Source organism: Piliocolobus tephrosceles, chromosome 10, assembly GCF_002776525.5.
Source record: "Piliocolobus tephrosceles isolate RC106 chromosome 10, ASM277652v3, whole genome shotgun sequence".
Classification (NCBI taxonomy): domain Eukaryota; kingdom Metazoa; phylum Chordata; class Mammalia; order Primates; family Cercopithecidae; genus Piliocolobus; species Piliocolobus tephrosceles.
In genome coordinates, this window is record NC_045443.1 from 9,442,698 (window position 1) to 9,586,876 (window position 144,179).

The following is a 144,179-nucleotide window of genomic DNA, read 5'->3' on the forward strand; positions in this document are numbered from 1 at the left end:
TGAAGTCACCTGTAAAGAGCTGTCACTTCCTCCCTATCTTCTATTAACCTCAGTGCCCAGAATAATTATAGTAACTGACAGATTAGAGAAACGGCCCTAACATTTTATTATGTAACCAATATCTCCTGATAATTTGGGGGCCTATTGCTATTATTACTTTTTCTGTTTTTCTTCTAACTGCATGGAAATATCAATGAATTCTTCATCAACCACACGTAATTCTTTCCCCCAAATTATGACTCCCTAGGGAAAGGCTACTAGCTAATTATAAAATGATTCTTAAGAGACTCAGTGGTTTAGTTTATTGTCCAATAAATAACTCCAAGAGAATACAGGATTACCTTGTTCTTTGCTATATAGCTCACGACATAATCTGGTGGCTATTGTTTGCAGTGTGGTGGAGAGGTTTCTGATCTTGTTGGAGCTGTTCATGTTACTCATCAGTTGTAGAGACACATTTCTCTGAAGCTCTTCATTTATGTTTTGTAGTTTGTTCATTTTTTTCATTGCTGTCTTCAAAGTAATGTGAACTCCACATTAAAAAAATGACAAAAAATTGTAAACTCTCAATAGAGCCATTCATCCTTTATCATTTGCAGAAGTAGCATAAAGATTAAAATGATAGGGAAAGCAATTACTCTATAAGAGTAGGGAAAGAGACTAAGTTCCACATTGTAAGTCCCCCTTGTGGGCCTATCACCCATCATTATTATAAATCTTCTACTCAAGGAATAAACTTTTGTTGTTAAATATTTGAAATTCTAGATACTTTCTCTTTTGACCAAAACAGGGGCAGTACATACACATGCTTCCCAAGACTCCCAATCCAATGAGCATCAGAAGGCACAGAAGAGTCAGAAACAAGGCTGCTGGACGCCATACATGAGAGGGAGCTGGAGGTGCTGTGGAAAGCAAAATTAACAGAGAGGCCTAAAAATGGTATACACTTTCATTTGAATTATTTGCTCATTCATTCATTCATTCATTTTACCTTTATTTCCTAATATGCCTATTGGAAAGAAATGGATTTGCTAGCCATTCAAGAATATTCAAAAAATGTTTTTGAAGAATATGTCAAGAATAAATCAAGGGCCGGGCGCGGTGGCTCAAGCCTGTAATCCCAGCACTTTGGGAGGCCGAGACGGGCGGATCACGAGGTCAGGAGATCGAGACCCTCCTGGCTAACACGGTGAAACCCCGTCTCTACTAAAAATACAAAAAATTAGCCGGGCGAGGTGGTGGGCGCCTGTGGTCCCAGCCACTCGGGAGGCTGAGGCAGGAGAATGGCGTGAACCCAGGAGGCAGAGGTTGCGGTGAGCTGAGATCCGGCCACTGCACTCTAGCCTGGGCGACAGAGCAAGACTCCGTCTCAAAAAAAAAAAAAAAAAAAAAAAAAAAGAATAAATCAAAATCACTTAATTGTTTTATATGTAAATTGATTCTGGCAGGAGAAGCTGTTAACTGGTAGACTGATTTAAAAAATCAGAGGAGCAAAAACAGAATTTATTTTATTTTTATTTTTTTTCTTTTTTTTATTATTATTATACTTTAAATTCTAGGGTACATGTGCATAACGTGCAGGTTTGTTACATATGTATACTTGTGCCATGTTGGTGTGCTGCACCCATCAACTCGTCAGCACCCATCAACTCGTTATTTACATCAGTATAACTCCCAATGCAATCCCTCCCCCTTCCCCCCTCCCCGTGATAGGCCCCCGTGTGTGATGTTCCCCTTCCCGAGTCCAAGTGACCTCATTGTTCAGTTCCCACCTATGAGTGAGAACATGCGGTGTTTGGTTTTCCAAAAACAGAATTTATAATAGAGAATGGAGAAAACCAGTCAACCTAGGTATGTTGTATTTTGTTTATACAAATTTGGGAAAAGTCAGTAGTTGGAAATTAACAGAGAAGCCAATAGGAGTAGTCTTTGCTTGAGCAGACAATTGTGGCATGTCAAGAAAAACACTTTCAGTTGTTTATGTATCCCCGCTGCCAGGTAATTATGAGAATTTAGCTTCAGAACAAACAAAATAGGCTGTCTCTTTGTAATGTCTTTGGGTATCCTTCCATTAACTTTTGATCTTAGTCAGTCCAGATCTACACCATTTTTATTGTAATTTTTCAAAAATTTTTTCATACTTTTTTGCAAGAAATTTTTATTGAATACTTCCTTTTTAGGGAATAGTGAATCCCAGAATAGATCACTTCTCTATTTAAAAAAACAGAAATTATAAACTTTATAATATGAGTAAATTATTATTGTGACTATGTTATTTAAATAATCACGTATAAAGGTATTACAAATTAGGTAAAGACTAGCCAGGTATTTCAAGAAAATACAATTCTGGGATACTATAATAATCTTACTATACTTCTGAGCTATGTCTTACATCTCACAGTTGATGGTGCAATAATATTGTGAAATTCAGAGATAATTACTAATAAAAAGTAAAACTTAACTTCTATAGACTTTAGAAAATAGTTACTACTGAAAGGACTACATGTTCAAGATTTTTATCTAAGATTAGAATTATAAATTCAAGCACTCTTTCTTAAAATTATTTTCTTATTTATATATGTATTCAATTATTCAAAAGTTTATTTATTCAATGAACTTATTTGATTATTAAAAAGTTTAATTATTTGAAGTTATCTTTTGAGTGCCTTGTATTTATTAGACATTATCCTGGGTGCTAAAATATCAAAGTGAGCAAGATGTACAAGTTCCTGTTTTCATAGAAATAAATTTTAATTGTAGGAAGAAATAGATAGATACATAAGTGAGACAGGAAGAAAGGGAAAGAAAGGAAGAAAATATCTCAAATTTGGCTATGTTGTGCAGAGATTTGAAATTAAGCTGTTATAAAGAGCAGGCAGTTCAAATCTTATGAACAATAGGAACCAGCATGCAAAATCAGTAGGAAGAACATTACAGGTAGCAATTACATGAAGTTCAAAGACAACAATTTAAGGAAAAGATTTCTATTTGAAAAACAGGATATATTCAGAGGGGCAGAAGAAGAATGGCCAATGTGAAAAATTACTTTAAAGAAGGTTTTATTTGTTTTCTTTTGTTTTGTTTTTAAAATAACAAGGAGAAAACATTATTTGCAGCCTTTTCTAGCCAGAGTAAGTTAGATTTTTGGGGAAACCACTGGAAGAATTTAATCTAGGATGGCAAAACAACAGAGTTGCTTTATCAGTAAGAAATCTGTTACAATATGACATGGAAAGAGAACAGTAGTTTGATTAGCTAGCACTAGGGAATTTGATGACCCATGGATAAATTAAGTATACATTTTTAAGCTAAAATCTATGGCACAAATTTATGAAATTTTTCTTTAGAGAAAGTTGGTAGATATGCACATTTGTAGGCAGTATCTCATAGTGATAAAAAGCAAAATGCCATCTTTAGGGTTAGCGTGTGTATTAGTCCATTTTCACATTGCTAATAAGACATACCCAAGACTGGCCAATTTATAAGGAAAAAGAGGTTTAATGAACTCACAGTTTCACATGGCTGGGGGTGCCTCACAATCATGGTGGAAGGTGAAAGGCACGTCTCACATGGTGGCAGACAAGAGAAGAGAGAACTTGTGCAGGGAAACACCACTTTATAAAACCATCAGATTGGCCAGGCGCGGTGGCTCAAGCCTGTAATCCCAGCACGTTGGGAGGCCGAGACGGGCGGATCACGAGGTCAGGAGATCGAGACCATCCTGGCTAACACGGTGAAACCCCGTCTCTACTAAAAATACAAAAAACTAGCCAGGCGAGGTGGCGGGCGCCTGTAGTCCCAGCTACTCCGGAGGCTGAGGCAGGAGAATGGCGTAAACCCGGGAGGCAGAGCTTGCAGTGAGCTGAGATCCGGCCACAGCACTCCAGCCCGGGCGACAGAGCCAGACTCCGTCTCAAAAAAAAAAAAAAAAAAAAAAAAAAAAAAAAAAAAAAAAAAAAAAACCATCAGATCTCATGACACTTATTCACTATTACAAGAACAGCATGGAAAAGACCCCACCACATGATTCAATTACCTCCCACCAGGTTCCTCCAACAACACGTGGAAATTGTGGGAGCTATAATTCAAGATGAGATTTGGGTGGAGACACAGCCAAACCACATCATTCCACCCCTGACCTCTCCCAAATCTCATGTCCTCACATTTCAAAACCAGTCATGCCTTCCCAACAGTCCCCAAAAGTCTTAACTCATTTCAACATTAACTCAAAAGTCCACAGTCTATCTTAAAAAAGGCAAGTCCCTTCCACCTATGAGCCAGTAAATTCAAAAGCAAGTTAGTTACTTCCTATATACAATGAGGGTACAGGCATTGGATAAACACAGTCATTCCAAATGGGAGAAATTGGCTGAGACAAAGGGTTTTTGCAAGTCCAAAATTCAGCAAGGGCATCAAATCTTGAATCTCCAAAATCATCTCCTTTAGTTCCATGTCTCACATCTGGTCATGGTGATGCAAGAGGTAGGCCCCCATATCTTTGGGCAGCTCTGCTCCTGTGGCTTTACAGTCTCCCCGCTGGCTGCTTTCATGGGCTGATATTGAGTGTCTGCAGCTTTTCCAGGTGGACAGTGCATGCTGTCAGTGGATCTACCATTCTGAGGGCTGAAGGATGGTGGTCGACTTCTCACTGCTCCACTAGAAAGTACCCCAGTGGGGACTCTGTGTGGGGCTTCTGACCTCACATTTCCCTTCTGCACTCTCCTAGCAGAGGTTATCCATGAGCACCTCATGCCTGTTGCACACTTCTGCCTGGACATCCAGGTGTTTCCATACATCCTCTGAAATCTAGACAGGTTCCCAAAACCCACTTCTTGACTTCTATGCACCTCAAAGGCTCAACACCACATGGAAGCTACCAAGGTTTGGGGCTTGCACGCTCTGAAGCCATGGCCTGAGCTGTACCTTAGCCTCTTTTAGTCATGGCTGGAGCAGCTGGGATGCAGGGCACCAAGTTCCTAGACTGCACACAGCAAAGGGACCCTGGGCTCAGTCCCTAAAACCATTTATTCCTCCTAGGCCTCTGGGCATGTGATGGGAGGGGCTGCTGTGAAGACCTCTGATATGTCCTGGAGTCATTTTCCCCATTGCCTTGGTGATTATCATTTGGCTCCTCATTACTTTAGAAATTTCTTCAGCTGGTTTGAATTTCTCCTCAAAAAAATGGGATTTCCTTTTCTTTATCATTGTCAAGCCACAAATTTTCTGAACTTTTATGCTCTGCTTCCCTTATAAAAGTGAATGCTTTTAACAGCACCCAAATCACATCTTTAATGCTTCACTGCTTAGAAATTTCTTCTGCCAGATATGCTAAATCATCTCTCTCAAGTTCAAAGTTCCACAAATTTCTAGGGCAGGAGTAAACTGCTACCAGTCACTTTGCTAAAACATAACAAGAGTCACCTTTGCTCCAGTTCCCAACAAATTCCTCATCTCCATCTGAGACCACCTCAGCCTTATCACCATTTTTGTCAAAGTCATTCAAGAAGTCTCTAGGAAGTGCCAAACTGTCCCACATTTTTCTGTTTTCTTCTGAACCCTCCAAAGTATTCCAACCTCTGCTTGTTACCCAGTCCCAAAGTCTCTTTCACATGTTTGGGTATCTTTACAGCAGTGCCCTACTCTACTGGTACCAATTTACTGCATTAGTTCGTTTTCACACTGCTGATAAAGACATACCCACAATTGGGCAATTTATAAGTAAAAAGAGGTTTAATGGACTCATGGTTCCATGTGGCTGGAGAGGCCTCAAACTCATGGTGGAAGGTGAAAGGCACATCTCACATGGCAGCAGACAAGAGAAGAGAGAACTTGTGCAGGGAAACTCCTCTTTATAAAACCATCAGATCTCATGAGACTTATTCACTATCACAAGAACCTCATGGGAAACACCCGCCCCCATGATTCAATTACCTCCCACCATGTCCCTCCTACAACATGTGGGACATATGGGAGCTGCAATTCAAGATGAGATTTGGGTGGGGACACAGTCAAACCATATCAGCGTGTTTTGGTTTGAATTCTGGTTCTGCTGCTTATTGCTTGTGAAACCATGGGAAAGTTATTTAACATCTTTTAACATCTATGTGTCTAAGTTTCAGTATTGTTAAAGAAAGGGAGAGAGAAAGACTGCAAAATATCGGACACTAAATGGTTTAATATTTGTAATGCAATTAGAACAGAACTGGCACAGAGGTGAGGCTGTCTGGAGAGAGAGACAATTTTAGAAGAAAAATAAGTATTACCATTTTTGACCTTTAAGTTTAAAATGAGATTAGAACTCTTTATGGAAATGTGAAAAGGGCACTTGTATTTTCTAGTCTTGAGATCCAGGGAAAGGTCATACAGAGATATCTGGGAGTCCCTGTATTTAAAGTCAAACAACTGAACAAGGTAGATTGGATGAGTGTATTGAATGATGCAATAAAAGGGGACACAGGACACGGCTCCAAAGTATTCCATCTTGTAGAGTTTTATCTAGGAGGAAGAGTCAACAAAGACTTAGGAGAGGCAGGCATGGTGACAGGAGAGGCCATGAGGATGTGTCAGGAAGGATGTGCAAAGAAAGCCTTTAGAGGACTGTTCAACTTTTTGAATGCTGCAGGGAAGTGAAGTAATGGAAGAGACATGTGACTACTGGGATGAAACAGGCAGGACATCAGTGACCTAAAGCTCAGTCTCCAGTGCACCAAGGGGGCAGAAGCCTAATAGAGTTGGTTGAGAACAGAATGAGAGGTGAAGAACTGAGAGTCAGTGGCCAAAGAAAATGCTTTCAAAAGTTGAGCTGTGAAAGGAAACAAATAAGTTACATAATAATGGAAAGGCTTAACTGGTCAAGCAAGGACTGTGTTTTGTTATGATATGAATATGTTGGTGAGTAGTAGAGTATGTTAGTGCACTAAAAAGGAAAAGCAGAGAAGGAAGAGAGAATAATGACACAGGAGAGAAAGGAAAAAATTACAAAAGTCTGTCTTTGAAAAGGACACATGGACTGAAATTCAGAGCAAAATGGGGAGCTGTCCTTTCATAAGTACATACTTATCATAAATACTATCTGGAAGGAAGGCAGAGTATCAGTAAAGACATGGTAGGATAGAAATTTAAATAACAAAAATAAAAAGTGTAGGTTGATGCTTTTTTCTCACCAGAGGAAAGGTAAGAGTAACTGGAGTTGAAAATTTGTGTGTTTTTCACCAGCAATATTCAACTCTGGGGCAGACTGGGTAGATATTTGGGTTTAACCAGAACTGGAGTTGTTTTTATTTGTTGGTTTTTGGGTTTTTCATTTTGTTTTGTTTTGACTTGTTTGAGGCAAGATCTTGCTGTGTCACCTAGACTGAAGTACAGTCACCTGATCATAGCTTACTCTGCACAGCCTCCAGTTCCTGGGCTCGAGTAATCCTCTTTCCTCAGCCTCCCAAGCAGCCGAGACTATGGGTGCCCAGTTAATTTTTTAAAAAAAAAATTTTTATAGACATGGCATCTCTCTACCTTCCCCAGGCTGGTCTCAAACTCCTGGCCTCAAATATTCCTCCCATCTGGGCCTCTCACAGTGCTGGGACTATGGGTATAAGCCACTGCCCCTAACCAGAACTGAAGTTTTTAAGGAAAAATTAACATACATTGAAAAGGAGAAATGTAAGAGACTAAGAGTAGACATTACATAATACAATGTTGTATTACATAATGTGGATTCTAAGCTGGATAATGAGAAAATTAGATGAGATTAAGAACATGAAGAAGACATGGATTCAATATTTGCATGAATTCAGAGAATTCTTGTGGTGGGAACTTAAGGTGGATTGGCAGGAAAAGAGGTGGGAAAGGATGTGAGGGGACAAGCAAAGGCCAATTGTTGGTAATACTAAGCTCATGATATGCCCATTCTCTTCGGCATATAAAAGAAGAAGTACAAACAAGGAAATAAAGACAGAAAATATTGTAAAATCCGTAGACCCTTCTTCTTTCTAAAAAAATTTCAGTATTAAAAAAGAAGCCCACAGAATTAATCTGCTGTCCTTTCTCAAGATTTACAATGCTCATGATAAATGGATTCAAGATGTAACAGTGAAATTTCTGTTTATAGCAATGCTAGAATATTAAAGATGTTATATTCTGTGTGGGGAGAGGGAAGGGGACAACCAGTTAAATAATATATGAGAATTTTGGCACTCTTCTCTGCTTATTTCTCTGTTTCTATCATCCTTCTTTGTGTTCTCCGTTATCACTGTTTAAGTTATTTTTTAACTCAAATACACTGGTTTAAACTATGGTTTCACTAGGGCAGATTTCACTCCAAAAGGCTAGGAGCCAGAAGGTAAGAACCATACATAATAGGAAAGCTACAAGATTCTGAGTAAGAAAAAGAGTAGTTTTGATTAAGTGAAAGTCAACACAGATGGTCCACTTATTTCATGATTTTAATTTGAATTGAAAAATACAAAGCTTCCTGATATAATGTGGTTTTGAATATTATGAATACGTTATGTCTTCTGATATTTCTTTACTTCCTTTATTCCTTAATTATTCATTTCATTGAACTTAACATATTTTATTTTTTAGTAAGTTATTAAAAACATCTCCAAAAGAAGTAGGAGAAATTTTAGGGTGATATATGCCTAGTTTAGGGTGATATATGCCTAGATAGTCAAATGAAATCCTTTAAAGATCTCTCTGACTCTTTGTCTGTCTCTCCTTCTTTTCTGCATGCGTACCCAAAGCATTTTCTTATTAAAAAAACACACACACACCGATGTGAAATCATGACTTTCCTGAACATGTTGCTTTTTCCACGGCTTCATCTCATAAACAAATAAAATCTTCACACAACCCAATCATTTGAAAAATTCTGTCCCAATTATATTGAATGTGATAATAAAAAATTTCAAAAATGTAAAAGATTGAGTCTTCAATGCACGGATAAGTGTTTTTACAGAACCCTTTTTTCCTAATCATTTTGTTTATATACTTTTGGTTCCTTTGCTTAAACATAAGAGGCTTAATTGAAAATTTAAGTTGAATAATAACTATATTACTAATACTGAAGATGCAAGGCCGTAACCACTTCTATTACACAAACTTACGACACATCCATAACTCAAAATCTTACCTTTTTCCCCAAATTTGCCAATTTCTTGGATTTTTTCTGTCTCACTGGAGTTCTGGAATTTAAGATCTGCATAAGTAACTTCTTCAGACATTGGTGAATATGTAAAGAAATCTTGACAAAGTGTAAAAACACAAAAAGGTGAGAGTGAGTTAACAGAGCTGAATATTAAACAGGACCTATAATTTTAAACTTCTGTTTATAAACGGAAGCTTAAGCTTACAAGTTTAAACTTCTGTTCATAAACTTACTGTACCAATCACCCATATGTCTGCAAATGAGCCATGTCTCATCTGTGGTTAAGAACATTGAACTGTTGCAACAGGCAGTATCTTTCTTCCTCATATTTCTTCCTTTTTCTCAATTTCTGTATATTTACCAACTACAGAAAGTAGTTTTTGAAATTGTGTTTGGATAATATTACTAGTGTCATGCAAGAGAACAGAAATAACTAGCACTATATGGTGCAGACATAGTGCAGGATTTATTGGTGGAAAACTTTCAAGCACAAAAATAACAGAAAAGATACAGTTCTCAGACACTCACTGATCTGCAGCTGTGGCCTGGCATAGATATTCCTTTTGTATCATGATGAAGGTCCTGATAGAAGGGTTCTCTTCACTGGGAGACTGAACATGCAGAGAGCACTCCCTGTCTCTAATGAGACAGTTAGTGTCATTCCATTGCCATGTTACGTAGCTATAGGTTTGCCTAAGAGAGGTAGGGAATGCCTAGTTTCTCTAAATAACAAGATATAGGTTGGTGCAAAAGTAATTGTGGTTTTTGCCATTAAAAGCAAAAGTAATTGTGGTTTTTGCCTTTAAATGTGTACAAAATTACTTTAGTGCCAACCTATATATTAAGGGATCTGAGGCCCAGAAACCACACCAGGGAGTATGTATACTGATGACCAAGGTCTGTATACTGAGGGCTCTGGAAACAGCTTTGCAGGCCAGGAAAACTATAATCAGCCTTGCTCTCTCTCTCTACAGACTGACTCAATCCATTTGATCGCCTCCTCAGCTAAGCTACCAAAAGTGGGAAGGAAATGAGTCTCTAAAGTCCACATTTGTGTCTTATTAGTTTGACTCAATAGTCTTAGTATTTCTGATCTCATGTCTTGATCAAGTATGCAAGTGGAAGTGAGGGGTGGAGAGGACTGTTTTTGAGTATGTTTTCTAATATTCGTTAGTACATCTTACTGTAAAATTCTTCTTGACATTGCCACATGTAAATCATAAAATGGTTAGGCATTATTATTATACATCTAAAAGAGAATGCACAAAGATTTTAAAAAATCAATTAAAAATGAATTGCTTTATTATGTTGGGATAGACAGGAAAAATAAAAGGTTCCCTTTATAAGAGCTACTAAAAATAAATAGGAAAATATTACAGATAGAAATTAACTAGACATTTGCACAACCAATATGAACAAAAAAATTTTAAAACTATTGAAGAAAAGAAAAAAATAGAAAAACATGCTGTGGGATTAGAAGCATCAATACTGTATAAAAAGAAACTAAATTCTCCTAAATGTATCAAAAGATTCAATGTCGATTTAATTAAAATAATAGTAGATTTTCTCCTGATGCTTAAAGAAAAAGCTATTAAAATACAGTTGAAAATATTACCATGAAAATATTGGCAGCCAAATTTAAGGGAAAATATATTCAAAACATGATTACTTCATCCTAAGTACTTTATTAATGTTGATTTTATCTTTACAACTCTCTAAACCAGGTATTATTATCACCCTTATTTTACAGATGGGGAAGTGAGTTGCGAAGTGGTTAAGTTTGTATCCAACATCACACAATTGGTGAGTGGTAGAGTTGAGACTGGACCAAAGTCTCTGGTTACCTTGTTCAAATACGTGCACAGGCTATAATGCCTCCCCTGGTGGGAAAGACTAGCCCTCTATTTTTCCTAGGTGGATCAATTATTTGTATATAAATATTTGTTTATAAATATCTCTTTGTTTGTGAAAGGATGGAAACCGGCCACCACACAGTCAGAGTCTTGTTCTGTGTTATATTGCTCTGTTGTTTCATGTGGAAGATTGTTTCATCAATCAACACTAGAAGATGAAGAGTATATGATGAATTGTAAGAGGAAACAAATGAAAAATCTCAAAGTCCTGTTTGCAAGGTACTCTATTTTGTTGAAAATGTTTGAATAACTATTACTTCATACAAAATCCTTGGGTTAGAGCCAGCTAAAACATTTATGTGCACATGAATAAGCTGAGATGTGAGATGATTTAATGGTTTGCCCTTCACAACCTATATCAGTTTTTCTTAAATTTTGTTATTGATATACAATAGTTGTACATATTTTAGAGGTACATGTGATATTTTGAAACCTGTATACAATGTATGATGACCAAATCAGGGTAATAAGAATATTCATTCCCTCAAACACTTACCTTTTCCTTCTGTTGGGAATACTACAATTCTTCTCTTTTAGCTATATTGAAATATACAATAAATTATTGTTAAATATAGTTTTCCCACTGTTCTATTAAATACTAGAATTTGTTCCTTCTGTCTAATTTTGTTTTTGTACCCAACCAACTTATCTTTATCCCCCACCACCCCTTTCCAAGCATCTGGTAACCACAATTCTACTCTCTGCCTCCATGAGATTCATTCTTTTAGCTCTCACATATGAGTGGGAACGTGTGATATTTGTCTTTCTGTGCATGGCTTATTTCAGTTAACATAATGACCTTCAGTTCCACTCATGTTTCTGCAAATGACAGGAATTTATTTCTTTTTTATGGTCGAATAATATTCCATTGTGCATATATACTACAGACACCTGCACTCCCATGTTTATTACAGCATTATTTGCAATAGACGAGATATGAAATCAACTATATCAATTTTATTCCAGTTGAATACTAAGAGACAATCTGCAAATATAATTACAAATGTCTTCCAATATTAAACATAAGTGATACATTATCCATTACCTAAATTATATATTTTTTGTGGGTTGTTATAACGGAAAAAAGAGAAAGAAATGAAGATAGGTGAAGAAAAGTGCACAGGGATAAAAAGTTGGAGACACACACCTTCAGAGTCACATCATTTAAAAGGTGAGAGACCATAGTGACAGTGATATACTCAGGTACAAAAAGGAAACACACACTTGGGATCCAAAAACCAAAAAACAGGTTATACATTGAAAGGAAAATTTAAGAAGATAAAATAACAAGACAACTTACAAGACGTAGATAAGACCAAAGGAAACCAATGAGGGATAGTGAAATACCCCAGGGCTAGCTACTGCGAGAAGCCATTACTACCATTATGCCTGAGAGAACAATGCTGGTAGCAATTAACTGAAGCAGCAGAAAGTACAGCTGATGAAGGCTGCCTCCCTGGAGGTACACTCAGTGAGAACAACTCCATATCCATTTCCTAGTGCTGTAGGGAAGGATTCTCCCACCTTTAAATCTTTGCCTATTCTTCCTACTAGCACAAACATATCTAGAGCTTCAGGACACTAGTGTCCAGGGATATTACACATAAGAGTCAGCATCCTAGGGCACTGCAAAGGGATTAGAATGGTGAATAGTAGATCTACTGAGATCATTATCTGAACCATATGTAGGTCAGTTTTTATCATTTGACTTGTCAATTGGTGTTTTGATATTGAGTTCTTTTTCTTTTTAGGTTGTCTCATAATTTTTAATTAAATGACAGGCTTTATGTATTAAAAACAGAGATTTTAAATGATCTTCCTACCAAAAAGTTTTGTTTCTTTTTTTTCTGGCGGTCACATAGAATATAAGCAGTAAACCTTGATTAATTGGAGCCCCTCAAATTCTGCTCTCTCAGTTGTTTTATATGTTTTATCTAAATTTTATAATTTTTTTTGTAGGTTTCTTTCATCTGATACAAACTGCAGTGCTATGACTAGAATTGGCTTTATTCTGGGTTTGTTCACCAACAAACTAAAATTGGGAGGTTATTCAGTGAGGAAAGAATGTAGCTATGTGCAGGCAGAAATGTAGCTGTGTTGGGGAGGTAAACCAAAAATGAAATTTTAAGACCCCCAGCCATCGGAATGGACTTCCTCTTCAACTAGGGCTCTTTGAAAATTTAACCTGAGAGACGGGTTCAGGCCATGACAGGAAGTGGGTGTCGAACATGCTTCATTATAGCTCTCAGGTATCAATACTTACAGTCTATTCTCTCTCAAGTCTGCTATCTGGAGGCTTCATTTGCATGATAAAACCTTGACTTCTACAACCTGTTATCACAACCCAGACATTTCCTTTCTATTGATTCCAGGTCTTTAGATAAACTCAACCAATTGCCAATCAGTAAATGTTTATAGTTGATTAAGTCTCATGTCTCCCTCAAATGTTCGAAACCAGTGTGTACCTGAACCACCTTGGGCGCATGTTCGCAGGGCCTCCTGAGGGCTGTGTCATGGGCATAGTCTCTCATTTTTGGCTCCGAGTAAATCTCTTAAAATATTTTACAAAGTTTGACGCTACGTGGACGGGGGAAAATCGAAATTAGGCAGAGGTAAGGAAAAAATCATGCTGACTGAAGGATCTGTAGTCTCATTTTCTGGGTATGATACTCTGATGAGTTTCAGTTCCTTGCCTGAAAGTCGGGTTCCTGAGCAAGAAACTCAGGAAAGCAAATAAGTTTTGTTTGTTTTTGTTTTGTTTTTTTTTGGTTTTTGTTTTTGTTTTTGTTTTTGGTACGGAGTCTCGCTCTGTCGGCCAGGCTGGAGTGCACTGACAAGATCTCGGCTCACTGCAAGCTCCGCCTCCCGGGTTCACGCCATTCTCCTGCCTCAGCGTCCGGAGTAGCTGGGACTATCAGACAGGGTCCATTTCTATGTTACAAAACAAACGAACAAACAAACAAAAGCCCACCTGTAAATATTTGCTCTAGGAGTTCTATGAGTTCTGTGAGACAACAGGGCCGGTTTCAGTCTCTTTTCTATTTATCACTTCCTCAATCATGGAGAATCTGGTCGCTGATCCTTCTGGCTGCTTCATGCTGAGGAGGGGTGAGGTGCAATAATGATAAGGAATGGAAATGTGGCACTATAATCAGAAGTACTCATGAGTACCGGGTCAGCATCTGGCTTGTTGGAGCACTATGATCAGGGTACTTTGATTTTAGTTTTAGAACCACATTTGAGGCCACATTGAACCAGGATGATAAATAATATAGATAAACCAATTTTAAAATACCAGAGAATTTGGAGTGAATCCCATGGGGAGTCCAAGAGAACAATCCTAAGTCTACCAAAAAGTGTTCCTGATTCATTATATCTTATATGTGAAAAGCTGTGGTTTTAAAGAGAATAATAACAACCTGAAAAGTGCATGTTCCTTTTACAGTTTCTTATCTAGGATCTTTGGTTGGGCTTTGAATTATTAACTTAAAACCATGTGTAGGTTCACAAGAGCATGACTGTTTCCCCTGGAGAGATCCCAGAGTGACTAGTTTTACTGAGTATGTTGAATTCATGGTTTAACACTGGCTAACTTGGTAGACAAGTGGGTGGTCAGCAGCACCTCGAAAAGACCGACCTATTGTGGTTGCAGCTAGTCTTCAGCCTGGTGTGATTTCCAGGTCTTTGGTATGATTTGATTCCCTGGTTTCAAACAGAGAAGAGGCACGTCCATACAGAAATGAAGCCTGTTGGAGAGACTAGTTAATATGTTCCCTAATTGTTTCATGTATGACCTAGCTTCCTAAAATGCCATGGACCAGTACTGACCCATGGCCCGGGGGTTGCAGCCCCCTGCCCTAGATAATTTATTGATTCGTGGAGATACCCCCTCCCCACACATCTGGTGTAGGAGGTGAAATACTAAGAGTGTCATGAGAAGAAAACAATACCCCCGCCCCCATATATATACTTGCTTCTAATAGGGAGAGGTTGATCTTATCTCTAATGACTTGGTTGAATTTAATCTAAGCCAATCATACTGTTTCTATTCCTCTTGAAAGTTATCATCTTAAGAAGGAACATATGGTCTGTCAAGGTATATGAAAAATGAGAGAAATCTTCTGGTTGAATTCTAGGAACTATTTTCCACTCATTTAAGAAGATAGAAGCAGAGACTGGCGTGGTGCAACTTCATGGTAAGGATCACTAGGGATTGCCAGCAGCTACCAGAAGCTGGAAGAGAGGTGTGAGGCAGATTCTTCCTTAGAGCCTCTTTATTCCAGACTTCTGGCCTCCAGGACTGCAAGAGGCCGCATTTCTACCATTTATAGCTTTGAAATCTGTGCTAATTAATTACTGAAGTCACAAGAATACATTACATAAATAAGTATAAATAATTCTTATGTATAGAATAAGGTCTATACACATGCAATATACGCTTATACATGCATATGTGTTTGCTTGTATATGTGTTTGTGTGTGTGTGTGTATATCTATATCTCCAGGCTGGAGTGCAATGGCACCATCTCAGCTCACTACAACCTCCGCCTCCCGGGTTCAAGCGATTCCCCTGCCTCAGTCTCCTGAGTAGCTGGGATTAAAGGCAACTGCCATCATGCCCGGCTAATTTTTATATTTTTAGTAGAGACGGGTTTTGCCATGTTGGCCAAACTGCTTTCAAACTCCTTGACCTTAGGTGATCCACCTGCCTCAGCCTCCCAATGTGCTGGGATTACAGGCATGAGTCACCGTGCCCTGCCGTATATGTATATTTTAAAGAGAATGTCTGTGGGGAGTAGGGTGTGTGTATACACTTTAGTTTGCATGGTTCTAATATGCATAAACTTCACTTTCCACAGTTTAATTAAATAACCCCTCAACAGCACAGTTTAATTCTTTAAGCATACTTATCTATATTTGTATTATATTTACTGTAAGTAATTGTATAAAGTAGAAACTTCCATGCTAGTTTTTCAGCTCACAAATCACTATATACGTAAGAGGTTTGTATTGTGAATAACGACCAATCATGTCACTTTTTTCCAAGTCTGTCAATGATTGATCGGTCACCTTGCATCTTTTATCAGTTAATACAGAATAACTCTCCATGTTATTCTGTATTATTTTATAAATGTCACACGGATTTGTCACCATGTGACAAATTTCAGAGGAACTTTGACACAGGAAGACAAGAAGAGGAAGATAAGCGAAACAGGAAATTGCTTAGTGACACAAAGTAGAGCAAAAAAATGATGATGTTGGAAGGGAAAAGCAAATAGAGGAGAAATGAAGTTAGAGAAGCAATAGCTGTTGATAGGGTTATTAATACTTCACCTTTTGAAGAGTCTCTAGATAATGCAACCAGAGGAATTTAGTGAAGGCACACTCATTGACAAAACTAAGGTAAGTAGTTGTGAGGAAGAGAATTAAGAAGTCCCAGAGGAAGCTATACGAGCTAGAGTGTTCACATCAAATGAACTCTCAGAATGTTTCCTAACATTTCAAGTGCAAAGAATAGTATATTGGAAGTCTATCCAAATTTAGGAATGAAAAAGCTTGAGAAGGCGTCAAAAAGATGCTGGCTCCATATTGTAAGCGACACAACAAGAGCACGTGCTCAATTCACACTACTCGTTCTTTTTTTTTTTTTTAAGCAAAACACTTGAAACTCAATATTTCTAATGTTTTAATTACTACATACTTTAAAAATATTAATTTTATTGTTGTTCACATTTCCCTATACATTTATAAGTAAGAGTAAGATAATTTTCAATCAGGAAGAGAAGATAAAGGAAAAATCATAATTTTCCCTATTAATTATGAAAATAGCTTGGTGTGATTTCGGCTTGTGCAGTAATTTTTATTATCATACACTACAGTGCAAAATGAAAACTGTCTGTATAGGAAACAGGCTTTCATTAGTTCCTATGAAAACATGTAAAAACAATGGCTTTGTTTTCCCACATTTTACTAAACACTCCACAGATACACTTAGAACACAGTGGTTAAAAATATAGAACAGAAAAAAGTTATTAAAAACAAGAAAATGGGGGCAGATCCACCTCATGGCGTGAGAGAATGTGTGCACTTTCCAGTGCAGGCAATTTATGTTATATACCTGTGTCCGATCTGAGATCTTTAGGGAGACAATATAAAGAAGCCCGAAAGGGAGGGTATGGGACTCCCCATTCTCTGCTCTGTGTAGCAAGCAGGTGGGAGGTGAGGTGCCTATTAGGTTGGATTCTCAGTTATCGCTGCGCTCCGGCCAATTGTGGGCTGCGGAAATCACGGCTGTGGAGTCATCGCTGCCGGGGCAGAGGCACCGTTGGTGCATACCTGGCTGCTGTTACTGCCCCTGCCTCATACAAAGGTCAGAGAAGGCACATGACACGCCCCTGGGGGCCATCTGGCCGAAGTCCAGTCTGTGGGGCTGAGTGGAGGAGGCCAGGTTGCTGCGCTGTTTCTCCTACAGTCTTGCTGCTACACCACCCCTCAGAAAAACCGGGTCCTCACTTTCCTGCGGTTTGCACTCACCAAATATAATTAGCAATTTGCATTTCTCCCGCAGGATTATTCCAGCCTCTGTGATCACACACGGAAAGAAGAGCCTTCTTCGTGAGGGTTGGAGATGGAGGGAGAAGGGATCGAGAAAAAGGATGGGAGGGAAGTTGTGGAGCAGAAAACCAACACGCCAGGTGGGGGAGGTTGTGTAATTATTCTAGCATCTTTTCTTGATCCCAGCTTGCACCCTTTTAGCATTGGGAGGAAAGGGCAGGGTGGGTAATGGCAAAGATAATACAGATCTTAAATAAAAGCAGTTTTCATTAATAAAACAAAGACTTCAATAATAATAATTGGCGATTCCAGCCTTCTCCATCATATTGGAAAAGACAATAGTTCATTAAAAATATTTGGAATTTTCCCTTAGAAAAGGCAGTATTTCATTAAAAGACCCTACGAGGAAACCGTTGGTTTTCTGTTCTGGAAGCAGGGCGGAAGAATTAGTAACACAGTTCTCCCAAATAGCACAGGAAAGTGGAGCCAAAGCACCTTCGAGGCCCCTGATGTTCAACTGCTAGGTCTTAGTTTCCTTTCTTATTTTTCTAATATATTAATTGCTGAATTGTGAACAGTAGAACACACAGAAGATAGAGAAAAGAGATAAACATGATGGGTTTTTTGTTGCTTTGCTTGTTTTTTTTCTCTCTGTAACATAATGACATCTATTTCTCTTTGGAAGATAATGAAATGTGTTTCTCTTTGGTATAATAGAAAGGAAAATAATGATCATCTCAATTTTTACATGTGGAGGCATTGCTTTTCTTCTATGGGGGATTTTAGGATTTCCCAGAAAATGTAAGTGAACAATTTCTGCTAAAATTATTAACTTAATGATTAAAATTATTGTATTATTGTTTCAGCTGGATACCAATAACTAGCCTTTCCTTCCTTAATACAGAAGAATTTAGAGGAAAAAGCAGTTTCGAAGACAGTGCATCTAATTGCTCTTCAAACTTAGTCACCTGCTTCACCTTCTAGAATAATCATAACCTTTTAGTAAATATGTATCAAGCTTCAGGCACAGTGCAACATGCGGATGATACAATGAAAACAATGGTATTTCTTGCCTGAAAGTAATTTACCTTTAACTGAATAAAGAAGCATGTAAGCAAGCAACTGTAACACAAAAGAAATAATTATGAAATAGAACTATGTTCAATTAGAAGCAGGAGAGGAGGTTATAAGTTAGCTGCTTGTAGTCAAGGCTTTAATGAAGGGAGAAATATTTGTGCTGAATCTTAAAAGTCAAGTAGGCATTTATCAAGGGTCATCTTAGAAAGAACATACATGTCAACGAATCACAGCAGGTGTAATTATGATGGAGTTACAAAGAAGTAGGGTGAGGAACTGGCAATTGTATTACATTTCCCTAGTGCATTGACTCTCTCACTGCCATTCATTAGTAATTTATACCTTCTCCTTCATCTTCATTCTCTTCATCCTCATTCTCATGTCTATACCCTTGCTTCCAACTTGTTCTAATTTTAACAATTTGTAGGAAACTTCCAAATTCTCCCATCACCACACCTCCTTACTTACTCCATCTCTGCCGCTACACTCTGCCTAGACTCCTGGCACTGTAGATGCAGTATTCATGCTCTACAATAGATGCTGTATTCTTTCACTGGGTCAGTAATATCACCCTAGTAATTCTCCACTCTCCTACATCATCCTTTTTTCATCCTCAACTGAAACATTTCCATCAGCAAATATGACACACTGGTATCTATACCAATCTTGAATAAATAAACAACAAAAACAACAAAATTTATTAGACCCCGCTTATCCTTTAGCAAGCCATTTATTGTTTTTCTCCTTGGTGCAGCAACCTCCTTAAAAATTTCCTTTGACTGCTTTTTAAAATAGTTTTTATCTTTCCATTTTCTGTTATATCCACTTGGATCAAGCTTCCACTCTGCTTTTTCCACCAAACTTGTCTTTCAAGTTCACCAATAACTTCCATATTGCTAAATCCACTGGTCCATTCTCCCTCCTCGCTTTACTATGTAACCTGTCTGCAGCCTTTGGCACTCCCCTTTTCTGAAAAAAAATTCATTTGACTTACATGATGCCATACCTTGTGGTTTGCTTCCTAATCTTTTTACCAACAACCCTGATTCCCTGATTCCCCCTGATTCCCCTTCACTCCAATCTATTTTATGACAAACTATATAATTTCAGATGTGTAAGTCCCATAAGAGTAGGTATTTCTGTATGTTATGTACACTATTCATAGAGCTACAAAAATGTCTGGCATGTAGTAGGTGCTCAATTGGTAGTTGTTGACTGCATAGATGAAAGAATGAATTAATTAGTAAATGAATGAGAAAACTGAGTTTCTGGTGACCCAAGTTTTGAATTAAGTACTTGGGTTTTATATTGGTTATTGATTTGAGTTTGACATTTTAAAATAATTTTGAACATGACTCTTTCATATAACTTTGATAACTTGATTTTTCACTTCAGTCTTACACGAGGTCTCAACTACATAGAACCATATTGCTAGTCGATCCTTCCCATTGGGGATCTTCCCACTCACAGATTTGAAGATGAACCAGTTATTTATTTCAGCTGTGGGTAGGAGGTGCTCTCAGAGCTTATTTCTTTCAGGATTATACCTTAACAAGTAACTTCCTTTATCTAGTGCAGTGACTCAAGGAGTAAAAAGTGGAGAGTTCAAAGGGAAATTTTAGCATTCTTTTCTCTCGTTTCTTGTTTCATAAAGGACAAGGAAACAGCGCTACCTTCTGGAGAAATGCTGTCTTTGAAAGACAATATAGTCTCAAGTCGATGATAGGAGCCAACTCACTGAAGTTACGAATATAGAAAAAATTGTTTATTGATACTGCAACTTGTTCTAGAGAGCATAGTAAATTTTAGGAAAGGAATGGATGAATAAAGAAAATTCATGTAGTCTAAAAAAGAAGAAGGGAAAATGACTGGAAGGTACTGAATTTCTGGAGGTTTGTTATTGAGTTTTAAAATTTTTCATAGATCTCGTTCTCCAGTGTTTTTTCATGTTCTGTTCTTGATATTCAATATTTTTGAGTTGATGTTTAAAGTTAAGTAATTCAAATTGAATATGTAAGTAAAACACATTTTATTAGTCTGAGCTATATAATAATATTTTACTCTGAAACTCACTCTTTCTTTCTCTGATACTTTCTTTATTCTTTTTCTCTATTACCTGGTAATTTCAGGTGGAATTCCAAGGCACCTTGGAAATAAGACATGCCTAGAAAATTTAACCATATGTCCACAAGGCTGGAACTGAATCAATAATAATTGCTTCTTTCAGTCTGAACATGAAACAACTTGGATCAATGGCTGAGAAAACTGCAAAAGTTATTATGGATCTCTGGCCAGGCTCAACTCTCAGAATGAAATGGTTTGATTTCTCCTTTGCAATGTTAATCTCATTTAATAGCTACTAAAAGACAGGCACTCTGCTAGGGTGTGATACATTAGCAAACCAAAGAGTCAAAGATCTTTGCCCTTGTGGAGTTTACATCCTGGGGGAAGAGATAAGCAATGAAAAATTATCTTATGAAATATGTAAGTTATATATTGTGTTAGAAGCTGGAAAGTTTTATGCAAAAAAAAATACAAATTAAGGGATATAATGAGTTCTCCAAGTGGGTTTACTGCAGGTAAGCTTATATCCCAATAAGATGGTGACATTTTAGCAAGGATGTGAAGCAGGTAAGGGACTATCTGGAAGTGATCTTTCCAAGAAAGGAAAATGGCTGGAGCGTGTGTCTTAAGGCCAGTGAATGTCTGGAATATTCAAGGAACAGAAAAGAAGCAGCCAGTCAATGTATCTCAAATGAGGGAGCGAGTGAAGAATGTGGATCATTAGGGTCTTGCAGGCTAAATGTAAAGAGTTTACTTTTTGCTCCAGGCAAAATAGGGAGATATTGCCAAATTATAGGGGAAAATGTAATAGGATCTGACTTAAGTTTTAAAAGAATCGTAATCTTTGCTGTGATGAGACTGGCTACTGAGTGGCAAATATAAAAGGAGGGAATCATGTTATAAGGCCTTTGCAGTAACCATGAAAGATAATAATGGATTTAAACAGGGACAGTGGCACTGGAGGGGAGTGAGAATGAGAAAACTAGGAGAGATCTATGACAGCACTCTGTATTTTGCAAAAGGAATCTTTGATGCATTATCGGGGCCCTCTTTATATTGGTTTGAACTGAGCAAGAACGATGCAAACAAAACGTGGATGTGGGCAGATGGAGCTACGTTCAGCAATGGGTAAGCCTTACTAGCATGTATTTACTATTAAATGTGTAAAGTGTGGTAAAGATTCTGAGTCTATAATTGGCTTCCTCCATAGAGTCCTCCACATCATCCCACCAAAAGGTCCTCAAAAAATAGATACCGAAGAGAATATGTAGACAAAGTTATGGTTTTTAGCGAGGGTTTGACATCACATACCAATATTTATGTATATATGTTGAATTGGTATATACCACATGTGAGTCACAAAAGTTCCCTTTATCCTAAACCGGATACAAGTTTAAGCATTTTGATCCTTTCCTCTTTCGACCTGGGACCTTGCCTTTTTTTTTCTTTTCTTTTTTTTTTTTTTTTTTTTTTTGTCGTTCCTTTGGCCTTTCATTGATGGGAGAGCATTAGAGAGTGTACTGAAGCCTACACTTTCCGCACCCACCAGTGGCCTGACATGGAAGAGATTAAGTTAAGAAGAGAACATGTTTGCCTCAGTTTACCTTTGTTTAAAACTCAAGAACTTCTTTATATTCCATAGCTTGAAAGACTCATCATACACTTAGAATCTTGTTTGTTCTTAAAACACTTAAAATTTTCTCCAATGTCAGGGTGGAGAAATTCATATAAAGGATATTGAGTTCTCAATATTCTTTGGTGAACTTAAGGTGACCACTAGCTACCATTTATTGACTGCCCACTTTGTAATAATACTGATTCTGTAGCACTCCATGCTAGACATTACATGTTGTATATAATAAAATTAGTAGCAGAAGTTTCTAAATTTGAGAAAATTATCTTATGATTATTGTATTCACATTCAATTTGGGGTGAAAATGCACAATGATTTGAGAGTGATAATATACCCCATATTATATTTTTATCTTTGAGAAATGTAAAAAAAAATGACATAGATTAAACTTTCTGACTATAAAATGTAATATGATATTTTCTTGAAAGAAAATATTCACAGCTTAATGTGGCATTACATATTATAAATAGGCTGATCAAAAAATGAGACAGGAGTTAATATTGGTGTATTAATTTGCTAGGACTGCTGTAATAAATGCCACTGAATGGGTGGCTTAAAGAGCTCTGGAGGCCATTAAGTCCAGGTTAAAGGTGTTAGTAGGGTTGGTTTCTTTTGAGGCCTTTCTTCTTGGCTTGCAGATGACTGTCTTCTCACTTTGTCTCCATGTGGCCTTCCTTCTGTACACACTCAGGTCTGTGTCTAACTTATTTCTTCTTATAGGGACATCAGTCATATTTGATCAGGGTGCACCCTAAAGACCTTTTCTTACCTCAATCACTTCTTTAAAAAAAAAAACAAATACTTTATCTCCCAATCTGTCACATTCTCAGGTACTGGGAGTTAGGTATTTAATGTATGAAATTTGGGGGCTGATAATTCAGCCCATAACAGTTGTTTAGTTGGCACTGTGGATTGGATAACCATAAAAATACACATATATTTTGGGAATGGGCAGGATAAAAATTTGAAGTGACCCTAGAAGTTAAGAAAGTGTATACCAGCAGTGTGAAGTTCTCCCAAATGATTACAGTATAATTATGTATTATAGAAATGTCTCTAGAAATATATCCAGAAATGTATCATGATTCGCCATTCTATTTTCCCCCATTTAGAATTTCATCTTTATATGTATGGCATAAAATATGAATCGAGGGAATCTTTTCTATAGATTTTATTTATGTTTACTTCTGTGTATCGCAATCTATTGAGTAAAGAATACTTGTTTCACTATAGTGATAGTGGTAAAGAGTGGCCAAATGAATATTTATTTCAGCATTAATAGACCAATTTTGTAATATATGAAAGGTATGTTCAATGAAATGTCAGTTACACTCCCCCTCTTTATAATTTCTAAATGGCTAAATATATTGATACATTAATGTTTATTCTACAGTATAAAGGGAAGAATCCAATCCCTCACAAAATGATTTACAATGTTTACTATAGTATCAACAGCATAAATTTCCAGGACTGTGTTGTTAGGCACTGAAGTCACATGGTGTCCTTTTCTTCCTACCATCAGGGTCCTGAGGTAAAGTTTGGAGAAAGATATGAGGAGAGCAACAGCTTGTTCTACTCCTTCCACACTGCACATGTTTTAGAAACAGGGCTATGGGAGGCCGAGGCGGGCGGATCATGAGGTCAGGAGATCGAGACCATCCTGGCTAACACTGTGAAACCCTGTCTCTACTAAAAATACTAAAAATTAGCCCAGCTACTTAGGAGGCTGAGGCAGGAAAATGGCATGAACCTGGGAGGCGGAGCTTACAGTGAGCAGAGATTGCGCCACCGCACTCCAGCCTGGGCGACAGAGCAAGACTCCGTCTCAAAAAAAAAAAACAAAAAAAAGAAACCAGGCTAATGAAATTTACATTCTATTTTCGAGGCTGTGTTCAGTTATTTCTCAGGAGGTCCAGTAAACAAAGAATTAATCTCTTTGTTTTGTTCCAGGTTCAGTACTGAAGAAAGTGGTGATTGTGCCTTCATACATAAGACAGGCATAAGTAGTGCCAATTGTAATAATACAAAAAAAAAAAAAATATGTTTGCAGCAGAAAAAGCTACTGTTCTTAGATAAAGAGTTCTCCCATACAGGAAATAAAATAATTAACAAAAACCCATCCTTTTTATGTATTATAAATGAATATAGATGCCTTTCTCTGCTTGTGAAACATGTTTTAAGTTGATTGATGAGAATTTAAATAATACTCATCTTCATTTAAATGATTATCACGAAACCTAGAAATTAAAATGAATTTTTACATGGTGCTGTTAGACTACATAAATTGTTGCATCTAAACCCATGGGCATAATGGTGATCTCGGTCAGAACCGATGTATCAGCACTTCCTCGGTGGAAAAAATTGAAAGGTAAAAGGAAGGGAGTGAAAGATACCTCCACTTGAGCAAAATTCTATTAAATCTGACTAAAAGAGATAAAAAGATACATAAAATTTGGTGAGGATCCAGTGCTTCACTCATCTTAGAGGTATGTCACTCATTTAAACAGAACTACCATTCGACCCAGCAATCCCATTACTGGGCTTATACCCAAAGGGATATAAGTCACTCTACCATAAAAACATATACGTGAGTATGTGCATTGCAGCACTATTCAAAATAGCAAAGACATGGAATCAACTTAGATGCCCATCAACAGTAGACGGGATAAGGAAAATATGGTACATCTACACCATGAAATACTACCCAGCTCTAAAAAAGAATGAGATCATGTGCTTTGCAGCAACGTGGATGGAACTGGAGGTCGTTCTATGAAATGAACTAATGGAGGAACAGAAAACCAAATACCACGTGTTCTCATGTATAAGTGGGAGCTAAATATTGAGTACACATGGACACAAGGGAACAAAAGGCATCAGGGCCTACTTGAGGGTAGAGCGTGGGAGGAAGGTGAGGAATGAAAATCTATCTGTCAGGTACCATGCTTATCACCCGAGTGATGAAATAATTTGTACTCCAAACCTCCACGACCTATATAACATGACCATTTACCTATATAACAAACCTGTACATATACTACTGAAACTAAAATAAAAGTTAAAAGATAAAATTTGGAAAGAAGGTCCATGGGAGAAATATTCAGTTGTTGGTTTGGGTCTCTGACCTTGCATCACCATCAGAGACCAAATTCCCTGGAAATACTGAGCCACGTACAACTTCCCATGATTCCCTAGGTCTTTAGTCAAGTTATGAAACTAGCGAATTATTTACATTAAGTGGATTTGTTGTTCCTGTTGTTGCTGAAACTAGTGAAAGAGTCGAGTTTTGTGCTATGAGTCATGGGAGCAAAATGTGAGTATTTAGAGATGGAGAGGACCACGAAGAAGGAAGCCCTGGTGACTTGAAGAAATCATGGAGAGTTCCCTGGATTCCCACAAAGCTATGGGGTTTAGATTCCAGGTAATACTTACACAGGTCTCAGAGGGACAGAGGGCAAGGGTTAACATCTGACTGTCATTAAAAGTCTCTGCACCTCTTAATATTCTACTTTGGCCTAGTTTTCTTTTCTTCACTTTTACATTTCCTAATGAGTAATTCTCTTTTGAGTATTAACTTGTACCATGAACTATGCCAAATACTTTTATCTCTCAATGATGAATAATTTTTATCATTTTTTGCTTAAATAAGTGAGCAAATGAAAGATTTTTATCTGGGATTATAGGAAATGGTGGAACCACATTTTAAATTCAGCTGGGTCTCACACACATCACAGACATTCAAACAATATGGAAAATAATATTGAAAAAATAGATGGTATGTTTAGCATCATCAAAAGCAAATTTTGTCAGCATCTTCTCATTCTCCATGGGGCTGGAATTTAATAGTGTGTAAATTGTGTTAGCAGGTTAAATGCAGGGGTTGTTAAATTATAATTTACACGCTGTACAAGAACAAAAATAATTCTAAAATTTTCAGATTATTGTGCTACAAAAAATGACCATCGTCAGCAAAAGGTGGATGTGGAATGAGACTTATGCATTTTTAAGGTCATTAAATATCTCCAACAGCCATCTCTGGAGTGGCGACTGTCACATTAGAAGGGGACCGCTTTGCATCTCCTAATGATGAAATTTCTATCAAGCTGTATTGAAACAGAAATAATGTTAAAAAGAGTCAGAGTGCCCAGTGGTGAAAATTTGACAGGTAAAGAAGAAAAAGAGAAAGGAACGAATAATGGGCTACGGGTTGAATTTTATGAACATGAGGAACAGAAGTTTGAACATTTTTAAGCATACTTACTCAGGCTAGGTGAATGGATTTCATCCCCTTCCAACTTATTCTGAGGACAGTATCCAGAGTGAACATATTAAATGTAGGTCAGATCACACTACTATTCTGCTCAAAATAATTTTCCATCTTCCCATTTCGCTTAGAATATTAGCCACAGGCCTCAGAATGGCAAAAACAGAATTACCCTGTTGGTACTTAGCTGAACTCTTCTCTCACTGTTCTTCTCCTCCAGACACAGCTGGCTTCCTCACTCTTTCTGGAATATGCCAAGCATACACCTGCCCTAGGATCTTCACACAATTCCACCAGGATGATGGTATCCACATGGCACTTTCCCTCCTCAAAGTTCATTTACATTTCACCACCTCAGTGATAGTTACCCTGACTACCCTATTAAAATTGCAGCTAACACTCCTCGACCTTGACATTACAAATCAATTTTAACCTGGCCTATCTTTTGCTTTTAGTGGAACTTATTACATACTGAAATACCATACCATTTGTTTACTATCTTTAGTCTTTATGTTTAAACTTCCTGGAATGGAAACAGTAGTACAAATTCTCATAAAACTAGAAAAGCCCTCTAAGCCCTAATATCCTTGGATCTTACAAAAAGACTGAGTTTTCATTCTTCTTCTCTTTATTCTCTAAATTAAACACAAAATAGTTTATTATTCAGTACTTTTCTGACTGCGTAGCCAAAGCTTTAAAATGAAGATAAGAATAATTTAATAAAATGAATTAGACGCATATCAACCCTAGGGGGAATCTTCAAGGTGGTCTGCTCCTTTGAAAAGCTTTATACAGGAAAGCTTTTATTTAAAGAATGGGCCAGGCATGGTGGCTCACACCTGTAATCCCAGCACTTTGGGAGGCCGTGGTGGGCAGATCACCTGAGGTTGAGAGTTCGAGACCAGCTGGACCAACATGGAGAAACCCTGTCTCTACTAAAAATACAAAATGACTCTGGTATGGTGGCACATGCCTGTAATCCCAGCTACTCAGGAGGCTGAGGCAGAATCGTTTGAACCCAGGAGGTGGAGGTTGTGGTGAGCCGAGATTGCGCCATTGCACTCCAGCCTGGGCAAAAAGAGAAAAAAACTCCATCTCAAAAAAAGAAAGAAAGAAAGGAACTGTGTTTCCTGGAATAACCTAATTATTACCAGAGGAAGGAATTCATATCTATGCCATACAAGAGCATTCACCTTTTAGAAATGTTTTACTGAAGGTCACACATACACACACACACAGACGCTGATCAAGTTGGGGAATTCCCTGAAGCATACAGGTAATGGCATTTATTCTGGCAAGAACTGTGCAAATTGTTACAAGAAAGTTAAGGGATGGCAAGTATGAACAATTTTATTTCAACAGATGCAGGAAGCAGTTGAAATATGGCTTCCCAACATCTGGGGCTTGCATACTTGGTCATCTGGAAACCAGATTGGATCAGTTACACATGGAAAGGAATAACTTATTGCCAGACCACATTTCTATATTAAAAGAAGTCTCCATTACTAGGTTCTTTTTCAAAAGACACCAAATAGACCAGGGAGTTACTAAAAAATGCAAGGGGGTTGTGAGAAAGCAAGTCATACTATGAATAGGACCTCACCTTATGAGTTGCCTCTCTAGCAAAATCAACTGCAGAAAGGAAAGACACTATCTGTTAAATGAAAGGTAATAAATGGAATTCTCGGGAGGACACAAATACCTCCTGAAATCCTGTAACTCAGCAGGGTACAGATGAGACACGCCCTCTGTAGATACAGCGAGCAACTACCAGTGTGACTCTGAGTGTCTGTTTCCTGTCTCTGCATTGAAGCACCAAAAGCAAAGACTGATTCCAGGCTGAAGCAAATACGTTGTTTTATCTGTTAATGAAAACAGGGAGCTCAAACTAGGGAAAGGTATAAAAAGGGCCCTTTGAATTTCCTGACTAATCCCTGCAGGTACATGAAAACATGTTTAAATAAACAGGATTATTTCCGTTTATAATACAAGGAGGCCAGTTGGTTGAGAGTATTACATAGGTAATTGACGAGGATTTGGTTAGCCAATGGATGTAATGTGGCTAACATGGAGTAAACAGACAGTACCCAGTGCCTATACCTGAACACATTGGGAAACATGCGGTATTTATTATTTGAGCAAAGACCTCTAGCAGGCTTAAACTCTTTGGACAAAAAGCTAATGTCAAATACTGAACAAAGGTGGCTCACGCCTGTAATCCCAGCACTTTGGGAGGCCGAGGCGGGTGGATCACGAGGTCAGGAGATCCAGACCATCCTGGCGAACACGGTGAAACCCCGTCTCTACTAAAAATACAAAAAATTAGCCGGACATGGTGGCGGGTGCCTGTAGTCCCAGCTACTCCGGAGGCTGAGGCAGGAGAATGGCGTGAACCCGGGAGGCGGAGCTTGCAGTGAGCTGAGATCCGGCCACTGCACTCCAGGCTGGGCGACAGAGCGAGACTCCGTATCAAAAAAAAGACAAAAAAACAAAAAAGCAAACAAACAAAAAAACAAATACTGAACAAAGGAAGTTGCTAGAGGAGTGTCTTACTCATTTATTCTGAAAATCCTTGTAGGATTTTTGGGATCTCACTTTAGTACTTCCTATCTTCTGTAATTTGGTGTGAAAACTTCAATTTCCACATCTACACATATAAGCACTCACATAGACACATTTACTGAAATATAGACGCCTGTATTCATATATTCTAGAACACACAAATACCTGCCTATTTATACACTCTAAATACACATATACACATATATGCATATGCCACATATTTAGACATATATAAACATACATTAATATATTTACATGTATATGCACATACATGTGCATATAAAATACATATATAGTGTCTTTACATAGTAAATATATAGTATATTTATATAGTAAATATATACAGTATATTTACTATATAAAATATATATAGTAAAAAACTGGAGTGGCTATATCTACTAGAAGATAAAGTAGACTTCCATAGAAGGCACATTACTATGGATAAAGAAGCACATTTCATAATGATAAATAGATCAATTCATCAAGAGAACATAATGATAATTGTGTGTGCATCTAGTAAGAGAGATTTAAAATACAAGAAACAAAAACTGAATTGAAAGGAGAGGTAGACAAACACAATTATAATTGGGAATTTCAACCACCTTCTGCCAGTTATTAATAGAATAATTAGAGAGTAAGTTATAGAAGAAGGCTGAACAACACTATTAACCAAACTTTCATTAGATACTTATGAAACAGCCATCCAACAATAGCAGAGTTTACTTCTTTTATCAAGTTCATGCAAAAAATTCAAGACAGACCATACCTGGGTCGCAAAAAAGATTAAATAAGTGTCGAAGAATTTAAAAAATGAAAGTATTCCTTTAATCACAACAGAATCAAACTAGGAACTGGTAACCCACATTGTATCTGGAAAATCCCCACATATTTAGAATATAAAAACAGACCCCAAATTAATGCATAGGAAAAAGAAGAAATTACAAGGAAAATTATGAAATATTTTGAACTGAATGTAAATGTGAACACAACCTTGTTTTGTGGGATGAAGCTAAAAGAGCGCATAGGAGGAAATGGAGAACAATGCAATGCTAATATTAGAAATGAAGAAAAGCCTTAAGTTAATCTAGGCTTCTATATTTAAAAAGAAAAACAAGAGAGAACTAAATCTAATGTAAAAAAGAGTGAAGTGAAAACAATGAAATAAAAATGAGAAAACTGAAAGAGAAAATTAATGGAAACAATACCTGGTGTTTTGGAAAGATCAGCTTTTATCCAGTTCAAAGCTGGATAAACATCTAGCCAGATCAGTAAACTAAGGATAGAAGGAAACTTTCTCAAGCTGATAAACAGCATCTTCAAAACCCTACACCTAGCATACCTTACAGACAAGATAATGGTTTTCTAGAACTAAGACTGGAGACATTGCAGGAATAGGAAATCTTCCCCTTTTATTCCACATTTATGCTGGTGCTAGAGGTAAAATAAGGCAAGAAAAAGAAAGAAAAGAAATACTTATTAGAAAAGAAGTAAAATGGCCTTTATTCACCGTGGCGTAAACACCTCTGCAGGAAATCCTAAGGAATCTAAGAAACAGATAATAGAACAAATAAGTGAATAGTTCAGCAAAGTCTGAAGATGCAAAGTCAATAAACAAAAGTAAATTACATTCATACATCCTAACAACAGACAATTGGAATTGTTTTTTTTTGAGATGGAGTCTCGCTCTGTTACCCAGGCTGGAGTGGCACGATCTCGGTTCTCTGCAACCTCCTCCTCCCGGTTTCACACCATTCTCCTGCCTCAGCCTCCGGAGTAGCTGGGACTACAGGTGCCCACCACCACACCGGGCTAATTTTTTTTATTTTTGTAGTAGAGACGGGGTTTCGTCATGTTAGCCAGGATGGTCTTGATCTCCTGACTTCGTGAACCGCCCACTTTGGCCTCTGAAAGTGCTGGGATTACAGGCATGAGTCAGTGTGTCTAGCCAGACAACTGAAAATTTAAGTTCAGTCTGGGAACTTAATTCAATTTCTGGGAATTTATCCAAGAGAAAACTTGCCCATACAAAAGTGCTTGTTTACAGCAGTTTCATACGTAATAGTCACACCCTAGAAGCAAAAGTCCATCAACTAGTGATGGAACAGATAATTTCTGTTATAACATACAATAGGAATACTACTAGGAAATAAAAGGGAATGAACTATTTACCTGCCCAACAACTTGAGTGAATCTCAAAAGCATTATAAATGAAATAAGCCAGAGACAAGACACCACATATTATATAATATAGTGTAAATATCTATAAAATTCCATGAAAGGGGCTGGCCGTGGTGGCTCACACCTGTAATCCCAGGACTTTGGGTGATGGAAGTCAGAGGATCACTTAAGCCCAGGAGTTCGAGACAAGTCTGGACAATATAATGAGACCTAGTCTCTACAAAAAATAAAATTAGCAGGGCATGATGGTGCTCAACTTGTAGTCCCAGCTATTTGGGTGGCTAGGGCAGGAGGATTGCTTGAGCCAAGGAGGTCAAGGTTGCAGTGGGCCAAGTTTTCCCCACTGTACTCCAGCCTGGGCAACACAGTGAGACCCTGTCTCCAAAAAAAAAAATTGTCATGAAAGGAAAAACTATGTTGGTATAAAGCAAATTAATGCTTGCCAGGATCCAGGGTCAGGAAAGATAGTGATTACAAAAGGAAAAAAAGAAAGATGATGGAAACGTTCCATAGCATGGTTGTTGCGGTGTTTACGTGATTGACTTTATGATCCTTTTGTTAAGAATGAGTTAATTTTTAAATTCCTTCCCTAAACTAACAAGTCTGCCTACTTTTATCTTTGATCTAGAATCAGTACTAATTTTTTCCATTTGGATTGGGCAAGAGCCTCTTTTGACTGAAGCTTGCTCAGCACCTAAGTAAGTGATGTACATAAAAGACCTTTTAGTCCTCTCCTGCTGATCTCCATCAGTTAGCACCTCCCCATGATTAATCCAGAGCTGCGGTATGGCAGACCTGATGGCTTCATACGTCGGACAAGTAAGTTTTACAGAGTGAATGAGAACGAAGTAAAGGAAAGATAAAACAAAATACAGGACAGCTTAAAAATGTGAACTCTTTACTTACGGTGAAAGTCTACTAAAGTGAGGCATGGGGAAGCACTTTTGGAGGATTGTGGAAGCCTCCTAGGGCATGTAGAGTTTTATGTCTGCAAGAGAGGGTATAAGCTTGTGTGTAGGAAGGTTTTGGGGGAGAATTGTATGGTACGTGTATTATATCTCAATAAGGATGTTTTTAAAATGTACTTTCACAGGAAAAAAATTGCTTAACACTTTTATACAGAATAAAAAGCAAATGCTTCACTCTGGAAGGAGGCTTGACGATTGTGACTTAATGAGACTGAAAAGAACTTTTCAAAAAGTGTAAGATTCAGCTAAGGCTAACAATGGAGTTGGTTTTCAGTGGATTGAAACATAAACAAACCAATAAATAAAAACAAGGTACACATACAAACACCCTCCATTCACAATAGTTCAGAGGGTTTATGTTAAAGAAAACAAATGAATTGTATGCCAAATGGCTGGAATAGGAAGCCTGCCAAAACTTTAAGATAAAGACAGTGAAGAGATAAAAAGTAAAATCTTGAAATCGGTTACGGACTCCAGCTGAAACCTCTGTTAAAGTTTACTGGTATGAATTCCCAGGACAACTGGGATAATTCTCTTAATAATAATAATAAGTAAGCGTGATACTCTTAAAGTTTGAAGACATCTCAGTAGCTACCTAATAAAATTTTTCATTTACCGTGCCATTTCTAGCTATAGCATTTCTGGCAGCCTATACTAGAATGTTTTTAGTGATAACATCTCTCAGTCTTAGAAGACTTTCCATTTTAATTTAGGGACGTTCTAATTAGAAGTTTCTTTAGGGTAAGGTTAAATTTACCTCCTTGTATATTCTAACTATCGGTCATAGTTACAAACTCTTGATCTATGCAAACTTTATGATAAATTTTTAAAAAATTATCCTAAATTTTATACAACTGGACATTAGTATTACAAAAAGAAATAAGATTCCATTCCTTTATCCAAATAAATTAGTCAGGCTTGTCTGGGTAACAGATTTAAGAGTTTAGAGAGTATAAAGTGGAAGAAAATTTGTCTCATTGCATAATGAAAAGAGGCAAAATATGAAGTACTGTGAAGAATTTACTGAAAGATTATGAGAAAACCAGTCTGCAGGAATCATTAGAACATCTATTCTGAGAATTTAATTAAAGCATAATAAAAATGTTCCAAAAGAAAAGAAATAAAATGAAGAAGAGCCAAGAATGCAATAAAAACCAAGTGAAAATAATAGTTATAGAAATATAATCTTTGAAATAAGGAACATTTTGAGGAGTTAATTAGTAGAATGGATGCTGATTAAGAATGAATAAGACCTAGGAAATGCTATTATAAACATGACAGAAAAGAAAACAGTTAGAAAATATAAAATAAAAGCTGAGAGATATGAAAAATAGAAGTAGAAATGCTACCTTCTAGATAACAAGAATCTGAAATGGAGAGAGAGAGAAAAAGAATAGTGGGTAGGAAATATTTGAAGAAATAATATTCCAACTTCTAAAATTAATAAAAGCCAAACACCTCAGATTGAAACTTCAGAAGTGTGCAAACAAATAGATAAGAAAAAACATGTATCTTGGCACAATAGAGTGAAATAAAAATATACAAAATAAAAAATAGAGGTAACAGGAGATGTTAATGAAAAAGAGAAGAAATGAGAAGGATAACAAATCAAATGGTGGCTATTAGAAAAGACTACAGAACAAGATGTCTAAAAGTTTGCAGAAGAAGATACATTAAACAAAATGTCAAAAAAGTACAAATAATCACAAAAACCACAAATACTATAATTTAATAAAACATTATGGAAGTAATTCATCAATCATTATGGGGCAAACTCTGTTCTCTTAAAAATTCATATATTGAAGCTCTAACCCCCTCTACCTCAGAATGTGACCTGGTTTGGTGATAGTGTCTCTACCACGTTAAAATTAGGTCGATAGGGTGGGCCCTAATTTAATATTACTGGTGTTCTCATAAAAAAGGAAAATTTAGAGACAGACCCATTTACAGGGAGAATGCCATCTTCAAGCCGAGGAGAACAGCCTGGAACAGATTCTTTCCTTACAGGACTCATAAGGAACCCATCCTACCAGCATCTTAATTTCAGACTTCTTGTCTCCAGAACTGTATGACAATGCATTCCTTTTAATTTTAGCCGCCCAGTTTGTGACAACGTATTAGGGCAGACCTAGCAAACTAAAACATTAATGCATTTATAAATATAAGAAAAAGAACAGGGAGGTCTAAAAAATATAAAATACCAAAATGCAATGAGAATAAATAATTATAGAACTACAGAAATTAAAAATAAATAAATTTAAAAGGCAACTAAAATAGAGTAATCTACTGATCTTTCAAGAAATGGCTAATTTTTGTATTGGACATCTTGCTTCAAAAAATAGCAAAATGAGAAATTTACCCCAATTTAATAGACTTTTTGATTTCCAAACAAGGTCAGAACAAGACAATAAGAAACAGACTCATCTTCTTATGAAATTAGAAATAGAAATCCCAAGAAAATATTTATTTACTATATACAACAAAGCAGTTAAAAATTCATATTTAAGTGGCTTTATCTTAGGAGTGCTTTGATATCAGAACAGCAGTGCAAGCTACCCCATTAAAAATTTTTGAAAGTCCACACGATTATTCAATAAGTATATTTGATAACAACAAGAAAACATTTGACAGCATTCAATGTGTGAGATAAGTTCCTCTTAAGAAACTAGGAATAGAAAAATTCTTTGTTAAATTGCTAATGTTGTATGTTAAATTTATACAGCATTTTTACAGTGCTTAATAATGAAAATTTAAACATTCCGTTTAAGATTAAAAACAAGAAAAAATGTTCACTGTAACTACTACCGTTTAGCAATAGTGTAGTATAATGCTAAAGGTAGCCAGGGATACAAGAAAACAAAGGGAATTATAAGGAAAAGGATTGCAATGGAAGAGTTGTATCTGCAATATTTTCAAATAATTTGATTATATAAAAATAAATACCAACAGAATCAACTAGAAAATTATTAGAAATAATACCAGGGTTCAACAAGGTTACTTAAAAGTGCACATTTAACAAATCAATACTATTTCGGTATACTAGAAGTGTTGTTTTTATTTAGTTTTTTTTCAGCTTTTTTTTGCTGTCACTGTGAGAATGGTAGGGATGACTTCCAATCTATTGCAAATATCGCACGCCAGAGCAGGAATGAAGGACATGTATTTTAATTAAAAATAAAAACTGCTAAAGAGTTTTCCAAAACACTTATACATTTTTGTACTTCAACCAGTGGTATATGTGTTTTGGGTGGTCTATATCCTGCTAACACTTGATACTGTCAGTCTTTTTCATTTTAACAGTACAAGTGACAAGTAGTCATATTCCACTGTAGTTTTATTTTGCATTTTGCTTGTGACTAATAATATGGAACATCTTTTATGTCCTTATTGGTCACTTGCGTGTATTCTTTTGTAAGTATTTGTTCAATACTTTGGTTCATTTTTTTAATCAATTTGTTTGTACTATATCTCTAAATTACAGACCTTTTAATATTGTCGATACTAGTCTTTCTAGTTGCATACATGTATTGCAACTATTTTCTCCCAGTCTGTAACTTGCATATTTATATTCACAACAGTGTCTTGTATTTTAAAATGGGCAATTTTAAATTTCTTTCTTTCTTTTCTTTTTTTTTTTTTAAGACAGAACCTCACTCTGTTGCCCAGGCTGGAGTGCAGTAGCACATTTCTGATCACTGCAGCCTCTGCCTCCTGGGTTCAAGTATTCTCTTGCCTCAACCTCCCAAGTAGCTGGGATTACAGGTGCCTGCCTCCTTGCCTGGCTAATTTTTTGTATTTTTAGTAGAGAAGGGGTCTCACCATGTTGGCCAGGCTGGTCTCAAATTCTTGACCTCAGGTGATCCACCCACCTTGGCCTCCCAAAGTGCTGGGATTACAGGCATGAGCCACTGTGCCCTGCACTTAAATTTCAATTAAATTCAATTTATTATTTTCTTTTAATTTTACACTGTACTTTCTCTTCTCTCTCTAAGACATCTTTACTAATTCTCATGGTCACAAACAATTTATTTTATGTGTTTTAGAAATGTTATGGTTTCAAGTTTTGTGTTCAGGTCAACGATATGTCTTAAATACATTTTGTAAAATGATCTTGTAGTACAGTAAAGTCTTTTTTTCTCAGTTGTTTCAGTACCATTTGTGTAAGACGTGGCTTTGCCCATAAATTACTCTTTTGAGTGTCTGAAATTTGTGCATTGATTTTTGTCTTTTCCTCTTCCTTGTTCTTCATTTCTCCCTAATCTTGAAAAAAAAAAAAAAAAAACACACACATTTTGTATTTTCTATCTTTAGCTATTGTTTCTCTTGATATAAGATAAATTACCAAACTCTTCTTCTTATCAAACATTCTCTTTGTAAACATCTTAGAATCTGGCTTCTCTCAATCTCTTCTTGAAATTACTTTGTTGCACATTATCTGTAGTCTGGTGATCATGAAAACTAATAACTTAGTTTTCATTCAGTAAGGCTGCTTTAAGCTCTGAAGAAAGAGAGAAAGCTTATGACTTCTTTTTAAATTTTTCTTTCTTCGAGTCCTGTTTTCTAATACTTAAACATAGGTTTGTATATGTACATGTATATATACATACATATAAAGCATATAAAGCATATATATGCATATAGGCATGCATACATATATGTATATATAATCTGTGTTTATGCACATATGTACTATATGCACATATAGTCATGCACCGCAGAACAATGTTTTGGTCAATGACAGATTGCATAATGACAATCGTCCCATGAGATTACAGTGAAGCTGCCCTGTAAAGATGTACCATTTTTGATCTCTTATATGGTATTTTCAGTGTACCTTTTCTGTGTTCAGATGCAAGTATTTAGCATTGTGTTATAATTGTCTGCAGTAATTAGTACAAGAACATGCTATCCAGGTTTGTAGTCTAGGAGCAACAGTCTGTAATATATAGCCTAGGTGTTAGTAGGCTATACTGTCTAAGTTTGTGTAAGTACATTCTATGATGTTCCCACAATGACACAATCACCTACAGGCACATTTCTCAAAATATCTCTCCATTGTTAAGCTATGCATGACTGTACACACACACACATACACACACACACACATTCTTCCTAGATTGTTTCTACATCTACTAATGATATATCAGCTACAATTACTTTATCATTAATAGAATTATTATTTGTTCTTAACCTCACAGCATTTCCATGAGTGTCAAATCCTGAGTCCTCTCTAATTTTTTTTGCTTACCACAAATAAATAAATTACTACTTTTATCTTGAATATTCTCTTGCTGAAACACATTGTTTCTTTCCTCCATGGCTTAAAGAATAAAGAAAAAATATATCTCTCATTTAAGGTCTTCTGTCATGACCTTATGACTCCTTTCTTTCCTGTCTTCAATTCTACTGCCTTATATATCTGTTATAAACATTTGTTCTAATCATGGACCTTTTGATGATCTTTATGCTTTTTCATTACAATCCCCCATTCAAACTATTTCTACCTTTTGAGTAATCTTTCCTTTCTTTCCTCATTCCCGCAAGACTAAGTGATTCCTCCACTCACCACTCTCTCCAGCTGAACAGCTATAGCAATCATTTTTTGGTACTTATCTTCCTTGTACTTTGTGATGGTTTGCTATCCTTTGTTATTTTGAGATGTATATACTTGATTGAGGGTTTCCCGATTAACAATTATAGGAGAGGAATACACTAGTAATAATATCCAGTGCTTATTCAGAAATTTTATAATATGTGTTGATTTAATTTGCAGTTTGCAACTTTAAACCAAACTGGAAGATTTGCCTTTGTGTGTGCTTCGTGATTATTATTATTTTTGCAGCTTGCATTATTATGATAGGTGAGTGGTTTAATTCATACATTTTCTGTGGTTCTTCACACCTGACAGGTCCATGTATATCTCAAGTTTAACTCCAAATCTCCCAGATCTAGAGTGACTAAAGAGTTTTGTAGACACCTGTCCTCAAGTTTTTACCAGTTCAACAGTTTTTACCATAATCCTTGCCTCTCCCCAAAACACTCTCAGTTTTATGATAGAATTATGTTCTTGACTTTATAGTCCTTGATGCTTAAGAAAACTAATCTTAAAATCTTAGATGACCACCAGATGGCAACAGCAATAGCTATGTTACTGAAATGCCAGGGGTTCCGTCTAGGTCCCATTGCTCATGGCACAGAAAGCCAATCCCGGAGACAATGACTATTGCCAGGGAAATAGAATTTTTGAGTGGTGTCAACAGGGAGAATGGGAGATCAGTCTCAAATTCGCCTACCCAACTGACTAAAATTAGGGGTTCATATAGCAGGAAAGAAAGGTAACTATTTGTGAGAAAACAAGAATTAGGGAAAGATAACGAGGATGTTAGGCCTGATCAACAGGAATTAGGGAGGGATAGGGAAGAAGAGTCGGTCAACAGGGAACAGGTGGTCGGTGAGGCAATCACGATGGTGGAGTCCGTGGTCCGGAAGTGGTGATCTGGTGACTTTCAGTTTCCTGTTACTATCTGGGAGGCCTAAAGGTCAGATGCCCAAAGAAGGAACTCAAATAAGACAAATTTAAGTTTCAAGTTTTAAAACTAGGAGGATCAATGTCTATATTTATTAAAAAACAAACAAACAAACAAAAAACCCCACATAAACATCAGTTCTATGGGCTTGTTACAGATAATTTTCTTTTTAAGAGTTTGTGAATTAGTGAGCTAATGTTAAATATACTATACTCTGTTTTTTTGTGTTTAATCCTCATTAGGCTACGATACAGGTACCGGAAAATCCACTTACAGACAAAAAATATACAGGATACAATAAGTAAGTTGCTTCTCACAAATTACATTCCAGACCTAGGATCAAAAACCTTGGCTGTATAACTCTAATGCTTGATAAATTTTAAAAATCATGCAGCTCGACCTTCATAATTGTAGCATTCCTTTAATTTCTTTTTAATCAAGAGTAAGTTATGTCACTAATTGTTTGTTCTATAAAACATTTATTTATTTCTATTAGCTGGGAGGCAAAATTTTACCTCTACCCTCTCAGGGTTTTTCTGCTGGGCCTGAGAATGAAATTGGTGCAAAACACATCAACTTGAGCAAAGCACATGTGTTTAGTTAATACAGGTTTGACGTGACATGCATGTCTTCCTTATGGAAGCCTAAGATGCAGGTAGAGTTGAACACTTATATATTGAATTCAACAAATGGTAATAAATTATTAAAATGTGGCAACACAGGGGCTTGATCTAGGGTAATTACTTGGGTGGAAAAGTGACCAGAAAGACAAATGTTAAATTAACAAATGTTGTTTGTACATATTTCCTTTGGCCTCAACTACCTATCCTTGATTATAAGAATGTTACTTTCCCTCTGGCATAGAGAGGACATCTTTCACATAGGTATTTTATCTCCTGCTTATAAGAAAAAGAAGGAAGTTCAGAGTGTTTTCTCTTGCATCTGCTGTTTTAAAAGTGCCTTTAACTCAAAAGAGTCTATATGCCAGAGTCTATATGCCAGAGTGACATATTTTGGGGCATCATGTTCTGAACTCCTTCACTATCATATTAAGTTAAATGAAAAAAAATTAAGAAATAATGGCATATGTGACCTGTTGGCAAGACTGTCTCATTGGAGTTGCAATATTTGTAAAAATGAAGTTAAATTTCCTCGGTTCTATGGGTTTATTTGGTGAAAAAGATCCAAAGGTAGAATTTAAGTCCTGAGCCATGGCCAAATAGTCCCCAGCACTTGATTTTTCATATGCATCGTTTGCTTAATTTAGCACTTAAATTTTGCTAAGTAGCACTGCTGTTTGTTTTGCTTTGTTTGCTTTGTTTTGTTTTCCTTTGGTTTGGTTTGATGTGGATGGGTTTGGTTTTAGTCATTCTCAAAAACGCTGATTGTCTTGTTTATAGTCTCTTCTGTCAGTGTAGTCTTAGAGCTTAATGTTATTGCTGTTTAAACATCTGGAAGTTAAATGTAGACAAAAGTTTCTACAAGGAGTTTTTATATTCATTTAATCATTGATTAAAAAGAGCAGAAAGACAAAAGAAGACATTTATGTGTCCAGTAAACATATGAAAAAAAAGCTCATCATCACTGGTCAGTAGAGAAGTGCAAATCAAAACCACATGAGATACCAACTCAGGCCAGTTAGAATGGCGATCATTAAAAAGTCAGGAAACAACAGATGCTGGCAAGGCTGTGGAGAAATAGGAACACGTTTACACTGTTGGTGGGACTGTAAATTAGTTCAACTATCGTGGAAGACTGTGTGGCAACTCCTCAAGGATCTAGAATCAGAAACACAATTGATCCACCAATCCCATTACTGGGTATATACCCAAAGGTTTATAAATCATTCTACTACAAAGACACATGCACACATATGTCTACTGCAGCACAATTTACAATGGCAAAGACTTGGAACCAAGTCAAATGCACATCAATGATAGACTGAATAAAGAAAATGTGGCAAATAAACACCATGGAACACTTTGCAGCCATTAAAAAGAATGAGTTCATGTCCTATGCAGGGACATGGATGAAACCAGAAGCCATCATCTTCAGCAAACTAATACAGGAACAGAAAACCAAAAACTGCATGTTCTCACTCATAAGTGGGAGTTGAACAATAAGAACCCATAGACGCAGGGATGGGAGTCTCACACACTGACACCTGTCAGGGCCTGACAGAATGAGTAAGTTGTCTCTGACAAATGCTGCATTCCAGACCTAGGATCAAAAAACTTGTCTGTATAACTCTAATGCTTGATAAATTTTAAAAACCATGCAGCTCGACCTCCATAATTGTAGCATTCCTTTAATTTCTTTTTAATCAAGAGTAAAGTTATGTCACTAATAGTTATTCTATAACATTTATTTATTAATTAGCATCTGGAGGCAAAATTTTACCTGTACCCTCTCAGGGTTTTTTGTTTTTGTTTTTGTTTTTGTTTTTGTTTTTGTTTTTGCTGGGCCTGAGGATGAAACTGGCACAAGACACATCAACTTGAGCAAAGCGCATGCATTTATTTAATGTAAGTTTGATATGACATGTATGTCTTCCTTATGAAAGCCGAAAGATGCAGTAAGAGTTGAACACTTATATACTGATTTAAACAAAGGGTAATGAATTGTGAAAACGTGACAAGTCAAAGGGGCTAGATCTAGGGTAGTTAATTAGGTGGAAAAGTGACCAGAAGGATAAATGTTAAATTAACAAATGCTGTTTGTACACATTTTCTTTGGCCTCAACTACCAATCCTTCATTATAAGAATGTTACTTTCCTTCTGGTGTAAAGAGGATATTTTCATGTAGGTCGTATTTCATGTCCTGCTTATAAGAAAGAGAAGGAAGTCTAGAGTGTTTTGTCTTGCATCTGCTGTTTTAAAAGTGCCTTTAACTCCAGAGTCTGTATGCCAGAATGACATATTTCAGTTCTGAAATCCTTTACTATCATATTAAGTTTCGTGAAAAAAACAATGAAATAATGGCATATGTGACCTGTTGCAAGACCGTCTCATGAAAGTTGCAATATGTGTAAAAATGAAGTTGTTACATTTCCTCTGGCTACAATGGGTTTATTTTGTGAAAAGCATCCAAAGGTAGAATTTAATTCCTGAGCCATGTCCAAAGAGTCCCCAGCACTTGATTTTCCATATGCATGCTATACTTAATTTAGCACTTACATTTGGCTAAGTAGCACTGCTGTTTGTTTTGTTTTCATTAGGTTTGATTTGGTTTGGTTTGGTTTGATGTGGATGGGTTTGGTTTTGGTCATTCTCAACAATACTGATTGTCTTCTTGTTTACGGTCTCTTCTGTCAGTAGTCTTAGAGCTTAATGTTATTGCTGTCTAAACATCTGAAAGTTAAATACAGACAAGAGTATCTACAAGAAGTTTTTATATTCATTTTTTTATTGATTAAAAAGAGCAAACAGACAAAAGAAGGTATTTATGCGCCCAGTAAACATATGAAAAAAGCTCATCATCACTGGTCAGTAGAAAAGAGCAATTCAAAACCACATAGATACCATCTCAGGCCAGTCAGAATGGTGATTATTTACAAGTCAGGAAACAAGAGATGCTGGCAAGGCAGTGGAGAAACAGGAACACTTTTACACTGCTGGTGGGACTGTAAATGAGTTCAACCATTGTGGAAGACAGTGTGGCGATTCCTAAAGGATCAAGGACCAGAAACACCATTTGACCCAGCAATCCCATTACTAGGTATATATCCAAAGGTTTATAAATCATTCTACTATATAGACACACACACACGTATGTTTACTGCAGCAGTATTTACAATAGCAAAGTCTTGAAACCAAGTCAAATGCACATCAATGATAGACTGGATAAAGAAAATGTGGCATATACACAACACGGAACACTATGCAGCCATAAAAGAGAATGAGTTCATGTCCTTTGTAGGGACATGGATGAAACTGGAAGCCATCATCTTTAGCAAACTAACACAGGAACAGAAAACCAAACACCACATGTTCTCACTCATAAATTGGAATTGAGCAGTGAGAATACGTGGACATAGGGAGGGGAACATCCACACCAGGGCCTTTCGGAGCCTGACAGAATGATTAAGTTGCCACTCACAAATAATTCATTCCAGATCTAGAACAGAAAAGCTTCTCTGTGTAACTTTAATGCTTGAAAAATTTTAAAAACCATGCAGCTCTACCTCCATAATTGTAGCATTCCTTTAATTTCTTCTTAATCAAGAGTAAGTTATGTCACTTAGAGTTATTCTATGAAACATTTATTTATTTCTATTACTTGGGAGGCAGAATTTTACCTCTACCCTCTGAGGGTTTTTCTACTGGGCCTGAGAATGAAATTAGCACAAGACACATCAACTAGAGCAAAGCACGTGTGTTTACTAAATATAAGTTTGATGAGACATGTATATCTTCCTTATAAAAGCCTAAAGATGCAGTTAGAGTTGAACACTTATATACTGAATTAAACAAAGGGTAATAAATTATGAAAATGTGGCAAGATAAAGGGACTTGATCTAGGGTAAATAATTGGGTGGAAAAGTGACCAGAAAGATAAATGCTAAATTAACAAATGTTATCTGTACACATTTCCTTTGACCTCAGTTACCTATCCTTGATTATAAGAAAGTTACTTTCCTTCTGGTATAGAAAGGACATCCTCCGTGTAGTTATTTTATCTCCTGCTTATAAGAAAAAGAAGGAAGTTCAGAGTGTTTTCTCTTGCATCTGCTGTTTTAAAAGTGCCTTTAACTCCAAAGAGTTTATATGCCAGAGTGACAGATTTCAGTTCTGAAATCCTTTGGTGTCGTATTGTTTCATGAAAAACAATGAATTAATGTCATATGTGACCTGTTGCCAGACTGTCTAGTTAAAGTTGCAATATGCGTAAACATGAAGTTGTTACATTTCCTCTAGCTACTATGGATTTCTTTTGTAAAAAGGATCTAAAGGTAGAATTTAATTCCTGAGCCATGGCCAAATAGTCTCCAGCACTTAATTTTCCATGTGCATGGTATGCTTAATTTAGCACTTAAATTTGGCTAGGTAGCACTGTTTGTTTTGTTATGTTTTGGTTTGGTGTGGTTGGTTTTGTTTGATGTGGATGGGTCTGGTTTCGGTCATTCTCAAGAATACTTAGTTTTCTTGTTTATAGTCTTTTCTGTCAGTGTATTCTTAAAGGTTAATGTTATTGCTGTCTATGGAAGTTAAATATAGACAAGAGTTTCTACAAGAAGTTTTTATATCATTTATTCACTGATTAAAAAGAGCAGAAAGACAAAAGAAGACATTTGTGTGTCCAGTAAACATATGAAAACAAGCTCATCATCACTGGTCAGTAGAGAAGTGCAAATCAAATCCACATGAGATACCATCTCAGACTAGTCAGAATGGTGATTTTTAACAAGTCAGGAAACAACAGATGCTGGCAAGACAGTGGAGAAATAAGAACACTTTTACACTGTTGGTGGGACTGTAAATTAGTTCAACCATCGTGGAAGACAGTGTGGTGATTCCTCAAGGTTATAGAACCAGAAATACCATTTGACCCGGCAATCCCATTACTGGGTATATATCCAAAGGATTATAAATCATTCTGCTACAAAGACACACACACACATATGTTTACTGCAGCAGTATTTACAATAGCAAAGACATGGAACCTAGTCAAATGCGCATCAATGATAGACTGGATAAAGAAAATGTGGCATATATACACCATGGAACACTATGCAGCCATAAAAGAGAATGAGTTCATGTCCTTTGCAGGGACATGGATGAAGCTGGAAGCCATCATCTTCAGCAAACTAACACAGGAACAGGAAACCAAACACCGCATGTTCTCACTCATAAGTGGGAGTTGGACAATGAGAATTCATGGACACAGGGAGGGGAGCATCACACACTGGGGCCTGTCAGGGGGTAGGGGGCAAGGAGAGCTAGATCATTAGGACAAATATCTAATGCATGTGGGGCTTAAAACCTAGATGACGGGTTGATAGGTGCAGCAAACCACCATGGCACATGTATATCTATGTAACAAACCTGCACATTATTCATATTTATCCCAGAACTTAAAGTTTAAATTAAAAAAAAAAAAAAGAGCAGAGAGAGGTAGAGGGAGTTGAAACACATTATATTGCATATGCTGTGTAATAGCATGTATCCACTTCTGAGCACTACAATAAACAATAATAATAACTCATGATGAAGTAGGGAGTGCAGCCTTTGGAGTCTGCCCTAAATTTGAGCATTTACTTGACTCTTTACTACTTACATTAATTTATTCAAACATGTGGAATGCATGGACTTGTCTTATTCTAAATATTTAGCACCTAAATAAAACCATGAGACGGTAAATCTCCAACCAATGTGCTTTTCATTATTGTTCCATATTCTTCAGCACTGGATGTTAATGAAATGAAACAAATGTTTCACTCATTCTCATGTTTCACTTATGTGTTGTCCGTTATGGCAAATTTCACTTTCCTAGCTTGGGTGTTTTCATAGGTAAAGGAAAGCCTCCATTTCTTATCCTAACCTTTGAAGCATAAATTACATGCAGACCTCCAATCTACCTTGATTGCGTAACTTATAGCTAAATTCTGTGCATTGTTTTTGCCAGGATGTCAGTACAGATTATGAGAAGCTAGTGGTTCCATTTCTCAAAATAGAAGGCAGGAAAATAGATAAAATATGTATTGCTTGATCACTAAATGATCTTGCTTACAGACGGAGTAAATTAATTCATCCTCATTCTAGGGGTGAAGCTAACTTACAGGCCTCAAACCACGGGAGCAAAAAGTAAAATTAATACACAGAAGGAGTAGAAACACTTTTTAACTTGTGCTTTATCTGATCATTTCTTTCTTTTTTTCAGTCAAATGGCCAAAATGTGATAAACGTGTGGCATGTTCAGGGGACTGGCTTGCAGTGAGAAAGAAGTGTTTCTACTTTTCTGATGATACCAGAAATTGGACAGCCAGTAAAATATTTTGCAGTTTGCAGAAATCAGAACTTGCTCAGATTGATACACAAAAAGATATGGTAAGAAAATAGAAAAGTCTTCAGTAATTTCAGAGATTGTTTGTATAAAGACAAAATAAAAACAATAAGAGCTAATACTATTATACAATTTATCCTTGAACAACATAGATTTGAATGGTGTGGGTTCACTTATGCATGGATTTTCTTCCCTCTCCCACCCTTGAGAGGACAGCCAGAGCAACCACTCCTCTTCTTCCCCCTCTTCAGCCTACTCAATATGAAAACGAGGATGAAGACGTTTATGATGCCTCACCTCCACTTAACGAATAGTAAATATGTTTTCTCTTTCTTACGATTTTCTTTTTTTCTTTTCTTTTTTTTTTTTTGAGATGGGGTCTCGCTCTGCCGCCCAGGCTGGAGTACAGTGGTGGGATCTTGGCTTACTGCAAGCTCCGCCTCCCGGGTTCACGCCATTCTCCTGCCTCAGCCTCCCGAGTAGCTGGGACTACAGGCACCTGCCACCTCGCCCGGTTAATTTTTTGTATTTTTAGTAGAGACGAGGTTTCACCGGGTTAGCCAGGATGGTCTCGATCTCCTGACCTTGTGATCCTCCCGCCTCGGCCTCCCAAAGTGCTGGGATTACAGGCGTGAGCCACCGCGCCCGGCCCAATTTTCTTAATAACATCTTCTTTTCTCTAGATACCTTTATGGTAAGAGTACAGTACATAATTCAAATAACATAAAAATATGTGTTAATTTACTTTTATGTTATCAGTAAGACTTCCAGTCAACAGTAGGCTACTAGTGGCTAAGTTTTCTGTTTTTGTTTTTTGCTTGTTTGTTTTTAAGACAGGGTTCTCATTCTGTCGTCTAGGCTGGAGTGCAGTGATACAATCTCAGCTCACTGCAGTCTTGAACTCCTCGGCTCAAGCAATCCTCCCACCTCAGCCTCCTGAGTAGCTAGGACTACAGGTGCACACCACCTTGCCTGGCTAATTTTGTTTATTTTTTGTAGAGATGAGGTCTCACTGTGTTGCCCAGGCTGGTCTCAAACTGGGATCAAGCAATCCTACTGCTTCAGCTTCCCAAAGTGCTAGAATTAGCATGAGCTACTGTTGCCCAGCGTGGTTAACTTTTGAGGAGTCAAAAGTTATATACAGTCTTTTGATGGTACAGGGAGTCAGTGCCCCTAACTGCCACATTGAATCAACTGTATATGACAATAGGTGCTAAACAGTGTTCTAAGCACTGAAACTATAAAAACTCATGTAATCTACTAACACCCATGAAGGAGTTATATAACTCTTCCTGCTTTAAAGATGAGGAAAGTTAGTCACAGAAATGTTATATAACCCAGTCAACGATACAGCCATAAGTTTTTGAACTGGGATTTGAACCCAGGCAAGATGACTAGTAATGCCATGTCCTTTACCACAATGCATGCTGTTTATGTATCTAAATGTCTTCATTAAATGTTCTTAGATTATTAAGTCGATTATTTTTTAACGCTTTTCAATTTGCATTCTACCAAGCATAGACAGAAAAAATTAAAATAAAAAAATACAGCTCTTGGAATTTAGAGACAAAGATATGAAGAAAATATGTGCCCTTTGAAGAAGCAAGTGAATTAATGGAAGTAAAGAGGGCAAAGAGGGAGACATGTGGACTCTCGGGACATAGAATAAGAAAATATATTAGTTTTTAAAGAAAAGCTGGGGGTTGGGGACTGGCCAAGATGGCCAACTAGAAGTAGCTGGTGTGTCACATCGGGGCCTATCATGGGGAGGGGGGAGGGGGGAGGGATTGCATTGGGAGTTATACCTGATATAAATGACGAATTGATGGGTGCTGACGAGTTGATGGGTGCAGCACACCAACATGGCACAAGTATACATATGTAACAAACCTGCACGTTATGCACATGTACCCTAGAACTTAAAGTATAATAATAAATAAATAAATGAATAAATAATAAATAAAAGAGGAAGTAGCTGGTGTGCAAGGCTTTCGCAGAGAGGAACTGAAGGTGTGAGTAAATACAGAACTTTGAACTGAAACATCCAGGGTACACGCAATGGAACTAATCAAGGAAACAACTTAATCCATGGACAATGGAGAAAAGCAAGGCAGGTCGATGGCCAACCTGGGAGTGACATGGAGTCAGGGGAACCTCCCCTTGCCCAGGGAAGTTGTGAGTGAATGTGCAACCCCTGGAACCCATGCTGCTCCCATGGATCTTTGCAACCCTCAGGTTGGGAGATCCCCTTGTGAACCAACTCCACCAGGGCCTTCAGTCTGACACACGGAGCTAAGCAGAGCCTCAGGAGAGCAACTGCTCAGGCACATACAGAGACCAGGGAGCCTTAGATAGCCAGGCCTTCCAGGCTTCCCAGCAAAAGTAGTTGCAACTCCAGCAAAGAGGGAGGTCAGACCCCCATACACGTCCCTAGCAAAGGGGCTGAATCCAGGGGGCTCAGCAGTGACATTCTGTAGGACCCTCTTCCATGGCAACTCACAGGATAGGACCTGCTGGCTTGGAGTTCTAGTCAGCCATCAATAACAGCATTGCACCTCCCTGAAACAGCTCCTAGAGGGAGATGTGGGCCACTATCTTTGCTCTTTAGGTGACTTAGCCATCCAGCCTTCAGGGTTTGGAGAGTCCAAGTTGACCAGGGGCGGAAGTGGCACCCCGGCACAGCACAGCTGCTCTACAAAAAAGTGGCCAGACTGCTCTTGTAAGTGGGTACCCAATCCCATTCCTCCTCACTTTACAGGATCTCCAACCAGAGTCTTTAGCCGCCTCCTACAGGTATGTTTGGGCCAGTAATAGGTGTGTACCTCCCTGACACAGAGCTCACAGAGGGAGGGGCAGGCCACCCTCTTTGGTGTTTTGCCGGCTTCACTGTTAGTACCTACAGGGATCAGAAAATCTGAGGTGAATAGGGACTGTAGATGGCCGCCAGCATACCACGGCAGGCGTGTGATAAAGTGGCCAGACCGTTACATGGGTGCCCATCTCCTTGTCTCCTCACCAGGAGGGTCCTCCAGGCCTAGGCCTCCAGCCCCACCTCGCAAGAGCTACTGAGCCAGTAGCAGCTCTGGAATGTCCTAGACAGAGCCTCCAGAGGCAACTGAAAACCTCTCTGCCACTGCCTAAGCACTGGAACTGCCCTTGCTGCCCTCAGACTAATGAAGGAGCCAAGACCCTAAGTCTCTCATCCACATCTCCAACAAGTTGCAGGAGAGGAGGCCAGTCCATCTCCACAGGCTCTGACTGCCCACTTTGCTCATCACCAGACATGAAACCCCCAGCTTGGGCCCACAGCACAGACCCTCCATCCTAGGCTGATTGCACTGAATGATTGCTTAGTTGCATCTCTCTGGAGTGAAGCTCCAGGAGAAAAGCAAAAGACCATTGGCCTTAACCACTACTAAGGTCTCTTCCATTGCTGCCTCCAAGTTGGGGAAGAAACAGACACTTTGATAACCCAAGAGCTGCAGTGGGCAGCCTAAGAGTGCTAAGCCGCAATCTACAGCCAGCACTCAAGAGGGAGAGAAACCCACATTTTCAGGACATTGAGAGAGAACAGAGCTGCAACTGTGAGGAAACATAAGGGAGCCACACAATCCAACAAGAGTCTCCCAACTGACAAATATGTCCAAGCGCCACCTACTGGATCACACCTCAAAGCTTCAACACCAAAAATGTCTCACTAACATAATCCCCTCTAAAACCAAAGACAAGAAATCACCTTCAAATAAAGACCCTGCCCAAAGTTTCAGCCCTATGAAAACATACAGAAAAGAGGTCTATTGACTGTACTAAATATACACTGCAGGTAAAGTAACACCCACATGCAGTGATGACGGAGAATTAATGCAAGAACTCCAGTAACTGAAATAGCCAAAGTGTCATATGTTCTCCAAACAACTGCACCAGTTCTCCAACAAGAGTTCTTAACCAGGCTGAACTGGCTGGAATGACAGAAATCCAATGCTATTCCTATCAAACTACCAATGACATTCTTCACATAACTAGAAAGAAAAAACTATTTTAAAATTCATATGGAATCATTAAAGAACCCAAATAGCCAAGGCTAAGCAAAAAGAATAAAGCTAGAAGCATCATGTTAACTGACTGCAAACTATACTGCAGGGCTACAGTAACCAAAACAGCATGGTACTGGTTACAAAAACAGGTAGTGGTACACATAGACCAATGGAACAGAGTAGAGAGCCCAGAAATAAGGCCACACACCTATGACCATCTGATCTTTGACAAAGCTGACAAAAAGAAGCAATAGGAAAAGAACTCCATATTTAATCAATTGTGCTGGAATAACTGGCTAGCTATATGCAAAAGATTGAAGCAAGACTCCTTCCTTATATCATATACAAAAGTCAACTCAGGATGGATTAAAGACCTAAATGTAAAACCCCAAACTATGAAAAGTTTAGAAGAAAACCTAGGCCATACCATCCTGGACATTGAACCAGGCAAATTTCATGACAAAGACAACAAAAGCATTGGTAAAAAAAAATGCAAAACTTGACAAATGGTATCTAATTAAACTTAAGAGTTTCTGCACAGCAAAAGAAACTATTAACACAGTAAACAGGGGCAAACTACAGAATGTGCAAGCTCGGCATCTGCTGAAAGTCTAATATCGACATCTATAAGGAACTTACACAAATTTACAAGAGAAAAACAACCCTACTAAAATTGGTCAAAGGACATAAACAGACACTTTTTAAAAGAAGACATACATGCCACCAACAAACATATGAAAAAAAGCTCAACATCACAACAAGATATCATCTCACACCAGTCAGAATGGATATTATTACAAAGTCCCAAACTATAGATGCTAGCGAGGTTACAGAGAAAAGAGAACACTTATACACTGCTGGTGTGAGTGAAAATAAGTTCTGCCATTGTGGAAAGCAGTGTGGCAATTCCTCAAAGAGCTAAAAGCAGAACTACAGTGGTTGCAGTGGTGTTTACATGATTGATTTATGATTCTTTTGTTATGGATGAGTTAATTTTTAAATGTCTTTTCTAAACTAATCAGTCTGTCTACTTTTATATTTGATCTAAAGTTAGTACTGACAGTTTCTATTTGGATTGGGTAAGACTCGCTTTTAATTAGTAAATTGTTCGTTTAAGACAGAAGTTTGTTCAGTGCCTATGTAAATGATGTACATAAAAAACTTTCCAGTTCTCTCCTATTGATCTCAATTAGCATACTGCCATAAATAACCCAGAACCATGTGATGGCAGATACGGCAGATATAACTATTGGTTAAGGGGCTTAATACTTGAGTGATGAAATAATCTGTAAAACAAACCTTCATGACACAAGTCTACCTGTGTAACAAACCTTCACATATACCCCTAAAGTAAAAGTTAAAAGAATAAAAAACTAATGAAAAGGTTTGTCACTTAATAGCAAAAATCCAATAGAGGAGTGACTAAACCCATCATTTAATAGATTTCATTGCAGTAACTTATATTCATATAGAAGTTAGTGTTATCTCTGATTATATAAAAAAATACAGTATCAGTGGCATTCATACTGTAGTATCTAATCAAATCACCAGATTTTCCTATTCTCATAGTACTTATACTTTCCATTAAACTACTGCCCCTGCTTCCCTTTTTTATGATTTTAGGAAAGGTGCCTGTGCACACAAAAAATATATATGAGCATTAGTTCTCTGTCATCCTTGAAGATGATGCTGTATCAGATCTCATAGAACCTGCTTAGGTCCTATATTGTCATCTAGGCAAATTTAACATCAAATTAATTTATAGCCTATGTCATTCACTCTGTGACTAGAACATATGAATGGTTTAGGAATTTGAACTTGAAGGAAATAAAGTTAAATATGATTTTTTCATTAATTTCTCTCTTGAGACATGGAAGTTACCTTTAAAGATAATCAGAGTGTAGCTCAGAGTGTCAATGACTTGATTGTAGCCCAACTATTTGGAGATACTTAAGATGCAAAAAAGCAAAATGAAAATCATTCTGATAAAACTAACCCAAATATCAACATCTGTGTGTGCCGTTTGTTGTTATAGAAGCATCAGGGAAGACAAATTAGAATGTGAATCCTAAAAGATAGAATAATTGGGGTGGGAAGCATGTTCAGCAATGTGCTGTAACATATTAAGTAATCGCTGATTCCCTTTGCTTTGTGAAAGGAATTTTTGAAGAGGTATGCAGGAACTGATATGCACTGGATTGGACTAAGCAGGAAACAAGGAGATTCTTGGAAATGGACAAATGGCACCACATTCAATGATTGGTGAGTTTCCAATGTATTAGGAATGTTCTTATTCTGGTGTCTCTTATGAAAAATTTTAAAGCATTTTGAGTTGTATTATTATGAACAAATCTTTCTATTTTCTATGTGTAATTAACTTTTCAGTCTCCAATCTATGACGTATGCCCGATCACATTGAAGCACACCCTAGAGCAACCCGTTTCCTTCTCACCTTGTTAAATAACACACAGTGAAATTTTCCATTTTTATTTTTATTTGTTATTTTATCTTTATTGTCAAGCTCTTGCTTGATAATTAGTGCTCTTTGGCTAATTCAAATTTAATTATTCTGCAAATTTTAAGTCAAAACTCATGTGTTACTTGTACTTCTTTCCAACTAAAGTTTCTGTAAGATTTCTTTGTCTTTAAAGAGTTAAAGACTTTATAGTTGTCTTTAACATTTCAAATGCCCACCACAATGAATACTATTTATTTTTATTTATTTATTGCTTATTTTATTTATTTTTATTTCTGTTAGCATTTCCTGGGTGGGTTAAAATTGTTAAAAGTATTTCTTGGATTAAAGTGGTTGAGGATTGTGTAGTTGTCTTTCGCTTTCCAAATGTTCATCATGAGCAATATTATATTTATTTTTTAAGTTTTTGTTTATTATTTTAGTTTAAATTTTTATTTATATAACTGTTTCTTTGATACATATGTATCTCTGCCTTATTATTTTAGTAAAGAGATAGATTTAAAAAAGCAACCAATAAAACAAATATTGAAATATGCAAGACAGGACAAATTATAAATAAGGAAAGATTTGGTTATCAACAAGGAAAATTAATAAAAAATATGTATATTTTTTATTTTACTGTAAGTTCCGGAATACAAGTGCAGAATGTGTAGGTTTGTTACATAGGTATGTGTGTGCCATGGTGGATTATTGCACCTATCAATCCATCACCTAGGTTTGAAGCTCCACGTGCATTAGCTATTTGTCCTAATGCTCTTCCTCCCCTTTCCCCCACCCCCTTCTGCCCCCAGTGTGTGTTGTTCCCCTTTTTGTGTCCATGTGTTCTCACTGTTCAACTACCACTTATGAGTGAAAATATTCAGTGTTTGGTTTCCTGTTCCTGTGTTAGTTTGCTGAGGATGATGGTTTCCAGATTCATCCATGTCCCTGCAAAGGTCATGAACTCATTCTTTTTTTATGGCTGAATAGTATTCCATGGTGTATATGTACCATATTTTTTTAAACCAGTCTATCTTTGATTTCCATTTGGGTTGATTCCATGTTTTTGCTATTGTAAATAGTGCTGCAATAAACATATGTGTGCATATGTGTTTATAATAGAATGATTTATATTCCTTTGGGTATATATCCAGTAATGGGATTGCTGGTTTAAATGGTATTTCTGGTTCTAGATCCTTGAGGAATCACCACACTGTCTTCTACAATGGTTGAATTAATTTACATTCCCACCAGCAGTGTGTAAGCATTCTTATCTCTCCACAGCCTCACCAGCATCTATAGTTTTTTGAGTTTGTAATAATTGCCATTCTGACTGGCATGAGATGGTATCTCATTGTGGTTTTGATTTACATTTCTCTAATGGTCAGTGATGTTGAGCTTTTTATTTTGTATGTTTGTTGGCTGCATAAATGTCTTATTTTGGGATTTGGGGAACTGTCTGTTCATATCCTTTGCCTACTTTTTGATATTTATTTTTTCTTATAAATCTATTTAAGTTCCATGTAGATTCTGGATATTAGACTTTTGTCAGATGGGTAGATTGCAAAGATTTTATCCCATCCTGTTAGTTGCTTGTTTACTCTGATGATGGTTTCTTTTGCTGTGCAGAAGCTCTTTAGTTTAATTAGATCCCATTTGTCAATTTTGGCTTTTGTTGCTTTTGACATTTTCATCATGAAGTCTTTGCCCATGCATATGTCCTGAACGATATTGCCTAGGTTTTTTTCTAGGGGTTTTATGGTTTTGGGTTTTACATTTAAGTCTTTAATCCATCTTGAGTTAATTTTTGTATAAGGTGTAAGGAAGGGGTCCAGTTTTAGTTTTCTGTGTATGGATAGCCAGTTTTCCCAGCACCCTTTATTAAAAAGGGAATCCTTTCCCCATTGCTTGTTTTTGTCAGGTTTGTCAAAGTACAGATGGCTGTAGATGTATGGCATTATTTCTGAGGTCTCTGTTCTGTTCCATTGGTCTATATGTCTGTCTTGGCACCAGTACCATGTTGTTTTGGTTACTGCAGCCTTGTAGCATGGTTTGAAGTCAGGTAGCATGATGCCTCCAGCTTTGTTCTTTTTGTTGAGGATTGTCTTGGCTATACAGGCTCTTTTTTGGTTTCATATGAAATTTAAAGTAGTTTTTTTCTAATTCTGTGGAGAACGCCAAAGGTAGTTTGATGGGAATTGCATTGAATCTATAAATTACTTTGGGCAGTATGGCCATTTTCACAATATTGATTCTTTCCATGAGGATGAAATGTAAAAAACAATATTGTCAGCAGTCTCTTAGGTTTCTATTGCAGTGAGTTTCAAAAGTACCAAGCAAATATGAATCTTATTTTTACTCTTTGAAAAAGTACATTTACTAAAATTATGCCAGAAAACTGATATCTTAAAATTCAGGAAGCTTTGAATTTGGCAAACGCTCTCTTTCTTTGCATATAGATAGAAAGAAGAAAGGAAGAAAGGAAGGAAGAACAGAAGCAAGCAAGGAAGGAAGAATAGAAGGAAAGAAGGGTCTTACCTCTGTCTTTGTGTATCTATATGTGTCTATCTGCCTATCTACAAGTTGTTCTAAGTAGGGTTACAGATTTTAACTCCAACAACACTTACGTCCAGTCTTACTTCCCTTAATATGCCAGATATTTTAATGTAGCATATGGTGATGGGTGGGTATATTTTCTGGGAGCTCAGTATTTGGTATAATATATTTAAAATCACTCTATTCTTAATTGTCTTTTTGATTACAACTGTAAGTGGTTCCCAGACTGATTTAGAGTGTTCTTTTTCAGGTTTGAAATTATAGGGAACAGATCCTTTGCTTTCTTGAGTGCTGATGGAGTCCATAGTTCCAGAGGATTTATTGATATCAAGTGGATTTGCAGCAAATCTCAATATTCTTTATAGAGCAGAAAAAACTTGAAAATGACCATCACACTTCAAGATTGAAAGAAGAGCTAACAATGCAAAAGTGGTTTTCTCACTCTATTATAGAATACAGAACCTTTGAGTAATAAACAAAAGAACCAAACATGACTGAATACATGAAGGATTATAGACAGAACTTTATAAATTCAAGATACATATCTGCTCCAATATGTGCAAAAATCAGAAAAATCCTGATTCTACTAAGAATTCAGAGCAAATAAAATAACAATAAACAATTAGGTGACCTGTGGCTACAATGATGGTTTTAATAAGTCAAATTAAAGGGATCTATATTGATAGGCCAGCCAAGAAGTACAGTTTAGGAACACTTTTACACTGTTGGTGGGACTGTAAACTAGTTCAACCAGAAGGGTCAATTTCTATGTCAACTTTATATAGAATTTCATTTAGAAAACCAAAGTAGTTGGATTAAATATGTTTGATAAAAGGGTATAGCCACATGGCATGTTCCTTCAAATAGTCATTTTATGCTTACAGCATTTTAGTACTTTATAGCCAGCTGTAAGTTTGATTTCTTTTTAATGAAAATTGAGAACACTTAATTTGGAGGAAATGCCAGTGAAAGAAATGGCATAACTAGAGCCATGTGCCGGATCTATTTTCCACCAAATGCTTAGAAGGAGTTAAAATCCAAGGAATAGAAAACACATATGATAGATGCAGTAGGCAGATAAGGGCGGATCCCCAGAGAATCTCTGACCCACCCAAAAGTGTTTACATCAGATGCTTTTGTGTGGATGAGGGAACCTACCCAGGGCCTTGTCTGGTCATGCCCACGATGGACTGGGGACCTGCTTGCACACTGGGAGAATGTGGTAGAGCTCCTGAGAATTCAAAGCTTATGCGGGCAGGAGGAGCCTGGCCTCTTCAGCTTGTGTGTGTGATCGCGTGGTATTCAATCTGTGAGGTGGCACTGTTGGCAGGATGCCTCCCCTCGCATTTTTTTTTTTTTTAACACTGAGTGCTTTCTTTTGATAAATTCTGCTCTCCTCACTTTTCAACGTGTCCACGTGCCTAATTTTTCCTAGTCATGTGACAAGAACTTGGATTTTAACTGAACTAAGGAGCAAAAGATCCTGCATCACATACACAGAAAAAGAGGCAGAATTAGATTAAATTTAACTTTTTTAATATACTGAAAAAATAAGTCTTTGTGTTTTTCTGTTAAAAATAAAACCCAGAGAAACAGAGAATAGCATGCTAATTTCCAGGGGATAGATGGAAAGGGAAATGGGAAATTGCTGCTCGAAGCACAGAAAGTTTCATTTATGCAAGATGAATAAGTTCTAGAGATTTCCTCTACAACATAGTGCCTACTATTAACAATTTAGTAATGTGCACTTTAAAATAATTGAGAGGCTGGACATGGTGGCTCATGCCTGTAATCCCAGCACTTTGGGAGGCCGAGGCGGGCAGATCACTTGAGGTCAGGAGTTGGAGACCAGCCTGGCCAACATGGTGAAATATAGTCTTTATTAAAAATACAAAATTTAGCTGGGCATGGTGGTGCATGCCTGTAATCCCAGCTACTCAGGAGGCTGAGGCATAAGTATCACTTAAACTTGGGATGCGGAGATTGCAGTGAGCGAAGATTGTGCCATTACACTCCAGCCTGGGCAACAGAACGAGACTCCATCTCGAAAAAAAAAAAAAAAAAAAATTAAGAGACTATATCTCATGTTGTGTTCTTGTAAAAATAACAGCAGATAGGCAGAAAAGAACATAAGGACATATTTGGAGGTGATGGATACGTTTAGTACCTTAGCTGTGGTGATGGCATCTCAGGTATATACAAACTCACCAGAAAGTATACATTAAGTATGTGCAATATTTTGTATATCAGTTTGACCTCAATAAAGCTTTAAAGAATAAAGACGTGTATTAAAAATAAAAACAAGTTATTGTAGTTTTTTCATTTAGAAGCATTACATTAAAATTTTATATTTGGATAGAAAAAGAAATAAATTTGTATTTCACTAAAGAAAAAGATAGGCACTGTTAACATCCATACACATTTCTTTCAATTCTTAATTTACATGCACAGATTTGCTTTTATTCTTTTGGTTTTGAATATTTGGCCACATGACTTTTTTTTTTATTTGTATATGTTTAAACGGTACAAGTATAATTTTGTTACATGAATCAGAGTGGAGAAGTCTGAGCTATTAGTTTATCCATCCCCTAAATATTGTACATTATACCTATTAGGTAATTTCTCATTACCCACTCCCCACCAAACACTTCAGGCTGTGATACACAAATGAAAAATTCAGAATTCCATGCTTCAAATATTATATCTGTACATATACTGCTTCTTTCTTTCCAATCTACCGCATAGTACATATAGCTAAATAACATTCCTTTAAATTTGTTTTATTCTATGCTATTTTAATTGCAAAAGATATCAAACTATTAAATAACTATTAAAATAATTACTTTTTATTTAGCTTTCATTATCAATGCCATGGAAAAGACAAACCAGAAATCCAAGTATGGAGTAAAAGTTCTGTTCAGAAGTTGTCTTTGTGATCGATTTAGGATAAAATACTTTTCTCCTATTTAGATGATGTCTGTTAGCAGAAACTTTCTGTTACAAACTTTACCTAAAAAACCCAAGTCTTTAAAATCTGGCTCTGCTTTAACGTGCAAAGTATTTCTACATTTTGTTGTACATTTACACAACATTGGTTCTGTTGCGCGTCAAGATCGCATCTCTCTGGCAAATTCCCTTAAATGTGGAACTACAGTCTTCAGAATACACCCACTTCCCTGTGATAACAGCACAGCTCCTGTCATCAGTTGGTCCAATCACTGAAAACCTAAGAGATAAAGGACAGATTTTTGAGCATCTATCTTAAAATGATGGTAGTATCTCTTGAAGTTTTATCCAGCCAAACTTTTATAGATAATTCTTCAGCAACCAAAGTTTTGCAGAGGTTCTAGAATGGAATTTTCATTGCTAATACAGCTTCTTCTCCTCTTTCCTATCTTAGTAACAACACATGCAAGCTCAAGCTAGACTAGAAGACATTCCAGCTTCTTCCTTACCTCTCAAACCTCTCATTATATATACCTGCAAGACCCGAGTATTCTATTTCCAGATTATCTCTTCTATCCATTCACTTCTCCCAGCTTCTCAATTTAGACTCAAGCTACCATTATCTCTCCCTTATCTCTAGCCATAGCCTTCAAACTGACCTCCATAATTTCAATTTTGTTTCCCATCTATTAATTTTCCACATAGCAGCATAAATAATTTTTTATAAGGTAGGTAGATGCCAAAATGAAAATTTTTAATAGAAATTACACAGTGATAGGTATGCTATAACAATGTGAGTTGGGAGGCATTTGCCCAGGATTTTGTTTAAGTCAGAGTAAAAACTATTAAATGACCTTAAATTCCTCATATAACTTCCACAGTATAAGGTTAGGATGATGCACAATATATAAATGGAATGCCTTTGAAGATAGCTATTTCATAAACTAGTCTTTCTAGTTACTAATGATTATTTAAGAAAATACAGACTAAACACTGTTATAACCACCTGCATGTCTGTCATTTTCCTTAAATGATAAGATAAAAGCTTTTAAAAGGGATATTTTACCTTTATAGTAATGCTGGTTTCCAAAAAAAGTAAAAAAAATTATAATAAAAATTAGTAAGAAATCTTACTTTTTTTTTTCTCAAAGATTGCATTAAAAGCAGGTCCAGGAAATGGACACTACTTCATCCTTTAGTTTTATGTTCATGAAGGATGATAATAAATGTAGAATAGATGTACCCAGGTGTGGATAAATATCTAAACTGAAATGAACTATCACTCCATGGCCTTTGCTCCAAACTTAACCACATCTCAAGTGTTTTGGTAGTATGACTAGAAAGCACAGAAGAAAATATCTAAATGGGACACTTCAGAATTTTAAAGCACTCTTACATGCAATACCTCATGTTGTTCACATTAGAACAATGTGAAGAAAGTATCATGAATCTTTTTATACAGATAAAGAAGCAGGTATCAGGCTGGGAGTGGCGGCTCACACCTGTAATCTCAGCACTTTAGGAGGCTGAGGTGGGTGATAGTTTGAACTCAGGAGTCGGAGACAAGCCTGAGCAACATGGCAAAACTCTGTCTCTACAAAGCATACAAAAAATCAGCCAGGTGTAATGGCACCACACCTGTAGTTCTAGCTAGTCTGAGGCTGAAGTGGGAGAGCTGCTTGAGCCTGGAAGGTCAAATCTGCAGTGAGCAATGATCATGCCACTGCACTCCAGCCTGAGCCATAGAGCAAGGCTCTGCTGAAGAAAAGAAAGAAAGAAAGGGAGAAAGGGAAAAAGAGAGAAAGGAAGGAAAGAAGGAAGGGAGGAAGGGAGGAAGGAAGGAAGGGAGGGAGGGAGGAGGGAAACAGATATCAACAAGTTCAGTCGAATTTCTGAAGGGCAAAATTTTTAAAATCATGTTTTCTGATTTCAACTCCAGACCTTTCTACATATTCCAGCTTTTATTTATAGGTGAATTTTGTCTTTGCTTTTACCACATGAAAAGTATTTGCATACAATTATTTTCAAATGAGATTTAAATCAGATTAGAAATTTAAAAATTATTGAATTTTGGACAATTAAAATGCCAGGTGACAAAATGAATACTTTCCATTCCATTTTTCAAAATTAGTGAATGTTAAAGAAGAGAATAAGCAAAGAAAAAAAAAGGGAGGGGGAGGAAGGAAAGAAAGAAAAGAGAGAGCTAGAAAGGAAAAAGGAGAAAAAGAATTAAAGATAAGGGAAAACAGAGAGAGAAGGAAAAAAGAATAGAAAGTGAGGAAGCTTAATATAAAAATAATTCTATAAATAAACATTATCACCCCTCCCTTACAGATAACTACTCACAATTCTGGAACTAAAAAGTGTTCATCTATCCACATCCATAGGTTTCGGAATGTAACATATAGTCCAATCCAACCAAAATGTCCAGGTTTTAAACTGTTCTGTATGAACTCCTGCAGAGGAAATAGTGTATTTATTCATTCATTTGTTTAAACAAATTTTGATGCCTTCTATAGTGTGAGTCTCTGTGCCAGCATTAATAAAATATATTTTTTCATATACATTAGCATTTTTTCATGAACAATAGTAACTACATTATGGCTAACACATGTTCAAAAGCAAGGACAATAAACGTCCCATGCTTCTTAGGCAGTGAACTTGCACCTAGCCATTTTTCCTTGTGCAGTTAGATCCTGTTTTTGATTTCTCACCAGCTCATCCACATTTTGAATCACCAGTAAATGTGCCTGTAGCTGTGTACAATCACGTTGACTCTGTTTCCACGTTTTAAAAGAAGTTGAAAACCAGTAACATTTCCCTTGGTTCAGCAGCCAGTCATTTGGGCACAAATAATTGTGTCCTAAAGGAAAATATAGGGGAAAGTTAATTAAACTGTGACTACTTGGAAAATAGATTTTTCCAAGTCTTTTTTTGTCATTAAAAAGCATATTATATAAAATGAGAATAATTTGCTAACCTGTATATTTCCAGGAGTCGGGCAGGGTTTTGGATGATGGAGTAGGGGAGAACAAAGCTTGTGAATTCTAATCCCCATAATCAAAGGAAGCAAATTATAACATTTTTGACAGTTAATTATAAACTGGAAAAGTAAAAACTTATTATTTAATTTCCTCCACTATTTGGTTCTAATTCCTTTGACATTTCAATATTGTCTTTACATCCTGCAGTTCATGTCCGTGAGATTACTTACTGTTACTGATGCATTGGGTACTTATTCTCCTGTGCTTTTCGTTCATATTTTTATCTTAGTCTTGAATAGCCTCCCCTTCCTTCTTTACCCGCTAACTTTTTCTTTAATGTACAATTGTATGTCCACCTCAGAAAGGAAGCCTTGAACCAGTCAATTTCTGCTATCTATAAGACTCAACACATACGTATCATAATTGATACCTTTGTTAAAGCAAAGGACAAATCGTTTATGTCCTGGTCATTTGTAAACATCTCCGTATCTTCCACCTGATTGGAAGGTTTGTGAGGTGGGAATGTCATATTCATCTTTGACTGTCTTATCATTTAGTACTTTGTATGTAATAAATGCTTATTGTTGAATGTTGACTGGTTGGATTAAATATTTCTAAGTTAAAGCATGTCATATTTTCACTGTTAATATTTTAGTCTGTCAACTCTGACCCTAAAATTTTATTAAAAAATTATTTTTAGAAATAAAACTATATGTCCAGCTAAGATTAAAAAAGTAACCTGAGCAAGTATAACTTGAAAAAGGTTATTAGGACCTAAATTTAGATTTATGAAACATCATATATATTCTTAACTCATTAATACATGCTGTCATCTTGCTATCTAATATAATCCTAGTGAGCGCTTGGGATAGACCTATGTTTGATTAATCTACATGAAATATTCTATGATATAGTTATTATAATATCCTCATTTAAAAGTTTAAAGAATTATGTTTAATTTGCCTAAATTCATGTGAACAGTTGGCTGAAATGTCTTGATTCAAACACAGGTCTATCCCAAGCACACTCTTCCCACTACAGCCTACAGCCATTACATGTTACACCTATCAGTGGATGCTCGATAAATACTGGGTAAGTTAGGTATGGCAGGAAATCCACTATCATCCTGTTGTTGACTCACTAAAACCCTATTTTTTTCCTCCTAGAAATCACTACAACCGTCCTTTCTTTCAACCATTTGATATGCAGCAGTGGCACTGAGAAAGAGGATGTCCTTTTCAGTCTCATACCTTTCTCCACTAGCGCTGTTGGCTTACTGTGTAACATGGGTGAATGCAGGAAGAGGGAAGTCAAAACTAAATTTACCCCTAAAAGTAGCACACAACAAACAGAAAGAGTATTACCTGATAGACTGCTGATATTTACATTCTGGGAGAAATCCATTTTTTTATCTGTACTCAGTGCAAAGAAAAGATATGAGAAACATTTAAAAATTAATAGCAATCTAGGTACGTGAGAAAAAGTACCAGCAGAAAATGAAGGCATACTAATAAAAATTGTGAGTTTCTCTTCTCCTATGCATCCACTCCTCTTCTTCCCCAGATTTAACTACGTTTCACCATATCTGCTTTTACTCGTCTAAGTGCAAATCACAACTCTATTTTTTTATTTTTATTACTTTTTATTATTATTTATTTGTTTATTTTGAGACGGAGTCTCACGCAGTCTCGGTTCACTGCAAGCTCTGCCTCTCAGGTTCACACCATTCTCCTGCCTCAGCCTCCCAAGTAGCTGGGACTACAGGCACGCGCCACCACGTCCAGCTAATTTTTTGTATTTTTAGTAGAGACAGGGTTTCACCATATTAGCCAGGATGGTCTCAATCTCCTGACCTCGTGATCCGCCCACCTTGGCCTCCCAAAGTGCTGGGATTACAGGTGTGAGCCACTGCGTTTGGCCTACAATTCTAAATATTATGTACAATCTTAGACTTCATATATAATGTTACATTTTTGTATATTATTTTATTTTTTTCACTGGACTTTTTAATTGATGTTCTTTTTTCTTTTTTTTAAATTTTTATTACTTTTCTTAACTTTTAAAAATTTTATATATATACAGAATCTGGCTTTGTCACCTGAGTTGAAGTGCAGTGGGCCATCACAGCTCACTGCAACATCTGGATCCTGAGCTCAAGCCATCCTCTTGCCTCAGTTTCCCAAGTAGCTGAGAGTACAGGCACCCACCTCCACACCCAGCTAATTTTTGTACATTTTTTTACTAGGGACGGGGTTTTGCTATGTTGCCCAAACTGGTCTGTGGAACTCCTGGGCTCAAGCGCTCCGCCCGCCTCGCCTCCGAAAGTGCTGGGATTACAGACATGAGCTCCGACACCTAGTCTTGATCTTACTTCCCTTTGTTGCAGACCAAAAAAAAAAAAAAAAATCTTTTGACCATATCATCAAGTTCCTTCAGCTTCCTAGTTGCATCGTTTAGAGTTTGTTTTCATGTAGACAGAACTAATTGCTAGCTAGGAAAACAGAACACTTGTTCATTTGAAAAGTCTTTTAATTATATTCTGGGGCTACCTTGATTCTCTCTTAAGTTAGCCACCCACCTCCCACATTCTTTTTTGCTGTTGTTATTCCAAAAGAGTGAATGGAAAAAATATTTACTTGATTACTCTTGTTTTAAATTTAAGTTAAAATCAAGATTGCTCGTACCTTTGAAGGCATTATTGCTCCAGTAAAGTCTTTTTAGGTGCATTTAAAAATCTGATGCTAATTTGCTTTGGGGGAAAACTATTTATGTAAACCCTTTAGGATTACATTTTTACTCATGGTGTTCTGAAATTATCTATCTATCTAAATCTATCTACCTAATCTATCATCTCTTTCTATGTATTATCTATTTTTGTATTCTGTTCTGAACTTAGTGGGTTCTTGTAAGCTGAAAACTCATGGTTTTTGGTTTTGCTTTTACTCTTGAAAAATGGTTTATATTACTTTTTTCATTATTTTATATGTACTTTTTTTTCACCTATTTTCTTCTTCTGGAAGCTTGTTAAAAGAGCTATTGACCTTCCTGGATAAACAGGTATTTTTTTTTAAGTTTTTTTTGTCTCAGATATCCTCTTCTATTTATTTATTTATTTTTTCTGACATTTTTCTTTATGCTCTGGGATATTTGGTTAGCTATTATGACTTTTCAGAAGACAGGTCACAAGAAACAGGCAAGCTATGTGGTAGACCTATATACTACTCCCCTCTCTCACTCCAAAACCAAAACAAGGGGGTATACACTTTATTGCACGGACCACCAGTCCGTAAATCAGGGGCTCTACCTAGCTCTATCTATATATCTCACTGTTTTAGAGAGTTCTTTTTTTTTTTTTTTTTTTTTCCATGCTATAGGGGCAAAACCCACTGTGTAAATAGACCGACAGATTGACAAGACACCAATCGAAAAGAGCATGGCTTAGGAAGTCTTTCACTTAATTAGTTTGCTTCATTTTTTTGACTTTCAAAAGTTATTTTATTTTTAAATTTAATGGGTAATAAGCATTGTATGTATTAAAGAATTACCTTGTTTTAGACCTCCATTTACCCTCTGACTCTCCTCTCTGAAGTGGAGCCCTGCCTTAGCTTAGCCATGATGAACAGCTTTCATCTACACAGAAGTTGTCTTTTACGCTGTCTTTGAACTAAGTTTCTCCCCTTTGATTTATCCAATAGCATTATACTATCCACTTTTCATTTGTTTTTAAATTTTCTCCCCTTTCCATTCTATGTGCTTTGATTAATTTACTCTATTTTGTTATCTTTTCTTGTTCTACAGATAGATTCTTGGAAGAGAGGAGATATAAATATTTATGGTCAATACTCCATTTTGACTGGAAGCCATGAAGAGTATTTTAAACTGGTCAAAATCCAAGGACAAATTTTATAGAAACACACATATTGTAATTGTTATTAATTTATTAGAATAAAAATATGGCTAGAAAAAATATTTTTCCTACTAGTAATTCATCAACATATCAAAATTTATTGATTTCTTCTCAATAGTGGTTTTCTTTAAAAGAATAATTATTGCATCATTTATGTCATTTTACCATTTTTATTTTATTGAAGAGAAAACTGATATACAAGAGAGCAGACTGGCCTGTAAAAATCATACTCAGTGTCTACCAAGAAATTATCTACTCCTGAATTTTAGGAACATTTTTAAAGCCATAGTAATTACTACAGTGGATTCAACTTCTTAGAATTACTGGTTAACAGAAAGCAACACTTACTTAGGTAGATTCATAATAATAAAAATAGTCATTTAACATTGAATGTTAAATAAGTGGACCTTTTCGGGTGATTAGTAATTGATTTCAGTATAGCACTGAACACATTTGAGGTATATGATTGATATTTAGAGAAAAAATACATTAAGTAGAATATATATTTGGTCTGAGAAAAGTCTGACATTTTCCCTTGTTGTATTGGGAAAAACACAAAATTGCCCAATTGCCCAATACAAAAATAGACCCTTTATTAAGAAGTAAAGGAGCTTCTACGCTACAGAAGTTGCCTTAGGACTCACCTATTTTTAGAAATCTCATCTCAGAAGCCCCCAAAATCTATTTCCTGTCATGTTGTATGTAAGACACTACTCATTTTAGCTCACAGCCTTAAAAGCAAGACAGAAAAATCAAAGAAACTATCAATTTCTTTGGTTCAAATAGAATAGCTACAGTATACACATGTAAGTACCACTTCAGGAAGAAAAAAGTCTAGAGGTCTAAAATGGTTTTCAGAGGGGTCTTAAAAATATATATATACTTAAATAATGATCTCACAAAGTGATACCAATGAGCACACACTCTTTAGTAAAAATACATTCCTTTTTTGTTATAAGATAATGAAGTCAACCTCTATTGGGAGTTCTTTATAAGAAAAGATGCAGAATAAATACCAAGTTTGCATTTGAGCATTTAATTTTTAAAATTTAACATAATTTTATAATAAGACATATATCAGTTTTGGGCTACAATGTATAGCTTATCTTGGCATTCAGAGGAATGAAGGATCAACATTTATCTTCCGAAAATGTTCACATAAATAAAAATTTACTACTCACGCCAGAACTTCAGGCCAATCACTGTCATAATGAAAATAAGGATCCCAATGCATCCAAATATGAGCAGAAGACAATAATATTGTGGATATAGGGAGAAATCTGAAATGTTGAATTTTACTTCATGAATTTTAGAATTCTTGTGATTATTCACTTTATAAATTTTTTTCATTTTTATTACAGAGACAGTTCACGTTCATTTTAGATATGTCATTAGAATTTATGATTAAATGAAAATTTAAAAATAAAAAGTGTATAATCCCAAACCAAGGAGATACTACTATTATTAAATGTTTTGGATTGTACTGACATGGATTTGTTAATTATTTGGTGGTGTTTTTGAGGACCTAAAAATGATGTCTTAAATTCCATACATACTATACATACAAATAAATATGACATGTATTATTTATATAAATTATATAAGATATAAATATTTGTTACACATATTATTATATAAAATATAAAGATATACAATGTAAACATATTTTTCTATACATGTAAATTATATAGAAAGAATAATATATAAAATGTATATATTTATGTCAGGCACAATTATGTGTTTTATTCAATTTAGTGAGTCGCTGTTAAGAAATAAAAGAGGGAAAGAAATATTTATTAAAATCCTATTATATACCAATCACTGTACTGGAAATATCCACATTTTATTTCACCTTATACCTGTAATATATTATATTTTCTGGGTTTGACTCTTCAGACAGGAATCAGTTTCACCCTAGGTAGTATTAGATCTCCAATTCATGATGCTTATATGGCATCTATGCTATAGTATTTTATCACATTAGAGTTGGAAGAGCAGTTTCCTTACAGAGGAATAAATGAATAATCTCTAGAGCATTTAAACAGGGACACGTATATTATAATCCTCTTTCAATTTTATCTACTTTTTTCCACATATTAGCACTTTTGAATAAATTGGATTTATACACTTTTTTCACAAAATTATAACAAGTTCCTTTTATATGCAGACATCATATAATTAATATCTCAATCTAAAATCATTCTAGCCAACTTACCAGGCTAGTGGCCAAAGAGAAAGCAAAGTAATTTGAGATACTCTGATAATTATTCCCTAGTTTTTATTATTTTATCTACAAACAAGCATTTAATTTCATCACCTTGGTTGTACATTTCACAAATAATTTGCCATCTACATCATAATAAAAGTGCTGTTTCTCAAATCTAATTTCCATGTGGATGCTTTACTTCAATAGGTTTTATGGATTTACTGCATCTGATTAGATCTATAGTATATACTTAGAGAATTTACTATATGTAGTGTACCTTTTGAAATTTACTACTCAATTGTCTGTATTACTAAGTACAAAATAATTTTCTTTCTTTTTCTTCCCTGTAGATATTTCTGCTGTTCAAGCAAACATGGAAAGACTTCTACTTAATTGAAAATCATCAAAATACATTTCTGCAATTTTATGAGAAAATACCAATCACAGGTATATGGATCTGTAGTTAATTGGTAATAAAGAACAAGTGCTCTTTCCATACATGGAAACTTCTTGCCAAATAAGATTTATAAAAAACCTAACAATAGATCAAAAATTAATATTTTCATGTAAGCCATGATTTACATACTATATCAAGCCAGATGAACAGAGAGCTGAGTACCTGAAGTGCAGTATGCTGACCTATCTTAGCAATGCTTGGCTAGATGCCATTGGCTTACATGGGGCTATACGAAGAAATTACCCTGCAAAATCTGCTAGTGCTACTATTGCAAGAACACTAATTGTATTATTTTATGTGCTTCATGAGAACTCAGGAAAATACTTTTTCTGATTTAGGACCAAGATTATTTATATCTATCTTAAGCAATAGGTGTAACTTTATCTTATACACAAGGTAAATTGAACAACTTCCATTAGGGCAATAAGAACATGGAAGCTTGGAAGCAAATGTATGGCAAGCGCAAACGTGCCTACAGTAATTTTTGTGGCCCAATTTATTTTCCCAGCCCTATCCTTCTTTCTTTCATAATTTAAATGGATATTTCTTATATTTTATGTATCAACACTCAGATTTTCAGTCTCTGTACACATTTGTATATTAAAAAGTAGTTTGTAGATTAAAAAGTAGTAAATTTAACATTCACATAAAAGCATCATTAGGTAGATTTTTCTTATTATAAATCAAAGTATTGAGATTTAAGAAGGCTAAAAGCTTCTGCCCAGAGCCATACATTTAGTCTGTGGGCTTTAGGGTCTGACTAACTTTTTTCTTTTCTTTTTTTTTTTTTTTTTTTTTTTTGTGGAGTCTTGCTCTGTCACTCAGGCTGGAGTGCAGTGGCATGATCTCAGCTGACTGCAACCTCTGCCTCCCGGGTTCAAGTGATTCTCCTGCCTAAGCCTCCCAAGTAGTTGGGATTACAGGCACACACCAACATATCCAGCTAATTTTTTTTGTATTTTTAGTAGAGACAGGGTTTCATGGTGTTGGCCAGGCTGGTCTCGAATTCCTGACCTCAGGTGACCCACTCACCTCTGCCTCCCAAAGTTCTGGGATTACAGGCATGAGCCATCATGCCTGGCCTGCCTCAGTCAATTTAACACCAAGGGTACTAGTTTTGCTGCATGGAAGTAAGTTACTATGGAAAAAGTAAACATTTGCTTCATGATATTGAAACACGAAAAAGATCCTGAGTCTTCAGATAATGAGAAAAGTGTCATTTGGGGGGGGTGCAGGGGAAGTTTGCATTTGCTAGATATAAAATGAGATAGTACACGAGAACGTTCAATATATATGGCAGAACTGCCACTGTGACTGGTAATTCTCAATTTCTGGCCTATGTCATCTTAACTTAGGTCTTAGCTATTTCAACAAGATTCTTTTCAAAATTCCTGAATAAACAAATAAAGCCAACCACAAAGCAGCCCTAAGGAGCAAGGATTACCATTTTTATGTTTTTTCCTCTCTTCTCACATTCCTGGTGGATTGTTCTACCAGTCCTATAGAGATGTTATGGAGACTAAAAATATTCTATATGTATAAGCATATATAAGCATATATCTATATAAGCTTATATATATATATATGCTTTTTAAGCTGTAAAACACTACAGGACCAACCACCACTAGATCTTACCTTCCAACTATAATAGGCAACTTCACGAAACATGTTTTCATAGATATCATACCAACATTAGTGTTTCCATAAACTTTAAGTTTTGTAGGAGGAAGTTTCTGTAAAAACACGACTTTTCAGCCTTTTCTTCAAAACTTATGTTCTTATGCTACAACACACAGGATTACGCATCGTCATATTAGCATTTCTCTTACCTCATGACTCTGAAAATACAGCCTTTTTATTGTTGATGCTTTCATGAATCTAAATAATCTAACAGACAATTTATGACCATTTTTATATTCCTTATTATTATCAATGTTAAGATGTTAAAAATATTCTAAGATAATTCTCTTGCTAGAAGAATCATGAAATTTTAAACTAAATGCGGTGACGGGGAGTAATATTCCTACCTTTAGATTTCTGCTTCGATTTACGATTCTTGAAACTCAACATCATATATCCATCTTCATTCTCCATCTCTTCAAATGTTTAATGTGTTATTATCCAGAGAATAGTACAAAGAAAATGGACACTAATCTCAACCTTGGATATGTCTCTTAGGCACAAAGTACCAAAAGAAAACTAAAAGGAAGGCCAAAAATAGTCAAAATTTACTCAGACACAGATGTCTAAAACCACACAGGATGTGTTGGTAAATGAAAATGGATATAAGCTTGTTAATATCTGGCTGCAATTCTTTGAATTTCAAGGTAAAAGTAGCTAGTGTGTTCTACTGTTTTCAACAAATGGACTTTGTTCCTGCCACTTGTGTGCGGTGTATTAGAAACATAATAGAGAACAAGATAGACCTACTTCCTTTCTTCATGTCTTTTATAATAAAGTAAGAGAAAAAATAAAATAAAACAAATAATCTCTAAACAAACAAAACAAATGTCTAGGTAAATGAAAATTCTAATTAAAAAAGTTAAAATAGCCATTTTGCTAATTGGGACATAGATTAAAAAGTAGTAAATTTAATTTAACAGTCACGTAAAAGCATCATTAGGTAGATTTTTCTTATTATAAATCAAAGTATTGAGATTTAAGAAGGCTAAAAGCTTCTGCCCAGAGCCATATATTTAGTCTGTGGGCTTTAAGGTCTGACTAATTTTTGACTAGTAGGGTCCAAATAACAATGGTTAGATGCCACAAAACAGGAAAATAAAAGATCAGCAAGTCTCAAGTCAGTGACAATAGGGGTCACTTGGAAAGAATTTAACTCTTTAAACTTTTTTGTTTGTTTGTTTGTTTTTCAGAAAATGCCTGACAGATTTTCCTTCAGTAGGTGTGGCCGTTTATTTTCTGTCAACCTGGCTGAGTCAGAGTCCAGATACTTGATCAAACATCACTCTGCTTATTTTTGTGAGGGATTCATATTTAAATCAGCGACCTTTGAGTAAGACAGATTTGCCTCCTCTGTAATGTGACTGGGCCTTATTGAGTCAGTTGGAGCCTTGAATAGAACAAAAAGACTTATCTTCCCTGAGTGAGAGAGAATTCTCCAGCAATGGCCTTCAGACTTTATCTGCGGCTCCTCCTGATTCTACAGACAGTGGACTTTCACTTGAATTGAGCCTTCCTAGGTACCCAGTCTGTCCATGGCCACTTGCAGAATTTTGACTTACCAGCCTCCATAATCACATTCCTTATTTTATATATATTTTACTTAACACACACACACTCACACACACACACGCTAATGGTTCTGTTTCTGCTACATGGCCACTCAATATCAATCCATTCATTAAATACCAGAGTATCCGGGGAAAGAGGCTGTTTCCCACAGCACATGTTGTGTTCACCTGATTATTGAGGATCCTCTTCAACACTGGACGTCACTTGTGAGTATTTACGTGGGAATGCATATTTACACACTCCATGTCCATTCTGTGTGATTTCTATATGTACCTCTTAGCTTCTCATTAGTTTTTCTATTTTGTTCTTTTTGAGTTTCTGACAAGCCATCTCACCTATTAGTTTCTGATGAGACAATTTAGATGTATTTCTCTGAGAGCTTATCCCTCCTGTCAGGTGCACAACCAGACATATCATCCAAACTTCTGTTCAGTGAGAACACTTACCTTCATTTCTGTCTTTCACAGTCTTCTCCTGAATGGGACTGTAGTGTGGCATCTATTCCAGCTGCCGTATTTTACGTATCCACTGATAAACCTATTTTTTTCAACTACTTCCGTGTAAGATCGTACAGAACCCTCTGTTCCACCCCCAACCTGGGCCATAGGTATGGTTGAGGTGGAGATGGCAAAGGAATGCAAACATGTGGCATGGGAGTCTGAGCCATCTGCTCATGCAGTTTACTCTGCTTCTTTGGAACTGTTCAGGCCTTGCCTCCAAAATGCCACAGTTATGTTTGTGATAAAATGCTTCTGTGCACTTCTAAATCTAGGGTTCATTGGGTCAAAGTGGTCAAGTTGGATCAAGTTCATGGTGGTGAACATATGTCTTATAAAAATATGTAGTATGTTTACTGCTTACTTTTCACCAGGAACAGTTAGCATGATAGCATCAATGTAAATGAATCTATTGTGTGCAACCAGTTCTGAGGTATAACATGTTGGGAGCTTTATCAAGATGATTTAGTTCCCTCTGGGCCATCTTATAACAGAGATCAGGAGAGCGGACACACACCTGGGCAAGGCAACAAAGAAATACTTGTTATTTCTGTTTGTAAATACAAGCCAGTAACCATCACAGGTTCTCAGCTTTTTCCCAGTATATAGTCATTCAAGAAAATGGCTGAAGTTTCCTCCGGTTTAGGTGTTGGGAGATAAATATCATAATTACACCTGTGGCCACGTTACAATGTCTTTCACCAAGAGACCCAGCCTATCTCCTCCCCAGTTGAGTGGTTCCTGGTCTGGGAAGAGTTTTGCCAGTTTGAAGTCTGGGGATTGGGTGAGACACAATGAAACTCCTCTCTGAAAATATGGATTAAGTTTCTGGCCAACATCCATGGAATTTTCCTTAGCATATCAAGCAGCTCCTTAGTGAAACATCCTTTCTGTTTTCTTTTCTTTTCTTTTCTTTTTTCATTTCCCAAAACTTCAAAACCAGCTAATCATTGTCACAGATTTCTGTGGATGAAAACTCTGATTACTAATCATTCCCTTTGGCTTATTGTGGCAACTGCAACCCCTTGACCTCTAGAATCAAATTATTGCCATTGATATCAGAAAGCCCGATTCTGCTGTAGCATCTCCCAGTACATCTGTAGTCAACAGAGAACAGTTGCCGCAGCAGGTTGTCACCAGGTTCCTTCACAAAAGCATTCTCCATCCCCCCATCCTCCCAAAAAATCAGTTCACAAAACTGACCTTGAAGAAAGGAAATCAAAGTCTAGAGGAGGCTGTAGAAAGGAGAGAGAAGGTGGTCAACGACTGCCTAGCCTCTTCACTGTATAAAAGGTGGCAACCTCAAAACTGTTCCCCACCCCCATCCAGGGCTCCAGACCCCTCAGTTCTACCCAAGAGCCATCAAGTAGCTTCAGAAGCTTCTCTTTCCTTTACCTTCTATGTCTGGGCTAATTCTCTCAGTATGGGTCTAACAGATTTGGTGGGATCGAATGCTGAAATATTTTAGAGTATCAAAACTTGAAGATGTATAAAATTTGTATCTGAATGTTTTTCCCAAACTATAGATTTATTCAGTGTTTTCTATATAATTATAATTAAGTTCTGTCAGTTTAACCCTCTGCATATTTCCCTAGTAAATTCATTACTTCCCATTTTAAAGGACATCATCTTGGCTCAACCTCCGTGTAGGCTGACGTTATTCCTTCATGGCATTTAGTCTCCTTTTGCCCTCTCCCCTTGGCCCATGAACAACAAAAGAGTATCTTTAAGGGTTGAGATACTCAATAAATGTGATGCTCCACAAATCCAAAATAGACGTAGAAAATGTGCATCTTTTACAAAATTCATATCCTCATGTATGAAGTAGTTAATAAAAGCAAGTCTTCATTCTCTCCAGAAACGTTACAACTTTACACTTCCGAAATTTAGAATTTCCTACACCCATACCAGATTATCATTTTAATCTTAAGTGGGCAGTTTTTTTATTTTTATTTTTTGACACAGGGTCTGTTCTGTTACCCAGGCTGATGTAGAGGTGTGATCATAACTCACTGTAACCTCGAACTCCTGAGTTCAAGTAATTATAGACACATTGTTAATCTGATAGGCTGTTGCATTGTTTCACTTTAGATTTCTTGGATTTTCATTGTGTTTAGACAACTTTGGATACGCTGACTATATATGCCTTGTTATGGGTTAACTATTTGTGCCTTTGTTCATTTTCTGTTACTAACGTCTTTATGACTATTCCTCCATATATGTTCATTCATATATTGATTCATTCTATAAGACTGTTTGAATATATGTTATGCTACGGCCACAGTTCTAACCACCGAGAATACATCATCGAGTAAAACAGATAAACACCTCTGAGTTCATGGCTTCATGGAGCTTTCATTCCAGTGGCAGAGACAGAGACACATGTTACCCACTGCCCAGGAGTTCGTATATGTTTTAAATGTGGGTTACTTTTATTGTCTTATGAAGCTCAGTTAGTGGTGCTGTAGTATAACTATTATCCAATTAGAGCTTTCATCTACATCCAAAACAGACCTTTCTAAGAACCAACTAAACTTTATTCCTCGTTTATCAGCAGGTATTAGGAAGTATCTTAAACAGCCATAGACATGAGCCGAGGGAAAAGTGCCAGTGAAACAGCTGGATAGTATCATTAGTATCATTTCTGAAGCTTGCCTGTGTTCTCTGGTTGGCATAGGGGTTTTCAGCTTGCCTTTTCACTGAGAATCTGCCTGTGCTGATTCTGAATATACCAATCTCATCTTATAATGAATTGCTGCTGGGAGTGCCTGAACTTATATTTGGTGAGTCTTACAGGTTTATTTTTCTTTTCTTTTCTTTTTTCTTTTTCTTTTTCTTGAGATGGAGTCTTGCTCTTTATATTTGGTGAGTCTTACAGGTTTCTTTTTCTTTTCTTTTCTTTTTTTTTTTTCTTCTTGAGATGGAGTCTCACTCTGTCACCCAGGCTGGAGTGCCATGGCGGGATCCTGGCTCACTGCAACTTCTGCCTCTCAGGTTCAAGTGATTCTCCTGCCTCAGCCTCCTGAGTAGCTGGGATTACATGCATCCGCTACCACGCCTGGCTTTTTTTTTTTTTTTTTTTTTTTTGTATTTTTAGTGGAGACGGAGTTTCACCATGCTGGCCAGGCTGGCCTTGAACTCCTGACCTCAAGTGATCCATGCCTCTTGGCCTCCCAGAGTGCTGGGATTACAGGCATGAGCCACCACGCCAGGCTGGGTTTCATTTTATTAATGGCAGTTCAGAACATATGGAGGCCTGATGACTCACATCCGAGCAATCGATTTCTGCAAGGTCCAGGAGCATTCCAGGAGCTATTTCACAAAAGTTCTGTAAATGCTTAGCTATAATTGACCTGGTATTGCCCTAGGACTCAAAGGATCAGTAGAAATTATGTTTCACCTGTTAGGACTTGGCCATAAATTCCACAAATTTTTTTCTCACCATTGATATCTTTGGTATTACAGTGTGCCACAGGTTACATGGCTTCAGTGGTAGAGATGCTTCCGCTGCAGCCAGATTTGCTGAGGAGTCCATGTTTTCTCTCTGGGCCGTGATGGGAGCCTTGCAACCTTTTGTGTCCGCTAATACATATGTCAGTGTTCCAGGTATGAACACTGGCCCTTCAGTATCCAATGAGGCCTACTAGACATTGTGTTCTCTACTTTTTTAAAGAGATGCCCCGGCGTGCGCCAAACCCATGTAAACATAAAAGTTTTACTGATGCACTTTGGGAGGCCGAGGCGGGCGGATGACGAGGTCAGGAGATCGAGACCATCCTGGCTAACACTGAAACCCCGTCTCTACCAAAAGTATAAAAAATTTGGCGGGCGCCTGTAGTCCAAGCTACTCGGGAGGCTGAGGCAGGAGAATGGTGTGAACCCGGGGGGCGGAGCTTGCAGTGAGCCGAGATCGTGCCACTGCACTCCAGCCTGGGCGACAGAGTGAGACTCTGTCTTAAGAAACAATTTTTTTTTCTCTGATGTGATGCAGTGGCCATTCAATCTTTGTTGTATTCACAACTCACTGAAGTGTATACATCTTACCAGAGTTTCCAATGTGCTTGCTCGTTCTTTCTCATCTAGTTCAAGTTCTACAATGTCATTAGCATAGTGAACAAGAGTTAAATTTTGTAGGCTGTCCAAGCAGTCCAGGTCTCTTCGCTATATTATGATAAAGAGTGGGAGAGTTAACAGACCTGGGGTAAGAATGTAAGTGTTTACCCATGTCAGCCCTAAATAAATACCGAACATTTTTGGTACTCATTTGTTAAAATAGATAAAAAATAATTATTTTGCCAAATTAGTGGCCATATTTTCTGTACCTGAGGGTGGGGTAATTTGCTTTAACAAGTATACCACATTTAAATCAGCAGCTACACTTGGAATTATTGTTTGGTTGAGTTTGCAATAATCAATTGTCATCATCCAGAATCCATAGTTTTTGTCAGTGCTGCACTGGTGAATAAAATAGAGATAAATGGATACCAGCATCCTTGCATCTTTGAGGTATTTATGGGTGGCAATGACCTTTGTCATTCACTCTATAATGCAAAATTGTTTTGGGTTTACATCATGTGCAGTGGAGGAGAGGAGAGTAGTTTCAGGAGCCTTGGTCTTTCTCACCATAGTACATACCAAGCTGGCCAAGGAATCAATGTGAACTTTGTACCAATTCTTAAGTATGTGATGTCCAATTATGTATTCAAAGACCAAAGAATGTCTACTGGGTGAGTCCTTGGGCCTGCTGTGAGCCAGACATAAACAAGTACCCTATTACTGGGACTCCATAAGCTTCTACTCTGACAGGAGGCTCATGATCCTTTCCTGGGAATCAATGTCAACTTACACCTGCATTCTGCAATCCTAGAAATGTATGTCCTGGATTTTTTCCCAGTTATTCAAATAAATGGGCATGAATCCTGTTGTGAACTGATCTGTGCTCCCATCCAAACACATATGCTGAAGACCTAACCCCCAGTGGGACTATATTTTAAGAGAGTGTCTTTAGGAGGAACCTAAGGTTAAATAAGTTCATAAGGGTAAGGCCTTAATCTCACAAGACTGGTATATACATATAAAAAGAGAGAAAGATACCATCTCTGCACATACACAGAGAAAATGTCATGTGAGGACACAGTGAGAAGGCAGTAGCCAGCTCCAGGAAGAGAGACCTTATTGAACATTAAGCTGGCTAGCACCTTGATCTTAGGTTTTGAGCCTCCAGAATGATGAAAAATAAATTTCTGTTGTTTAAGCCACTCAGCCTATGTTATTTCATTATGGCAGCTTGAGAATACTAATATAAGTCGGACTGGGTATGGACTGGAGAAATATTTACCATTTACTCTAGTCTTGGTGTTGAAGAAGGCTTCCTGTTAAGGATGAGTTCTCCCATTATTGGATCCTCTGTCAGAAAACTGGCTTGGGCCAAACTAGATTGGGGTAATCGTTTATACCTTTTGAGTACATGATTGCCCTTAGCCTACTAGTAATCCACCCTTGATTTCTTTCCTATTGTACATGTCCAGCAAAGTCAGTGGTATACAACTGACTGTTAAATTTTCAAAGGTTCTCAAACCAATTGTTAAACATAGTTAATGGTAAAAATTGTTATCTAAACTTCAAATTAATAATATTAAATTAATAAAATAATATTAAAGCAAAGGTATTAGTTGGTGCACCAACTATAAGGTGCATGAATGTGCTTTAGTCAAGTAGGCTGAGGCAGACATCCAAGCCATAGTGACTTAGCACATTTGGAGTGCAGGCATATAACTCCACTTGTTATCTAACCTATTTGTATAAGATCATACTTGGCTCAAATCCACTATTGTTTGGAAAAGGTATAATTGCCCTGCTGATGCTGTACAAGTGCTCTTGGGCTTGCCTTGGCTCAGCATGGCATGGTTCACACTGGTACCCAGAAAGAGAGTAGCACGACTGACCCTTGTAAGGGAGAGCCAGTCGTCTTGAAGGCACGCAGAGGGGAACCAGGGACGAGCTTGTGCCCAGAGGGGAAGAGTTAAGCTGCTGATCCTGACAGAGCTGGCCTTGCAGGCCAGGGCGTGCTGCTGCAAGCGCGGCAGTGGCAGGAGTCACAGAGCCAGAGCAGATCGCAGAGATAAAGGCAGACAGTGTGAGAGAGTCGCTGATGGTAAATAAAACTACATTTCACCTGCCTAGGGCCCCCAAGTGTTCTTTCAGCTATCGACCATCCACCCACTCCACTCAGACCTCAGCAGGGGCTGGAACCTAACCCGGGTCATGACATTTGTAGTAGTTGTGGCCTTAATGCCAATCTAATAAAATAAATACTTAGAACTCATCAATTCGTGATGGTTTTTAAAACATTTTGCTATTATCCATGCATGAAATTATTAACATCTGTTACACCTATATAATGAAAATAATACGTAATGCTGTATGACTGCATATTTATTTCCAACTCTGTGTGTTCAGTGATGTCACCTGGGTACCTTGAAATCAGCAATGGTGACAATAATTACATCACGGAAATCAGCTGGTGTTACAAACCAGAGCTTGTTGTGTGTGAGTTTTTCTCTGTTCCACCAGTTGTTAAAGGACAGCACAGAAGTAGAAGCACCCTTTCTGGCTCTCTGTATTACTTCTGCGAACATTGAGCTCTATCTGACACTGCTGCAGCTGTATACTTCAGTAATCCCGGCTGCTATTGCAATCCAACCCTCATTATCATAATTGGCCCCACCTTGTTTCAGAGTGGCGCTCTGACACTTGGTATTTCCTATGTTAAACCCTGTGCCAATACTCTCTCTGAATTCAGTTCTGTGGGAACATCTCCTACCGTGATCTTTGGCATGTGGAGAAGAGCTATGCTAAGCTTCTCAGCGATGTTTATGTAGGACTTAAGTTCTTCCACCAGTACTTTCCTTATTGTTTTGGGAAATAAGGTGCCCATTATACCATCCCATAGAACATAGTCAATTTGTGGATTCCCTGTCCTTATCTAGTTTACCCACTATAGCATGCCCACTTCTCTAAGCATTTTTATCTTTTCTTCAGCTACCTGCCATGGGAATTCTGGAATGTTACTCTACTTAGTATGAGCCATTGCTTTCTCCAGTCTTCTGGGAGTTATTTCAGCAGTGTGTCAGCACTGTTCATAGCATTTTTCCAAGTTATTAAATTCTATATTGCAACTGAATGCCCCAATGCTGATAAAATCTCTCTTATCCAGTTTTATGTTTCTGTCATGATCTAGCACCCTCAGAATCCAATCCTACTGTGTACACTCCAAGCTGCTGTTATTATATATTGGTTAAGTCCAAATTCATTCTGAGTATAGCCTTTTCTCTCCCTTATAAGCTTAGCACATAACCTTAGTTATTGGCCTTATGACCAATAACTTCTTAGAAAGGAAAGTAAGGGAGGGTTGTAAGGAGGGTGTGAAGGACTCAATATTTTCTTTAAGTAAGGAAAAAGGCATGACCTCAACAAGGGAGAATATATAACTTTGTTAGGATTAGAGAGTCCAACATTTAGAAGTTTCTGGATTTTTAAAATTTTTGAGAAAAAAATGTGAAAAATCACTATATACAAGATGGAAAGTATTTTTAATACTTTAATACTTTCGTAAATGATGAAAGTATTAACATACTTAGAAAATACTTAAAATACTTAAATAATATAGAAAATGGGATTTTTCTATATTATTTTGCAACCCATTTTACTTATTTATATACACATTTTTATGTGTATGTTTCTCTCTCTACACATATATTTACATATATATGTAATATCTTAAAAGTCATCATAAGGAAACAAATAAATCCATAAAAATGGGAAAAATATTTAAATAGGTCATTGAAAAAAGATATATGAGTTGCCAATACGCACATGAATAAATGCTCAAGATATCATTAGAGATGGACAAATTAAAATCACATCTAGATTCTACTACACACCTACTAGAATGGTTAAATTGAAAAACGTTGGGCATATCTAATGTGGCTATTGATGTGCAGCAAATAGAACCATCCAGTATTAATGTTGGGAATGGCACAACTTTTTGGAAAAACATGCATTTATAAAAGAAAACATACATTTTCTACCTAATCAGTAGTTTCACCTCCAGGTATTTCTTCAAAAGATTAAAAAACATGTGTCAGTAGAAAAACTTTTGCATAAATGTTTATTTTGACCTTACTTATGATATCCAAGAAGTGGAAAAAGCTCAAGGTAGTAATGGATACATTTTATTATAAAATGGATAAAAAATATTTTATATTGATACAATGAAATACTACTCAGTAATAAAAAGAAATGAACTGCTGATCTATGCAACATGGATAAAACTCAAAAACATGCTCAGTAAAAGACATCAGACTTACAAGAATTACCAACTGTGTCATTCTGATTACAGGAATTTCTAAAACCAGCAAAGCTCATGTTTATTGATAGTAAGTTGGCTGCTGCCTGGTTTCAGGGGTGAGGATGAACCTCAAAGCAATGGCAGGGAACGTTTTGCTGTGTTGAAAACGTTTTCTATCTTAACTGTTATATCTTTACTGTTTTCCTTTTTGGAACAAAACTAAATTTCACTCAACCATAATTGAGTAATCTCTATATTTTTCTAACCATTTCTAATAGTTCTTCGGATACAATCTTTTGTTAACAACAAAGGTGGAATATATTCATTTCCTCATGAATTTTCTGTCTTTTTTTCTCTCCAAAAATGAGAAGAGCAATTTTGTTATCTGTCCTTTCCTTCTGCCCAGAAATGATTAAACCTGTATTTCTTATTCTCTTCATATTTTCTTTCTTTTAATTCCTTTGTACTACAGTTTCTTCTCTATTCTCATTTGCTTTTCCTCTTAAAGTTTCTCTCTCAGAACAAATGCAGTGTTAATCCCCAAGCCACTTGTGGGACACTGGCTTCTTCTCCTCAGTTTCCACCCTAATATATTTGTTGAGGGGTAATTCAAAAATCACTGGGAAACTGATTAGAGCAGATTTGAAAATAAAACTGTGGCTTGGTAACTTAGCAAAAGCATAATGGCAACGGCGTCATCTTGTATGCTGATGATAACGTTGTGGGCCCTTCGTTACTTTCGTTTTCTGTTTTCCCTCTGTGTGTGTTTGTGTGTGTGCTCACACCCGTAAGTGTGACTGTGCACACAGTTGTCTTTGAGAGAGCGATAATAGTTTTTGTTTTTCTTTCAGTAGCCAAAGTTTAAACCACTGCTTTTTCTTTGATTCTATCGCTTTTAAGGTGATCTTTCTTAACACAGGATAATAAAGCAGTAATGTCCTCAAGAATGCTGTTTAATTAATTAGCATCAGCCTCTCATACCAGTTCCGTACCACTCCTGGATGAATCAGCCACTTGAGCAATTTTGTGTTCTGTAGTTCAGATGAGAATCCCCGTTGAGAATGTAAGAAAATATGTGTTTATTCTTCAGGTTTAAATTTTTATTTCACAACTTCCTTCCTCCTTGGCAAGCTTTTTTTTCTTTCTTTTTTTTTTTTTTTTTGACGAGAAGAAAATTGTAATAAAACAACAGTATGACTAATAGATATCCCTTGGTCACTTCCAGTTTGCAAAATACTATTTAGACTTTGAGTTACTCTTCAAACGTGGTATACCTCTAGCTTGGAGCTGTATTGTAAAGACAAGAGCAACATTTTCGTATTGAAGTTAAATCAAGTTATAACTTTGAAGAGAGGTTCTGGAAGACATGACACAAAGCTGCTAGCAGAAAATCAAAAAACTGATTAAAAGAAGCAAGGTAAGAACATTTTTGTTTGTTTAGATTGACCGTTATTTATTGAAATTGTGATGCATAACGTTAAAGCCTTTGAGAAAAGAAATACATTTTGTGGTTTCTTTTGTGAAGCTCGAAAATTCCTTGTTATAACAACAAGATTGAGATTTGTATGTGACTGTTTTGTCCTCATAAATTCAGACTTACGTTATTTGAATTACAATGGAGAAGGTTTAACCATGACTTAAAACTGTTCAAGATTTAGTTTCACTTTTACTAAGTATTTTATAAAACAAATACTTGAGAAGATGTTAGCTATGATCCAGATCCTCATACAGTTCTCAGAATGCATACATAATATGAAAAATTTAGCTAATATTTCTAATATTTTTAAAGATTGTTTTATTGGATGGTGTAAAGATACTCCGGGCTTTAGGAGTACTTAACGGAAAGAATATATCCCTTTCCTACTCTTACTAAGGAATTGCTAGTATTCCGATATCCATGGAGGCATCTTTACCAACCCTAAGAAGGATAAGGAGAGAAAATGTTCTAAAAAATACACTATGAAACAACGTGATCGCACTGGATTTATTAAATAACAAGTTCAGAATATGTAAGATCCAAACTACATCGTTGGGATTTCAACAGGGTTTATTTATGTCAAAATATGTGAAAGAGAAGAGGCTGAAACTAAATGCATTCAATACAACAATCTATGATTTAGGGATTTAGGGACTGTGATGAGGTTTAAGCATTTCCCGTTTAACTAAATGTCAACCTACCAGTGCATGCTACCATCAAAAAAATTATTGCTGTGGTACAATAGAGTGCATACTTTATCCTTCCTCCCTTATTTTAACCAGTTTTATAATTCTACCTAAAGTTAGATAAAAGAGGTTTGGGGGGAATGAGATCAATATTTGATGGTAGCATACAATATCATCTTAATCAAAAGTTTTAAGAATGCCTTCCAGCCACCAGTAAAACCAGTGTTATTTTCTACTTTCAATCAGTTGTATAAATTTATACATTTGTATATAAATACATTACATAATACAATATTATATATCATATTACATATGAATATATTTTAAAAGTTACTGAATAATATATTCAGTATAAAATTGTATATATTATACATACATATATATCTGAAATTATGAACATCATTTTAATAGCAGTAATTTAGGGCAGTGTGATATAATTCAGTTAGTTTTTATATACATTTTAACAAATATTTTATTTGCTCCACATCAATATTTTGTGTTTTTTTTCTATAGCTATCAGCTAAGAAAAATAGTATTCTGTTTGATTTTAAATGCACTGGTTACTCTGCATCTTTCTTATCTTTCCTTAGAGAGCAGAATCAAACACAAAATGGTTGAGTCAGTGAAACTTTTCTATGGGGAAAGTAATTGCAGTCCTTAGTTGTTTAGATTATAAATTTGAATGTGGAACTATTTTAGTTACACTGTTAATTAAATCCATTGTTCTCGAAATGTCTGGGGAAGTGTTCTTTTATGCATAGCCTCATCAAACGTTAAGAAGGCTCAGCAACTTTGAAATTCAGTTTCAATATCAGCTTCACCTTGGGAGATCACAATTTTTTAATTTTTTGAAAGGCAGCTATGCTAACCACATTCTACCAATGCCACTATTTTTTTTTGATAACTCGTGTAAATAATTACAGCCTCCTAAATAAGTATTGAGAATTCAGTAACAATGAAAAGATTCTGGGAAATAAAAAATAAAAAGTGAAAACAACTTACAGTGAGTGTAAAAAGCTAGATTTCAGGGCTCAGGAAATAGATTAAGTAGAGAATGAACACATAGTAGATTTAAATCTGTACCTACATATTCAGAAGTGCAATAAATGTTGAATTCATTAGTTATTTAAATAAAATTAAATGTTACTTCAAGTCTCTATCCCACTGAATGGACAGGACGGGTTACTTACTTTCTGTCGTTTGGTGGTATTGAGAGTGAGAAATTTCTTCCAAGGTTATATGAAGTTTCCCAGGTTTTATAAGACATCGAAGTGTTATAATGGTCTCCATTCATCAGTTTCCACTGATCATGTCTGAGAAGACCACGTTCCAATATAAATGATCTCTTCCGGTCTAGTTCTGCTATTTTGTGCTGCACTCATAACAAAAGCCACACTGTTTTTTTTTTTTTTTTTTTTTTTTTTTTTTTGCTACTGTTAAAGTACAATCATCTTTTTGAAGCCGGGGTCATCTGTACATAAGATCTACCACCTCTGTATACACCACCAAGTGCTTATACTCTAATACCTTGCCAACTTTGCAATTGAAAGGCCTCCTATTTTCCCCTGCATCTGCAAATTGTCATTTCTCGTATTGTCAGGATGTGCATTGCCCTTCTACTTACATGTTAGCTTGGAGGTATTCCTCTGTTTTAAATCTCTTCGCAATTCTCAGAAACATTACTTCAATAAGCTAGATTTTTTTAAATTGTAAAGGCCGTTGATTTAAGCAACTTAGGGTTTTCTTTTCAACAGTCATTCTGAAAGAAAGAATATCAAAATGGTCTGACTACCTCCTTCAAATAACGGATATGAAACTGACTCAAAAAATACTTCTACTTGCTGCAAATGTAAATAAACTTTACAATCTTAACACAAAAAAATTATTAAAATATTTAAAAACAGTACAACTATAACACAAGAAAAAAATAATAGCAAAAGTTACCTTTTATTTACTTCCTGTTGTAACTATACTTTCTAAAAACACAACACACATATGCTTTTTAATTAAAAAAATAGAAGTGATACTAGTTAATGGATGAAGAGATATAGGATTAAATGGGGGTAAGAAAATACAATTACATGGCACAAAGGTTTGATCAAGATTTTGAAATCATGATATCTCTAACATCTATCTTTTTACATTATGCCAATTCACGGGGAGAAAAATGGAATGACATACTGACATATTTACTTAATTCATGGCATGGAAAAGGGAGAAAGAACTTCCTGTCTTTTTGATACCTGAGGTTTAAAGAAAATTAATAAATAATTCATGATATGAATAAGGTTATATATGAAAGATAAGAAACCTCATCAGAAAGAGCTTGGACTGAAATTCTGAACTGAGGCATGTACAATCCCAAAAAGGATGACCGTCATCCTGACATGACTATACAGTCATATATATACACACACATATATATGTGTGTGTATATATATGTGTATATATATATTCTGTTTCTTCTCTTTCTTGATCTTTGTTATACTAAAGATAGGGAGATTACATCTTCAACATCATTACTCATTATTGGTTCATTGAGGTTTTCTGTTTCCTCATGTTTCAATCTTGGAGATTGTGTTTGTGAAGCAATTAATTTGTTTTTGCTAGTGTTTCCAATTTTTGGCATATAGTTTTTTGTAATAATCTCTAATGATTCTTTGTATTTCTGTGGTATCAGTTGTTGTCGGTGGTGGTGGTGGTGGATTGTTTTTAATAGATATAGGTTATTGCTATGTTGCCTAGGTTAGTCTTGATCTCCTGGGTTCAACCAATCCTCCTACCTCAGTCACCCAAAGTGCTGGGATTACAGGCACCAGCCACCGTGCCCAGCCCTATGCGATATCAGCTGTTTTTCTCCTTTTTTTTTTCTTTTGCTTGTCTCTTTTTGTTTCTGATTTTATTTATTTGAATTTTTATCTTTTTTTCCTTTGTCTAGCTAAAGGTTTGTTGATTTCGTTTGTCTTTCATTAAAATGGCTTTTCGTTTTTATTTTGTTAATCTTCTATATTGTTGTTTTAGTCTCAATTTTATTTATTTCTGCTCTGATTTGTGACACTTCCTTTTTCTACTAATTTGGAGTTTGGTTTGTTCTTGCTCTTATAAGTCCTTTAAGTTCGTCATTAGGTTATTTATTTGAAGTCTTTTTACCTTTTTAAAAAGACATTTATTACTCTAGACTTCCTTCTTTGTATTGCTTTTCTGCATCCCACAGATTTTAGTTTATTGTGCTTCCATTTTCATTTGTTTCAAGAAATTTTTAAAATTTTCTTCTTAATTTCATCATTGACTCTTTGGCCGTTAAGGAGCCCATTATTTAATTTTCATGTGTTCATGTAGTTTCTGAGGTTTCTCAAGTTATTGACTTCCAGTTTCGTCCCATTGTGATGAGAAAAGATAATTGATTGGATTTCTACTTTTTTGAATTTGTTGAGACTTGTTTTTTGGCTTACAATGTGGTCTATTCTGGAGAATGTTCCAGGTACTGATAAAAAGAATGAGTATTCTGCAGCAGTGCTTCCGTACGTGTCAGTTGGATGTATTTGGTCAAGTGTGCAGTGTCACTCCAGTATTCCTTGCTGATTTCCTGTTTAGATGATCTGTCCATTACTCAGAGTGAGGAGTTAAAGTCCCCTAATATTATTGCATTGCAGTCTGTCTCTCCCTTTAGATCAATGAATGTTTACTTTATATACTTGGGAGATCTGGTGTTGGGCCCATAGATTTTTAGGACTGTCATATCCTCTTGCTGAATTGACCCCTTTAGCATTATATAGTGACCTTTGTCTCTTTTTAAAGTAGTCTTTGTTTTGTAGTCTATTTTATCTGTTGTAAGTATAGCTGCTCCTGCTTTTTTGGTCTCTCGTTGCATGGAATATCTTTGTTCATTCCCTCAACTTTCATTATCTGTGTGTTTTTATAGGTGAAGTGGATTTCTTGTAGGCTGCATACAGTTAGGGTTTTTTCTTTACCAATTCAGCCACTTTAACTTCATGCTTTTTTTTTTTTTTTTTTTTGAGACAGTCTTGCTTTATTACCCAAGCTGAAGTGGAGTGACATGATCTTGGATCACTGCAGCCTCCAACTCCTGGATTCAAGCGACTCTCCTGCCTCAGCTTCCTGAGTAGCCAGGATCACAGGCGTACACCACCACACCTAGCTAAGTTTTCTATTTTTAGTGGAAACGTGGTTTCGTTATATTGGTCAGGCTAGTCTTGAGCTCCTGACATCAAGTGATCCACCTGCCTTGGCCTCCCAAAATTCTGGGATTACAGGCATATGCCACCGCGCCCATCCTGCACTTTATGTCTTTTAATTGGAGAGCTGAGTTCATTTAAATTCAGTGTTATTATTGTTAAGTAAGGATTTTCTATGGCTATTTTGTTGCTTGTTTTATGGTTGTTTTTAAATTTCTCTCTTTTTTCTTTTCATATTGTCATTCTCTGTGGTTATGTAAGTTTCTCTGGTAGTATATATTAATTAGTTGTTTTTTATTTTTAGTGACTCTATTATAGGTTTTGCATTGCGATGACTATGAGGCTTGTAAAAAAAAGTCTTATAGATGTAACAAATTATTTTAAAGAGATAACAACTTGACCGGGCCCGGTGGCTCACGCCTGTAATCCCAGCACTTTGGGAGGCTGAGGCGGGTGGATCACGAGGTCAGGAGATCGAGACCATCCTGGCTAACACAGTGAAACCCCGTCTCTGCTAAAAATACAAAAAATCAGCCAGGTGTGGTGGCTGGCGCCTGTAGTCCCAGCTACTCGGGAGGCTGAGGCAGGAGAATGACGTGAACCCGGGAGGCGGAGCTTGCAGTGAGCCGATATGGCGCCACTGCACTCCAGCCTGGGTGACAGAGTGAGACTCCATCTCAAAAAAACAAAAAGAGATAACAACTTACATTACAAAGAAAAGAACAACAACAAAGGACAAAAACACTTTTACTCCACCCTCACACATTTTTAATTTAGTTGTCCCAGTTTACATATTTTTTTGCCTGCCTCTCAACTGGTTTCTGTAGCTATCATTGTTTTTGATAGATTTGTCTTCTGGTCCTCATACTAGAGATGTGAGAAGATTGTGTACCACAATTACAGTATTAGAGTATTCTGGGTTTGTCCATACATTTAATTTTATCAACTGTTTTCTATTCAAGTGTTTTTTTTACCTTTAGGCTGAAGAACTCCCTTTAACATTTCTTAATAGACATGTCTGGTGGTGGTGAAACAATTTTTTGTTTGTCTGGGAAACACTGTCTCTTCTTCATATTTGAAGGTTAGCTTTGCAGGACACAGTATTCTTAGATGGCAGAGGTTTTTGTTTTGTTTTGTTTTCTGTTTGTTTGTTTGTTTTGCAGCACTTAAAAAATGTCATCTCTGTTCCTCCTGGCCTGTATGGTTTCCACTGAGATGTCTGTTGTCAGATAAATTGGAACCCCTTTAAATGTTATTTGTTTGTCTTCTGTTGCTGATTTTAGAATCCTCTCTTTTTCCTTGACGTTTGAGAGTTTGATTATTCTATCCTAGAGATAGTCTTGTTAGAGTCGGAATCTGTTTGGTGTTCTCCGATCTTTATCTACCTGAAGTTTTATCTCTTTCTCAAGGTTTGTAATGCTTTCTGCTATTATTTCTTTGAATAGGCTTTATACCCTTTGCTCTAGCTTGACTCTTTCTTGAACACCAACAATTCTTAGATGTGGTCTTTTGCATAATTTTCTATAACATGTACGCATTCTTCATTCATTTTTATTCTTTTTTCTCCTTTCCTTTTGCATTTTCGAAAGCCCATCTTCATGCTCACTGATTATTTCTTCTTCTTGATCCATTCTCTTTTGAGAGCCTCTAGTAAAATTTTCAGTTCAGCAAATGTATGTTTCAGTTCCAATATCACTTTTTGATCTTCAAAAATTATTTCAATCCCTTTGTTAAATTTCTCTGATAAATCTCTGAACTGTTTTTTGTGTTATTTTAGAGACCAGTGAGTTTTCTTAAAACTACTATTTTCGCTGGGCGCGGTGGCTCAAGCCTGTAATCCCAGCACTTTGGGAGGCCGAGGCGGGTGGATCACGAGGTCAGGAGATCGAGACCATCCTGGCTAACATGGTGAAACCCCGTCTCTACTAAAAACACAAAAAACTAGCCGGGTGTGGTGGCGGGCGCCTGTAGTCCCAGATACTTGGAGACTGAGGCGGGAGAATGGCGTGAACCCGGGAGGCGGAGCTTGCAGTGAGCCGAGACGAGATCGCGCCCCTGCACTCCAGCCTGGGCGACAGAGCGAGACTGCGTCTCAAAAAAAAAAAAAAAAAAAAAAAAAACTACTATTTTCAATGCTTGGTACAAGTGCTCTCATATTGCCATTTCATTAAGGTCTGTCTCTGGTTCGAACTTTGTCCATTTGGGGATATTACAGTTCCCTGTTTGCTCTTGTTTCTTATGGATTTTCATCTATGTCTTTGTGCTGAATGATTTCACATGGCTTGTTGTGGTTTATATTGAGTATGTTTGCTTAAATATTCTTTGTAATTTACCTGTGGATTTTTTGGAGAGGGACTAGGTTTCTGCCTCCTTGTTAAGACTACATGGTGCCTTAACCCAGGTTTGCCTTGGTTCTAGTAAACAATTAGAGTGCCACCCATACCAAATGGGGGAGCTTCCAAAGGGGATATCCCAGTTGTGGGAAAACTGACTAGGAGTTCCAGCCCAAGGGACCTATGCAACGAATCTCCTATAGCGTGATGCTGCTCGACGACCACTCTAAGTTGGCATCTCCTTTGGCCAAGTAACAGAGCAGAGTTTCTGGTACTGGGGATGGTAGTCCTGCCTCCCAACTTTGTCTCTGCATGTCCTCTTTCAGGCAGCCCTGATGCTTCCCAAATGTTAAGGCAGGGGCAAGTTTCCTGGCAGGGAATTCAAGCTGATGGGGAAGCTGGTTATCCATCTTGATCTCACTTTTTCCAGTATAGAAATGATGTTGCCATGCCCTTGGGTACCAGGAAGATTGCAGGGAGAGGCCTCATGGATGTGGAAGTATAATTCTCTTATTATCGTTATGGAGTTTTTTGTTGATTTTTCACTTTTCTGTGGCTGCAGGAATTGTGTCCTTCTCACATTTGAGTTCTGGGGCATTGCTGGTGATAATCACAGCGCTAATGTTTTGTTGTTGTTTTCTGTGGGGGACATGAAAGCCAACTTACTTTTATGCCATCATTTTGGAGCCAGAAGTCTCCTAAATGTCTTTATTTTTATTTTTCAGGTATGATGATCACACATAAAAAGTGTTTTATAGTTGGTGCTGCTTTAATAATAATAACTAATACTATTACTGTATATATAGGTAAGTTACATCCTTTATTTTATTTTTCATGGCTTTCTATGTATGATCCTATTCCTTTCTGTCTCAGTCATGATCTTTTCTCAGTATCTCATTATCTTCCCATTATACATGATAACATTTATTTGGTACAAATGAATAAATTTTATTAATTACATGACCTATGTAAGGCATCAGAGATACCAAAATTATTGTGGTAAAATTATTCACCCTGATAATCTCACTTCTATTCAACACTTTCTTGCCTATGTTAATCACTATGTTGACTTCTATTGCTATAGGTTAGTTTTGCCTATTAAAAAATTTTATACAAATACAATCAATTGTAAATACATATAAAATAAAATATGCAATTTGCATGTATCATAAATACAATCATGCAATTTTTATTTATCTTTGTATCTTTTTCCTTTTATTCAAAGTTATGTTCGTGTGATTTTTCAATGTCATAATAGGTAGCAGAAGTTCATTAACTCACTATTATAGAAAAAGGTTGATTTTTTTTTTTTTTTTATAAAAAGACCCAGGCCGGGCGCGGTGGCTCAAGCCTGTAATCCCAGCACTTTGGGAGGCCGAGGCGGGTGGATCACGAGGTCAGGAGATCGAGACCATCCTGACTAACACGGTGAAACCCCGTCTCTACTAAAAAATACAAAAAGCTAGCCGGGCGAGGTGGCAGGCGCCTGTAGTCCCAGCTACTCGGGTGGCTGAGGCAGGAGAACGGCGTAAACCTGGGAGGCGGAGCTCGCAGTGAGCTGAGATCCGGCCACTGCACTCCAGCCTGGGCCACAGAGCGAGACTCCATCTCAAAAAAAAAAAAAAAAAAAAAAAGACCCAGATAGTAAATATTTTCTACTTTTTTGGCCATACGGTCTCTGCTGCAACTACTTAATTCTTCATAGAAACACAGCCATAGAAAATGCATAGATATTGACCATGGCTGTGTGTCAATAAACTTGAACATGGAAATGTAAATATTATAAAATCTTATATGTCACAAAATAGTGTTCTTTTTAATTATTTTGATTACTTTCTTTCTTTTTAAAATGTAAAAGGTATTTTTACCTGGTGGTTGTACAAAAACAGAAAGTGAGCTGAGTTGGCCTCAGGCTGTATTAGCAGATGTTTAGTGTAGTGTATTCACTGCTGTGTATCACTTTTGATGGACATTTGGATTATGTTACATTTTGACGATTGCAAACTGGGTGGTTTTGAACAACTGTATAATTTTATATTTTTTGTCTTTTAATGAATACTGGAAATAACTTGAGATATACTTAAAAGAAGAATTATTAAGCACAGAATATACATAGGTTAACTTAAGTGTATTTTACCAAAAATGGTAGATAATCTCAGCGGAAGTTGCCAATTGCTCCATGCCATGTCAATGCTTTATTGTTGGTTTTATCAGTTTTTGCCATTCCAATGAGTGCATGTTGTTACTCAATTTTGGCTTTAATTGACATCTTTCTGATGATCAATACTGTTCAGTACCTTCATAACTGCTGTTTATTTAGGTGTAATATTTTGTGGCTGGAATGTTTCAATACTTTCCCTATATTGCAGGGAGTTAGCTGTCTTTTTCTGCTTGTTTCATAAGAGTTGTTCAATATTCTAGATGACACTGTAGTTTACAGGTATTGCAAATATCTTCTTCAGCTGTGAAGCTGAAGTTTACCCTCTGTATCATGTCTTTCAATCAACAGAGCTTCTGAATTTTAAAGTAGTGTAATTATGTCTTTCCCTATTGTCACTACATTTTTCATCCTATGAAATTCACTTTACTTCAAAGACATAAAAATGTTTTTGTAGGGTTTCTATTTTCCTTTCACTTTCCAAAACATAATCCTCTTGAAATTTATTTTTATAAATATTAGAAGATAGATATTAGGATGCATTATTTTCCATTTAGTTAAACTTTCAACCTGAAACAACGTATTAAAAAGACTATACTTTCCCTATTTAACTGCAGTTGGTCTTTGTCATCAATCAGCTGTGTAGGTGAAGGTCATTTTTGCTGAAATTTTATTACATTAACTTACTCTATTTTATCTATCTTTGTGTCTATATAATTCTGTCTTAACACTGTCAGTTTATAATAAGTCTTGATGTTTGTTTGTTTAAATGTTTGAAAGTTTTATTTTTATTCTTCAAGTTTACCTGGAGCATTTTAGATCCTTTAAGCTGCCATATAAATTATCTGTAATTTTGATTGAGATTGCATTAAACCATAGTCAATTTTCATAGAGCCATTATCTTCATATTGAGCCATACATTTAAAATATTAATTTGGTGTTCCATAATTTCTGCCAGCAATTTATATAGCTTTCATAATAGACTTCACACACACCCTTTTAATTTATTTTTTAAAGACTCAATGCTCTATAATGCAATTGTAAGTAACATAGAAGTACTTTCATTAACCTTATTTTCCTATTTAGTCTGTTGCTGGCCTATAAAAATTATCGCTACATATTTAATGTATACCTATGTAAGCCTCATATAGCAAATTTGCTATAGTTAACTATTCATTTTCATAAATTTTCTTCAGTTTCTTTTGTGGGTTCTATGTAAAAATTTACATTATCTGAAAATAATAATTGTTCTATCTAGTCTGTTGGAAACCTTATGCCTTTTTTATTCATTGTATTCTCTTATTTCACTGGCTATAACTTCAAGTACAAGGTTGAGTGTAAGTAGTGACAGCTTACATGTTTGTCTCCTTCTTAAATCAATAAAGAGCTTTTTAATATTTCCCAATTAAGTAGTAGTATTTGCAGATATTCTTAATCAGATTAAAGGTGTTGTATTTACTTCCCTTTAATTTAATTTAAAATGTCAAATGCTTTATCTTGATCTATTGAGATACTTTCTTTTCTCTGCTAATATGTAGAACTACACAGATTTTGTAATATTAAGATAATCTTCAATTTCTGTGATAGATTCAACTTGATCATAACCTATCAACCTTTTAACATTCTTCAATTAAACTGAATAGTATTTTGTTTAAGATGTATGCACATGTATCTTATATCTTCGTAAGAGATCGACCTATAATTTCTCTTTCTTTCAATACTATTGTCAGGTATTGATGTGATTACGATGGCTTCTGAAATTTGATTGGAAAGTATTCCCTCCTATCCTATTTTCTGAAAGAGTGTGTATAACGTTGCTGTTATGCCTTTCCTAAATGACTAGAAGTATTTCTAACTGAAGCCACCTGGACAGGGAGATTTCTTTTTGTGCAATTTTTTAAATTAAAGATGCAATTTTTAACTAGATATAGTATTATTTAGAAATACTGCTTTTATCTTGTCAGTTGTGTTAAATTGTGTTCTTCTAGAAATTTCTCTACGTTTTTATTCTTTGTGTTGCTAATTTGTGTTTTTATCTCTCACTTTCACATTTTTTAAAATCAATTTTCCTAGTGGTCAATCTTGTTTTAGAGTATTCAACAAAAGTCATCTTATGACTTTAAACTTTTCTTCTATTTGGCATTAATGTTTTATTCAATTGATTTCTGTTCTTTTTGTTTTTTAAATTGTGTCTTTCTACTTTGGTTTTAATTTATCACTATTATTAACTTTGTAAGGTAAGATAATTATCTTTTCAAAAAGTCTTTCATCATTTCTAAAACATAATCTTAAGCCAATGAATTTTCTTGTAAGCTTCAAGGGAATTGCTGTGTCCCACAAGTTTAGTTAAATCCCAGAAGTTTGGATGCTACTGTGTTTTGAGATCATTGAAGACACACAGGATTTTGATGTAAAAGATTATGATCACAGCAAAATTTGTATATCTAACATATAACAGGTTGAAAAAATTTTATGTCTTGTCATGTTAGGTCAAATGACAGTACTTTAGGACTTATTAGGACATTTATATTCCTTTCAACTTCAGCTTCAGTGATATATCTTCCTGGAGGCACCAGAATTATTGTACGTGTAAAGGTCATCCCTACCATTTCTGGGTAAATGAAATATAATGAAATCATAGCATGATCTAAGAGTAACACAAACGCTAATTTATATTAGTATATGCGAGAGATATATACACATATGTGTGTATGTATATATACACTCTTATATGTACACAAACCTATATACATATATATACACACTGTGTATGTATATAAAATTTTATCTTCTATAGATTCTTGGCACCAGATGACTATAGGTGATAATTTAATTATTTTGCCACTGTGCTCCACTGCCATCAGCATTCTATTTATAACTGGTAGTTGGATTGATGCCTTTAAAGTGAATTATGTTTAAAAAGTAACACCATATCTCATCCTCAAGGTTCTGTTTCCTGAGAATTATGTTTGGTACCAAAAACTGATTCAGTCTGGGTGTGTTCCAAAATACAAACACATATTATGAGAATAAGGCTTTAATATAGAAATTAGGGATAAGGTGAATGTGGGAACATCTGGAAGTGATGCATAGCTGAAGGCTGGGGCTGTGCTACAAGCTGGATGAGAAATGGTCACTAATAATATTGGCATAACACGCTAACACATTTGGAGGAATGTCTAAGCAGATAAGATATCTAGCTGCCAAGACTGCAACAGGGGAACACATGGAAAGACCTGTGAAGTTCTTATGCTCATGGTCTCCAGGAATTATACCTTCTGCTTTACTTTCACCTTCCAAATCCCCTGTGAGTTCCATTCATTGGCTAACCCAGAGTTATACAGTGATGGTGATTCTTAGCTGACAACGAGCAGTCCAACTTATTTTGTATTTTGCTTTATTATTTTTGTTGCTTCTTTGTAGATTAAACCATGTCTTTAGATTCATTGGTGACTAATACAAATTATTACTTGGATTACTCTTAGTTAATGCTAGGACTTCCTTTTATTTCATTTACCCAGAAATGGTAAGGGTAAGTTACACAAGTAGAATAATTCTGGTGGCTCCTGGAAGACCTGTATATCACTGAAGTTGAAGTTGAAAGAAATATAAATGCCCTGATAAATCTTAAACTACTGTCATTTGACCTAACATGACAAAGATACAAATTTTTTTTCAACCTATCATATAATAGATATACAAATTTCATAGTGACCATAATCTTTTACATCAAAAACCTGTGTGCAGTGATCTCAAAACATATTTTCAGTAGCATATTATTCTATATGGTCCGTAAGATACATATTTGTCTCATTTCCAGTTAAACTAACTCAAGATGCTCAGAGTTTTTGCCCATATGGTTGGATTGGTTTCCAAAACAAATGCTATTATTTTTCTAAAGAAGAAGGAGACTGGAATTCAAGTAAATACAACTGTGCCACTCAACATGCTGACCTAACTATAATTGACAACACAGAAGAAATGGTAAGTAATTTAATATACATTCTTTGTGAATTTTCTTGAGTCAGAACATTAGAAATATTCAAATACCATCATAATCTTGAAGTCTTTTCACTCATGCCTATCTATGCAGAATATTGAAGGTGTTCAGAATATGCCATGTGACATAAAGGTGAAATACCTAGTGATGCTTTGTTTGAAGAATGTAAGACTAACATCAAGTAGTAGACTTAATATCTATCTTTATATTTTAAAGAGTGTACACAGAAGAGCTTGATAATGTTTGAAAATGTTTTAAGAGCCAGTACTCCCCCAAGAAAGGAGAATTGTCTGAGAAAGGAGGGGATTCTCCATTCTACCTCCTGAGAGAAACTTTCCTTTGACTTCTCCATTTTGTTTTGCTGCCTGTCTCTGAGGTCCCATGACAGCTCCCATTAGAACACTCTACCAGTAATGCAATAGAGAGGAAAATCAAAATTTCTGCCTAGACCAGAGTATAAGTTTTCAGTGAGTAGATACCATGTCTTCTCTGAAATTTTATCCTTAGCATTATTGCGCAAAGCAGGTACAAATGAAAAGTCTAACGGATGCTTGTTGAATAAATTTTGATTTACATGACAAAATCTCTATGAGTAAAGAGGCTCTCCAAGAACTTTAACAAGGGATTAAAAAACTGCACCGCTGCATTTGTGAAATTTGTTCTTTCCCCTAGTCATTTATATTGTAAACATACATGTTTACTTACCTTTGTTCGGTCTCTTTAAGAATGAAAAGAAAATATAAGAGGTAATATGACTTGATTAAAAATATTTTTTGCAAATAATTTGCTATTGAGGAGTGTTTCAGTGAAAAGCAGAATAGCACAACAGTCGACATTGTTAAAAGACAATTGTGGTGAACCCTCTGTGGTGAATAAAGTTTATTTATGCAATCTGCCTGAAGATTGGTTCAAATTTAAATGCATGTGAATCAGGCAGAGCCAATTTATAGGTCAGTGAAAGGAAACAAAACGATTTTGCAAGAAACAAAAGATAATAAAATGTTGAAAGCTAGATGAATTAGGAGTAGATATTGCAAATCAGGAATTAAGGTGCAAGCTTAACATCATAGGAAGGGCTTCTGTAGTCAATAATGTCGCTGCTGAATTTTGCAAGAGTATTGAGAAATACTCTGACTGTTCCTTACAGTTCCTCTTGGTGGAAAGAAAGCTAAACTAGCAGTGAGATGGAAAAATAATGAGTGTTAATAAAATGAAAGATGAAGAAATGTAAAGACAATCAATATTAAAATAAATATATCCACTGTAGGAATATTGTCTGCAAAGATTGACTAAATAAATAGTGAGGATCATGGAATGTGAAGATCCGAAGTACATAAAAATAATTAGTTTTGAACTTAAGAGAAATCTTCAAATCTATCAAGGAAGAATGCTTGTACTGTCTGGATGAAGAAAAAACACTGATCATAACATATCCTGATATATTTTGAAGATCATGGATGACCATATGTACTACATACACTGGCAAAATTTAAGTGACAAACAGAATGAAGTAGAGCTGTCTGTGGAGTGGAGAGGAAATTTACATGAGAATTTTAATAGATGATTTAAAATAGTTTAATTTAAATGTGAACATTAATTACAAAACAATATGAGATAATGTTTGTCTTACAAAATATTTTTATATCTATTTCCACCTACTTAGAATTATTGCACTTCTAACAAGGGGCTAAAATGGGACAAGCTTTTATTGAGCAAACAATGTTAACATTTTTCATAGAGCAGGACTAGGAAACACATCTCCCAGTTCTCTGTCACCAAGACCAGTCAAGCTCTCGCCTGAAGCCTTTCCTGAAGTTCTTTCCTGAGTCTAGACTATGAACTACCCTCTTCTCCTTGGCCATCCGTATTTACACGGAATATTCTACTCTTGCCTTAGAGCACATCCTGTGTCAAAGTTTCCTTTAAAAACTCATATGTTTTTTTTCTGTAAGTTCCAATTCCACATTGTACTTATTACACTCATAACTTCTCCATAACTAGTAGAATATTTTCTAACATTATGTTTACGTTACTTTCCTATAAATGAAGGCCTTTGAATGTAGGATGGCGTTTTTATTAATCTGTTTATTTGTAAAGCCAAAACTTAGCCCAACTAATTGTTTTTTTCAAATTAGTTTACACAATGCTGTGAAGATAGTGTATTAAAATGTCAAAAGTTACAGGTGTAACTTTTGTAAAGTTGGGGTAGATAAGATTTGACCATAGCATTGTGATCTGGCCTAACTCCTTTATATTTATCTTAAATTGAAAAGTAGAGTGATGCGGTGTGAAGCTTACAGTTTCCAAGCTGTTTAGTAGCAGAGTAGCCTCCAGGACTTTAATATAACTCTATGATTAAGGAAAAAGGTCGAGGGTTAAGCAAGGGCGAGGTAAGTTAAACAATGCATCAGCAGGAGAAATGTCAGGAAAAAAGTATTGTATTTATTTCCGAATTATGTATTTGGAAATTTAAATGTTTAGCAGAAAAATAAAATTTGATAATTAGGTTCTAAGGAAACTGGATATATGAGGATGTGTATGTGTGTGTATTTAGGTGTGTAGTTTGGGGAGATAAACTGAAGTAAAACATAACACTAAAATGAAGCTACTACTATTTACTGGGAAGTGGACAAATAGTGTAATAAATATCTGGTAATTGGAAACGCTGTGCAAGAGCTCAATTTCAAACTTGGCTTTCTAGGAGCTTACAGTTTGAAAACTGTGAAGGAATAGATTTTCAAATTGAACATTTATCAATTTGGAATCATATCTAAAGAAAATGTATCTAACATACCTGTTTCACAAAGAAAACTGAAGGTCAGAGGAAAAATAAAGTTCTTTTTAAAAACTCCATGGCTATTTTCTAGTAAAGCCAGGAGTTGAATAATTGTTGCCTTGCACTTCACAACCTACAGAACAAGAGGTACACAGTAGGTCGTCGTAAAAATTGGCATGTATGATTTTGAAATTAACTTTGTCTCTGAAGAATTTTCTTAGGCGATACAAATGCAGTTCTGATCACTGGATTGGTCTGAAGATGGCAAAAAATCGAACAGGACAATGGGTAGATGGAGCTATATTTACCAAATCGTGAGTTTATTTTTTTCCGGGATCACTTAAATTTAGATAGTGCAGCCTTCTCTAGGACTTACGCTTTAGCTAAAATTCTCCAGAGCCCAAGATTTTTGCACATGTTAGAAAGATGGAGGGGAGATTGAATATATATTGAGATTCATTCAAGGAGGCAACCATGAAGGTTGGAAATTAAGATACAAGGGAACAGATCTCCTAGTTGGCTATTTTGGAAATAAAAACCTGAGATTCATATACACAACTCCCCCCAGCCCAACTGAAACTTTCATCTGATAATAAACTATCTTGTCCAATTATATGACTCTTCTTTAAACTTTTTGTTGCCTATTTTCTGATGTCTTTTACAGTTCAATTTCAATTTGATGTTCATTTTAATCTGATTTTATTTGCAATTTTACTATTATGCAATTTGTCATGGGCTTCATATCTTTAGCATTATAATTTGGAAAATGTGTGTACACATCCCAAATGGTGACTCTGAGTCACTTAGCCACTTAGTTTATGTTAGAGTTTCTCAATAGAAACACTACTGATATTTTGTACTGAATACTTCTCTGTCGTGGAAAAGGGGCACTTTTCTTTGTGCATTGTAGGGCATTGGCAGCATCCCTGGATATACTATCCACCCTACTTGCCCTCTGCCTCTGCTTGTGACAATAAAAAACATCTCCAAATATTGTCAAGTGTCCCTTGGTTTGGAACCAAAATCACCCCTAATTGAAAACCATCGGTTTATGTGAACTGCTAGCTCCACTGATTACATGTAACCAACCTAATGCCAGTTTAACATGTACAAATTCTTGGAAAAGAAACTCTTTTGATCCAAATTAGTATAGGTATTTCAACACTAGCAAGAGAGAACTGTGTGACAGCACACCTTTCAGCACTTTAGACAAGTAGGATTTTTGTTTAAAAGGTGTTGGTGGGCAAGGAAGAAATCACATGACTCCATAATGGTTAACCCCTTTGTTGCAGGTTTGGCATGAGAGGGAGTGAAGGATGTGCCTACCTCAGTGATGATGGTGCAGCAACAGCTAGATGTTACACAGAAAGGAAATGGATTTGCAGGAAAAAAATACACTAAGTTAATGTCTCTGATAATGCGGAAAACAGAAAATAACATTATTAAGTGTAAAACAAACAAAGCATTTTTAAAATTAAACAAAAGTGAAGTTTGGTACCTGTCTGGTTAATTCATGCTTATGCGTCATGCTACACATAGAAGCCACTCCAAAGATTGGCAAAAAATGGTTACAGGTATTCTGCTGAGTTTTCTTTCTTTCTTTCTTTCTTTCTTTCTTTCTTTCTTTCTTTCTTTCTTTCTTTCTTTCTTTCTTTCTTTCTTTCTTTCTTTCTCTCTCTCTCTCTCTCTCTCTCTCTCTCCCTCCCTCCCTCCCTCCCTCCCTCTTTCTTTCTTTCTTTCTTTCTTCTTTCTTTCTTTCTTTCCTTCTTAACTGTAAACCAGAAAACAATTGTAGGGATCAAGGATAGACGTGGCACTTAGATAGGACTTTCATGACCCAATTTGGAACAATTTGCATACCAGAATAGGAGATTAGAGCCTGTTGAACAAAATGTGAAACTGGGAGTCCACAAAGATGTAAATGGAAAGATGAAGTACCTCCTGACAGAGTAAGAATGGCACTGAACAATGTTACATGGATAATGGCTATTTTATTCAAGACTATTACAATGGGGAAAGGAGACTAGGACTCAGTCTGAACTAAAATCTGTCAAAACAAAGCGGGTGGGGGCTTTAAGAGTGAAGGTGAGGAGGAGATCATACACCATATGTATTTGCTAATTGGCTTTACCCAAAAGAAAATTAAACTTTCTTTGATCTGTACAAGTTGATCAGACAAATGGGGTCATTCTTGTCATATGCAACTAAAACAGGGTAGACAATCCAGGGGGAAAAGGCACTCAGGGCACATAGCATTGCTTCAAAAATACAATTCTCTACAAACCTAGTTGCTAAAACTACCTGTTGTAACTTAAAACCAATTTTATCTAACAGCTATTAAAACAACCTGCTGTGACTGCAAGACTGGTTTTACCCACCACTGTCACACACCAATCAGAATGTGCCAGCTCCTCAAAACTTTACTAGAGCCAATAAACTTTCTTTCAAACCAATACGTAACTTTTTTTGTTTGTTTTTAATAACAACTCCAACCTTCGTTTTGTTCTTTAGACAAACCAAAGACCCCTGGTCCTCGCATTTAGGCCAAATCACAATTCTTACCTCTCTAATAAAATATTTTAAATGTAGAGATCTGTCCCTATATTTTATTTTGATTTTGACCTACTTAGTGTCAAGCTGGGTTCCAAAGCTGACTCAGCTTAGGGAGAAACACTGGCCCACAGGGCTAGGGCATGATGTACTCACACTGGGGCTTATTGACTCCTGTGACCCCACTGTTGCTGCAGATAGCCTCATTTCTCCCTCATTCCTCCCTGAACTCCCAATTTTAGTTTGCTTCTGTTTTATTTGGATTTTAGATGAGGAGGGGTCTTCCCTCTTCTTGTTTCAGAGACCTCTTTCTCCCTCTGGTTGGAAGGTCTTCTGTTAGGGAGGACTATTTTCCTCCTGGCAGACCTCAGCTGTGACGTCTGGGTGACGGGATTTCTCTTTTCAGGCTGAAGCCTCGCCAAAAGCATTTTTATTTTTTCCTTCAGTTGAAGAAGGCAGCTGATCTTCCTTCTTGGGTTTATTTGGCCTTTTCATAGTCAGTGCTTGCATTTAACTGGCTTTTGTGTATTTGGCATTAAACAAAATCACCTAGATAAATTTAGTTACAAATGGATTCTCAAAGTTTAAAGGCATGCCAAGGTATTTTTTGTGACTCTAACTGGTAACATGTTCAAATATTACAGAGATCATTCAACACTCTGTTCTTAAATATAAACTAAAAGACCAGGGCTATAAAATTATGCACTCCAAATAAGCCTCATATCGCAATTGATTGCGTCACTACAAAATACTATCTCAAAGCTAGCTGAGACTCTTTCCTCTCCAGTTCTTTCTTCTTCTCTTATAATTCTTCCTCTTCATCTTTCTCTAAGCTAAACTCTTTCCAAACTCCTCAAATATTCTGGCATACTGATTAGTTAAGTAAAAATACTTGAAAGTCAGAAAATACAAAAGAAAATCATTTTTACTTTTACGCTATTTCTTAAAAGCAAAAGGTGAAATTCCCATGTAAAAGACACGTTTCCTATACTAAAAGGAATGGCAACATTATTATGACCAAAGACAAGCAATTGAGACCAAGAAAACACTGTATGAACCTTGTTAAAATCTTCTCGTGGCCTCCTCACTTAATTGAGTCACATTCTCAGTTAACTATTCCTTGTCCGATCCAGTATGTCGGTAACTGACTCAACCTTGTCTTTCCCCAAAAGTTAGTTCACAGTCTTTGTAAAATTGCTTATTGACAAAGTCAAAGAAAACAAAACTTAAGGTTTAGCCTTATCCCATTTTGTCAAAAAAAAAAAAAAAAGATTTAGATACGATTGTTTTTAATCAACTGATGAGTTAATATGCTTTACTATTTTATGACTAAAATTGAAAATCTAAGCTATAAGGTCTTTCTCTCTCTATATATATATATACGTTTAGAAGTGTTTCTACAAACGTACATATGTTACATTATATATTAAGTCTAAATGATAAAATATGCTGTTGCTGGACAGAAATTTCTTTAAAATTTTTATTTAGATAAATGGGCACTCATATAAAATATATTTTAATTACATGAATGTTTTCTTTAGTTTACATAAACTTAATCTCAAAGTTTGAGATTGACTTAAATCTCAAATAAATAGATTGTTTTTAATTTGTTAATAAAATAGCATTAGAAATGGTTTCAAAATTGCCAGCATACATTTTTGCCTGAGTTAACTGGTCAATTTTATATTTGCCCCACTAGATATTTTAAAGTCATAAACCTATAAACCCAACTTAAGACAAAACAATATTTGACACATTATTTTAATAAATATTTTTTAATAAATAAGATTAATCTTAAAATCTATATTAAATTAATTTAATCAATAAATTATTAATAACTTATCAGATTATTAATTTATATTATTTTAATCAAATTATTAAATAATGGTTTGTCAATTATTAAATTAATAATATATTTAATTAAAAGTTAATTATGATTTAATACAAATATATCTTCTGGGTTAACGATGAGATGTACATGCATTTAACTTCAAGCTTCTTAGATTAACATCTGATATTAACCAGCTACAAATTGATCAATAAAAAAACTTAAAATGAGTAGCTCTAATATCTGAATTTTCATAAGTAATTCAGATATAATTGTTAATAAATAAATTAGATAATTATTGTTAAAATAAATGTTTATAAATGAAGTTTTCATATAACTTAAAATCTTAAAGTTACCTTACATTAAGTTAAATATTAGGTACTTATTAAATGTCTGGTTAATACTCAAGTTAAAAAATTAAAACAAATTGTTAAATAAGTTCCTTCTAGCATCTTAAATCTTATAAAAAGACTAATAATATATAGATTTTCAACCAAAATATAAATTTTAAAAGGTAATTGTGTGTGAACAAAATCTTACATAATAATTTTCTGTCCTAAGATAAAATGGTTGGTTTTCCCAAAAGAAAAAATAAAACCAAAAATTATAAGACTAAGACCGGAGGTTTTAAAAACATTATAGAAGGTCTAAGCAAGTTAAAGAAGAGTTATAAAAAATGGGTCTTGCACATGAAAAAATGCTCATCATCACTGGCCATCAGAGAGATGCAAATCAAAACCACAATGAGATACCATCTCACACCAGTTGGAATGGCAATCATTAAAAAGTCAGGAAACACAGCACTTTGGGAGGCCGAGACGGGCGAATCATGAGGTCAGGAGATCGAGACCATCCTGGCTAACACGGTGAAACCCCGTCTCTACTAAAAAATACAAAAAACTAGCCGGGCGTGGTGGCGGGCGCCTGTAGTCCCAGCTACTCAGGAGGCTGAGGCAGGAGAATGGCGTGAACCCGGGAGGCGGAGCTTGCAGTGAGCTGAGATCCGGCCACTGCACTCCAGCCTGGGCGACAGAGCAAGACTCCGTCTCAAAAAAAAAAAAAAAAAAAAAAAAGTCAGGAAACAACAGGTGCTGGAGACGATGTAGAGAAATAGGAACACTTTTACACTGTTGGTGGGACTGTAAACTAGTTCAACCATTATGGAAAACAGTATGGCGATTCCTCAAGGATCTAGAACTAGATGTACCATATGACCCAGCCATCCCACTACTGGATATATGCCCAAAGGATTATAAATCATGCTGCTATAAAGAAGCATGCACACGCATGTTTATTGCAGCACTATTCACAATAGCAAAGACTTGGAATCAACCCAAATGTCCATCTGTGACAGACTGGATTAAGAAAATGTGGCACATATACTCCATGGAATATTATGCAGCCATAAAAAAGGATGAGTTTGCTTCCTTTGTAGGGACATGGATGCAGCTGGAAACCATCATTCTTAGCAAACTATCACAAGAACAGAAAACCAAACACCGCATGTTCTCACTCATAGGTGGGAACTGAACAATGACATCACTTGGACTCGGGAAGGGGAACATCACCCATCGGGGCCTATCATGGGGAGGGGGGAGGGGGGAGGGATTGCATTGGGAGTTATACCTGATATAAATGACGAATTGATGGGTGCTGATGAGTTGATGGGTGCAACACGCCAACATGGCACAAGTATACATATGTAACAAACCTGCATGTTATGCACATGTACCCTAGAACTTAAAGTATAATAATAAAAAAAAAAAAAATGGGTCTTGGCCAGGCGCAGTGGCTCATGCCTGTGATCCCAGCACTTTGGGAGGCCAAGGCAGACAGATCACAAGGTCAGGAGTTTGAGACTAGCCTGGCCAATACGGTGAAACCCCATCTCTACTAAAAGTACAAAAATTAGCTGGGGGTGGTGGCAGACGCCTGTAGTCCCAGCTACTCAGGAGGCTGAGGCAGGAAAATCGCTTGAACCCGGGAGGCGGAGGTTGTAGTGAGCCAAGATCAGGCCATTGCACACCAGCCTGGGAGACAGAGCGAGACTCTGTCTCAAAAAAAATAAATAAATAAAAGATGGGTCTTATAAAAGAGGTTTTATGTGGTGAGATGGCGAAAAATATACTTATGTGTTTTTCTAAAAAGTAAATATTGGTATCAAGGGTGCACTGATACTTGACCAGAATCTGATCCTCAATATTTGAAACTATAAGGTTTTCTTAAAACATGTATATGCTCTTCATAAAATTGCAAGAGGTTTGATTTATAATCACAAAATCTGTGTCTTTAACAGCCTTATTCTAAACCACAGTGTCTGTTTCAGCCATTTTTTTCCTGGAGATCTATTTAATTTCCCTAGTTATAGGCTAAACATGCTCTCCTATTCATTTACATAATAATTTCACTTCTTGAAATAAAATTTTCATTTCCAAATTTCTCAGATTCATATCTCGGTTCAACTTTTGCTGTATCTCACTGCACGTGATTTGCAGGCATACATCACTACTTTGGGTTTTAATATCATCAAGAACCTTGAGAAGGTCTTTTTGTTTTGTTGTCCACTCCAGTAACTCTTTTCCTCTGGTTCTAACTCTGCTGTTATGTCCTGACAGTAAAATACTTACCATGAAGGCCTAGAAAAGCAGTGTTTTCCTTCAATATAATTTGATTTTGTACTCTTTGCTTTTCTTGATATTTCTAATTGCTGCACTTATAATGTTAGACACATTGTTCATGTGTCTGATTAAATTCAAGTGTCCTTTTCATCAGGTTCAACTTCCAAATAATCTAAATGAACATTCCATAAGGAGAAACAATTACACTGCAAAAGATATTACTTTACCCTTTTGGTAGTTGGTTTAAAATAAAAAGATGTTACGTTTCATCACAATAAATTTTGTGTTGTCTTTATTAGGTTTGTAATTACTTAGAAAACTGAGCTTTAAAATGATTAAGATTTTTGCATCCATGTAACTTTCTATATTGTTGTTGAAGTCTTTTGATTATCACTCTGATTAAATAAATTATTATTTTACAGTGACCTGTGCTTTCTGCTTTGATCAAGTGGTTTTTAAATTGATGCATAATATTTATACACATTTATGAGATGCATGTGATATTTTGTTAGATGAGTAGAACATATAATGATTAAGTTAGGGTATTTGGGATATCCATCCCCTTCGATGTTCATTATTCCTATGTGTTGAGAGCATGTCAAGTCCTCGCTTTTAGATATATTGAAATATACAATACACTGTTGTTAACTATAGTCGACCTACTCTGCTATAGAACGTTAGAACTTATTTCTTCTATCTGATTATATAGTTGTACTCATTAAACGCTGTCTCTTCATCCTCTGTGCCCAACACATGATTATTCCCAGCCTCTGGTAACAATCATTCTACTCTCCACCTCCATTGTATCAACTTTTGAGATTCCACAATTGAGTGAGAACATAAAATATTTGTTTTTCTGTGCCTGGCTTATTTTACCATAATGACCTCTAGTTCCGTTTATGTCCCTGCAAAAGACATAATTTAATTCTTTTTCATGGCTTAATATTACTTCATTGTGTATATACAGCACATTTTCTTTATCCATTCATTCATTGGTGGAGACTTAGGTTATCCTCTATCCTGGCTATTATGAATAGTGTCAAAATGAACAAGGAGGTACATGTATCCCTTTATTATACTGATTCTTCCCTTTGGATAAATACCAACTAGTGGGCTGTTGGATTGTATGGCAGTCCTATTTTTTAATTTTTTGAAAAATCTCCATACTGTTTCCATAATGTCTGCAATAATTTACATTCCCACCAACAGTTTATATGAGATCCTTTTTCTCCACATCCTCACCAGCTGGTGTTATTTTTTGGCTTTTTAATAAAAAGTTTTCTAAATGGGGTAAGACGATATCTCATTGTGGTTTTAGTTTGCTTTTCTCTGATGACTAGTGATGTTGAGCATTTTTTTACATACCTGTTGGCCATTTGTTTGTCTTCTTTTGAGAAATGTCTATTCGTGTCCTTCGCTGTTTTGTAATGTGAGTACATACTTTTTGCTGTTGAGTTTCTTGAGTTCCTTTTATATTTGATAAGTCCCTTGTGAGGTGAATAGTCTGCAAATATTTTCTCCCATTCTACAGGTTGTCTCTTTACTGATTGATTCCTTTGCTGTGAAAAAAAAAAATAGTTTAATATAATTCCATTTAAACACATTTGGTTTTGTTGCCTTTGCTTTTGAGGTCTTAGCCATAAAATCTTTGCCTAAACCAATGCCCTCGAGTGTTTCTTCATTGTTTTCTTGTAGCCATTTTAAAGTTGTAGGTTTTATGTGTAAGTGTTTAATCTATTTGGGGCTTAGTTTTCACATATGATGAGATATAGGTGTAGTTTCATTTTTCTGCCTGCAGATATCTAATTTTCCCAGCACTGTTTATTGAATAGTCTGTTTATTCCCCAATATATGTTTTTGGCATATTTGTCAAAAATCAGTTGACTGTATAAAAAATGAATTTATTTCTGGATTCTTTATGCTGTTCCTTTGGTCTATGTGTCTGTTTTTATATCAATACCGTGTGATTTTTGTTACTATATCCTTGTAATATATTTTGAAGGTCATTAGTTCTGTGTCTCCAGCTTTCTGCTTCTTGCTTAAGATTCCTTTTGCTATTCAGGCTCCTTTTTGGTTCCACACAAATTCTGGGACTGTTTTTTCTATTTTCTTGAAAAAATTACACTGATATTTTGATAGTGATTGCATTGAATCTGTGATATGCTTTCAGGTGTAGGGTCATTTTAACAATATTACTTCTTCAAGTCTATGAGCATGAGATGTATTTTCATTAGTTTGGGTAATCTTCAAATTCTTTCATCAGTGTTTTGTAGTTTTCCTTGTAGAACTCCTTGATCTCCTTGGTTAGATTTTTTCCTAATTATTTTATTTTTTTTGCAGCTATTGTAAATGGGATGTCTTTTTAAATTTCTTTTCAGATAGTTCATTTTTGGTGTATACAAATGCTACTGATACTGGTTTGTTGGTTGTGTATTCTGGAATTTTACTGAATTTATCAGATTGAAGAGGTTTTTTTATTGAGTTGTATAGGTTTTTCTTTATAATGTTGTATCATCTGTAAAGAGGGACAATTTGACTTTCTCTTTTCCAATTTGGATGCCTTTTTGTTTTTGTCTCTTACTTAAATGCACTAGTTAGGATTTCCAGTACTATGTTGAATATGCGTGGCTAAAGTGGGCATCTTTGTCTTGTTTTAGTTCTTAGAGGAAGTGTTTTCAGCTTTTCCTGATTCATTATGTTTTCAGCTGTGAATTAGTTATCCATGGCCTTTATTGTGTTGAAGTATATTCTTTCTATATCTAGTTTGATCAGAGTTTTTAGCACGAAGCGATGTTGAATTTTATCAAATGCTTTTTTTTTTTTTTTTGTATGTCTATTGAGATAATCATATGGTTTTTGTCTTTCATTCTGTTAAAGTGAAGTATCACATTTATTGATTTGTGTATGTCAAACAATCATTGCATCCTGGGATAAATCTCAGTTGATCATATTGCATTATTGTTTTGATATTCTCTTGAATTTGATTGGCTAGTAGTTTGTTGGGGATATTTTTGTCTATGGTTCATCAGGGATACTAACTTACACTTTTCTCTCTCTTCCTTATTTTTGGCCTTGTCTGGATTTGGAGTTACAGAGATACCTCATAGAATGAGTCAGAAATAATTACTTCCCTTTCCATTTTTTTGGAATACTTTTGAGAAGAATTAGTGTTAGTTCTTCTTTAAATATTTGGTATAATTCAGCAGTGAAGCCATCCAGTCCTGGGTTTTTCTTTGTTGGAAGACTTTTTATTACTGATTCGATCTTGTTACTTGTTATTTCTTTAATTAGGTTTTCTAGCTCTTCCTGATTCCATCTTGGTAGGTTGTTTGAGTCCAAGACTTTATCTACTTTTTCTAGGCTTTCCAGTTTGTTAACATATAGTTGTTCATAATACTCTCTAATAGTTTGTATTTCTGTGATATAAGTTGTAATGTTTCCTATTTTTATGTCTGATTTTCTTTTATTTAGATCTTCTCTCTTTTTTCTTGGTTATTCTGGCTAATTTATCAATTAGTTTATCAATTTCATTTATCTTCTCCAAAAATCAACTTTTTGTTTTGTTGATTCTCTGTATTGTTGTTTTCCTAGTCTCTTTTTTATTTAGTTCTGTTTTGATCTTTATTATCTCGTTCCTTTTACTATATTTGGGTTTGGTTTGTTCTCACTTTTCTAATTTCTTAAGGTGCATTGTTAGATTGTTTGTTTGAAATTTTTCTACTTTTTGATGAAGGCACTTATTGCAATAAACTTCCCTCTTACTACTGCTTTTCCTGCACCTATAGGTTCTGGTATGTTGTGTTTTCATTGTCATTATTTTCAAGAATTGTTTTAAAAGTTTTCTTCTAAATTTCTTCATTGACCCAGTGATCATTCAGGAGCATGTTACTCAATGTGCATGTGTTAGTACGTTTTGGTTTTGGTTTGTGATTTTTTCCAGACAGTCTGGTTCTGTCGCCAGGCTGGAGTGCAGTGGTGCGATCTCGGCTCACAGCAACATCCGCCTCCCAGGTTCAAGCGATTCTCCTGCCTTAGCCTCCCTAGTAGCTGTGACTACACCCGCGCGCCACCATGCCCAGGTAATTTATGTATTTTTAGTGGAGACAGGAGACAGGGTTTCACCATCTTGTCCAGGATGGTCTGATCTCCTGACCTCGTGATCCGCCCGCCTCGGCCTCCCAAAGTGATGGGATTACAGGCATGAGCCACTGCACCGGGCTGTTTGCACGGTTTTTAAAGTTCTTCTTGTGTTTGCTTCAGCAGCACTTATACTAAAGTTGGAACAATAACAGAGATTAGCAAGAGCCCTGAGCAAGAATGACCTACAAATTAGTGGTGTTTCCTTTTTTCGTTAAAAAATAATTATTTTTTATTATTTTTTAATTTTTTATTATTTTACTTTTTATTATTTCCAGTTTTATTTCATGTGATCTCAGAAAATACTTCATAAAATTTTGAGTTTTAAATATTTTTTGAGATTTGTTTTGCAGCCTAACATATGTTCCATCCCAAAGAATGCTTTATGTGCTGATGAGAAGAATATGTCTTCCGCAACTGTTGAGTAAAATGTTCTGTAAATATCTGTTAGGTCCATTTGGTCTAAAGTATTCTTTAAATCCAATGTTTCTTTGCTAATTTTTTGACTAGATAATCTGTCCAATGCTAAGAATAGGGTACTGAAGTTCCAATTGTTTTTGTATTGGCATCTATCTCTCCCATTAGATCTAATATTTGCTTTATGTATTTGAGGACTCCATGTTCAGTATATATATATATATATATATATTTTTTTTTTTTTTAATGAAGTCTCCATCTGTTGCCCAGGCTGGTGTGCAGTGACGCGATCTCAGCTCACTGCAACCTCCATCTCCCAGGTTCAAGTGATTCTCCTGCCTCAGCCTCCTAAGTAACTGGAATTACAGGCATGCTGTAATTCTGGCTATTTTCTTTTTCTGTTTCTTTTTTTTTTTTAGTATTTCTAGTAGAATCAGGGTTTCACCATGTTGACCAGGCTGGTCTCGAACTCCTAACCTCAAGTGATCCACCTGCCTCAGCCTCCCAAAGTGCTGAGATTACAGGAGTGAGCCACTGAACTTGGCCCTATATTTGTATTTGTTTTGATCCCTTTATTATTATATAGGAATCTTCTTTGTCTCTTTTTACTTTTTTTCACTAAAAGTTTGTTTTCATCTGATGCAAATAAAGCAATTCCTTCTCACTTTTGGTTTTCATTTGCATAGATTCTTTTTTACCATGCTTTTACTGTTAGTCTATATGTGTCTTTATAAATGAGGTAAATTTCTTATAAGCAGCCTACAGTTAGGTCATTTTACAAATCCATACAGCCAGTTTATATATTCTAAGTGGAAAGGTTTGTCTGTTTACATTCAAGGTTATTATTGATACGTGAGGAGTTATTCCTTTCATTTTGTTAATTGTTTTCTGGTTGTTTTGTATGTCATTTGTTTCTTTTATTCTCTCTTCTTATTTATCATTGTGGATTGGTGGTTTTCTTTCTCATTATGTCTTTGCAATGCCAGAGAATTTTATAATGTTGTGTGTTTTCTTGGTGGTAACTGATTTGTTTTTCTAAGACCACCAGAGTGGGCACAAAAGAACCAGCGAGCAGGCAAGGCTAAAAGCAAAACTGCAAATTTATTCTTTGGTCATCTAGCTTCAGGGACCGGAGCTGGGCGGGGGGGGGGGGGGGGGGGTTTCCTAATACAGTCCGGACAAGAGTGGGGGCTGAGAAAGCCCGCCCCCGGCGCATCTGCTGGGAGCGACTTTTCTAGGAGTGGAAGGGCAATAGGCGGAGCACGGGCATGTCGGGGGAGGGGGGGGGCGCTCCGCAGGTGCCACCAGGTAAATCTTGGTCTCTTCCGATTGACATCACCTGGTGCATGCCTGATTAATCTGCACCTTCCCGGGCGTCAGCTGCATTCTCGCACACACGGGAAGAGTTGGTGGTGAAGAAGAACCCGGAAGTGCACCATCCTGCCTCCGTTCGTCCAAACAGTAACTATCATCCTTTTGCTTCTTGCTGTGAGACCTCCTTAAGCATATTTTGTAGTGCTAGTCTAGAGATGAGGATTTTCCAACAGTTTTGCTTGTCTGGAAAAAAGTTATTTCTACTTAATTTACAAAGAACTTTGTTCAATAAAATATTCTTCACGGCGGTTTTCTTTCTCTTAGCACTTTGAGTATATCATTCCACTCTCTCTTGATCAGTACGGTTTCTGCTTCTGCTGAGAATTCTGCTGTAGTCTGATGGGGGTTCCCTTATAAGTAACTAGCTGCTTTTCTCTTGCTGTTTTTAGAATTCCCTTTATCTTTGACTTTTCAGAGTTGATTATAATATGCCATGGGGAACATATTTTCAAGCTGTATCTTTGGGGGTGTCTTTGAAGTTCCTGTACCTCACTATCTAAATCTTTTGCTAGACTAAGTAAATTTTAAGTTCTTATTTTGTTAAATAACTTTTCTATTTATTTGGTATTCTCTTCACCTTCTGGCACACCAAAAATTTAAATATTCAGTCACTTAATGGTGCCCCATATGTCATATAGGCTTTGTTCATTATTTTTTATTTTTTTGCCTTGTTCTATGTCCTAACTGGGCTATTTATTTCAAAAGACTTATCTTAAAGTCGTCAAATTCTTTTGTTCTGCTTTATCTAGTTTATTGTTGAATTCTGGATTTTTTTTTTTTTTTTTTTGTCATTCAGTGAGTTATTCAGTTCCAGGATTTATGCTTGGTTCTTTTTCATGAAATTCTCTTTGGTGAATTTCTCATTTATATCCTGAATTTGTTTTTATTTATTTATATTTTAAAATCTATATTATCTTGTGTCTAACTGCACTACTTTAATATCATTATTGTGAATCCTTTTTCTGGCAATCATAAATTTCTTTTTCAGTTGTATCTGTTGCTGGAGAATTATCGTGTTTCTTTGGAGGTTTCACATTTCCTTGTTTGTTCACGTTTCTTGTGCTCTTATATTAATATTTGTGTATCTGATGTAACAATAGCTCCTTCCAATATTTTGGTCTGGCTTTTGTAGGTGAAGAATTTTTTGAAGGTGTATTTATGGTGTCGGTTAGGTAGGGCACTTTGGCTTTGATTCTGAGTGCATGCAGTGCTGTAGTCTCCATGTGATTTCTTTGTTGTAAGCAGCATCTAAAGTGTCTGTGGTTTCTGCATTGACTTAGGGTGTGATTGTTAGTGGAGGCTGTGGTGAGGTTTTTCTGGGGACAAGGATGCCAGGTGGGCCAGTCCTCAGACCCCAGTGGTGGCAGCAGTGGGCCAATCATGCCTGCCTTTGGGTCCCAGGTCAGCATCTGGTGTTACCCAGATGAATTGGGCCAATTTTTAGTCCTCCAGCTGGTTTTGTTGAATTACTGAAGTGGCAGCTGTGGGCCAGGTGGGTGGGCAAGTCTTTGATCCTTAGGCAGTGTGCATGGCATGGGCAATTATGAGATTATTCCAGCAGTGGTGGAATAATCCTCTGGCCTCCAAGTGGCCTTTGTTGGGTTATAAATGGCTGCAAAAGGCTGGGCGCGATGGCTTACACCTGTAATCCCAGCACTTTGGGAGTCTGAGGCAGGCAGATCACCTGAGATCGGGCGTTTGAGACCAGCCTGACCAACATGGAGAAACCCCCTCTCTACTAAAAATATAAAATTAGCCAGACTTGGTGGCACATGCCTGAAATCCCAGCTACTCAGGAAGCTGAGGCAGCAGAACTGCTTGAACCCAGGAGGCAGAGGTTGCAGTGACCCGAGATCAAATCATTGCACTCCAGCCTGGGCAACAAGGGCCAAACTCTGTCTCAAAAAAATAATAATAATAATTAAAAAATAAATGGCTGCAATAAGCTGGTGGGCGATTCCCCAGGACCCCAAGAAGTACATGTGAGTGGGTGCCAGCTATGGTGGTAGTGGCAGGCTGGGCAGTTCCATCCTCGGGCTGCCAGAGGAGTGTACAGGAACCAAGAATGAATGATGACCAGGTTGTAATGATTCACAGGCCCCTGAATGGTATGCTCAGGCACTGAGCAGGGCAATGCCAGGCCAGGCAGCCCATTCCTCAGGCCTCCTGTTGCTGTGCATGGGTACAGGCTATTGTTAGTAGGGACAAGGTTATTCCCAGGTCCCTGGCTAAGTACTTGATTGATGGCAACAGTGGCAGAGGTTGGAGGAGGAACTTTGCCCTCAGGGCACATATAAGTGCATTTCAGCCCTATTGCTGGGGGGTTCAGGGTTGCTGTCAGTGGTAGCAGCTGGAGACAAGAGGCTGAGTAATGTACATTTCAGATCCCTCGTAGTGGAAGCAACAAGAGCAGGAATGGGGAGATCCAGTCTTCAGGGCAAATGCGAATGTGCAGCAGCCCTGTTGCTTAGCAGGACAGGGTGAGTGTTATGGCAGTAACCCTAGCCAGGAGAGAATCAGGCTCTGGTGAGATGCATTTTGGCTCTCTTTGTCTTAGGGCAGCCACCCCAGTGCACTGTGCCAGCAATTCCTTGGTGTGTAGGACACTGTGTGCTAGAGTGTTGAGGACCTGCTGTGCTGCAGGGCACCCAGTGTTGTGCCACTGCAGCCCTTCAGCTGGATGTAGGGAGGGAGTGTCAGTGGGGTTTCAGGGATGTGGAGATTGAGGGGCTGTTAGGCCCATGGGTGAGATGCAGTCTGGTGGAGTTGAGCTCTCATAATTATGCTATACTGCAGCTGCTTAGGTCTCTGTTAATACGCGGGACCTAGACTGGATTCTGTCTCTGGAGCAATATCTGAAGCTCCAGAGAGCTCTCTATATTAGTCTCAGGGTCGGCAACCATCACTGGTTTCTCCCATGGCAAAGATTCCAGGAGTCTAATATTGGGAACGTGGATACTGGGGATCTCTCACTTACTCCTTCTCTGCACTGGAGAGTCTCTCTGGTTTCCCAGCCAATCTTGGCCGGGAAGACTGCCTCTTCTTCATTACCTTAGGTGTTTCCCATCAATTTGCTATTGAACTACAGTGTTCTCTCTTAGATGCTCTCTTCAAAGTGTGATTATCTGTTTGATATTTTGCTTCTTTGTGGAGCTGGCGGGTGCCAGATACCTGTACTCAGCCATCTTGAAGCCCCACTCTCTGATCAAGTGTTTTGAGCCTTTTAACATCTTTAATAAGCTTCCTCAAAATGGAATCATAAATTAAATCTTTTTCACCTAAAATCACGTTTGGGATTCTCCAGGTGGGTCTCTGAAAAGCCTTAAAAGATAACTCTCATCTTGTAGAAATGTTAAATAATTATGCTTATTAGATAAATCATATAGAAAACATTATCAAACAATAAGTAATACTAGATCATCTTTTAGTGACATTTATAAATATATTATTGTTATAAATATTTTTCAAAAATTATGTAAATTCATGAATACCTAATATTCTAGCAGTCATAATTCTGGCTGTTATTTTTAAATGCCATCTATAATACAAGGAACTTAATTTTCTTGTCAATTATAAACTTTCCTCAGGTTTTTAACCATGACTATTCTAATTGTTTTCTTCTACAGTTTTAAATTCTTCTCTAAAAACATTCATAACCAGATTCATTAAAGACCCCAACAAGTACTCATAGATACAGGTTTCTGATACATTTAAGATTAATAGACTAAATAAAAATGTCCAAAACTCTAATAAAATAAATAGTAGATTTATAAAATTACTAATGAAGATCAAGCAGAAATAAAATTGATTACATAAAATTAAATAACTGATAATGTTTTTATGACGTTTATTTAAAACGTTGTTGGTCCTTTACTCAAACGTTTTGTCTTTCAGGTATAAAGACATTTTCTCTCTTGAGCGATCTATAATTTGTGGTAATTTGATAAAATATACTTTTGTGAAAAAAGATAAAACCATTTGGTATTTTTCCTCCTTGATTCTTTCAAAATTTCGAATGTACTTTTTAGTATTCTTATGACAATATGGTTATTTACTTAAAGTTATTTCCATAAGTCCAATAAAATTCTGCTCTCTCTTAATAGCAGAATACAATTTAAAAAACATTGGTTACATTACTAAGGCTTTGACTAAAATGTCACATTTAACAATATACATAACATGCTTAACTTTGAAGGTTCACAGCCTTACAATGAGTCAATAAAAACTGTTACTTCCTAGAACTTCCGAAGACCTTAATACTATAGATAAAATCTAAAGTTTGTCTTGGTTTGGCTTTCCAGCCTCAAGAGGCTTTAAAATCTGGTATTTCTGTATAATGAATGTAGAAAAGAAGTTAAGTTTCTGGGGAAAAAAAGCTAGAATACACCTGTTATTAGATCATAACTCTGTACATTATTTCTGAGTTCTTGTTATCCGGAGGGCTAGCATTAGGAGAAATAACTAATGTAGATGACAGGTTGATGGGTGCAGCAAACCACCATGGCACGTGTAACAAACCTGCACATTCTGCACATGTACCCCAGAACTGAAAGTATTAAAAAAAAGAAGAATTTAGCCCCAAGCTGAAGGGGATATTAAGTCCATCTCAGTCACTTCCCCAAAATATGCATTAATTACAACGAGAAAATAATAACTTTACAGTGAATTCAAGCAGAAATTACAACAATCATGTGAATGAAATAAATATAATCAATAATGGAACAAATAAAACTGTGTACCACCTGAAAGGATTCAGAGACCAAGCCTCACTACATCACTTCTATGCCATTTCTGCCAAGAAGATAAAACTTGAACCTAACCATGAGAAACAATCAGAATATTTCAGTTGAAGAACATTTTACGAAATAATCAACGTGTAGTATTCAAAAGTGTCAAGGTCATGAATGTCAAGGAAGACTCATGCACTCTTCCATATTGAAGGAGGCTAAAGAGATAATAGTCATCAGATGTAGAGATTGATTCTGAGCTGGATGCTTTTACTCTAAAAACATTATTTTGACAAATAGCAAACCTTGAAAGAAATTTGGGAATTAGATGATAGCTCTATGTTAGTGTAAGTTTGCTGATTTTCATAATTTTATTGTGGTTATGTAGGAGAAAGCCCCTTTTTTGGAAGAAAATACACAAAAAGTATCCAATAACAAATGAAATGTTATAATAAAATGCATCAATTTGGCAAGTAATTCTCAAGAGGTTCAAGAAAAGCAGTATGTTCTTTTTCTGCACCTAATATCTTCTTATAAGTTTGAAAGCTTCCAAATTTGGAAACAAAAGTGCAAAACATAAAAATTGTACAAAATATAAAACAGCACATTTAACACTTTTACCTAGAAATTCTACTTTTAGGGCTTGTATCATAGAAATAAAGGTGTTCCTATTTAAGAAAACATTCAGGATGTTTATTGTAGCTGAGTGCAGAGTATCAAAAGCCTGGAAATAAACTTAATTCTCTTTGATAAAAGGGTAAAAAATGTATAAATCCACATTGTATTTCAACCCTTAGAAATAAGAAATTTTGCTTAGGACATTATTAAGAATTTAAAACGCAAGATACAGAAAAGCAGGCATAATTTGATCACATTTGGCATAAAATAAACAATGAATAAAAATCCTGGATATGATCACATGAAGTCACATTGGTTTATACTATCGGGTAAAAATTTTGAAGGGTACATTTTAGTTTGTTAACGGGTTACTCTGAGGCTAGACCAGTGTCAATGACGGAGGGAGAAGAGAGATTTTGGCATTTAATTGCACTTTAAAATCTTACACCTGGAGATTAATATTAGAAACCAATAGGCCAAATATAGTGATCACTGACTATTTCACTGTGAACTTTGTCAAACTCTTAATACTGACAAATCCATTTGAAAACACTGCTGCAGGTTTCAGAGTAAATTTTGTTTTCCTTAATGGCAGCACAGCTGTTTTCTTTAGCTGGTCCTTTTATGAAGAATCTGGAGAAGAGAGAATGAATACTTTGTTAAGCACTGTTGCTGAACACATCCATTTGTGCCTTCTGCTAATATCCTCTTTTAAATAAAAAAGTAATTCAAAATTTCAAAGCATTTTTACATACTTGAGTTGACTAACGATTACAATAACTCTGTGACTTAGCCTTGTTAGCTGTGGTTGATCAAGAGTTGCCAGAGAGTCTGCAACTAACAGAGATAAGAATAAATTTCCCTCCACATTCCCATTCTAGCATTCCTTCTCTTGCCCCATGTAGTTCCGTTACATTAAAAATAAGATTAACTCCATTTGGACAGCTCACTTAACCTCTCTTTCCTTCTTATATCTAATTGTATAAGGATGGTAATAATGCTTCATGATATTGTTTAGCATATATATGAATTGATGTTTGTAAAGAACTCAATACACAAAACGACCTATGTATGACCTAAATAATAAATTCCATACTTATTGCATTATTTACTTATAATGTAACAGATTAAAAATATTAACAAATTTATATATAAAATAATGTAGTGTTAGTGATACATTCTGATAAATTTGACCTGTGGAAAAAGTTCAAGAAAGAATCTTGGAAAAGGTGCACGTGATCTTCAACGCTTCCAAATTGATAAGGGCAAGTAAGTACTGAATTTTCATATTAAAAAATACACTTTGTCCAAGCTTAGATTTAAATTTTGTATTGAATATATTATGGACAAAAATCTCCAAGCATGATCTAGAGTTAAAACTCAACCCTAAAGGGTAGTGTTGAATGGATGTGGCAAGAGGACAAAACAAAGTTTGGCAACTTCATGACGTTCAGTGACACAACTCTGCTCTCAGATGACACACATCCATAATTTTATCCTTCAATCCAAATAATGTTTTTATTCACCTTTTATATTGATTTGGTGCAGTCAGATAGAAAATATTTAATATTTAATGAAATAGAAATCAGGGGAAAATAATAGCACCATTAAGTTGGTTACTATAACGTACTATTTTTCTATCACTACCATGACAAATTACCACAAACTTAGTGGCCTAAAACAAGGTTAATTTGTTATCTTACACTTATGAGTATCAGAAGCCCAAGACTGCCCTACAGGACTAAGATCAAAATGTCTGCAGAGTCACCTTCTGGATGTACTAGGGAGGAATCCGAGGCCACTTGCGTGCCTTGGTTCACAGAGGTGCTTTCACATCATGTGAATCTCTGTGTTCCACTTCATATCTCCCAATATGACTCTAATTCTGCTTCCTCCCTCTTCTAAGGGATTTAATTGGGACCACCCAGATAATCCAGCATGACATTCCTATCTCCAGATTCCTCATTTAATCATACTTGCAAAGGTTCTTTTGCCATATAAAATAACATATTCCCAGCATTTTGGGATTAGAATGTGGACATCTTTGGGGACCATTATCATGCCTACTAACATAGGAATAGGATTTTGAATTTACCTGTTTTACTAATTATATTTTTAATTAAATATTTTATTATAATGCACACAAAAATATTGACAGAACTTTTAAAATCAATAATTCCATGCATTTGTTCAGACACTTTTGGATAATCTTGTTCTATGTTGTATATATTGTTTATATTTTAACATTGTGATAATCACATAACACAAAAAATGCACGTTGGTTTTATTTTATTACTGAAGATGGCTAAAGAAAGCATTGAGAACTTTCAAAACAGGAGACCGCATTGATGCAAGCTACTTTTCTATATAAAGTGTGAGAAATTTTAAAATCATAAACTACCTTTTTCAAATCCTTTTTCTTTAAAAATCAAGCCAAAATATCTATCATTACTCCTGTAAATACTAAATTAATTTTCATTCTTCTGAATTCTGTAGTACGAGTAACTATTTCAGAGTTGAATTTGGTGAACCTGGAGGAGACATATTCTACAACAGACAATAAATCAAATTGCCTTTTAAGAAAGACTCACATCTTTGGATCTAGTGGAGAACCATCCACCCAAGTCCATGTCATTTTCAATGAAGTAAAGTTAAGCCCCATCCATACGTAGTTTGATTGTCTTAGGTTTTTCTGTATAAAAGCCTAAATGTGGACAAGGAGGGACTAAATGAACAAAATATTTTAGCAATTCAGACACAGTGAAGATTTTACATTTTATTGCAAAAGAGCACTCTGCATGGGGATTCTTATGATAATCAATTCATATCTTACCTATACACACGTTATATCATATATATGTTACACACACATGCAATTGCAAGTTGAATATATGAATTTGGGCCAGATCCAGCGTGAGAAGTGAGGCACTTGCTTGGAATGCAAAATTTAAGACAGTGCCCAAAACTTCATAATCAAAGTAAATGATGATTTAATGCAAAGATGGAAAGATATTTAAGGAAAGCCATTTTCAACTGCAAAGATGCCATAACCCTGATACTAGACCAATTACCATTTCAAGTTCGTCCTGTATGATAAGTAGATGAGATTTTCTTTCCAAACAATACACATAACTGTCATTCCAACTTTTCATCTCATTAGAGAACCAATAACACTTCCCTTGGTATTTGAGCCATTCTGATTGGCATAGTACTACAGAGAAATGTAGAAAACAAAATGAAATTAAAGTACATATGCATCTCTGAAAATTGGCAGTAAGAACAATACTTATATATTGTATAAATAAGAGTTGAGCTACAATAAAATCACTCATAGCAAATTGTCCAGACATAAAAGATGGCCAAAACACAAATGATGGTCCTTGGAAATTAGGACAATTAATCTAATGAGATGAAGCAAAACCTAGACATAATGGGAATTTTGATGCCAAGATCTATTATATTGACAAAAATAGCATGAACAAAATAAAATAGCTATTTGAGAGATTAGATAAAATATAATTTGTGTCACTTAGAATTTATCCACACAAAGCTTTTTTTAAATTTTAAGTTCAGAGGTACACGTGCAGGTTTGTTACATAGGTAAATTTGTGTCATGGGGGTTTGATGTGTAGATTATTTCAACATTTGGGTAGCACCCAGTACCCATTAGTTATTTGTTCTGATCCTCTCCCTCCTCCCACCCTTCACATTCAGGTAGGCCCCAGTGTGTGTGTTTTTTCCCTCCATGTGTCCATATGTTCTCATCATTTAGCTCCCACTTATATGTGAGAACATGCGATGTTTGGCTTTCTGTTCCTGCATTAGTTTGCTAAGGATAATAGCCTCCAGCCCCATCCATGTCTCTGCAAAGAACATGATCTCTTTCTTTTTTATGGCTGCATAGTATTCCATGGTGTATATGTACATTTTCTTTATCCAGTGTACTACTGATGTGCATTTAGGTTGATTCCATGTTTTTCTATAGTGAATGGTGCTGCAATGAGCACACACATACATGTGTCTTTACAATAGAATGATTTACATTCCTTTGAGTATATACCCAGTAATGGGATTGCTGGGTTGAATTTGAATGGTATTTCTGTCTTTAGATCTTTGAGGAATTGCCACACAGTCTGAACAAATTTACACTTCCACCACCAGTGTATAAGCATTCTTTTTTCTCCACACCCTCACCAGCATGCTATTTTTTGACTTTCTAATAATAGCCATTCTGACTGATGTGAGTTAGTACCTCATCGTGGTTCACATCGCTGATCATTAGAGGAAATGCAAATAAAAACCACACAAAGTTTTCAAATCACTCTCCTTGTAGTTTTGTATGTGTATCCCCTTCTCCCTCTTAATATTAAATAATTAATTATTAAATGATTAAATTATGCCGAGAATAACACTGTATTTTCAACTTCTTTATTTTCAACCTCTTAATAACTACAATATTATGTAATTCTTTGATTTTCCTAAGTTAATATTAAGGAAAATTAAATTAAATGGAAAATATTGAGATTTTTGGCATAGTATTGAGAAAAAGTGAGATATATATAAAAATGTAAATAAAGGCCAATATAACTATTTAACTTATGACCCATTACAATCTCTCTCTTTTTATTTATTTTTTACCATGACTATTTTTCTTCACGTAACATAAAATTCACCATTTTGGCCATCTTAAAGTGCAAATGCAGTGGCTTTTAATATACCCACGATGTTGTACAACTGTCACTACTATCTCATTCTAGAGCATTTGCATTACATGTAAACACTAAGTAGTCACTACTCGTTTTCTACTCCCCCAGCCCTGGCAACCACTAGCCCGCTTTATGTCACTATGGGGTTGACTATGATTGACCCTTCATATAAATGGAATCATACAATATGTGGCCTTTTGCATCTGCTTTTTCATTCATTCAGCACCATGTTTTCAAGGCTTGTAAAAGTTGTAGCATGTATCAGTACTACATTCTATTTTATGGTTGTAAGAATATTTCATAACATGTATGTAGTGCATTTTGTTTGTCTCTTTATCAGCTGATGGACAGATATCTGAGCCGCTTCCATTCTTCGGCTATTATGGATATTGTTACTATGAACATTCCTGTACAAATTTTTATAAGGACATATGTCTTCCATTTTATTGGATATATGCCTAAAAGTTGAATGTCGGGTCATGTGATAATTTGAGGAACTGTCAAACTGTTTTCCGCAGTACTATAAAATTTTACATTTCTACCAGCAATATGTGAGCGATTTATCCACATCCTCACCAACATTTGCTCTTTTTGTGTGATTGTAGCCACCCTGGTGGGTGTGCAGTGGCTTTCCACCCTGGATTTGATTTCACATTTCCCTAATGAATTATCATATTAAACATCTTTGCAAGTGCTTATTGGCCTTTTTTATAGTGTTTTTTGGAGAAATGTCTATTCATGTCCTTTGCTTATTTTTAAATTGGGTTGTGTTTTTGAGTTATAAGTGTTCTTTATATGTTCTGAATATTATACCCCTATCTGACACATGATTTGCAAATATATCTTTCTCTTTTGGTGTGTTGTCTTTTCCATTTAACATGTTAGAAGGACATGAATTTTGGGAATTCAGAGGTAAAACTTTATGAAACGAATGTTTGCATACCCCAAAATTCATATGCTGAAATCCTACCTCCCAATATGATGGTATTAGGTGGTGGGCATTTGGGAGCTAAGAACAGATGAAGATCAGAATGGGATTAGTACTTGTAAGAGTCCTGAGATAACTTGAGTCATTCTGCTATCTGCCATGAGAGATTTCAATGAGAAGTTGGCAGTCTGCAACAGAGAAGAGGGCCCTCACCAGAACCCAACCATGCTGGCACTGTAATCTCAGAATTCCAGTCTTTAGAACTGTCAGAAATAAATATCTGTTGTTTATAAGCAACCTAGCTTATGGTAATTTGCTGTGACACCCCAAACTAAGTAAGACATATCCACATGACCTCATCTAAATCTAATTACTTCCTAAAGACCGCATCTCCAAATCCCATCACATCGGGGGTTAGAGTTTCAATATATGAATTAAGAGGAGGGTACAATTCAGTCCACAGCAACCAAGTAAATGTGAAGGCAAATTGTGATTGATTCTCCTGAAAAATTTTTACTAAATAGAACATGTTAGCTAAGTCTATTCCCAAACCATTTACCTATGTTTTGAAGGTCATTCATTAAAGCAATTATCCAATAAAGGTGCTCTAATAAAAGGAATAATTTTTCTTAACTCTGCAGTCTATAGTTAGCCTTCACTCTCTAGTAGTGGCTTTACACATACTAGAAGTTAACTTCCATACCAGGAAGTTAAAAGGCAACATGGTAAAGAATAGAATTCCTTTGACAAAGTCAGCTATAACAGACCACAATCCTGCAGTGCTTTGCCTTGCTTGGTATCTTGGAGTATTTACCACTCACACTGGTGGGGAAGATTAACTGTTTTCCACTATGTGGTGCCTGCCAATAGTGTAAAAGCTTTCCATGAGATCATGTGCTGACTGAGAAGGTCCATTTCAAGGATGAGCAAAGGAATAGTCTTGAGGGACAACCAGGATGAAAGCATCTTTCAGCAAAATGGGACCAATTTTAATATTTGAGCAGGGAATTGCCACTTTAATTTACCCTTCCTCAAAGCTATTCACCTCCCAGAAAAATCACTTGAATTTATGAGTGCTTCCTGGAATAAGAGGAATTAGGGCATTCAGGTCTAAAAGTCAGTCAGAGCCAGTCAAAGTTGTTTATTTTTTGGAGACTCAACCTCAATTAATTTGGTAAAAGAGTGAATATCTACTAGAAGAGGCCTACTTTCATGCCCACCATATCCCTATGTGGGAGCGGGATCCTGCTACTCATGGATACAGAAGGAGGTGCAGAAGGAAAGATTGCCTCCAGAAGCTAAGGACAAGCCTGACATTGTTGTCATCCATCCCTAGTAAGTATTGCAATTGTTTCATCATTCTACCAGAGATTATCCAACCTGGGACCCACCTGTCTTTTGGGGTCCAATATAAACTCTCTTTTTCTCAGGGCTCACCCTGGACCAGGGGCCCGACTGTAAGTTGTGTGTTTGGCCTAGCAAAGAGATGGCCTTGCTATCAGTGGTGATTTTGATTCAAGTCAGGTGAGGTGTTATTTGTAGAAGTAGCAGACAACAGTAACTGAGTTTATCTTTCATGAGTTTCCATGAAATCCAGAGCATCTGTGGACTCTTAAATTGTTTTAGCAGTAGATATCACTGCCAGTAAAGAAGACTTAGATATCTGCCATGAGGCTACCAAAGGATATTTGTAAAAATTAAGTTAAATGTGTTAGCTTTTGTCACATGAGGCAACGTATAATAGTTGGAACAAACAACAGGACTAACTGAAAAGCTTGAGAGGAAAAGCTGGGGGATGAGCTGTTTCAGGAATAAGGACTTTGAAAAGCTCCCACATAATCCTGAAAATCTGGAAGGCCAGGCACAAGCCCTGGGCTGGGTGCATGCTCAGAAATTACCTGAAAAGGTCCTAAGATCTCGCATCGGACTGACCTTTAAGCTCTGCACACACAAACATTGTGCATATCTATATTTACAGATATACATATGACTATCAATATTTATAGAGATACATATAAATATGTATGTTTCTATATTTACAGATATACACACACAATGGACTATTATTCACCCATAAAAAGGAATAAAATGTGGATGAACTTTAAAAACATTACGCTAAGAGAAAGAAACCCAAGGCCAAATATTGTGTGATTCGATTACATGAAAATCCAGAATAGGTAAATCCGTATAGACTGAAAGAAGATTTGTAGTTGTCAGAGGCTAAATGGGGGGAGAATGGAGAGTGATTTGCTTATTGGGTATGTAAGGGATTTATTTTTGGGAAAAGTTTTTCAACTAGATAAACATGGTAGTTGCACAATGTTTGAAGGTTCTAAACGTCATGAAATTGTTTACTTTTAAAGGTTCAAGTGTTTGAATTGTACCTCAGTTAAAAAAAGGAATAGGAAATAAATATATTATAGCTCAACATACAGTATTTATACCTACTTTAATTAATGTTTAATGACATGTATATGATTCCATGTTTACCTACCAAAGCCGCCTTAACTTTTCTAAGGTGTTATTGCAATGATACCCAACACAATGACAGACCTTAGAGAGAGGGAGACAATAAAATATGAGACAAAGCTACAATATCTCTATTGGTTTGGGACATATACCCGTGAAACAGACAGATAAGCCAAATGAAGAGAGTGTCAATCAGTAGAACATAAAATATGTGATATGAACTAGCAGATTAGAAAAAATCCTTTTATAATAATTATGCATTTATCTGGAAAGTCATAATATATCATCTCATACAATAAAATAAATGTCAGAATTATCAGTTAAGGATTTAAAAGTTCAACTTAAACATTTAAAAATAGAAGGTAATGTTATCAAAATTCTGTATGACTGGAATTTCTAAGCTTAAGAGTCTAAGCTTAAAATCATAACAAATAACTTTTAAAATATTGACTTTTATCCAGTCTGTCATTTCAGAAAAAGAAGAATAAATAAGTGACAAGCAAGAATGGCTATTTACATACCGCTTTTTAATAACAACTAACTTTCCGTATGTGTATGTATCAACTTGATTTTAAATTCCTGGAGGCAAGAGCCTATTTCTTATGTTGTTTTACAATTTTTCTCCCACTGCAACAAGTTTAAAGATATCTGCGCGACAGAGTGATATTCCGTCTCAAAAAAAAAGAAAAGAAAAAGAAAAAGAATCTAAATCAAGTTTTGAATGAAAAGTAGATTTATACCAAACCTTTACATGTTAGTTTAATCTATTGCATACCTGTTCAAAAATGCTCAACATTTAGAGAGCCTAAAAGTTAAAACAAGGATAAGTCAAAGCCTTGAGACATACCTGTCTGGTCTGCAGATCTCAAAACACAAAGGTCCTTATTACTTGTATTTCTTTTTGTGCCGTTATTCATTTTTAGGTCTCCAGTATCCTCATGCTCGGCGGTATTTGAATGACTTCCTTTTTGGCATTTTAGCAATACTCCCTGAGAAACTTGAATATTTTAAAGTTAGGTAAATATCTTCTCTGTGGAATGTCTCAGAGACACATTCATTGGGATGATTCTGATGATTGGAACAAGAAATAATTGAGGGGATCACTAGGATCTTTTTAAAATTTTCATGTCTACGGATGGAAAGAATTCAAAATCTTACACAATCAATTCATTTACACAACACACACTTGGTGAGAATTTATTCTATGCCAGGCATTCCTATGAACTGGTAATACAATAGTAAATGAAGTCAAGTTTCTGCTCTGGGAAGTATATAGGATCTTTTCATCCTTTCTTAATGTTTTGCTGCAACCTCCAATACTGTATTCATCACATTGTAACATAATTACTTAATACCTGCTTCTCCCACTAGAATATAACATTCCTCACCCTGACTATTCTTTTCTTAAAAGTTTTGGGGAATTTGTAATATTTGGAGTATTGTAGTTGTTCAGTGAATATTTGTTGGACAAAAGGAAAAGCAAACTAAATACAACCTTAGATAAAATGCATTAAAATGTTTAAGCAAAACAGTAAAATTGTATCTATTACCAGTATCTAAGAAACACAGAAAAATAGTTTCAAATACCACACATACACACACACGCTCTACACATACACTCCTTTCTCCGTGTTAGACTGTATGCCACTTGAGGACAAGATACTTACCTGATTTGATTGTATATTAAATATAGCACCGTGTAGTGTACTAATAGAGTTTTACATGCAGTAGCTTCTAATTCAATCTTGGTTAATGTCGTGAAGAATGAATGAATAATTATAAAAAGATTTACAAGAAACAAGTAAACATCTTTCATACTTTTATTTAATTAAGATCTTGTAACTTACCCAATAGGATCAGGGAGATCAAAGTCAAAGCCAGAATACCATTAATGGTTCCAGATATTCCCAGTAAGATTTTATACCAGTGCAACACCACTGAATAATCTGAGACATTAATCACATGAATTAGTTTAGAAAAGTATGTTTACAAGGAGTAATATAATATCAATTGTAATAATAGGATTGTATAATATATAAGGTTGGATTTCAAAGGATATTAGGCAAACAAAGGAATGCAGACTAAGTAAATAGAAAAATATATACATTTATTTAATAACGATAACACTCTGGATGGTCAGAAGCTATGTTACATGTCATATCAAATCCTAAGAATTTGCTAATATTTAACATTATTAACCTGTAGAAAGAATTTTACTCTATATACTGAATAATTTTCCAACCATTACAGAGACACATGCACTCACGCACATGCATTTACAGATAATACATGTATATCCACATAAACACCTTCTAATTCATCATTAATATAACATTTACAAGTCCTTTGAGCCTTTTTTATTTACTAAGGATGAATCAGAACTAAATATGGCTTTAGGTATCCTGCTATTCTAATCAAAAAAACCCTAAAATCCTTCGTAAGTCATGAATAATATTTCATCTTCTTATTACATGGTAAACTTTTAAGAACTGTTTCATTTTTCATATATTTACACTGTCAAGTTTAAAAATAAGCGTGCTTGTTCAATGATTATTATTCAAGAAACTGCTATCATTGGACAGACATTAGAGAGTCTCATCCAGAGGATTTAGGTCTTCTGGGCACTGACTTATGAAATTACATGAATAATTGTGTTATACTGAATAAGTGAATATCTATGCTTTGTGAAACACTTTGTCCTTATCAAAGATAATTTATGTAAATCTATCATAATAATTGATAAGAATCCTCTGTTGTAACTGAAATAATTCTTATTGTTCAGTCAATAAATCGAATTACTAATGCTGAAATTTATATTCTAAATACACTTTAAACCTGGATAAAATAGAGAAACTACATTTGAAGCTGTCAAGCCCTGTCAGAAAAGCATATGATGAACCCTATAGAATTATATATTACATAAGTAGTTTGCAGGTTTTCTTTTATTATAACATTGTCAAAGATACTAAAATAATTTTATCAGAATTCATTTAATGCATACGACACATTTCTCAGATTGTTTTGCAATTTTTGATATGTTAATATTGATAGGCAATAAATTCCAAGAAATCAAGCACAGTGTATTAAAAATGTCATATATTTATTTTAAAACTTAAAAAATAATTATCAGAAAACATTAGGAAAAAAAAAGTTGTGGAAGGCAGTTGAAATTCAACGCAGACTCAATTATTTCTCCCAAGCACTTCAGGTTGCAGTGAGCTGAGATTGCGCCACTGCACTCCAGCCTGGGCGACAAAGTGAGACTGTGTCTCAAAAAATAATAATAATAAAATAAAAATAAAAGTAAAAAAATTTTTTAAAAGATGCTGAATAATGGAGAAAGTAACACTTTCATTATCCTATATTTTCTCCTGTAAGGAAGTGGTTTAATTTAACTTATAATGGTGAAAACACAAGCCTTTTTACCACTCAAAACCAGAAATAATAAAATAAGAAACCAAAATCAGTCTTGTGAATGTCTATACAAAAATGTTAAATACATTATCAGCAACCAAAATATAACCGTTTGGTTTATTCTAGGAATGTAAAGATTATTCAATAGTAGAAAATCCATGTTAATATTATATTAATAAAGTTAGGGAAAAATCTATCATCATCTCAATAGATGTAAAAAATGAAATTGATAAAATCTTATACCTTTATGTTAAAAACCAGAAATTAATGGATACTTGTTCAACATAATACTTTTATGTCTAATGAAACTAACATCTTATTGAATTGAGAAAACTGAAAGAAACTTTTCTGCTTAAGTCCGGAAAACGAAAGATATCTTAAATCTCCACTACTTTTTAATATGAAGAGGTAATATATAATGCAATGAAGAAAAAATATTCTAATTACAGGTAGAAATTTTAGAAAAAGAAGGTAAAATTATTTGAAGGTAATGTGAGTACAATCAATTGAAAAAATACCATAATTCCAGGAACAAAAAATAGTAGCTGCATTTATAAAAATAACATTCTAAAATCAGTGCCCTGTATAATCCAGTAACCACTGTGAAAACATAGATGAAAGAAACTCATTCCTCATGGATAGTTAACCAAAAAAACAAACAAACAAAAAGAAAACTAGACAGAAAATCGACAAGTGCCCCAACCCAATACAAACAAAACAAAACTAAACTAACTGAAAACTGAATAATATTAATTTGATCATGTTCTTGGAAAAGAAAACTATGTGTCATAAATATAAATTCTCCCTAAGTTGAATGACAAACTAGGAAGTAATTTAGATGTAAAAGCTACATTGGGTTGTTTTATTTTTTGTTGTTTGTGGTGAGTGAGCCTGAATAATTTTTTATAAAGTTATTTGGAAGAACAGAAGAGTGAGAATAGCTAAGTAAACACCGAAAATATAGAAATACAAAATGGTACAATTTTATGAAGGGTGCTGGATTTATTCAAGGTGGATTTCTCTGAAAGTCATTTTTTAAATTTTTTAACTTTGTATTTATTGATTTGAGACAGGGTCTCACTCTGTTGCTCAGGTTGGAGTGCAGTGTGGCACTTTTATAGCTCATTGTAACCTTGAGCTCCTGGACTCAGAGATCCTCCCGCTGAGCACCCTGTGTAGCTAGGACTACGGGCATGTGCCACCATGACTGACTAATTCTTTTATCTCTATTATTTGTAGAGACGGGAGTCTCCATTTGTTGCCCGGGCAGGTCTTGAACTCCTGGTTTCAAGTGATCATCCTGCCTCGGCCTTCCAAAGTGCTGGGATTCATGGCATGAGCTGCCACACTTGGCCCTTTATTATATGTTTGACTGAAAATATGTAAATGTTTTACATTACTATAAAATAAGTTAAACAACAATGAAAAAAATCCATAAAAAATGAAGAAAAGGAATCTAACTAGGTATTGCTAGTGTCTTCACTATAGAGAGAGGAATGACTTAAAATGATTTTAAAACATTTAATGGTGCATGCTCAATGGAATGTATCTTAAGGATTTTTAAACCTGCAAAACATTTTAATCTGTTTTAACTAACTAACTTAGTATAATATTATTTCTATAGTGATTCTGAAACTACTATATATGCATAGTGGGATAAAGCAGCTATGTAATTTCTTACTGTCCCTGGCAACAAAGATTTTTCAATATATGAGAAAAGATTTACAAATATGCCATCACAAAATTAAGTTATATGAATGAACATCATAACTCCAAGGCTCAAATTGTCACTCTAATTCACATAAGATATGTCTTACCTCAAGCTTTAATAAATATTAGCTAAAGGGACAAGACATAAATATTAGTATGTGTCACTTAAATATCTGGGAGCTGAAAATCTGCCCATTTTTGCCTCAGAAAGACATTTATGAACAGAATGTGGAAAAAAGTCTGCAGAGAAGTCACTACATTTTGTAGTCTTTCAAGTTTAATATCTCTAGTTTCCAAAAATGAAATAAAAACGGAGCATAGACAGTGAAGACTTGAAAATATGGGAATCTGTAAAAATTGACATGAAAGAAGCAATAAATTTTTTACACATAGCAGGTGTGTAACTCTAAGATGAATCAGTGATGGATGATACTTGCGAAAGGAGTCAAGAGATAAGTAACATCTTCATGGGTGAAGTTATTAAAAGAGAAATGTTTAGAAAGCAATAGAACAGAACAGACAGTCTCTATAACTGCGGTTATTTGTGTCTTTAATTTCTGCTTATCTCTTTTGCCATATCACATTCAGGTGGCATGATGGAATTGCACTATGTATGGAGGGTATGCTTGAAGTAGTAAATTATGTTGATTGCTGGTGCATAAACTTTATTTTGAGTCAACCTGGTGAAGAGCATATTTTAAAGTTTTAGAGAAGTTGAATTAAAAATTAGTATTAAAGGCCAGGCGTGTTGGCTCACGCCTGTAATCCCAACACTTTGGAAGACTAAGGCGGGTGGATCACCTGAGCTCAGGAGTTCAAGACCAGCCTGGCCAACATGGTAAAACCCTGTCTCTACTAAAAATAAAAAAAATTAGCCAGATGTGGTGGTGGGCACCTGTAATCTCAGCTACTCAGAAGGCCGAGCCAGGAGAATCTCTTGAACCTGGGAGGCAGAGATTGCAGTGAGCCGAGATCGTGCCATTGCACTCCAGCCTGAGCAACAATAGTGAAACCCCGTCTCAAAAAAAAAAAGCATTAAAACACCATATTCTATGAATGATAAGGAGGTGAATGGCACCAAATATTCACTAATTTGAAATATTAATCTTAATTAAGTGTGCATATTTCCTCAGAGAATGTCCTTAAGAAATTACATTAGACAAAATATTATAAGTAAGCGTTAGCTCCACATTGATAAATGGGAGAGAGAGAGAGAGAGAGAGAGAATATCTTATGGGAAATTTGTAAGATTAAATGAAGGAACATAGATAAAACACTCTGTATAGTGCCTGCAACTGGTGTTTCTTAAATGGTAAGAGTGGTTGTTATTTTTAAATCATTATTAGTATTGAAAGAGAGAGAAGGGAAGAAAGATACAGAGATAGAGAAAGAAAAGCACCCAAATAATGAAACAGTCCAATAACACAATAGAAGAGAATGTGGAAAACTACTATGTTAACTCACACCAATTGAAAAACGAAATTAAATTCTATACCTTTAAATGTAAGTTGAGCTGTTTGGGTAGAACTCCTTTTCTTTGACTGTACATTCAATGTCATGTATCTTTCTTCATCTTGCATCTTCAGTGTGAGTGAATGTGTGTATATACAAGTATGGTTTGTTTTACTAGGTATAACATGAAATGAGGAAAGAATAATAAACCTGCTGCTAATCAGAGATGCTCCTCAAATCGTCCTTTCACAGTACATACGAGGGTTCACAGTTTCATTTATTTGTGAAAACCTCAGAGGAAATGTTGTCTTTTTAAAAGTTGCTTTTCCATGACGTAGATAACACATAATTTCTCAACTGTCCACCACATATTGAATTGAATATTCTTTTGAGTGCTTTATAAATTTCTATTAATTTACCTTAAAGTCAAGGGACTAGAAATGATACCCCTTTTTGAGGTGAAGTAAATGATACATGGCTGCCTTTTGTTAGAGCCTAAATATTTACATCATTTGAATTACACTCCCTAACATATTGATATTTAATTTAATAATTTGCAATTGCCAAACAATTAAATTCTTTATCCTAAAACAACATCGTTTATAAATCATACTAATAATGTAACAATATAGTTTGTTTTTTTTAATGTTTAGGTTCAGGGTTACATGTGCAGGTTTGTTATATAGGTAATATCATGTCACAGGGGTTTGCTGTACAGATTATTTCATCACCCAGGCATTCAGACTGGTACTAAATAGTTACGTTTTTCTGATTCTGCCCCTCCTTCCACCCTCCACCCTCAAGTAGGCCCCAGTGTCTGTCGTTCTCCTCTATGTGTACATGTGTTCTCATCATTTAGATCCCAATTATAAATGAGGACATGTGGTATTTGGTTTTCTGTTCCCCCATTAGTTTGTTAAGGATAATAGCCTCTAGCTTCATCTATGTTCCTGCAATGGACATCGTCTCATTCTTTTTTATAGCTGCATAGTATTCCATGGTGTATGTGTATCACATTTTCTTTATCCAGTCTACCACTGATGGACATTTAAGTTGATTCCTTTGCTATTGTGAACAGTGCTGCCGTGAACAGATGCATGCATGTGTCTTCATGATAGAAAGATACATATTCCTTTGGGTATACATCCGGTAATGGGATTGCTGGATCAAATGGTATTTCTGGTTTTAGGTCTTTAAGGTATCACCATACTATCTTTCACAATGGTCGAACTAATTTACACTTGTGTCAACAGTGTATAAGTGATCCCTTTTCTCCACTACCTCGTCAGCATCTGTTATTTTTTGACTTTTTAGTAATAGCCATTCTGACTGGTATGAGATGATATATTATTGTAGTTTTAATTTGCATTTCTTTCATGATTAGTGCCTATCAGAGGATGGAGGGTGGGAAGAGGGAAAGGATCAGGAAAAATAACTAATGGGTACTAGGGTTAATACCTGAGTTGAGAAATAATCTTTACAGCAAACCCGCATTACACAAGTTTACCTATGTAACAACTTGCATGTGTACTTCTGAATTTAAAATAAAATTTTAAAAAACATAATATACCCTTTTAAATAAGATAAAATATTAATTCAAAGAGAAAATATTTGACAAATTATCAGAAATATATTTGTTGCTTAATGACAAAAGTAAAAGAATAATACATCTTTGTGTTATTTTCATTTACTTTTCCTTGCTAAATTGTGTTCTTTAATTTATAATTACAGTTTCTTTGGCCATTATTTGCCACTCCAAATGGATAAGAAGTAAATTAAGATTGATAAATAAAACAAGAAAAGTGTCTGTTCATGTCCGTTGCCCACTTTTTAATGGGGTTGTTTTTTGCTTGTTAATTGGTTTAAGTTTCCTACAGATTCTGGATATTAGACTTTTGTCAAATGCATGATCTGCAAAAATGTTCTCCCATTCTGTAGATTATCTGTTTACTCTGTTGATAGTTTTTCTTACTGTGCAAAAGCTCTTACATTTAATTATTATTTTTGTTTGTTTGTTTGTTTTGTTTTGTTTTACTTTTTTTGCATTTGCTTTTGGCATCTTTGTCATGAAATATTTGCCCATTCCTATGTCCAGGATGGTAATTCCTAGGTTATCTTCCAGGGATTTTTATATTTTGGGGTTGTAAATGTAAGTATTTTATCCATCTTGAATTGAGTTTTTTATATGGTATAAGGAAGGGGTCCACTTTCAGGCTTCAGCATGTGGCTAGCCAGTTATCTCAGCACCATTTATTAAAGAGGGAGTCCTTTTCCCATGGCTGATTTTTGTCAGCTTTGTTGAAGATCAGATGGGTGTAGTTGTGCAGCACTGCTTCTGGGCTTTCTGTCCAGTGGTCTATGCGTCTGCATTGGACCATTCTGTTCCAATTGTCTATATGTCTGCTTTTTTTTTTTTTTTTTTTTTAACAGTACTTTGTTATTTTGGATATTGAAGTACTGTAGTATAATTTGAAGTTGGGTAATATGATGCTTCCAGTGTTGCTCTTTTTACTTAGGATTGCCTTGGCTATTTGGACTAATTTTTTGGTTCCGGATGAATTTTAAAATAGTTTTCTTCTAGTTCTGTGAAGAATGTCATTGGTAGTATGATAGGAATAGTATTAAATCTGTAAATTTCTTTGGGCAACATGACCATTTTAATGATATCTATTATTCTGATCCATGAGCATGGAATGTTTTTCATTCGTTTGTGTCATCTCTGATTTCTTTAAGCAATGTTTTGCGATTATCTTTGTAGAGATCTTTCACCTCCCTGGTTGACTGTATTCCTATGTATTTTATCGTTTTTGTGGCTATCATAAAGGGAATTGCATTCCTGACTTGGCTCTCAGCTTGGGTGTTGTGTATAGGTGTATAGGAATGCTGGTGATTTTTGTATGTTGATTTTGTATCCTGAAACTTCACTGATGTTGTTTATCAGTTGAAGGAGCTTTTGGGCCAAGAGTGTGGGGTTTTCTAGATATAGAATCATGCTGTCTGAGAACAGGAATAGTTTTACTTCCTCTCTTCCTATTTGGATACCCTTCATTTCTTTCTCTTACCTGATTGCTCTGGCAAGGATTTCCAATACTATGTTGAATAGAAATGTTGAGAGTGGGCATTCTTTTCTTGTGCTGTTTTTCAAGAGGAATGCTTCCAGCTTTTGTCTGTTTGGTATAATGTTGGCTGTGGGTTTATTATAGCTGGCTCTTATTATTTTGAGGGATTTCTGCAATATATGGTTTACTGAGTGATTTTTAACATGAAGGGATGTTGATTTTATTTAAAGCCTTTACTGTTTCTATTGAGATAATTGTGTGATTTTGTGTTTAGTCCTGTTTATGAAATGAGTCATATTTATTGATTTGTGTATGTTGAACCAACCTTGCATCCCAGAGATAACATCCACTTGATCCTGGTGAATTAGCTGTTTGAGTGGTGCTGAATTCAGTTTGTCAGTATTTTGTTGAGAATTTTTGCATCTATGTTTTTCAAGGATGCCAGCCTCGAGTTTTCTTTTTTTGTTGTGCTTCTGCCAGTTTTGGTATCAGGATGATGTTGGTCTCATAGAATGAGTTAGGGAGGAGTCCTTTCAACTCAGATTTTTGGAATGGTTTCTGTGGGACTGGTACCAGCTCTGTACATCTGGTAGAATTTGGCTGTGAATCCATCTGAGCTTTTTTTTGGTTGGTAGGCTATTTATTACTAATTCAATTCCAGAGCTCATTATTGGTCTGTTAAGGAAATCAATTTCCTCCTGGTTCAGTGTTGAGAGGCTGTATGTGTCCAGAAATTTATCTATATCTTCGAAGTTTTCTAGTTTGGTGTACATAGAGGTGTTTGTAGTAATCTCTGATGGTTATTTGTATTTCGTGGGGGTCAATGGTACCATCCTCATTGTCATTTCTAATTGTGTTTATTTGAGTCTTCTCCCTTGTCTTCATTATTAGTCCAGCGAGAGACCTATTTTTTTTTTTTCCAAAAAACCAACCCCTAGATTTGTTGATCTTTTTGATGTTTCTTTTGTATCTCAATCTCTTTCCGTTCAGCTCTGATTTTGGTTATATTTTGTCTTCTGCTACCTTTGAGGTTGGTTGGCTCTTGCTTCTCCAGTACTTTTAGTTGTGAGGTTAGATTGTTAAATTTGAGATCTTTCTAACTTTTTTTATGTAGGTGTTTAGTGCTATAAGTTGTTCTCTTAATACTGCCTTAGCTGTGTCTCAGAGATTCTGGTATGTCATATCTTTGTTCTCACGAGTTTCAAAGAACATCTTGACGTCTGCTTTAATTACCCCCAAAGTCATTCAGGAGCGTGTTGTTTAATTCCCATGTAATTGCATGGTTTTGAGTGATTTGTTTTGTCTTAATTTCTATTTTTATTTTTTTATTGCACTGTGGTCCAAGAGTGTGTTTGGCATGTTTTTTTTTTTTTTTTTTTTTTTTTTTTTTTTTTTTTTTTTTTTTTTTGCATTTGCTGAGAATTGTTTTACGTTAGATTGTGTGGTCAATTTTAGATTATGTGCCATGCGGCAATGAGAAGAATGTATATACTAGTTTTCTGGGTTCGGAGTTCTGTAAAGGTCTATCGAATCCATTTGGTCCAATGTTAAGTTCAGATTCTGAATATCTTTGTTAATTTGCTCCCTCGATGATCTGTCTGGAGTGTTGAAGTCTCCCACTATTGTTGTGTAAACATTTAAGGCTCTTTGTAGATCTCTAAGAACTTGCTTTACGAATTTGGGTGCTCCTGTGCTTAGTGCATATATATTTAGGATAGTTAAGTCTTCTCGTTGAATTGAATTTATTATGTAATGTCCTTCTTTGTCTTTTTTCATCTTTGTTTGTTTAAAGTCTGTTTTGTCTGAAATTAGGATTGCAAACCCTGTTTTTTCACTGATTTTCATTTGTTTGGTAGATTTTCCTCCATCCCTTTATTTTAAACCTGTGTGTCATTGTGTGTGAGATGGTTCTACTGCAGATAGCATACCACTGGGCTTTGCTTTTTTTATCCAGCTTGCCACTCTGCACCTTTTAAATGGGGCATCTAGGCTGTTTACATTCAAGGTTAGTATTGATATGTGTGGATTTGATCCTGTCATTGTGTTGTTAGTTGGTTATTATGCCAGTTTGTATCTCCCCATCCCTTTCAGAGATGTCAATGATTTGTAGATTTGGCCTCTTTGCATAATCCTAATATTTCTCGAAGATTTTGTTTGTTCCTTTTCATTCTTTTTTCTTTGTTTTTGTCTGACTGTCTTATTTTAGAGGGCTAATCTTCAAGTTCCAAGGTTCTTTCTTCAGCTTGGTCAATTCTGCTGTTAGTACTTGCATTCGTAGTATGAAATTCTTGTAGTGTGTTTTCCAGCTCTAGCAGATCAGTTAGGTTCTTTTCTATAGTGGTTATTCTGTCTGTCAGCTTTTGTATTGCTTTAGTGTGATTCTTAGTTTTCTTGGATTGGGTTTTACCATTTTCCTGAACCCTGATGATCTTCATTTCTATTCATACTCTGAATTCGATTTCTGCCATTTCAGCCAGCTCTGCTGGTTAAAAACCCTTGTTGGATAACTAGTGCAGTCATTTGGAGGACATAAGAAACTCTGACCATTTGAGTTGCTGGAGTTCTTGTGTTGCTTCTTTCTCTTCTCTGCATGTGAGTGTTTCTTTAGCCATGATGTAGATTGCATACGGTCAGTAGACTTCTTTTCTGGATATATTCACAGGATTGAGGCTTTGCGCAGGGTCTTTACTTGCAGCTGACTTGTCTTTGGTCTCATGGTGGAGTGAGGGGTATGTTAGTGAAGTAGTTTGGCATTAAAGCTTTGGGATGTGATCCAGTAGGTTGTGCTTAGGCAGAGTGTTGAGTTGGTTGGTTCTTGATCAGTTGTGTGGCTCCCCCATATTTCTTCACAGTTGCAGTCATGCTGCCTCTCAATGCTCTGAAAGTTTGGGCTCCTCTCCCACTTGAGTGTTGGCTGTAGATCATGGCTTGTCATTCCCGGGCTTTCCCCCGCAGCTCTGGGGTGATCTCAGTGTTTACATTTCCTCTCCAACTTGGAGGCAGCAGCAGAGGGGACCTTAGGAGTGGTTGTGGTTGACGGGCTTTTACTTACTTCCTAGGGGCCCTACCCCAGAGAGATGTAGGTCAGCAATTGCTCAGTGCAGTTTGCCCAGGATGGGGGTATCTGTGCTGTGGGCCCAAGCCAGGGGGTTTCCCTGCTTGGTGATGTGTAGGCAGAGTGTGCAGGACCTGTGGGAGATGAACTTTGCTCCTCTCCTTGGGTCGACTGTTGCTTGTTAGGGGTATGGATAAGGTACTGAGGGCCTTTGCTCCTTCGTTAGTCTGAGGATAGCAGTAGTTCCACTGCAGAGGCAGTGGCAGATGGGCTTTTGGTTTCCCCTGGGGATCTCATGTCTGAGGAGTGCAGAGCTGCCATTACTGGGAGTGTTCAGCCAGGTGGGTGGGGCGGCTGCATTGCTGGCATGAACTTGGGACTCCACTTCCTGGGGAGCAGAGGATTAAGAGTCACCAGGAGGAGAGAATGGTCTCATCTCCCTCTGGCGTCCATGGCGTGCTGTAAGCTTGGGTGTAGCCCTCAGGATCTTTGTTCTTCCCCAGATTGAGGGCAGCAGGGATAGAACTGTTTCTATCCCTGAGGCAGAGGAGCCTTTGGATGCCTCTGGGGGCCTCTCCCTGGGGGAACTCTGGGCCACTACCAGTGGGTATGGTCAGCCATGTACGGGGCAACCATTCTAGGGTCATGAGCCAGGGGCCCTGCCTGGTGAAGAGTTGGGGAGTGGAAGCTCCCAGGGTAAAGGGGCTGGACTCTTCTCTGTATGGTGACTGTGGTGTGCTGGAGGGGCCAGTGTGGTCACTAGGCCCTTTGTTCTTTTCCAGCCTAACGGCTGTTAGGCAGCACCACTGCAACTGCAGTGGTGGAGGGGTTGTGGGTTGACTCTGTGATTTCCTCCTCAGAGAAATTCTGGGCTGCCTTTGATTGAAGTGGTAAGGTGGGGGCAGGGTGGTTGTGCTGCAGTACCAGGTCCAGCGGCTGTGCCCAGGGAGGAGAAGTGAGGTCCAGGATGTATGTGGAGAACAGTCCAGTCACTTATCCATGGGGTGGGTGCTCTGTGCCGAGTGCCAGATCAGCCCCTGGTCCCTCCAGACTCTCCAGAGCCTGGAAATAGAGCGAGGGATGCAAGACAGCAAAGATGGCAACCTGCCCCTCCCACTGGGAACTCTGTCCAGGAAGTTGCAGAGCTGCTACTGACTTGATAGCCACAGCAGGGGGTGGCCGGAGGCCCAGGCTGAGAAGACCCACCCAGTGAGGAGATATAGGATCAAGGGAACAATCTGGCCACCATTCTTGTAGGGCTGTTGCAGTATGCTGGAAGTCCGCTCCGGTCCCTAGTTACCTTGGATTTTCTAGTACCTGAAGGTATCAACAGTGAAGGCTGTGAAACAGCAAAGATGGCAGCCTGCCTCTCCTTCTGGGAGCTCCATCACAGGGAGGTTCCGACCTGTTGCTGGCCCAAACATACTGGTGAGGATGGCTGGTGATCCCAGTTGGGTGGTCATACCCGGTGAGGAGAAACGGGATCAGTGACTGCTATAAAAAAGCACTATGGCCACTTTCTTGGAAAGCAGCTGTGCTGTGTTGAGGATCCCACCAGCCCCCTCATAACCTCAGATTCCCTAGTGCCCAAAGGTGACAAGAGTGAAAGCTGTGAAACAGCACAAATGGCAGCCTGCCTTTCCCTCTGGGAGCTCCATCCTAGGGAGGTACAGACCTGTTGTCAACTGGAAAACATCTGGTGGTGTAGATCTCAGTTGTGAGATTCCAACCAGTAAAGAGAAACAGGGTCTGGGAGAGGCAATCTGGCCACTTTTCTGTAGAGCTGCTGTGCTCTGCCAGGGGACCACCCCAGTCCCTAGTCGCCTCAGACTCCCTGAAGGCAACAATGGCTAAGACTGTAAGACAGCAAGCATGGTAGCCTATTCTTGCCTCTGGAAACTCTATCCCAGAGGGGTACGGACCTGTTGCCAGCTCAAAAACACTTGTGGAGATGGTTGTGGAGTCAGGAGATTCTTCTGAGTGAAGAGAAATGGGATCCAAGACCCACATGAAAAAGAACAGTCTGGCAGCCTCTCTGTAGAGCAGCTGTGCTGCTTTGGGGGATTCTCCAGTCCTTAGTCACCTTGGATTTTGGCAACAATGGCTAAGGCTGCAAAACAGCAAAAATGGTGTCCAGCCCCTCCTTCTGAGAGATTCATCTGAGGAGAGGTATAACCCCGCTACCAGTGGCTGGCTGGAGTTCCAAGCCAGTGGATCTTATCTTGTGAGGCACCATGGAAGCAGGGCCTGCAGACAATCCCTGCTCAACCCCTTGGATTCAGCCCTTTCCTAGGGATGTAGAGATGTCTAACTTCCCAGCATCTCAAAAAACAACAACAACAACAAAAAAAGAAGTTACTTGCCCATAAGTAACTGGCTAACCAGGGTATTGAAATGACTTCCTGGAAGCACACTAATGATACCAGTAGGAATAAAACAGCTTGCAAGTGTGAGATTCAGTTTTATAAGAGGGGGTATTTGACTTACCAATATATGTTGCTGTCTCTGCCATAGCAAGAATGTACAGGTTTGTGAAACAAAGCATAGAGTTAGGATTCAGATTTGGAGTAACCTTGTACTAGTACACCTAATAATTCACTTGAAAATTGTCTCCTTTTCCCAAGATCTTGTTTGTGCTGGGTTTAGAGGTTCTAATGCCTAAGGCAAGGTTATTCTAATAAGGAATATGATCATTATCCTGATGAACAGGAAGATGAGACTTCCTTGTTGCACGTTGGGTTCCTCACTCATTGAAGCAGCTGGCAGAGAAGAAGATTGCTGTGGTGGGGCGCGGTGGCTCACACTTTAATCTCAGCACTTTGGGAGGCCAAGGTGGGCAGACCATCTGAGATCAGGAGTTCGAGACCAGCCTGACCAACACGGAGAAACTCCATCTCTACTAAAAATACAAAATTAGCTGGGCATGGTGGCACATGCCTGTAATCCCTGGTATTCAGGAGGCTGAGGCAGGACAATCACTGGAACCGGGAGGTGGAGGTTTGAATGAGCCGAGATCATGCCATTGCACTGCAGCCTGGGCAACAAGAGTAAAATGAAGAAGAAGAAGCAGAAGCAGAAGGAGAAGCAGAAGGAGAAGGAGAAGAAGAAAAGAAGAAGAAGAAGCTGTATAGGCAGAAATTGGGTTGCTTTTATACACTGTGGTAAGGACTATGCCTGGAAGCCAGGAGATTTACAGGAGCGTATTTTAGCACCACTTTCCTCATAATCTTGGTAAATGCAATGCTAGGCCAACCCAGTAAACACACCAATAACTTGGATCCAATATAATGATAATCTAGGTCATCGATTGAGCCAAACACTTTGTACAATTAGCTGGACAGAGTCAAAGAAAAGGAAGATGGAGTGCATAGCAAGCTATATCTTGTCTCCCGCTACTCAAGTGGTAGCTGCTCACAGAGAAATAGACCTCAGCCACACAAAAAGATCACGGAAGTCCATCTGTGGCTCAGATAGAATCATCCAAGAGTCGTCTGGTCGAATCTTCTCTCAGAAGTTAGTGTAGAAATGATAAATCAAACCATAGCATGTTGAGATATTTCTGTTACCTCCACAAAAAAATTTTGAATTCATTGAAATAACCGGCTTTTTACATTTAAGCTAGAAACTAGTATATTAGACAATAGGTAGGATTTGCCTTGTCAAGTTAATTTGAAAGTGCAATTTCTATAGTTCTTGTTATCATCATGATTTATAAGAAAAGTATTCTTGTTTCGTTTTATTTCTTTTTTATATTCTTATTGGTACGTAATATCTTCATGTATCTCTAAGGTACATAGGATATTTTGATACATGCATTGGATGTGTAATTATCAAGTCAGGGCGTTTAGGATATCCATCACCTCAAGCATTTATTATTCCTTTGTGTTGGGAACATTTCACATCTTCTAGCTATTTTGAAATATAAAATACATCATTGTTAACTAGAGTCACTCTACTGTCCTGTTGGACACTAGAACTTATTCCTTCTAACTGTATGTTTGTATACCTCCCCCCCCACCACACACAAACACACACACTCACACAACCTTCACAGCTGCTAGTAACTATCATTCTACTCTTTACCTCCATTAGAATAACCTTTTATGGTGGCAGCAAAGGGTGGGCTGGGCGGGCAGCCTTCTGGCCCCCAAAGGAGTGCAGATGTCAGCGGTGGTGAAAGGCGGTCCCCCAGGCCACTGAATGATGCACTTGCGCACTTGTGGGCGGTGCCAGGCTTTGCGGGTCCAACCCCAGGCCTCCTGATGGTGCACTCAGGCTATGGTAGGTGAGGCGGGGCGATTCCCAGGCCTCCGTGGGGCTTGCTGGCAGCCAGGCCGGGTCTTTAGGCCTTCTGATGGTGCAGGAGCATACGCGGAGCTACAGGTGGGACAGGGTCATGGATCCCCAGGTCCCTGGGCAGTGTGCTCAGGCACTGGGAGAGGCTGCGCTTGGTGGTGTGGTCCTATCCTCATGCAATGCAATCCCCTATGCTGTGCACAGGGCTCAGGCTGTGGTTGGCAGAGTGGGCAATCCCCAGCCCCCCCCCCCCCCCCCCCCAGCGGCTTGCTTGGGTGGTGGCAGCCCAGGCTGTGGAGATGGCAGTGGGTGGAGAAAGCCTGTCAGTGCGCAACGGCTTTGCTACTGGGAGTCGGGGTAGCTGTCAGTGGCAGCGACCTCACTCAAGTGGCTGTCAGGCTCTGGGGAGCTTGTGTTTTTGGCTTCCTTTGACTGGAGGCAGCCTCCCCAGTGCACTGCAGTGCCAATTCCCCGGGGTGTAGAACACCTTTGGGACTAGAGCGCCAGGGACCCAGCCACACGGCCGGCACCAATCAGCCTTGTGCCACTACAGCCCTCCAGGTGTGTGGGGTGTTGTGGGGGAAGTGAAGGATGTCTGCGGGGTTCCAGGGATGTGGAGATGCGGAAGCTGTTGAGACCCAAGGCAGGATGAAGTCTTGTGGGGGCTGGGCTCCAAATGGCCTGGTCCGGGAGGTGTGTGGGACCTAGCCTGAGCTCCGTCCTGGAACAGTGCTGTTGTGCAGGCTCCAGGCAGCTCTCCATCCTAATCTCGGGGCCCCAGGGCTCTCCCATGACTAGGACTGCAGGAACCTGTGGTGGGAATGTGGGCACACTTTCTCTGCAATAGAAGGTCTCTGGGCTCCCAGACGATTTCAGCTGGGCTACTTGCCTCCCTTCTGTCTCTTTCCTGCCTCAGAGCTTTTCTATCACTTCTCTGCTTAATTCGAGTGTGTTCTTTTAGATGCTATATTCCAAGTGTGATTTTCTACTGGCTGTTTTGGTTATTCTTTGTAGAGGGAAGTACTGAGGGCCTCTAGTCAGCCATCCTGAAGCGCCTCTCGGAAAAAATGTTTTCTTCCTCGGTACCATGAAATGTGTAAAGAGTCGAAATTGCCACGTTGCAAATTTGTTATTGTATTTTTAAAAATCCCGGCTGGGCGTGGGGGCCTGCGCTTGCTGCAGTCCCAGCTACTGGGGAGGCTGAGGTGGGAGGATCACTTGCACACAGGAGTTAGAAGTTGCAGTGAGCGTTTGGCCGGGCGCGGTGGCTCAAGCCTGTAATCCCAGCACTTTGGGAGGCCGAGACGGGCGGATCACGAGGTCAGGAGATCAAGACCATCCTGGCTAACACGGTGAAACCCCGTCTCTACTAAAAAAATACAAAAAATTAGCCAGGCGTGGTGGCGGGCGCCTGTAGTCCCAGTTACTCCAGAGGCTGAGCCAGGAGAATGGCGTGAACCTGGGAGGTGGAGCTTGCAGTGAGCCGAGATTAGGCCACTGCACTCCAGCCTGGGCGACAGAGCAAGACTCCTTCTCAAAAAAAAAAAAAAAGAAGTTGCAGTGAGCCCTGATCACGCCACTGCACTCCAGCTTGGCTACAGAGAGTCCCTGTCTCTAAAAGAATTAATTTTAAAATCCTACAAAGTTTTCAGGAAGGAATTTTTGGTTAGATGTATATGTCAGTTCAGACATAAAAGAGGGGATGCCACGACACTGGCAGCAGGTTTCCACAGTGCACTTTGCTGCAAGGACATTCCCCCAAGCCTGGTGGGCAACCCGGTGGCTGAACTCCCAGAGGACACTTGCCAATATATGTCAGAATCCGAACTTGGCTTAAGGTAAAAGAGAAGTTATTTTGCTTATTGACACAGAAAGATGTTGGGAAATGGGAAGTTCACTGGCAAGTCACTTCATAAAAAAAATTCTCACTTCCTAATCTCTGAAAACTCATAAGCTCTTAATGTGCTCTGAAAGCAGTTGATAGACCAAAATTTGAAAAAAACACTTTTGCAAGCTTGTTAGCATGTCCTATTAGGAGGTCTAGCACCTATAGAATTGTTCTTGCCCTTTGTGCCCTCAGATAAAAGTAAACAGCAGGAATTACCACATTTTAACATTCTACTAGTCATTCAATACTTATGAATTATTTTCGGAGGACTTAATACATATCAGACACTGTTTTGGGAGTCTATTTTAGACTTCAAAAATCTTTTAAAACAAACATTTCATTAAACTATAGATGAAAATTTAAGCATATAGCCATTAAGTTTGTGAATCAGATCTATTTTGGAGAGGAATTTAATTTGTTTAAATTTATCAAAGGACACAGAAAAGATAAGCCCTAGTTATTCTAACCACTTATTAACACAGCTACCTGCGATTTCTGGGAGCTTAACTTCCATTCAGGCTCAGAAACTCTGATTGTGGGAATACAGTTGGACCACGTTGTTAATTTGGGAGGATTCAGATAAAGTGTGAGAAATGCATTCACATTTGACTATGAGAACATCAAGTTACATTTGTATAATTTCAAAAATAATTGTCCCTAGAATATATCAAGGATGACCTACAAACAGAATTGTTCCTAGATAAAAACCCTCATGCTTGTAGAAAATCTATGTTGGCACTCACTATTCAGATGTTGTCATTCACAACTCTGAGTTTCAATGATTTAATGATGAAATTTAGGACTGAGAAGCTTGTTTCTTGCTGATTTATCAACCTTGCTAATAGATCTTTATGTCATTCTCCTTTCGTATACTTCAAGTAAATAAATATTTGATTTATTCATGGGATAATTTTGTTTGACACTTACATTAATCCGTAGGTACAGTCAATATTTTCAAAACAGTGCTTTTACATCAAATAAAGCAGCATTTTTTTTTTTGCATCAGAGAAATGCAAATCAAAACCACAATGAGATATCATCTCACACCAGTTAGAATGGTGATCATTAAAAAGTCAGGAAACAACAGGTGCTGGAGAGAATGTGGAGAAATAGGAACACTTTTACACTGTTGGTGAGATTGTAAACTAGTTCAACCATTGTGGAAGACAGTGTGGCGATTCCTCAAAAATCCAGAACTAGAAATACCATTTGATCCAACCATCCCATTACTGGGTATACACCCCAAGGATTATAAATCACGCTGCTATAAAGACATATATATGCACACATATGTTTATTGTGGCACTATTCACAATAGCAAAGACTTGGAACCAACCCAAATGTCCATCTATGATAGAATGGATTAAGAAAATGTGGCACATATACACCATGGAATACTATGCAGCCATAAAAAAGGATGAGTTCATATCTTTTGTAGGGACATGCATGAAGCTGGAAACCATCATTCTCAGCAAACTATCACAAGGACAAAAAACCAAACAGCACATGTTCTCACTCACAGGTGGGAACTGAACAATGAGAATACTTGGACACAGGTTGGGGAACATCACACACCAGGGCCTGTTGTGGGGTGGGGGCAGGGGGAGGGATAGCATTAGGAGATATACCTAATGTAAATGACAAGTTAATGGGTGCAGCACACCAACATGGCACAGGTATACATATGTAACAAACCTGCACATTATGCACATGTACCCTAGAAGTTAAAGTATAATTTTAAAAAAATTAAAAGTAAAAAAAAATTAAAAAAACAGATTTA

General features: G+C 36.6%; 6 protein-coding genes and 1 non-coding gene across 30 annotated transcripts in view; 4 read left to right on the top strand and 3 right to left on the bottom strand.

Moving 5' to 3' along the window:
* The window catches only part of LOC111526601 (C-type lectin domain family 1 member B), a 24,405-nt gene extending 23,325 nt beyond the window's left edge, over positions 1 to 1,080 (top strand). Inside the window, exon 6 of one of the 2 annotated variants that reach the window (XM_023192365.3) lies at positions 1 to 1,080. This exon is cut by the window's left edge and continues 560 nt beyond it. Coding sequence is in view for 1 of the 2 variants with exons in the window: in XM_023192367.2 (XP_023048135.1) it covers positions 791 to 833 (43 nt within the window). In the remaining variant the exon portion in view is untranslated. The other variant, XM_023192367.2, reaches the window with a different exon arrangement.
* CLEC12A (C-type lectin domain family 12 member A) overlaps positions 1 to 9,413 on the bottom strand; it is a 30,970-nt gene extending 21,557 nt beyond the window's left edge. Inside the window, exons 1-4 of one of the 7 annotated variants that reach the window (XM_023192362.2) lie at positions 9,376 to 9,405; positions 9,128 to 9,238; positions 804 to 902; positions 342 to 530 (exon numbers count right to left, since the gene is read on the bottom strand). In XM_023192362.2, coding sequence (XP_023048130.1) covers positions 342 to 530; positions 804 to 902; positions 9,128 to 9,238; positions 9,376 to 9,391 — 415 coding nt within the window. In that variant the 5' untranslated portion in view covers positions 9,392 to 9,405. Of the gene's footprint in view, positions 1 to 341; positions 531 to 803; positions 903 to 9,127 lie in introns of all 7 variants that reach the window. The other 6 variants (XM_023192361.3, XM_023192360.1, XM_023192358.2 and 3 more) reach the window with 6 other exon arrangements.
* A 22,696-nt stretch (positions 9,414 to 32,109) lies between these two features.
* Positions 32,110 to 55,293, top strand: CLEC2A (C-type lectin domain family 2 member A). The gene is made up of 5 exons (XM_023192338.2): positions 32,110 to 32,204; positions 38,127 to 38,213; positions 45,761 to 45,927; positions 52,076 to 52,179; positions 55,179 to 55,293. The coding sequence occupies exons 1-5, from the start codon at positions 32,150 to 32,152 to the stop codon at positions 55,291 to 55,293; spliced, it is 528 nt and encodes a 175-aa protein (XP_023048106.1). The 5' UTR covers positions 32,110 to 32,149.
* A 2,129-nt stretch (positions 55,294 to 57,422) lies between these two features.
* Positions 57,423 to 83,074, bottom strand: KLRF2 (killer cell lectin like receptor F2). 12 transcript variants are annotated; one of them, XM_023192429.2, is made up of 8 exons: positions 82,881 to 83,073; positions 72,381 to 72,412; positions 69,456 to 71,694; positions 65,947 to 66,045; positions 62,223 to 62,270; positions 60,589 to 60,737; positions 60,221 to 60,330; positions 57,423 to 58,154 (listed from the first exon to the last, which is right to left on the bottom strand). In XM_023192429.2, the coding sequence occupies exons 3-8, from the start codon at positions 69,520 to 69,522 to the stop codon at positions 58,010 to 58,012; spliced, it is 618 nt and encodes a 205-aa protein (XP_023048197.1). In that variant the 5' UTR covers positions 69,523 to 71,694; positions 72,381 to 72,412; positions 82,881 to 83,073; the 3' UTR covers positions 57,423 to 58,009. The 12 variants fall into 12 exon arrangements, with proteins under 12 accessions (XP_023048197.1, XP_023048195.1, XP_023048192.1 ...); XM_023192427.2 differs by lacking the exon at positions 72,381 to 72,412; XM_023192424.2 differs by having other exon boundaries at positions 69,456 to 72,412.
* On the top strand, positions 80,285 to 98,718 carry CLEC2B (C-type lectin domain family 2 member B). The gene is made up of 6 exons (XM_023192436.3): positions 80,285 to 80,590; positions 80,753 to 80,944; positions 88,945 to 89,025; positions 94,198 to 94,361; positions 97,364 to 97,467; positions 98,446 to 98,718. The coding sequence occupies exons 3-6, from the start codon at positions 88,947 to 88,949 to the stop codon at positions 98,552 to 98,554; spliced, it is 456 nt and encodes a 151-aa protein (XP_023048204.1). The 5' UTR covers positions 80,285 to 80,590; positions 80,753 to 80,944; positions 88,945 to 88,946; the 3' UTR covers positions 98,555 to 98,718.
* A 9,678-nt stretch (positions 98,719 to 108,396) lies between these two features.
* On the top strand, positions 108,397 to 108,499 carry LOC111526641. Its single transcript, XR_002726444.1, has one exon. It is a non-coding gene; the product is annotated as a U6 spliceosomal RNA (small nuclear RNA).
* Positions 108,500 to 111,900: 3,401 nt separating this feature from the next.
* Positions 111,901 to 130,356, bottom strand: KLRF1 (killer cell lectin like receptor F1). Of its 6 annotated transcripts, none has more exons than XM_023192393.3 (6): positions 130,145 to 130,350; positions 125,373 to 125,471; positions 124,373 to 124,522; positions 118,494 to 118,633; positions 118,014 to 118,126; positions 115,476 to 116,055 (listed from the first exon to the last, which is right to left on the bottom strand). In XM_023192393.3, exons 1-6 carry the CDS (start codon positions 130,227 to 130,229, stop codon positions 115,947 to 115,949), a joined length of 696 nt encoding a protein of 231 aa, XP_023048161.1. In that variant the 5' UTR covers positions 130,230 to 130,350; the 3' UTR covers positions 115,476 to 115,946. The 6 variants fall into 6 exon arrangements, 2 of the variants coding, with proteins under 2 accessions (XP_023048161.1, XP_023048162.1); XR_002726438.3 differs by lacking the exon at positions 118,494 to 118,633 and adding an exon at positions 124,047 to 124,197 and having other exon boundaries at positions 116,036 to 116,055; positions 130,145 to 130,352; XR_002726439.3 differs by lacking the exon at positions 118,494 to 118,633 and having other exon boundaries at positions 111,901 to 116,055; positions 130,145 to 130,351.
* Between the last annotated feature and the right edge of the window lie 13,823 nt (positions 130,357 to 144,179).

Excerpts from the sequence above, each read along its gene's own strand:
- CLEC2A (XM_023192338.2), top strand. The coding sequence starts at position 32,150 with ATGATTAATCCAGAGCTGCGGTATGGCAGACCTGATGGCTTCATACGT. Across the intron at positions 32,205-38,126 it reads TGGCTTCATACGTCGGACAA|TTTGCAACTTTAAACCAAAC; the intron begins GTAAGTTTTACA and ends TTTAATTTGCAG. Across the intron at positions 52,180-55,178 it reads GGCACCACATTCAATGATTG|GTTTGAAATTATAGGGAACA; the intron begins GTGAGTTTCCAA and ends GTTCTTTTTCAG.
- KLRF2 (XM_023192422.2), bottom strand. The coding sequence starts at position 82,980 with ATGGAGACCATTATAACACTTCGATGTCTTATAAAACCTGGGAAACTT. Across the intron at positions 60,738-62,222 it reads AAATATCAGCAGTCTATCAG|GACACAATTATTTGTGCCCA; the intron begins GTAATACTCTTT and ends ATTTTCCTTTAG. Across the intron at positions 58,155-60,220 it reads CACTTTTTAGTTCCAGAATT|GTTTTCAGTGATTGGACCAA; the intron begins GTGAGTAGTTAT and ends TTTATCTCTTAG.
- CLEC2B (XM_023192436.3), top strand. The coding sequence starts at position 88,947 with ATGATGATCACACATAAAAAGTGTTTTATAGTTGGTGCTGCTTTAATA. Across the intron at positions 89,026-94,197 it reads TACTATTACTGTATATATAG|TTAAACTAACTCAAGATGCT; the intron begins GTAAGTTACATC and ends TCTCATTTCCAG. Across the intron at positions 94,362-97,363 it reads TTGACAACACAGAAGAAATG|AATTTTCTTAGGCGATACAA; the intron begins GTAAGTAATTTA and ends TTGTCTCTGAAG.
- KLRF1 (XM_023192393.3), bottom strand. The coding sequence starts at position 130,229 with ATGCAAGATGAAGAAAGATACATGACATTGAATGTACAGTCAAAGAAA. Across the intron at positions 125,472-130,144 it reads AGCTCAACTTACATTTAAAG|ATTATTCAGTGGTGTTGCAC; the intron begins GTATAGAATTTA and ends TTAATGTCTCAG. Across the intron at positions 118,634-124,372 it reads GAGATCTGCAGACCAGACAG|TACTATGCCAATCAGAATGG; the intron begins GTATGTCTCAAG and ends ATTTCTCTGTAG.